The 144,179-nt window shown below is 39.9% G+C and overlaps 1 protein-coding gene across 2 annotated transcripts; it reads left to right on the top strand.

Annotated features, from left to right (window-relative positions):
* Positions 1-26,858: 26,858 nt before the first annotated feature.
* On the top strand, positions 26,859-112,381 carry CDC42SE2 (CDC42 small effector 2). 2 transcript variants are annotated; one of them, XM_082075892.1, is made up of 7 exons: positions 26,859-27,253; positions 28,042-28,099; positions 42,323-42,391; positions 77,379-77,710; positions 105,207-105,308; positions 109,882-109,999; positions 110,425-112,381. In XM_082075892.1, the coding sequence occupies exons 4-6, from the start codon at positions 77,657-77,659 to the stop codon at positions 109,978-109,980; spliced, it is 255 nt and encodes an 84-aa protein (XP_081932018.1). In that variant the 5' UTR covers positions 26,859-27,253; positions 28,042-28,099; positions 42,323-42,391; positions 77,379-77,656; the 3' UTR covers positions 109,981-109,999; positions 110,425-112,381. The 2 variants fall into 2 exon arrangements, with proteins under 2 accessions (XP_081932018.1, XP_081932019.1); XM_082075893.1 differs by lacking the exon at positions 42,323-42,391.
* The last annotated feature ends 31,798 nt before the right edge of the window (positions 112,382-144,179 follow it).

Raw genomic sequence — 144,179 nt, 5'->3', positions numbered from 1 at the left:
GCTTGAGGTCATGTCCCTGTTATTTTTGTCCATTTTTGTACAAAGAACTGTGCCTTGTCTTATTCTTCTTGTAATGTCCAGTTTTAGGATCCTCCTCACTTACATGAGGAGACTGGTACCTATGCATGTGATTTGCATGTGTGTATATGTGCTCAAAAATACATCTTACACATAAAAAGTCTTGGTAACAGCAGTATTTTCATCTTGTCATGTATTAGGCTTCATAAGGTTACTTTCAAGGGGCTTTTTTCCAGTGATGTAGTAAAATTTTTAAGGTTTTATATCTGGAATAACTAATCTGGGAGCTGAAGAATACGTCTGCAGGGACCCAATGCTGTTCTAATTATTCTGCTTCTCACAGCAGGAATTCCTATTAGAAATCACTCATTAAAATTGATTCAGTGAGATATGGTGCGGTACTACAATTCTCTGGTGAATTACATACATCCTTACTGTGCTCAAAATAAATATTTCACATGGAAAATACTTTCTGAGCAATAACCATTTGGGAGACATGCACTATCCAGAATAAAGTTGAGGAGAATTTGCTGCTGCCCACAACAGGATAGCAATGAATGTATGAAAAAAATTATGCTCTAATACTTATTGGGTGTGCTGTTTGTTGTTGTATGCTTCTACAACATAGACATGAAGGAAAAACACAGCGTGTTTGTGTTTAGCTTGTCCTAGAAGAAGCTCTGAAAGTTATGGTTATGTTGTCAATAAAATGCCTGGATTACAGTACATGATGCATGTCTGCTTGCAAATTCATAGATAGGTAATTTTTTAATTTCTTGAGCTAGGAGGTGAGACTTAGAGGAGCTAATCACAAAATAATAGTTCATGAAGCTCTGACCCTGTGTAGATGCACTTGTGGCTGTGGAGCGCAACTCAGGATCCGACCTGCGTCTCCGTGGGCTTCTTGCTCCTCGGCGCAAGTTGGACCTGGCCTTACATCACCTGTGTCGGACCAGCGCTCTCGCTGGGGTCTAAGCACAGACCCAAAGGCTTCCTGCTGCTACATGCAGGTTTCTCATGTAAGTGTAATGGTTGTGTTCGAAGCTGGCTTAACCAGATGCTGGCACTATCAGGCTGTGTTTGACAAAAATATGTTTTGACAAATGTAGTGCTAATGGAAGTTACACAAGGGAAAACTGAAGATGTAAAACCAGGCAGCTCTGGCAGAGCAAAGCATGTGTTCGAGATGCTTTTTCAGCATAATATCATTGTTTGGTTAAGCTGCTCCGAGTTGGAACTGCCACTGAAAAGGATGATTATGTCTTGCTCCCAGGTACCTGTTCTTGCTAGCTCTTTCCTATCAAAACTAGGAATTGTTTGGCAAATCAGATCAGCTTGTTGATCTGGTTGAAAACTATGCCTTCAAGAAGTAATTATTGGTTTTCAGTAAGATTAAAGAGCTGACATGTCTCATGGCTGAGGGATCACTACAACCAGTGGAAACACATGGCAAGCTTGAGCAGCTGAGTGTCATGGGAGGAGCAGGACTTCTCTTGCTACCAGCAACATCGCCCAAGGGTAGCTCAGGGTGACACCAAAACCATACCCTCACTTAGGATTCCTGCTTGGTTCAGCTAAGAGCTGCTCATGTCTCTCTGGGGGATAACAGAGCTCCTGGCAAAAATAGCTCCTGACCTCTCTCAGGAGGAATCTTTCTTTTGGGATGCAAATCTCTTGAGAAGCCACAGATACAATTCATGTCTCTGCATTTCCTAAGTGAATTGGATGTGACTCTTACTATTATCTATCTTTTTTTCTTTCAGCTACAGCTAGGGACATTTGCAGGCTGGCTTTAAGCCCTCTGAAGGTACTAGTAGTCTTTATGGAAATTTCAGCTAAACTGGTACAGCTACAGACAGAGTTAAATCCCAATTATTGAGGGAAAACAAATGAAAATTAGATCTACCTCCTCCTAGCAGCTCTCGCAGCCTACACCTCCATTTAAAATTATCTTAGCACCTATTTTGTGGAACTGATGTCTTACTCTGTGACCTCGCCTGCCTAGTTCCGGAGAGTTATTATCAACATCTGTCACATAAAGATTTCTTTGCTTACCCTGTGCTGAAGCGAACATCAGTGGACAAAATTAACCCTTTTTCTTCCTTGGTTATAGTGGGAAGCATTTTCTCTTTGTTTGCTATAGCTGAGCTTGTATAAAACATCATGGTTTATATTATTAGCTTTTCTTTGTGCCTGAAACACCTTGAGAAAGAAAGGATTTCATGGCCTTCTAAAAGGTGTACTCAGAAGAGTTTTTAGAAGTAAGCTGATTCATAATCTATATTGCCAGGAAGGCACGTTTGATGCAAAGGAAATATGTGGGCAGAGCAGTAAAATAAGCCCATTAAAGGAACTAGTAGCAGCTTCCATATATAGAATCACGGAATGTTCGGGATTGGAAGGGACCTCAAAAGATCATCTAGTCCAATGCCCCTGCCAGAGCAGGAACAGCTAGATGAGGTTACACAGGAATGTGTCCAGGTGGGTTTTGAATGTCTCCAGAGTAGGAGGCTCCACAACCTCCCTGGGCAGCCTGTTCCAGTGTTCTGGCACACTCACCGTGAAGAAGTTTGTTCTTGAATTTAAATGGAACCTCCTGTGTTCCAGTTTATACCCATTGCCCCATGTCCTATCATTGGTTGTCACCAAGAAGAGCCTGGCTCCATCAGAGCCTGGCTCCATCCTCACAGTATCACAGTATCACAGTATGTTTGGGATTGGAAGGGACCTCAAAAGATCATCTAGTCCAATCCCCCTGCTGGAGCAGGAACGCCTAGGTGAGGTCACACAGGAACATGTCCAGGTGGGTTTTGAATGTCTCCAGAGAAGGAGACTCCACAACCCCCCTGGGCAGCCTGTTCCAGTGCTCTGTCACCCTCGCTGAGAAGAAGTTTTTTCTCAAAACCCCTTGTCCTATCATTGTTTGCCACCGCGAAGAGCCTGGCTCCATCCTTGTGGCACTCACCCTTTATATATTTATAAACATTTATAAGGTCACCCCTCAATCTCCTCTTTTCCAAACTAAAGAGACCCAGCTCCCTCAGCCTTTCTTCATAAGGGAGGTGCTCCACTCCCTTAACCATCTTTGTTGCCCTACGCTGGACCCTCTCCAGCAGTTCCCTGTCCTTCTTGAACTGAGGGGCCCAGAACTGGACACAATATTCTAGACGGGGTCTCACCAGGGTGGAGTAGAGGGGAAGGAGGACCTCTCTCGATCTACTAACCACCCCCCTTGTAATACACCCCAGGATGCCATTGGCCTTCCTGGCCACAAGGGCACAGTGCTGGCTCATGGTCATCCTGTTGTCCACCAGGACCCCCAGGCCCCTTTCCCCTACACTGCTCTCTAATATGTAATTTCCCAACCTATACAGGAACTTGGGGTTGTTCCTGCCCAGATGCAGGACTCTACACTTTCCCTTGTTAAATTTCATCAGGTTATTCCTCGCCCAACTCTCCAGCCTGTCCAGGTCCCACTGGCATGTCAGCCACTCCTCCCAGCTTGGTGTCATCAGCAAACTTGCTGATAGTACACTCAATTCCCTCGTCCAAATCGTTAATGAATATATTGAATAATATTGGCCCCAGTACTGACCCCTGAGGCACTCCACTAGATACTGGCCTCCAACTAGACTCCGCACCATTGACTACCACTCTCTGGCTTCACTCTTTAAGCCAGTTTGCAACCCACCTCACTACTCTATTGTCTAGACCACACCTCCTCAACTTAGCTGTGAGGATGCTGTGGGAGACTGTGTCAAAGGCTTTACTGAAGTCAGGGTAGACCACATCCACCGCTCTGCCATCATCCATCCACCTTGTTACATTCTCATAAAAGGCTATGAGGTTGGTCAAGCATGACTTACCCTTGGTAAAGCCATGCTGACTGCCTCTAATAACCCTCTTATCCTTGATATGCCTTGAGATGGCACCAAGGATAAGCTGTTCCATTACTTTCCCAGGGACAGAGGTGAGGCTGACCGGTCTATAATTACCCAGGTCCTCCCTGCTGCCCTTTTTGAAGACTGGAGTGATATTTGCTTTCCTCCAATCTTCTGGCACCTCTCCCGTTTCCCAAAACTTGGCAAAGATGATGGAGAGCGGTCTAGCAATTACTTCAGCCAGCTCCCTTGTGACACTCACCCTTTACATATTTATAAACATTAATGAGGTCACCCTCAGTCTCCTCCAAGCTAAGGAGACCCAGCTCCCTCAGCCTTTCCTCATATGGGAGATGCTCCACTCCCTTAATCATCTTTGTTACCCTGCGCTGGTCTCTCTCCAGCAGTTCCCTGTCCTTCTCGAACTGAGGGGCCCAGAACTGGACACAATATTCCAGACGTGAAGTTGATGAGAATAAATGCCAAGTAAAAAAAAAATTAAATAGATTATAAAAATGAAATACGTGCTTCTGGTGACTGATATGTGATTCTTTTCCTTTTCCTTACTTACCTCCCTTCCTACCATAAGGTACCTAAATAAGACCTAGCTTGTATGATGGAAAAGTTACAGCTTTTGTCACTTGAGAAAAGACTGGCAGTTCTTTATCAGAAGCATGTGTCGCGGTTGAGACGGACAGACGACATGGACCAAGTTCTTTCAAGATGAAAGTAATAGGTGCCATTTATTGTTACAAGTGCATTTTTATACAATTCTACCAGTTCATGTGTCTTTTCACTATTGGCCACAAGTTACAGCACTAATATCTCATTGGTTAATTTTGCTGTCATCCATGTTATTCTTCTATCCCCTTCTGTCTCACGGGTATATCTCTCCTTTCTCACGGGTACAAGTCCGTACCTCCGGATACTCCTTTACTCCCTTCCTTCTCAAGGGTAAACCTTAATATCTTCAAGGCTGATTTCTACCCCCATATTTTCTGTCAAGGACTCCGCAGACCCACTGCACTTTCCCACAATTCCCCCTTTTTTTATTTATGCTAAAAATGCTGCCCTCATTGTCCACTGCAGGGCCCTTTGCAGCAGAGAAATCATGCATGGCAACATTAGTAACACAACCACAACAATCATCAAAATGATCAGTCCTGTTTTCACTACTGATAACAACCATCCTAAAAACCCTCAACCACTGAGCAATTTATTTAACAAATCCCATCAAAATCTTCACACCCATGTCCTTGAGCTAATAACAAAAATCTATCGTGGCTCTACTCTGCCATGTGGCATGTCTTACAGAATCTACATCTAAAAAAAGTCCACTTAAAGCCTTTGAAGTTCTGTTACTTTGCTTAACTAGCCAGCATCCTAATTTTCTAAAATATTTAAAGCTTTTAGCTGTGCCAACACCAGATACAAGAGATCCTAAAACCCTTAACCTTGATCCCCAAAAATCTACATTATCATCACATTTTGACTCATATACACGAAAAAAGTGTTTTTCTCATCTTGCTCTTCTGTGATCTATTATCATAGATACATTGGGTGTTAAGAGAGTTACTAGTCCCAAAATACACAGTCCTCCAACAGCATTAGAAGGAATTCCTGGTCAGGCTCTATCTCCACAGATCAAGAATACATCATACAGGAGATTTTGGGGTCGCTGTCCCACATTATCAATGACATTCCTTGGATTCTTCTGTGAGGCATTACACCATCGAGTTTCATTTCTATAGTCACCAATGGTAGCATTAACATTTTGCAGTTTTATCCATTCATGCTTTAGCATATTGTCCTGGCACTTTTCACAAACCAGCTGGATACAAGCATCCATGGGCATAGATCCCAGCAATTCTAGTTCCTGTGGTTCAATGTCTATTTCCGGGAGACAGTTAATCCAAAGTGCCATGTTAGTATTTTTGTTGCAATGCCTTTGCACCGACCACTATTTTGAAACAATTGTGTGATGCTGCTGTATTCATCAAGGGGGATGCCAACCAAGCACGTGTGGAACGGGTTTTCTGGAGATGCCATAGCCAGGCATATGGAGTCCTGGTCAGTCATGTTGGCTAAAGTAATCCACATGTTAGTCTTTGCCTGTGCGGGCATCCAAAACACAGCAACTGCAACAATCATTGTCAGGAAGATAACACAGGTTTCACGTTTTGTGCCAGCAACCATTGTGGCCCTTGATCTGTAAAGACACAAGCATAGCCTCTCCCCCAGGTTATCAATTGCTGTGGCCTTTTCCATTGATCAGTGATTTGACCATAACTAATGTAGGTTTTTTCTGATTTAGCATGGTTTTGGGTCACACTTGCAAAGTATTTCATCACATACAATGCTTTTGACAATTGTTTTTGTGGTGTTTTCCCTACTTCTCCCCCCTTTTTGTTTTAAAAAGGAACAAAACCAAAACAAAAAACACAGTTTAGAATCAGATACGTGCATTGGACCTTGACTACGTACTCAGAATCACAAATCAAATTTAGAGGTTACTCCTTTAAAAAGCTCTAAATAATGTAAAGCTGTGCCAAGTTCTGCTCATTGGGTTGAACCTTCAATAATTTTCACAGAATGATGCCAATTGTTATCTTCACGCCAGACCACTACAGCTTTATGAGACTTCCCAGAACCATCAACAAATACTTTGCAAGTATGTAGGATCAGACCAAATACAAGTATGGCCTATGACCTGATGTTAAAGACTTGCAGGTTCTGCAGCAATTTACATTTTACATTTAGGCATGCCAAAAGCTGTGCTGTTAAGAAAACCAGCTAGTGCAATTTATAAAGACATAGATTACAAATAAAAAAATCAAAATTAAATTTCACAAATGGTACATATATGACAAAAGGATCATGGCCTATTGAAACTTAAGTTCATTCCCTGCTTTTCTTGATCAGAGTAAAAAGCAGTTTATCAGTCTGCTAGCAATCTCATCATACTGTCCCACAATAGCCACAGGTTGTTTCTATGTTGTAGCTATAAATAGACAAATCTGCAAGTCCAATCGAATGCAGTCAGCCTGTAAGGTTGTCATAAATTCATTCCTCAAAGTTTCCAACTCCATTTTGGCTGTCATATTTATTGGATATTGTTTTCCCTTACCAGATCGAAGTCCTGTTTCAGATCTATCAGGGTAGTATTTGCTTTACCGAAACATTGGCTGTTAATACTAGTGGAGATACAGCATTTGAAATTTCCTTGGAGATTTCTCACTTGCAGCAAGCAGATCTGCGCCATCCCAGCAGCTTCTTGTAGGCCATGCAACTAAACAGAATTCTCAGAAAATGTTATTTGAGCTTACAATTTACTTAACAAATCTTAACCTAAGAGAGGTATAGGAGTTTCTAACAGCTATAAGAATTCATGTATTTAAACTTTGTTCCAAATTTGGCATTCCATTAGTCTCAAAAAATGGCCTTTCTTTCGTTGTTTCTCATGACCTCAAAAACTAGCATGGTGAATTTACTAAGAAGTCACTTACAACTAATTACCACAGAATAAGTCTATTAACAAATTTTTGGTTTAATTTTCCAGTTTCATTAGAACTATGGATCCACTGGTGATGCCTTTAAATTTCACCCTCAGACTCCTTCATGCAGTATTACAGCTCTCTAGCAGTAACATTGCTTGAGGGAAGGGCGTGGGGGGAATAAAACTTCCCTCTCGCCCCCATCTGAGATGGCAAGACGTACAGCCCAGCATGAAAACACATCAGTTTGAACTCCACATCAAACCAATCTGGCTCCACTCCACACTCAAATCAGTACCAGTCTGACCCAGAGAAGCACTGAACACTGTGACCCCCCAAAGCTGACCAGTGTGAAAAGACTGACTTCAGCAAGGAGGTAAAGTTATGAGCTCTTTTCCCCAGATGTGCCAAAACCTAGGAAACAAGACAGAAGCAAAAATAAACAACACCAACAACCCCTGATTCAAAGCCGAAAAACAACACAGTGCCACAACAAAAATGGATGACAATACTTCAGGGAAAAAAAAAAATAGGGACAGAGCCGGGGGAGCAAAGCCCCCCTTTCTCTGCTTAGCAGCGGGAAAACAGGTTTTTTTTCTTTCTTCTTTCTCTTCTCGCCGCAGTTCAGATATAGTCAAGGCCATGCAGCTGGTATAATCACTGGTACAAAGTGGGAGGCTCTGGCAAACTCCTCAGTTACGATGAGCTGCACACAGGCCTGGGATATTTTGCTCTTTTGTTTTCCCATTTCATTCCAGCCGTAATACACTTTATATGCAGTTTCAAGTAGCTCAGCAATAGTTACATTCCTTAGCTCCATTTACCTTTTACAATTTAGAGATGTCAAAAAAACAGTATAAACCAGTATAATAAACATCAATCCATTATTCTATTTTCCTAAATCTAAATCAGTTAATATTCTAGCAACTTTTAAATACAACCTCTTCCAAATTCACAGCTATCATAGCATTTTAACAATTTAAATGCTTTTCTAACAATATAAGCCATCATTCTAATGTGTAAGGATGCATCCTAAGGGGAGGCAAGGTGGAATTTTAGCAATTTTAGCAGTGGAACCGGTTCCCGTTTTGTAATTATCTCCCAAACAAGATTCTTTTGGTACCAAATATGAATATGAAAACTAAAATACTGAGCTCAGATATGAAAACCATATACCAAGTTCAAATATGCAGATGGATCACAGTTACACCAATTTAAGACAATATCTCAATTTTTGCATTGCACCTTTGGGCCGCTCACTGCTCAGACAGGTGGAGGTACCTCTGGGTCTCCCTGACAAAAAAAGTCAGTGGCGCCGGAGCCCATCGGCCCCCCCCGAGCCGGAGCGAGCTGGACTGGGCAAGGCCTTTTTTTGTTTTGTTTTGGTTTCTTTTTAGTGTCTCATCTGGTGCGCTACAGTTGTTATTCCAAAACCAGGATTCTTTACATGATGTACATACGGAAAAACCAAATTCAGCACAGTGAGATGAGACACAGCTTGTGACAGAGTTGCGCAAGTCTGAATGCCGGAATAAAGGTAGCATGCTAGCGAAAAAAAAATAACAGGTACTACACACAAAATTTTACCATCACATTCACGCAGTAAAGAACTAAATTACTTATGATCTTCTGTATTATCACAAAACGCACATTTTGAGTCAATGAATTCTCATGATTTAACAGACTGTGAACTTATCGTACCATATAACAAAGACCTACTAAAATTGCAACATACTTAAACCGATACCCACAAAGAAAACAGGTTAATGAGGAAGGCATCTTGCAGACTCTAACAAGTTTGCGATGACCTGTGTGTTATCAGTTAACTCTCTCTCAGCTTGTTGACGTTCAAACCGTTCCAGCTGTAAAACTGTCTGTAATGATCTAATGATCTCTTGTAGAGATTTATTTTGTCCTGGTCTTCTCACCTTAAAAACAACATTAATTGTAACAAAATTCTATTCTCCGGACACTTTTCCCAATCATTTAACTGAAACAGCAGCCAACACTGATTTCAATATTTAACAAGATCTTCCTTCCTTATAATTCCGAGTGCTTTCCTAAGTTTTAAAACACCTCCCAATACTGATTTTTTTCAGGAACACAACTGAAAACAATTATTCCTGACCCCATCTTGCAAGTAAAAACCTTGAGAAGGGAGAGGGAGGGGTGCTGCTTGCAGCATGACTGGGAAAAATGGGGAGAGAGTTTTACGGCACACTTAAAAACAGCTAGTAAAACAATTAACTCACATTCCTAACAAGCTGCTTGATTTTCAGAGAGGCAATACACAGAAACACATAATATGTACTGTAAAACTTGCAGATAACATATTGATAGCAAACATTAGCATTCTCTACTGCTAATTTCAACACCAATGCTTCCTTAGCTTCTAAGTTTTCAACCTGCTTATCGATGGCCTCTTGAAGATGGTCAATAAATTGCATGTAATTCTCACTGGGACCCTGATTAATAGTTGCAAATGATTTGGCTGCATTGTTGGTTTCAGGCACCTTTATCATAGCTTGATATGCGAGGTCTGTTGACTGCCTCAAGATTTCAGAAAGTTATCGTGCCTGTAGTTGTGGTGTGTCAACTGGTGTCTCCTCCAGAAACGCACAGGGTCCCGTGGTTTAACTGCAATCGAAACTGGGGGTAAATCCCAGCTTTTTGGTAAGTTCGGTTTACGCTCTGAAACTCTACCCTCACCCTCAGGAATTCAGTGCGGGTGGGAGGAGGGGGCAGGTTGGAGGGACCCAAATCTGTAGGAATTACGTTATTTGGCTCGGTCTGGCTCACCACGGGGGGGTCCTCCCCACCTAAATCTCCAGGCAAGGGGGGATAGGAAAAAAAATGTCCATTTTTTTCTTCCGCAACTGATAGCGGCGGGGCAGAGGGTTGAACTGTGATTAATGGCGGTGACGCAGACGGCAGAACCACGGTTGATGATGGTAGAGGAGAGGTTCGAGCCGTGATCGATGACAGCGGAGCAGTCGGCCGAACGCAGTGCTCTGACCGGTGCTCTGAGGGCCCCTCCCGAGACCATGCACAACCCAACACTGTTTTTTCATGTGAATCTTTCATAGCTTTTAATTGATCTCGGGGCCACACATATGTATACGAGTCTTTCATAGTTTTTTTCTGATCTCGGGGCCACACATACGTACGCTCCTCCTTTATTCCTTTTAACTTTCCAAGAAGGTGCCGCGGATTCTTATCCGTGTCAGTGAATATGGACTTGGGCGGTTTTGACGAATCTTTAGTAACAGGGGGGATCAGAATAATACTTAATCTTGCTTTTTTCTCCGAATCTGGCCCAGGAGAGCCAGGGAGACCATCCCCCTCCGCCGCCTCTGCCTGTTGCTGTTTTAACTCTTTCAGAGTGTCTAATAACAAGCGCCACGTCGTTAACAGTTCAGTTGCTTCCTTGGACCCTTGGGTAGCACTGTCAAACAGTTTATCTCCCAAGTCCATCCATTGTGACACACTAAATGCTGTCACAGGATTAACCTCTAAACCTTGTGCTTTGCCCCATAGTAACATTTTTCTTAAAGTCAGTTCCGGGAGGCTAACGCCGTGCTTCTTCAGAAGCAGCTTCCATGTGGATAATATAATACCCTCTTCTTTAGATAAGTTTCAGCCCCCCTGTTCCCGGTAGCTCACCTGCTCCTTAGCGAGGTGTCTTTTCAACGATCCGGATCTTCGGCAGCTCTCCTCGGCTGCTCTCATCAGCTGTACCGGGCTCCGTCTCCACAGCTCTTCTTCGGCTGTTCACAGCTTCACGCTGTCACCTTGTTAGGCGAGATCCTCTTCAGGCAGGATCACGTCGGGGTCACCATATGTCGCGGTTGAGACGGACAGACGACATGGACCAAGTTCTTTCAAGATGAAAGTAATAGGTGCCATTTATTGTTACAAGTGCATTTTTATACAATTCTACCAGTTCATGTGTCTTTTCACTATTGGCCACAAGTTACAGCACTAATATCTCATTGGTTAATTTTGCTGTCATCCATGTTATTCTTCTATCCCCTTCTGTCTCACGGGTATATCTCTCCTTTCTCACGGGTACAAGTCCGTACCTCCGGATACTCCTTTACTCCCTTCCTTCTCAAGGGTAAACCTTAATATCTTCAAGGCTGATTTCTACCCCCATATTTTCTGTCAAGGACTCCGCAGACCCACTGCACTTTCCCACAAGCATGGGAACTGAAACGTCAGTTGGATGGCTCTTGGGAACGAAGTTGTGGAGGGAACGCAAAGAAAAGAGAAGAGTGAGTCAAGGAAGCCAGAGGGACAGGGGAGATTTGGGAGAGTGACAAGTACCTCTTCCTAGTATCAATCTCCACTTCTAACCATAAATGTTCCCCAAACTCTTGTATGCTTCTCGAGAAAAATTTTCAAATCAAGAGTCTAATTGCATATCTCTTAAAAACTATGTTCATTTTGGAGACTCAAAAAAAAATGACCTAAGAAAATTTTAATAGATTAAATTCCTGGGGGGAAAAAAGCTTATATTTTTACCTTAGTTTTAACTATTCTCTGCCAGGTTAGTATATGACATCTGCTAACAATATTAAATTTTAAATAACATCTGGATCTACAAACCTACGATGCAAGCAATTTTTGCAATAAAGTGACTATAGGCCTCCACTACTATAAAAATGCAAAGCAGTAATGGCCAGCCAGCTGCATAATCCCTCAGGTCAGACCAGGGCTGTGTCCATTCTTTCTACTGTGCCAAGTTCAGCAAGGCCCTGGCAGTAAAACCTGGCTCTTGTTAAGAGAGTTGCAAAGCTTCTTTGTAAAATGTTAATGAGTGAGCTTGGAAAGTATTGCCATTCTCAATTTACAGGTGGAGAAACAGACACACAGAGGTTAAGTGGTTTATCAAAAGTCTTAGAGAAAGCAGGTGGCAAAACTGCGAGTGTGGGTCCAGGAGACTAAGTCTTGTGACCTTGATCTAGGTGATACTTTCTCTGGAAGACATCTCATTATTCACGTCTGTTTTTTTGTATAATAGAGATACTTAATTCCAGTAACAGGAAAGGAGAACTATAAGAAATGGTCAATTATGAGAATGAGGCTAAAATCACTAGTGAAACAGAGGAGGAAGTTTACTGCTGAGAGGAGTACAATGTTGAGTAAGTTGGGAGCATGAACACTATTAGTTCTGACTCCTATAAGCAGACTTTGTTAAATTGGTAATTGGCACAGGAGATCCTTTGCTGCTTTTCCAGATATGGGCTTAGTTTCCTCAGGGCTGTTTTCCATGCATTCATGTTTTAAACCATATAAACTATGACTTCCTGAAAATAAAAATAGCTTTGTCATGCTTAGACTTTGAATAAACTATATAAGATTACATGAGGCAGAAAAAGTATTTTTTTTGCATAATAAAAGTTTCTTGCTAGTAACAAGACATTTTTAGACTTAAAATCTATGCAATGTCCTGAGCCTCCTCTGATGTTCCATAGTTTAACTCTGAATGGAATGAATGTTACTTCTCTCCACACCTACCTTTCTTCTCAAACTGAAGCTTTTAACAATAAAACCCTAAACCCTACATCTGAATTCTCTATCAGAGCAGCAAAACAATTTAGAGCAGCATTGGCATTTCGTATTTTCTTCTCCATGCACAGCAGGACTTCAATCTACATGCAACTTTGTGAGCAGTCTCAATGAAGGCTATCAAACTGTTCCCATACAATGGGATAAAGAAGAATCCGTCTTTTTTGCCTGTGAGGCATATGCCATTGTAGAGACATTCATGGGTTACATGTTTGGTGAAACTGCAGATCTGGAGGCTGACTGCCAAGCCATGTAGGCAGGGTTTAACTGCTGGACCACCTGCACTCCCTTCAGACAATGCACTCAGCAAGGACAGGCAGCATAAGGTAGAACCCTGTGACAGGGAACGCCAGATATGAATAGCTTTGCATTTTCAAAAATGCCGAATGAATGAGACGACTCATCTGTATTAACTTTGACATGGTTGTGTGAAGGGCTAAGGCCTTCATAATGTATTAGTTATTGCAATGATATTTTCAGGGAATAATTAAAAAGGAAAGCTAAATCCTACAGAAGTCTCCTGAGATACAAACATAAGCAACATGCTATATCATCTTCTTGAGTTTATTTGAAGGCCTAAATCACAGGAGAATGCTTGGAGTGCATTTTGTCTGTCCCCCGCAACCTGTGTTTCAAGTGAGTTGGGGAATGTGATTTTTATTACCTTTTTGTGATTAAAAAGGGACCCTTTGCATCACCAAAGACCAGGTGTTCATTCAGTGTAGACCACTGAAAAGCACAAGACAGGGAGATTATTTCATTTCTAGAAGAGGACATGAAAGAAGGGTCCTCTTCTTCCATGGGTACTTTCTGCAGCACCTTGCTGCCAGCCTAAAGAGAAATTATAGAGCTACACAAAACATTTTCTGCAATAGTTATTTTATCTGGGGTCATAGAAGCATGAAGTGAGAGAAAGTCAGCTTGCATAATTAGCATCCTTTCAGTGTTAGCATCTTGTAGCCATATAAAGACAGCAATCTCTAAAATTGCTTCAGTTTTTTCTCCCAGATAGTACCACTGGCAATGACTCAAGAATACAAAACGAATTACAGCAGAACCACTGATACAAAAGGAAATAAAGAAAAACAATGGAGATATTTTTAATGAACCACCTCTCCTGGGTCCTGTTATAGACAGTTCTCAAAAGCTATTTTTAAGATTAGTTTATATTTATACACTGTTATTAGCAAATCTGCTCTTGCTAGTACACACCAGTGACTCAGTCTGTAAGGCATTTCTCCATTTTTTATGCCCTCACAGGAGTTTATGGTTGTTGGAGACTCGTGGAACTGCTTCTCTCTCTCTGTGAACCACACATCCATGCATGTCTGTTTGATGTAAATATTTATTAATTTTCTATAGAGAATACAAGTACAACAGTCAAACCATCTTTGAATGGCCAGGGTCTGACAGTCTAATTTGTGAACAATATGGAAGTGAAACGTTCTATGCCCAGCTGTTGAATTTACATCTTTTGTTGTACACCAGTGAATTCAGATGGCATAAGTTAATTTTTAGGGCACTTCTATATTTTGAGGTGTCTCTGACAAAATAGGCTTATCTGAAACTTAAACAAGTATATATGAATTCGGTTTTCTCTTCTGTATTGCCAAATGAAGATCCAGCAGTTATCTTTTTTGAACTAGTAAAACAGAAAATAAACAAATATCCTATGTGCAGGGTGCGATTGTAATATCTCCTGACTATAGGTTGAGAAGCCAACAGTCCTGAGTTCTGAGACAGATTAGAAGTCACTTTCAAACTTGGATGACAAAGTTACAAATGTAAATACATACTTATGCATTATAATAGAGTACACAGTATGTCAGGGCTGCTTAGAAGAGCCAGAATGTCTGATCCACTCCAGCCAAGTTTTGTCCATGGGTTGCTACAGTCTGCTGCGTGATGTGCTTACTCTAAATCTGAAATAGTTCAGAAAGACTGTTTGTACATGAGCAAGTAGCGCGGTGCAGCAGCAGCAGCACAGAGAGCAAAGCACTCAGTGCAGAGAACCAAATGTCTACACATTTCCAAGGTTTTGGAAGACAAATGCAGGTGTGAACTAATTGGAAATTCCTAAATCCTCGGTACTTTTTTGTTGTTTTTTTTAAACTATTTTCTCTTTAGATTATAGTTCTGCATGGACTCAGCACCAGCAAAGACATTGTTTTCTGTGTCAAACTGGGTTGAAACAGACCATCTTGATAGAAACCTAGGGAGAAAGATTTGTTCCGGCAGCCTGGAACTGTCAGAATGGTAGAAAGCCACCCAACTGGTCCTTTAACCATCTTCACCTCCTCCTTCATGATTGTTTCTTACTTTTACTTCCTCTGTCTTATTCTTCAAATTGACTGTGAACTCCTCAAGGCAGGATCTATTCCTATATATGTGAGAACTTTCTTGTGTTGCTTTTAAACATGATATAGTGAGGCTTTTGGATGCTGGCTCAAGGCAAGCAGTAAACAGCAACAAAACTAACATCAATAATATTTAATATCCTGAGCTTCCATTACATTTCCAGTCTGTTCTTCCTCCCTGTTTTCGAAGCAGTTGACCACCTTAGGAAATTAATGAACACGTAGCCATTTCTAGCTCCTGTAGATTCAATTTGCTGTGCTTGTAAAAATTGTATATGTAGAGGTCATATATGGATGAACTCCAGATGGACAGAAAAACCAAAGAAACTGGTACCTTATTCAGGCACAGACATATCAGTAGTTATAAAATTTGAACTGATATTTGACAGTTGTGAGATTTTCTAGTATGGGACAAATAGGCTGTGTCTTCACTGTGGGGTAAGTGTGCTTTGTGGCACATCTCATGTTCTGGTCCACCATGATGCTGAACATAGGACCTGCTGGAGCACATTGCAAGTCCCCAACAGGCTGCTAGTCCTGGTTAGCTCTGTATAACCAGCCAGGTGCAGCCAGGAACTAGAGGCAGGTATGGTGAGTTCCCATATCCCTGGCTGTATCCCAGCTTTACCCTGGCATAAGTGTGCACTCCCAGGTTGAGACGCTGTAAAGACAATCATGATCCAGTTGGAATACATGAAATGCATGTAATTGATGGTGACACGTAAATGTGACATTCTCAGCAAAGCTGCGATACTTTCTGAAACATAATCTCGCCTATTCCTGGGTTATAAATTTGTGTGTGTGGAAGAACTGTTTGATAGAGAGGGAGTTTTGGGGGAAGAGAGAGGAATTTTATAGCTTCAAGAGGAGGGTTTGAGGTTTCGGGGGGTTGCGTGTGTATGTGTGCGTCTGTCTGTCTGTGTGTCTATGTGCAAGGAGAAGCAGAGCATATTTCATTGTTCTGTTCCCACACTATATTGTCTAGGCATAATAAATGGAACATGAGCCCCATGTCTCTAATTTCATGCTAGGAAAGTCCCTCATTCTCTTTTTGCCCAAGGCAGACATCTATTCTCCTATTAAAGTTTCTCCAAAAGTAACTAAGCCTAATCCACCTTCCACTGAAGTCAGTGGGAATTTTTAAATTGATTTCACTGGGAACAGAAATAGGCCTCTATGATACATCCTTGTATTATCGCTTTTTTTTTTTTTTTTTTTTTTACCCTACATTCTTGAGGAAGTGGTAAAGTTTCACTTCCCAGGAAATTTCTCAGTTTTTTCCAAAGCTAGACTGAGTTGGGGAAAAAAACTGAAACACCACTCCAAATTTGTCCTATGATCCATTTTTTTTGTTCAAAGTCCTATTGGCATATGCCTATATGTTAAACTCAGTTTGCCACTGCAAATATTTATGGATAAAGTATTTTACAGTACCAATCTGCAAACTTTTGCTAGAGCCCACCAAAAGATTTTTGGCAAACATTTCCAACCATTTCTGAGTGATGGGAATCTCCTGGTGCAACATTACAGAGAAAGCTCTGGCAGCTACGTGCAATGGGTTTGAGAAGCACTGGTGGCCAGCAGCAAGTCTTTGCTCTTGCTCCCACTTGTTATCAACATTACTGAAGTTGCCCTTTAAATACCTTTAAACAAAAGCTTAATTCTTGAGTGAGTTTAAATGTTTTTTAAATGTGACCCCACATTGCATGGGTAAATCGTGCTGGTAATTTTCCGGCAAGATTTTGGTTTAAGGCCAGATCTGGCTATCAGCACTTGAACTGCCTTAGGCAGAGGGCCTCAGAATAGAACTACTATATAACCAGATGGTGACAAACCTGTAAATATTCGGGGGAGTCATGAAGCAGGATGTCATTCTCAGTCCTCCACATACCAAAGCAAGTCACTTGCTTTTGGTGTCCTATAGACCTTCTTCTACCCAATAAAGCTACCAAAATAAGGCACATAACAATGGCCTGTGTGATGCACTGGTGTTACTCCCTGGTCTGAACTCCTCGCTCCCTGGATAGGGCGATGCAGTGTGTTAACAACAAGGATGTCTCAGCTGGTTCTGGTTTTGTCACACAGGTGGGCTGCATATGGTCTCAGCAAAACAAGTGGTAGTTAACCTGCTTTCAAATGTGGATTTGGACCAACAAAGCTGAAAATACAGAAACTGGAAGGGAAGAAATCCTGTGGTGGACACAAAGCACCAAAGTACATACTGACTTTTCAAAGTTACACACCCTTATATCCTCCACGGCACAGTCCTATTTAGGTATCATTGCCAGGTACACCTCAGCTGTGGGGTTTTTTTCAGGAAGAGACCCTTTATGGTTTCAGTGAGGTATTCACTATATAAATCCTTGGAATGTTTTCCTAAATATATAAATGGGCAGGACATTTTATATAGTTTTTCCGTGCTTCTATCCTCCACATTTTCACTAGAACTTTTTTTTTTCTTCTTCTTCATTATTTATACACACTGTAGTCAGTCTCTTTGTCAGGGGTTTTCATGGTGGAAAACAATTCATCAACATTTTGCTTGAACTATTTTGGGGATGTTGGAAAAGTAGCAGATTATTTAGCAAAGGGTAGCCTGTCAAATTCCTGAATCTGGTGTGGTAGCATGCTTGCTTTGCTTAAGAATCTTACCTACATTAGAGTGCTTTGTTTACAAAATGAACCGTTCTGGAATGAGTAGCTGAAATCTACTCAGGTACAATGAAAGTCCTGTTTCTGTTTAATAAGAGATGTTGCTGAAGTTGCTGTAAATTTCAATGGGATTTTTTCAGTATCTGGAGCACCTGCAAGATCTGGCCCCTAATTTGGAATCTGAATGATATTTAGTATCCATTTAAAGCCCATTTTAAGTTTGTCCACCCAATTTTATCGTTCAGTGTCTGCCTTTTTTTTTTTTTTGTCAATTACTCAGAATCCACCAAACTCTACTAAAATTGCAGGACATCCTATGCCAATTAGCAGTAGCTGAATGATGCTATTTACAGGGTGAAAGCAGGTGCATGTTCTTGCCATTTTTCACAGAAACTTACTGGTATGAATTGGTATGGCTGTTTTATTGCTTTCACCTCAAACATTTTCTTCACACAGTCCCATAACATGATAGAGGTAAGACTTGGGTACAAGTGGTGAATTCTGATTGGCCCAAGATTTCTCTGAATAATTGCAAGTGAAGATGTTTCTCCGCACTGCCATTGCCTCCTGCTGTGCTACCATGGCTGTCCCACAAAAAGGAGGTTCCAGGAGTATGTGATATAGAATCATAGAATAATTTCAGTTGGAAGAGACCTTCAGGATCATCGAGTTCAACCATAGCCTAACTCTAGAACTGAACCATGTCCCTAAGAACCTCGTCTAAACACCTTTTAAATCCCTCCAGGGATGGTGACTCCATCACTTCCCTGGGCAGCCTGTTCCAATGCCTGACAACCCTTTCCACGAATAATTTCTTCCTCATATCCAACCTAAACCTGGTGCAACCTGAGGCCATTTCCTCTCATTCTATCACTTGCTGCTTGGGAGAAGAGACCAACACCCTCCATGCTACAACCTCCTTTCAGGTAGTTGTAGACAGTGATAAGGTCTCCCCTCAGCCTCCTTTTCTCCAGGCTAAACAGTCCCAGCTCCCTCAGCTGCTCCTCATCAGGCTTGTGCTCCAGACCCGTCACCAGCTTTGTTGCCCTTCTCTGCACCCTCTCCAGCACGTCAATGTCCTTCTTACGATAAGAGGCCCAAAAATGACCACAGGATTCAAGGTACGGCCTCACCAGTGCTGAGTAGAGTGGCATAATCACTCTCTAAATACAACACAGAGCAAGAAACCTCAGTTAAAACTACTTTCAGTGCTACTCCAAGTGTTGGTTACCATAATAAAGATCATCTAAGGTCTTGTTGCACTGAATGGAGGCTTGACACCAATGCCACTACAATACACAAATACCATCCTACTGCACTGGCCCTGTCGCTTGCTGCCAGGTAATGGCAACAAGGTGCTTACAGTGAGGGCTCATGCTTCTGAAACTGCTGCTTGTGACTCTTCTCAGAAAGCCACACCTCAAAATCTTTTAGTTTGAAACTTACCAATAAATCCATACAAGTGAATCTTTTACTTTTTTTTTTTTTTCTTTAACACAACTTCTGATGCCTTAAATCCCCTTATTGTGGAAATATGTCTATATTTACTTTTGGCTTTGGATATAGCAGGATTGTATTGAATTCAGGTTAGATATGCCAGTGCTCTGTCTGATATGTTAGACAGCAACATTGCTACAGAGCTCAACAGTTACATCTGAGGAAAGTTTCCTGTGTTTTGTGAGGAAAGGAAATAAATCAAGATTAAATATAGATTAGTAAATGGAAAGAAAATGGTTGATTAAATGCTGTTTTCTCAATTTCATGCCATAGTGAAGAAAAGGATATCACTCAAGACAGGGAAGAAATAGAGTTTCAGAGCATATTTTGATTTACAGTGTAATTAGTTGGCAGAACTTATTGCCACCACATATTGCTAAAGGCATAAAGCTGGAAAAAATGTATCCTGGCTGTATATGGCAGCTATGATTTTCATCACTTCAGTTGGGTAATTGGATGGTCCCATTTTCAAGGCTAATTCTCCCAAATACATAACTGTGAAAAGCTGAGATTTCTCTAAAGCTATTTTCCTGTTGTTCGAGTTGCTCTCTCTTTCAGTTTTGTGGCAGGGTTTCTCTTTTTTTTTGCGTGTTTGTGTAAGTAAGGTTCTTCTTACCTTAGTTCAAGTTGTGTATGCTGTGTATATCTGTGTGTTTGTCATAAGAAAGTTAAGTCCCACCTTTGTAAGTCCCTACGAGTTGTGCGAAAAGAGGTAGCCCAAGAGATAAGAGAAACTCTGCCCAGAAGATGGAAAACTACAGAATATTATTTCCCTTTCTTATACTGTGGAAAAATCACACAGAAGAGGCTTTGTGAATATCTCCACTGTGAGAAAAACTTAAGTCATTTGACTTTTTGTGAGACCTAGGAAACTAGAATTTACAGGTTCAAGCATTCATGGAAGTTCATACTATTCTCTTCCTGTTAGTGCATCTTAGTCATATTTCAACCTGTACACATACTTTTGCCCTTTTCTTTTGAAGTTTTTGCATAGATTGAAATTTCACTTCCCTTTGAAAATCTTAGACTAGAATTCAGAATGGATGTTATCATCCATTTACACTTCAGGAGAACATTCTACTGAATACTATAGGCAACATCCATGTGACTTGTACCTCATCATCAATGTTATTTTCTACACTGGTGGGCTTGTTCAATTCAGGAATGAAAAGGCAGGTGTTTGGGCCCACCCCTGTTCAGACACCCATGCCCTGTTGTTGCAAACTCTGTCTGGCAGTGCATGCAGCTGGATGTGCAAAACTGCACCTTCTCCAAGAATGAATCAGTGCGGATGATGGCATGGTGATAAAAAAACCTTTAAACTCACACATGCATTTTCTGTGGCATGGATAGCATTTGAGTTTAATTTTTGATGTAAATTCATATATACCCTGCCTCTGGCTTGACCTGACAGTATTGTGAAAAGCTCAGCACGTTTTTCCTAGCATATCATCTTGTTCTCTTCTGAGCCCCACCTCTTTTGACTGGTACTGTGGACACAAAATAAACGCCAATACTTAATGATAGTACTGTCTGAAATCCCAGTTGCAAGCTCAAAGAGCGTATGCTGCAGGGCACACACAGTCACTGTTCAATGCTGAGGGAGGTTGTTTTCTTCTCATGAATATGAATGTCCTGTTCAAAACAAATATCGTCAATCTTTGGTGGGCTAGGACTGAAGGCATTCCGAATTAATCCAGCAGGTTGGCAAGAACTCAAAAATACCAACAGTATATGAGTTGATGCAACTTACTGCCAGTTATATAAACAAGGAAGGCATCGTAATGGAGTAGCTGATGGCACAGCCAAGTACTGCTGCAAGCAGGCTTTTAGCACTACTCATCAGCTGAGTAAGATTCTGTTCACTTGCTTAAAATTAAATAATGAAATTAAACTAGCTACAATAAACTCTGTACAATGTAGAGCTGGAAAAAAAAAAAGGCAATGGAAAAGATACACAGAAAATTATAAGGTGGAACTGAATATGAAAGCTTCTGGTATAAAGAAAAAAGACCCAGACACATCAAGCACTGTGTTACCAAGCTGAGCATGCAAGGTAAAAAATTGTTCTCAATAAAGACAGTGGCACGTCTTCCACTAAGTCATTCAACTTCTAAGGTCAGCATCAGTTTAAGGTGCTTCCCTGTGTTTAGGAACCAAGAGAATATTTCATTGAGAGGACAAGATTCACCTTAGAATCACAAAATAGCCCTGATACTGGATACAGCATCCTATTGTGCTTGTGGTGTTGGGTTATTGTTTCTTTGTTTTTTAAAGTCACAAATAGAATTATTTTGAAAGTATTAGAAATGCTATTTTCCTTCTCATTTGTTCTTGGAATATTTTGGAGGGACGAGGGAGGAGGGGAGAGGCAAAATGGGTTTGAACATCTTAAAGTAAGAAAAAAGCAATGGGAATTTATATTGAGATGAAGAGTTGCCATCTTGTCACCATTCTTCAGTTATATTGAGCTGGTTCTGCTGCAGAGACAGGGAGGTTAATAGCAGCAACAATATGAGTCCACCTGGTTTGCCACTTGGAATAGGGCTGGCACAGCACAGTCGAATTCAAAATACAGCGAGCATTAATCTGTAATGTAAGTGGCAATTACAAAAACAACAACAAAAAACTCTTAAAGAACAAAAGTAAGGGAGTAAAGTCAGCTTTCAAAGGGCTGGCTGGATGCTAGGAAGAATGATCGTAAATGGTTTAGAGACCTAATAAGTCGCCCACAGGTCTTTCTGACTTCGGAGGACTTTTTCCCTGATTAATAAAAGCTTCCTTGGAAAATACTTCAACCTAGCCAGCAGCACTAACGAGATAAGTCTGCAAAACTCTGCATGCCATTAGCAAGGCATCTAGGAATATTAGCAGCAATGGGGAGAAAAATTAGACATTACAGAGGAATCCAGGGGGTTTCCTTCCATTCCTGGACCTTTCTACCCAGTTTTACAGTAGCATGTTGCAAGGCCTGTGAAAAACAAATCCTGCTTTATACAGTACCTAATGGAATGCCTCTGACCTCTGGTAAAACCAGTAAAATTGTATTTTCATAAACAGGAAAAAAAGTTAATCCCTAGAGCTTCTGAAATAATAATGAATTTTTAAAGTGTAGAATTATTTATTGTTTGTATCACAATAGCAAGTAGAGAAGCCAAACAAATTGAGAGTTGCTTAATATCGGGCAATGTGGAAACATTGCACAAATGCAACAGAAATATGCAACCTAGACAGACCAGACAGCCAGAGGGTGAGAGAGGAAACAGAGATGCATGTTAAATAATTATGACTTTCCAAAGCCACATACATGCATAGAATGAAAACTAACAGAAACTACAGAAAATATATTAGAAACCTAACTACCAGCCCGGGTTCTTGCAAGTGTTAAAAACCACTATTGTTTGTGGAGTTGCATTTCCATCAGAAAAAAAGGACAATGAATGAAGGTATCATACAGTTATTTCATTGCAGGCTCATGATAAAGCAACTATATCCCTGCAACTATTTAGCAAAGTTCCTTTCTGATAGAAACAGTACTATTAGCTGAGAAAATCCCTTTGGATTTTCACTTGGTGAACTTCCTTTGTCCAAGGATCTTTTTATTATGTAGAAAAGCTCTGATTTACTTTGCCAAGTTCAGGTCTTTACATGTTGAGTGAGAAGTGACTGAGTCAAAAGGACACACATTCTTTTCCATTCTCCCCACACTTTCTTGGTGAGTGGTAAATCTGCTTCATGTGACTTGGTGAAAAAATGAAACTTCTTTAAGACAGAGCATCTCAGCTTGCATTTCAGGTGTCTGGATCTAATTCAGAAAACAGTATATCTTATAAAGCCATGAGGGAGCAGGCATGGTGAATCAGCTTCCACATGGATAGTTAGTAGGTCATGTAGAGGGCCTTGTAATCCAAAATGCATGCAGAGTCAGAGAGTTTGCTGTGACTTGCAAGAGAAACCTCTGCCTTTTCTGGAAAAAGCAAGTTTTCCCCTTATCTGGACCTACTCATTGGCCTGAGCTCGTCTTAAACCCTATGGTTATGACTAGACTCGCCTTCAGCATTGATCATGAACAGACCTTTGCAACCGATGGAAGGAGCAGAGCACACATGTTGCCTCTTGGTAGCTGAAACGCATTAGCAGACGGTACTGCTGGTTCCTTGCCTGTAGCAACTGCAAAACAAAACATATTTGCCTAGGCTGCTGTGGTGAAGGTACACAGTTGTCACAGATAAGGAATGCGGGTCTGGTCAGCTAGCACAGCGCAGTGAATAGCTGCCTTAACCACTGGTAAGTGCTGGTCCACACCTTCACTGCCTTGCATATGGCTACACTAGAAGTAGAGGAATCCCATGCTGTTAGTGTTACACCCACACACTGCTACTTAGTCACAGCTAACATGTTCATTTTATTGTTCATTTGAAAAAGGGAACAATACATTGTTAAATTTGGAATTGCAAAGTAATTTTTCCCTTTTAAAAAGCAATTCTTCCCCTCTCCCCCACCAGACATGAGCAAAGCCAGCAGTGATGGATTTCTATTTGTTGTCTTTGCTATGCTAACTAGCATGCATTCTGACGTACAGGGTGAGAAGAATGTCATTTATCATCAAAGGTTCATATAAATATTGAGTTAATTCTGCCTGACTATTTTTGTCATGCTTCAGCATAGGGCCCTGAGGACCACAGGAGAGGAAAAAAGTTTTTGAAAGATAACATTCTTGCCTAACACTGGGTGTGGAAGAAGCAACTAGTAAAAGCAGTCAGTAACATAGGCAAGACTGTCACTGGGGAAAGAAATCAGGAGAATGGTCAGTATTTACTTCAGTATTTACTCAGGACACAAGAGAGATACTTGGAAAGTGGTGAAGACAGTGTGACTGCGCTTTTGAGGAACTAACCGTAATGAAGCAGAGTACAAACTGTTGGTCAGAGCACATTTGTCCAACTCCGTTCAATCTATTGAAGGCGTAATTGAGTTTATTTGCAAGCATGGCTGGCTCTATGCACAGTTTGTTCTCTCACACAACACGATTAGTACTCTGTTAGTAACTACAGAAGCCGAATACGTACCATTGCTGCCAGAAGCAGCCTGGCACATGACTGTCTTCTGACAAGTATTTGGCACATGCTTTCATGATGGAGATGAATCTCCTGACTCTGCTGCTGGACCCAGTTTGGAGAGGTTCGCTTCTTATAGGTTTATGCTACTGGGCTGTACAATGTGCCTTTGGGCATCCTAGTGTCTGATGAGGCACATGGCAGAGGAGATGCCCAGAACTCTGATGACGTACTGGAACCATCTAACACAGATGACTGTGGATGCATGCACTTGACACATCTTTGTTCCTTGGAAAGGAATCGCTGTGGGGAGCAGTTCAAACCATGTGTTACCACAGGATCTGATGAAAATGCCACAACTCTTCAGAAAACAGTTGTACTCCTAATGTGGACAGTCCTTCCTGGCAACCATTAATGCATTAGCAGCTTTGGCCCAAGATTCCTGTCATGTTCCTGTGAGTCACCTGCTCCTGCATGAAATTTGGCCAATAAAAGCCAGGAATTATTACTTATATCACAGGTCTTACATGCACAATATTGAAGCAACGTGTTAACATGGTGTTCCCCTTCTTGGTTCGTACACTTACCAAACAAGTCTCATGTTTTTGCAAAAGATTTTCTGTGTGGATATGCCTACTTGCAACATCTCCACTTAATGACACTTTTTTTTGCATGAGCTCTACAGTAGTTCTATCAGTGTGTCTTTTTCAATATTTCTTTGCTCCTTCTCCCAAGAAGTTTTCAGGTGGGGAGTCCTGAGAAACAGAGCTTGAAAAAGGAAACGAACTTGTGGTTAAACTTAATCTGCACCCAAACTCTGGACTAAGTTTCTGGGTTTACTACATACTATATGTATGACCCAAGGCAAGATATACTGCTTATTAATGCTGCAATTTCTCATCTTGAAAGTGGGGATGATAATAATACTTTCTCTACATCAGAGGATTCTTATGAAGTAAAGTCCATTAACAGTAACGAGAAGCTTAAGCAGAATGGAAGGAACCATTGCAGCTGTTCTTTGCAGGCATCAGATAAGGATGTTCATCATCTAAACACACACAGATGAACCACCATTGACGGGGTGCTGGGCCAGGACTGGTTTTCAGTGCCTCTGATTGTGCAATGGGAGATGAGTAGCTGGGTGTGCCTAGACGCAGACACTGCCCCCTCACACCGTGTCCTTCCAAAGGCAAATTAGATGTAACCACATCTGGTAGCTCAGTGGCCACAAATAAAGACCTCTTAGAAAAATGTCCAAAATAATTAAAAAAGAGCCTGGAAAAAACAATAGAAACCAATCATGTTGCCAGTTGATGTAGGTCTTATCAATAACAAGAAATCTGTATTGTTAGTAAGTGTAAATGTCAGGGATTCATACAGACTAAAAACAGAGATCAAAAGTTTTTGAAAGATTTTTTTGTAGGCTTGATATCTTTTTCAGACAGTTCTATAACAGTTTGTGGATTTAGGCACAGACAAGAAATTTTCCATTCTAAAATTGCTCTCTCCAGTCTCTTTCTTCCTTGTCACTGGGTAGAGCTGCTAGCTGTACTTGCAAGGAACACCTCATTTCACATTTATCATGTTTCACATTTGAGTCATGCTTTCCACCTTTAGTTTTTTTTCCCCCTTTTTTGTTTTTAAAAGATAATACATAGTCCAGTGGAACGGATTGAGCTCTCTTTAAGAGTCGCAATGGCACCATACCTATTGTGAATCAGTAAATCAGTTACGGGTGTGGAGCACCTGTGACAATCCACCACCTCTTTGCAGGGTCAGGTTCATATTGCTGTCGTGGACTGCAGTGACTGAGGTGGGACGGCTGCAGGATGGCGCAGCTCACCAACACGCAGCCGGGGGTTGGGAGACTGAGACCTTTCTCTTTTCCTGGATGTCCGACCCCAACCACACCAGCTTTCCTGACCTGCTTTCCACACCTCTGCAAGCCCCCTGCAATGCCAGCACAGAACTCTGGGCAGCCTGCTAATGAAGACTCAGCCATTTGCGCTGACAGCCGCGGGGCGTGCTGCCTCCTCGCAGAGCCACGGCAGGAGAAGCGTCTGAGAAGGTGAGACGACCTCGCCGGCTTCGGAGAACTCCGGACCGCTGGCTCCGCCCGCCTCCGGACAGGCAGGGCCCATGCCACAAGCCACGCTGGCGCCAGCCCCGTGTGCCCCCGGGGTGCGCAGCAGAGCCCCGCGGTCCGCTCCGTTCCGCTCGGCACCCAGCGCCCGGGCGCGGCGGCCGCTGTCAAGGCGCGGGGCGGGCAGGGGGCGCTGCGGCGCCGGCCCCGACGGCTGTTTGGAGGCGCGGAGGAGGAGCGGGCGGCACATCGATAGCGCTGACGGGCAGCGGCAGCCGACTCGCAGCCGCCCGGCCTCCTTTGTCCCCTCCTCTCCCCGCCGCGCCCAGCCCAGCCGGCAGCGCGGAGCGGAGCGGGCCGGCCCGGGGATTCCCTCCCCGCGCCGCTGAGGTCGCCATCTTCACCCCCCAACCCGCCTCAGAACCTGCCGGCGGGGCTCCCGCGAGGGCGGGAGGGGGCCTGCGCCGCGCCCGCCCGCTGCATGTGACCGCCGGGAGGCAGCGGCCTCCTCCGCGGATCTCGTCTGCGTCCTCCTCCGCCCCCCAGCGCGGCGGGGAGGGGGCGCGGGGGTGCCCGGCAGCTGGGAACGGAGGAGCTGGGGCGCGGCGGGCAGACAAAGGAGCGGGCACCGCCGTGGGCAGCGGTGAGTGGCGGGGGCAGGGTGCGGGGGTCCCGGTTCTCGCCGCCTCTCTTCCCTGGCGTGTCCGCACGGCAGGTACCTGCCGGCAGGCCGGGCTGCGTCGCGGCCGCTCCCTTCACCGGGGGTCGCGGGGGCTCGGGCCGCTGCTGGCGGAGGAGGGGGCTGCCGCCTCTCCGCCGCCTCCGCTTGAGACCGCCGGTGTTTTCCCCACCGCCAGCCCCGCGGCGGGCAGTGGCGAGCGAGGTGCGCGGGAGCGGCGGGGGCCGGGCCGGGCGGGGCGTTGTAGGGGCAGCCTCCGGCCCTGCCGCCGGGGAGCGGGGCTGGCCAGTGCCGCGGGCGCGGCGGGCGATGCTCAGCGGTAGTGCGTCTGAGACTCGGAAAAAAGGAGTAACCAACAGATTTGCTGGTGGGCGATGAAAAATTTCCGCCCCCCGCTTCCCTGGCAAGGCGTGTGGCGGGCGGGCAGGTGCCGCGGTGAGCGAGTGGGTGGGCGCCGGGCAGCGGGGCCTGTGCTGGGGGTGCCGAGGCGCCTCCCTGTCCCCCGCGCCGCGGCCCCGCGTGTCCCTGAGCGCCGTGGGGAGCCCCGCACAGCGGCGGGATGGCCGGGAGGCCGCTCTGGGAGGGGCGCTGGGGTGTAGCAGCTGTGACTGCCTTGCACATCCACAGAGGTGAAGCTATATTTAATGGGATTGTTTGAAATGTGGTGCTTGTCTTTTGGGTTGTTTGGTGTTCAGGCAGTTATTCACTGTGTGCAACCTTGTGCTCTTACCGAAATTATAAATCTTTTGTAGGTCAGGATAACATAAGCTCCTGCAACTTTTAACTCTGAAGTTGGATGTGCATTAAACTGTAAGTCTTCTGGTTTTGTTTTTGAACTTGGATAGATGTATGGAATGACTGTTTCACGTTTGTGAGACAAAAACTACAGAAGTAATTTAAATGAAACCCCAAGCAGACTTTTCCTATGCACATTGCAAATATATCGATAACATCTCTCCTGGACTGTGATAACTGGTTAAAAAAATAGAAAAGAAAGAAAATCTGAAAAGCCCAGGGCGGGGGTTGCCTTAAGCTCCTTTTTTTTTTAGTTTGTTGGGGGGTTTTTTTGTGATGTATCTTATCTTAACCCTCAAGGGCAGACAGTCACCTTTTAATTTCAAATCAATGTACAGGAAGCACCTGTAAGTGTAATACTAGTACATTTCCTTGTATTTGAGTTGAGATTGTATGGTCCTTTCTCCTCACTCATGAAGAATGCTTAGTCAATTAATTTGCCTAGGTAATCTGATTAGTAATAGCTCAGTGAAGATACAGACATTTTTTGAAAGCTGGTTTTATATTGTTGAAATATAGATGTAATTTTGAAAGATGTAAAAAAATACTAGGTTTCATTGTAGTAATTTTTGAAGGATGAAAGAGGCTGTTGTAGATGAAATTGTATAAAGTGATCAAATGATTATGACCTGAGATAAGCAATTAGATAATTCATTGTATAAATTTTAGTATGGCTCTAAATCTAATTGTGTGTCAATAGGTGCATTATTGTTCTCTTAAATTTAATTTTTCCTGTTAGCTTGGGTGAGAAGCTAGAATATAGGTATAGCTGTCCAAGTATCTAAAATTAATTTGCTAATGGGTAATACTTTCTACATGCTTTCTACTTTGAGAATCAGTTCTTCTATGTTGAAGGAACTTCCTGATGAAATTTCTGTGTATTGAGACCAAAGTTGTATATATCAGATTATAAAACATTATAATGTGTTTGTACACTAGAGGTGTGAAGAACTCTGAAACTGTTGTTAGATGTAGCTTGTTGAGAAATGTTACAGCTGTTTCATATGTTGTCCTTGATTTAAAGGCTATTTTGCTGAAGAATAATGGACAATTTACTTGTTCTGTCATATAACCAGAAAAAATAAATTGTTTTGAAGCTTGCTAGTAATTCTAACCTTCCTGTTAGAAGTTCTGTGGTGGTTTGCAGCGTGGTGGTGTGTGGGAAGCCTTGTGGACATCGGCTTGTCACAATAGGGACAAGACAAATATTTTTAACATCCTATCGTAGTTTGTGCTGTCCAATAAGTAAGTTGAGTTGATTTAGAAACAGAAGAGAAATTAAGTGTGTGTTCCAAGTGTCTTTCTAGGTATTTTACTGTGACTTTTTTACCCAGGTATCAGAGCTTCTGTTGCAGTGATAAAACCTTAACTCTAGAGTAGTGTTGAGAAATCATATCATGTGCTATGGAGGCATTACAGTGAACAAGAAGTGTTAAATTTCTCATTTCATATTTTTCCCCAGCAAGAAATGTAATCAATACTCTCTTACATTTCTAGATGGGGTAGTGGTTTGTGGTGGTGAAATAATATTAATCAGCAGTTGCTGCTATAATTCATTGTTCACCAGGGTGGAGTCCCTGTAACACCTGGTAACTTGAGTAAGGCTTTTAGGGCAAACTTGCACAAACTCTTCAGATGTTTGTGCCAGACCTTTTGACCCTCAAAGGTGGGGTGTGAAGGGTTTTATTTTTTTGTTGCTCTGGTTAGGATTTTCTGCTACAATTACAGTATGCTATTAGGAAAATATTTTTGGTTTACAATATTGAGATATGAATTACAAGGAAAATGAATTTCATTCTGTGGTATATGAGATAGCAGGTTCTTGAAGTTCAAGTTTGGGGTTTTTTTAAACTATTAATAATAGCATTGAGACATTTATTTTGCTTAATGTGATGTATAGACCAACCTTTAGGCATGAAGCATAATGTCAAATTAAGTTACTCAGTAACGTACAAAGAAAAAGTACTTCCTGAAAGTACCTCGCTTTCAGGTCTTTTTTTTGTTTGCTTCACTTTTGGTGAATTTGGCTTGTTGTGGAGTGGCAAATTATATGGAAGCTTGGCATACACTATAGCTAAAGAAAATCTACTGGTCTGTTTTGAAAACTCTGTCATGATTTGTGTTAGCTCTATGTGCAGAAGTGCACTGGATTCTGGTCAGTGTCACTGAGTACTTGTGTATAACTAAAATATGACTAGCTTTCACTTACTTTTGAGTAATAGTTTGACTATTCAAATTAGCTTTCAGCAACTTATTTGCAACTCCTGATTATACTTGTCAAGCTGAGTCCAGGAACTGAAGAGCAATTTATCATGAAATTCATTACGGCTACACATGTTTTACTAGATATGAAAGACTGTTGCCTTACATAAACATGTATCTGAATGACCTGGTTATCTTTGGTCACCTCCTTACCTCTGGGTATCTGTTTATTGCCGTACACCTCTCTGTGCTCAGATAGGGAAAATGGGTGAAGACCACTGTGGTCCTTTGTAGGGCCTTGTTGTACTGTGCTGCGTTGCATTCATTAAAATGTCTTTGCTACTAAGTACCCTATTTATTTAATATTAGTCTTTTTGTGTCTGCTTAATGTTGGCCTGTAAAGCAAATAACTGAGTTTTAAAACATCTGAAGGTGTTGTGAAAGTGTTAAGTCACTGCTTTGATACCTTTAAAATCCAAGAAATGCTTTCTTATATATGCTGAAGGATTGTGGTGAATTGGCTGCTGTTTACTACACAAATGTTGCTGGTACATGTATGCCTGTCTTCTAAAGCAATTTTGTCAGTTCCAAAGTATATTTAGCAGGGTTAACATGAAGGAGTTTTTAAATATTATAGCTGTCTTGCTGTTGCATTAAAAGTACTGAAGCTAAGTGTACATGATGATGACGGTCCAAGTAAATTATTATTTTTCTTCAAGGACAAATTTTTGAATAGCCTATTTGGAGATGTGTTAGAAAAACAGGGACACAGTGTTCCTTCCTGTGGCCAAGCCTGGCAGGAAAATGAGGGGGGGAGGGGAAGGAGAAATCCCTCTCTGAGGGATGCCAGCCTTGAGATGGATGCATTGGATTCCTTAAAAAAAAAAAACAAAACCACAGTAAATATGAAGAGAGCCTTTTGAGTATTCCCAAAAACTTTAAGGTTTCAAGATATTTTGGTGAAGCAAATCTGTCTTGGGTGATTAGTGTCTCTTGTTTTATCACATGACTAGTGATGATGTCAAGAGGTAATGGCAAATTCAAGGAACAAGCAACCTGAAACACATGAAATTCGGTAGGAGAGCAATCAAACAGCTGCACTGAACATGTCGAAACAGAGGCTTTATGTAAAGAGTGGACTGAAGAGGAAGTTTAGCACTGAGAAAACTGTCTGCTGTTAAAAATGAGAATTTAGTGGTGAGTGTTCGCTGAGAGGGTCTGTTCTCAGTGACTGTTGTGTGGTTCTGCCTAAGGAACCCTTTGGTCTCTTTCTAGTTCAGTGTTTTGCATGTGGTTAGAAGTAGATGTGTGAAGTGCAACTACTAGTCCAAGGGTAATTATTGTCTCAAGATGAACAGAGGTTTTTCTTGATTGCTTCTTCTCAACTCCAAGAAGAAGAGGAGCTTCTCTTGTCTGTGATGAAGGCACAGTTAAGGGAGTGCAGACCCACTTCAGAGCAGTCTTCCATCTTTTTTGTCTGTGTCACATTAACAGAAGGGTTTAGGAGGGAGGCATAAAGAGGAAGACATAAGGTGTCAGAGTCATCAGCAGGTTTTGCAGGCTTCTTCCTGGAAACATGGCTGTACTATATTAACTTCCTCCTCTGATTTATTTAGTTTTCTGTCCTGTCTGATTGGTAATGTTTGTCATGAGGTGTCAGGGAGAGAACTGAAACCTTGTCTGTGCATGTGCAGTAGTGCGTCGGAGTGGTAGGTGGGAGAAAGCAAGCTGCTGACAGTTGTGCTGCCTGAAGAGCCAGGAACTGCTGTTCAGCTTGCTGCAAAGTTGTGGTTAAGGTATATGCAACAAACAACTAAAATGGATCTCTCTGGCTTGTTCAATGGATAGCTTGCTTATTTGGCTGGTGTTGGAAGTATGGATCATGGTATAGGCCAACATCTAATAACAGCAAAGGTCTATTGGGTGGCAGTTACCTGAGCACATGATCTGATACTGTGCTTATTTGAAAACTCGCAGCTCAGTCCTTTGCTGGACAGGGTTTCAATCTCATCCCCACTATATGTAAGTTGTAGCAGAAGTGTTATGAGGAAAGGTGCTGGAGGAGAAATGGCAATTCATCTTTCGGATTGTAAAGGAGAAACTTTCATCTAAATAATAAGGGGCTCCTAATGCTGGGAGAAGATTGCACATGACAATGACCATTCTGATCCAAACGTTTTTCACACCAATGCAGTTACAGTACTTAGAGTCACACTTCAGGCAAGCCGGGACAAAATATTATAAGTATCTTTAACCATTTAGGCTAAAACAGAGAGCTATTTGTTTTATCAGTATATGAATCACAGTACAAGGGCAAAATAATGCAGGAGCCAAATAACTGATTACAGACTGCATCATTGTTTGCTGGGTGTTTTGGTATCTTGTGCTTTTTTACAAATTATGATACAACTCAATGTGTTTTTTCTGACTGTACATGCTGTGGACTTTATCCGTTAATACACAGAGTTTAGAAATGTTTTCTTAGGAAAACTTTCTCTCTATAGAATAGAAAGTATGCTGTCACCAAGGCCTTCCCAGTCAAAATCCCAGTTGCTCTCACAGAAGAAATAAGTGCATCTGTCTTTTGAATGAAGCTAGCAATTTCAGTGTTAAATTTAGTGCCTGTCCTGCCCTAACGTACAGGCTTATCTTTGTATAGACTTGATATACTTTGGCCTCACTTCCTTCTTGGAAGAGGATATTTTGTCATCTTTCTTTGTACTCACTCACTGAATTTGGAGACCAACTGTTTAAATCTTGTGCAAAACCAGGACTTTAATAAATTGCAGTTGGATTCCTCATCAAAACAGTCATTCTACTAAGTATTGAAATGTTACATGCAGAAAGCTCTTTGTTACTTTTATTGGTTGCTTTTATCTTATGGCTCATGTTCAATAACTCTTGTGCTGATGGATAACATCTCTTTTAATTGGCCCCACGTGATGCAGCTGTTCTCAACAAACACCAGTTGCTAAAGGAATTTCACCTACACTTTTAAAGCTTCCTGAGAATAATTTTTCATTTGAGCTCAAGTACGCATTTTCCCTTCTAATCCTTCAAGTGAATGGTATCTTGCCCTGATTTGCAGTACTGAAGTCCTTTTCTAATAAGCCGAGCTTTATAAACATTTGTTCTGTCTTGGGATAATAAAAATAAATTAAAATTGATGTAAAAAAGTTGTTTGAAGTTAAGAATAGTCCTGTTCACCTCAACTGCGTACTCAGATTTCGAGATACCATAGAGGCTGTTTTCTCCACCCAAACATATGTTTAAGTATTTCAGAGGAGGAGTTTACCTGTTTTTTGTTTGGTGGTCACATATTGAAGAAGTCAATCTACAGTGTACTGAAAGAAAAGTTTAGAAATACCTGTTTCAAGTAACCTCTAATTTCTAAGGGGAGGGAGCAGCAGGGAGTGGTCTTCAAATAATTACTATTGTTTTGGTATTTCGTGCACTCCTTGCTCATCAGTTTGGTGTTGTGTTGGGGATTTTTTTGTTTCTTTGTCCTCAAGCATATGGGGAGAATAATTTGTGGTGCTAGTGGAGGGCTAGGTATCTCTGGTGCATTCCCTTTTTTTTTGTTTTTGTTTTTGTTTTTTTGTTTGGTTGTCATACCAAAAATTCACCTTACACAGATGTTTAGACAGTGGGAGCATGTCACTGATCATGTCGCTGGTACAGCCAGGGTATGCTGCATGATCAAGTCTTTTTATTTTAGTGTTGAAATAGTGACTTACTCTGAAAGATAAATCTAGGTGTGTCTAGCTCTGTTATTTGATGCAATTGTAGCTTGTTTTCTGCTAAGCTGTCTTGTAATGGGTAAAGCTGCGTGATGCTCTTGAAAAATGTCAGTTGGACTTAAGACTGAGGTGAATTTGAAGGGGCAGTATGTCCGAACAGCCACTCTATTGTGAAACATGATTGAGACTAAAACATGGACCATCTTCCAGTGTCCACCATTGCCCAGCTTCCTGTGAGGGCCCTAAGGAAGAACCTGTAAGTCCCTGCACTGGTGCATCTTCTTCAGCCACGCATGGTTGTTAATCGGTGCTTACACTTACTGCAGGCCTTTCCCAAGAAGTGGGTAGGAGTGGTGAGGGACGCCTTTCAGTTTAAAGTTAAACCCTGGCTGTGATGAACTTAGTGGTGAACCTTTCATTGAGATCCTAAACTCATTACAATTGAGTCTGTGAAGAAAGTGAAGTGCATCTTTGGAAGAATACATTTTCAAGGGTAATATTAGTCATTACCTGCAGATAGCAGTTGTGGTGAAGTCTTGTTCCTTGTATTTCTTCATTAGAATCATAATTGTGTTAGTTGTATCCCAAGGTGCTTACAAACTGAAGTATGAGACATTATCATTTTATATACAGGACAATATACATAACAGGTGTTGTGGTGGATTTGTTTGTTTAACCTGTTGTTTGGTTGGGGCACAAAGAACCAAGAATTGTCGCCTTTGCTCCCAGTCCTGTGCCCTTTATGTTGTCGGGATATGTAGCATTCACAGAAAGATGACCCTCATTTCTTATGATTTTTTTTTTAATTTGTTGAAAATCATAATAAATGAAAAGGAAAATGTGTGAGGAGCGATTCCACTTGTGGGAAACTCACAACAGGCAGAGACCTGTTGTAGTTCAAACAAGTGTGCATTTTCATGAAATAATATATAAATTAAGAATTCCTTCAAAGAAAATATGTTGTTCTTCAAGTGACACTTTACGGATAGCTCAAATGTTGACAGAGATAATGGTGATTCTAGACTATGCTTTTTATACTGAATGTATGCCATTTATTTTGTCAAATCCTTAAACTTAGTTCCCTTTGAGGGACGGAAAACATAATGCGAAACCTTTGTTTCTACTGGTTGAGGTCACATTAAGTTATTTTTGTCAGTGCTCTTCTGTGAAGTCAGCTTTACCAAACTATTTGTGGCTTATATCCTCTTTAAATATAACTTAATTTGTGTTTGCATCTATTCAAAGATGCTGAGGGCATTTCAAATACTGCACTGTTCAAAATCCCAGACAGCAAATTTTGCAAATCACCATGGTAATGTGTGTGGGAGGAAGGCTAAAGTCAGAATCTGCATTAACAGAATCTGTTAATATTGCATATGCTCAGTGCCACTAGATGATGTAGATGCGTTCTTTGCTTAATTAAAACCAGGGTGATATGATGCAGCTAATACTGCGTGTAGTCTGATTTTTAACCACATTTTTGTTGTGATTCTGAAACTAATCTAGTGAAATAATCAGATGTGTGGGTAATCATTGAGTCTTCAGGAAATGGCATAGAAGAATCTTGTAATCTAGCAAAGAAACTTCAAAACTTCTTTCTTGCTTCTTCAAGAACTTATGGATAGGCTTAAAATCAGTGTTTTACAACTGGAGCTACGTACCAAGGACCCTTATTACTGATAGCTCGTGTCATAGTTATTTCTGCCAAGTCATTGTGAATGTTGAAGGTTCTTGTTTCTGGGTAAGCCTGTCTGGATGCTTTTGTACATGCTGTTGTTGCCTTAGACACAGATTTTGTTCTGAAGTGCAGTCAATGCTAGTTAACAAACAAACAAACAAACCCAAAGCAAACAAAAAACCCACCCATACCAACAAACAAAACCCAAACAAAACAAAGGAAAAACCCACCAAAACCAAATAAACAAAATCCTAAACAATTAAAAAAAATATTTTAAAGAGGAACTGTGTTCTGAGTGCTGAAACTAGTCCTTAATAATTACCCTTATTCAATCAGTGTTGATGACAGATAAGCTTATAAATTTGTATGAGTTTATAGGAGGACTGGCTGTTGCTTGCTTTGGGGAACAGGAAAAGTTAAACCCGAAGTTTCTTGGCTCTTTACTACTGTAGTCTAAACAAACTGGAAAAAAAAAATAGGAGACTTAGATGAAGGATGATTTATTTACCCTGTTACTATATCAACTGTTTCAAAATTGAATGAGTTGGTGTAACTTTTTGGTTTAAAAATTTTGGCCCACTTCTATTGAGAATTACAGAGGCACTGGTACTGGTTCGAAATGCAGACCAAGATGTAATGACTTCCATGCTAGGTGGCCTGAGAGAATGTGCTTCTTGACTCTTCCATTGCATAAATAAACCCTATAACAAAACCACCAAGAGGGATGTGGAGTTGAAATGCCTTCTCTGCATCAGAGTTCAGATGAGTTGGGGAGGCTGACAGGAGCCCACTGTCCCACTGGCAGAGCAGAGTCATTAGCCCGGCGTGACACCAACACTGGGTCATATTGTCCTGAACTTACACAGCCAGCTGTAGGTCTGAGCTGTCTGTGTCTGCGTTCACATCACTTGGTATATTTTGGTTTTGCAATGCTATTCATTTGTTATGCACTCTGTCATAGTAATAATGCTTATTAGTATGTTTTGTTTTGTTTTTCAAAATGCAAGGCCCCCTTTCAAGAGGGTAAATCTGGGAAGTGATGACATTGAAAGTCTTTGTCTTAGGAAAACAAGTTGTGTTTTTTCAAGGCTGTTTTTACGACGGCAGGACTCTGCTGTGCAGGCAGTGGAGCTGTTTGTAAAGGTGGTGATATGCTGGGTTCTGTGTTGGCTTGTTGAAGAAGTTGTTTCATGTCCACTAATAGGATATCTCTCTTTCCAGTTCTTTAAAACACGAAACTTTGCGGTTGATAAGACTTCAAACAATGATCTGTTGTAGGTTTTTTTTGTTGCATTGATTACCTCAATCTGCCCATGTCTGTTATGTGCAGGATTTGTAGTAGCACACAGGTTGATTGTTACTTGTGCAATTTAAAGCAGACAGCTAAGGGATTATTCATACTAGATTTTGAAGCAAAAATTCAAGTAAATTACATCCTCTATCTGATAAATCAGTTAAGTTTTTCATGTCAGGTTCTCAAAGTCTATGTTGGCAGATATGAAAACACAGTAGCTGCTTCTGAAAAGCATATTATTAAATGCACCTTCCTCCCACCAAAACCCAAGACAGTATTAACCTTTTTCAGCCATTTCCTTATGAAGAAGGAAAGACTTTACATACAGTGAAGGAGATACCTGTTAGATTTACATTGTATGGTTGTAAAATAATCTGAGAAAGAAGTATCAGTTCACAAATACTTTCTCCTGCTCTTTATGAAAGGCTTAGCCTCTCAAATTTTGTAATATATGCTGTGTTTCTTCATACTAAAAATCCAGTCTAAGTGCAACAAAATATAGGATTTCATGCCTTACATAGATGAATTTCTGCACTCCCTGCCTCTGACCCAGGTGTGTTTCAGCCTTCTCCTTAGGATGTTTATACAGTGTTGTCCATTCATCATCCAATTAGACACACCTCTGTCACTGACAAACCAGAGAATTTCATTGGAACAGAGAAGAAATAGGAAAGCTTGATGCCAGCACAGGTGAACATGACCTGGAGGTCAAGCTTCTATGTCAATAGAATCACAGAATGTCCTGAGCTGGAAGGGACCCGCAGGGATCATCAAGTCCAGCTCTTGTTCCTGCATATGACAACCCCAAAATTCACACCATGTGTCTGACTCACAGTAGTTTCCAGGAGGATTAATTGCTTTGTTTTTCTTGGGGACATTTCTGGAGGCCCATGGAGATAAATGTAAACATTATAAAATACTGAAATGTCTTCACGCTGTTATCTTCTAAGGATCTCTTGAAAACAGTGTTTAAGGTGGGGAAAAGGTATTCAGGTATAAGTTCAAGTAGGCTACTGTCCCAAGTCCTCTTCTAGGCTGAGCTGGTGAGTAGAGGTTATCTTCCTCCTCCAGACCTAAGTGTGCCATCTCTACATTGTCCTCTAAAGGGCTCTAATTTTGAGGCTTAGATCCCTCTGATAGGAATGGGAGAAATTAAAATGAGCTTTTGTGATTCTTTGTGCCTCAACTTAGGTTTAATGTTACATACCTTATGAATGTTTTGCTTCCAGATATGCACAGCTCTGAATTCTTTGACATTTATTAACTCAATTCACATTCATTATGGCTCTATTAAATGAATTGGTGTACCAGTTATAGGCCTTGTAATAAAATTATAAAATAGGTTCTACTAGCTATCTGTAATTTCCTGCTTGTATGTGACTTTACCATTGACTGGAATGGAAGGATGATTGTAAATCTGTGTGTATATACTATATATATGTCCATAAGAGAGATGAAAATTACTTGGCAGGTGCAAAACTGATCCTTGATATTTTTTCCATTTCAGTTTTTAATAGCTTGCAAAAGAATTTAAAAGTCCAGTGTTCTAACAAAGATAACAAAAATAAATATAAAGTTTAGATTATTATTTTCTTATGGATAAATTGTTGAAAATGCTGAAGTTCATTGTCTGGTTTTATTGTGGTTTTTGTTTTGTGGTATATGTTTGTTTTTCAATGGAAAGGACTGAATGTTTGCAGGCCATTTAACTCATTGTCTACTGTAAAGTCATGGCCTCTTTAGCTTAGATAATACTTTTCCTTAAGACAAAAATGCATTTTTAAAGCTTACATTTTACTTATATAGTGTCTTCACATTCTTTATCAAATTTCATCCTATTCTGTGTAATTAGAAAACAACTTAAGAAATATTATGAGGCTGCACTAATTATTTTTTCTCTGAATTTAATACATGAAGTAATAACAAATTAATTTTCTCAAATCTATTAATGCTTTTGGCATTTTTGTAGCTGCCTCATCAAAATAGACTTATTTGGCATTTAGTTTTTTTAAAGGAATGTGTATCTCTTCAGTGGAATCCCAGAATCACAGAATGTTAGGGATTGGAAGGGACCTCGAAAGATCATCCAGTACAATCTGCCTGCCGGAGCAGTAACACCTAGATGAGGTTACACAGAAACATGTCCAGGCGGGTTTTGAATGTCTCCAGAGAAGGAGACTCCACAACCTCCCTGGGCAGCCTGTTCCAGTGCTCTGGCACCTTCACTGAGAAGCATTGTAGTAATAGATAAGTTTCACCTTTCCAAGGTAATTAATATGTCATTTATCATATTGATTTGTACTTTGTCATCTTTGTTTTCATATGCAGGTTTTATATTGAACTTCTCAAAAAGGTTAATATGACTAAATCGACTTAAGCTCTGATGGACTAAGTGAAATAAGAAACCATCTGAGCAGGTAATGTTAGGATAATGATGAAATGCCTGCTAACGTTGCAATGTCAGCAGTTTATTGTAACTGGTTAAATAAAAAATTTAATTGTTATTTATAAGTACAGTAGTATACTAAATTGTTAGCTCTGAAAACAAGGCTTCAGACAAGAATAAAGCTTCAAATTTTCATGCAAATGCTAACACTTGGACAATTGCTGTGTATAATTGACATTAGTAATGAACGAGCAATGCCCAGACTTCATAGAAAGTGGTTGCAGCTTGATTAATAGCGTGCCTTGGCAGTACCTGCAAACAACTGCTCTTTCCACTCTGCTGGTTGGTACTCTATGCCAGTTCATTTAATAGCATTTCAAGCCAGAAGTCTACCATTTATAGAAGTGGTTTTTGTGAATTACATTGTCCATTAGGATGTGGGTTTAGTCTACAGACTTCATTCATCTGGGACTTTAAATAGCTGTGACATGATGACTTAAAACTACTGGTCCAGAGCTCATTTGTGACTGGCTTTTCCAAACGTTATTGTACAAGAATGGCTTTTGTTGTTCTGTCCTGCTGCTCTTACAGTGTGGCCCAAGACTTTTAGTGCTACAGATTAGGAAAGTGTAATTCATTTATTTTCTACTTTGCCTGTTTTTCTTTAAGGAGAGGGGTGGAGGAAAACATTTGGTTTAGTAGTTGTAAATGCAAATATTCTTATATCTACTCTTGCCTTATTTGTATAAGTATAGTTACATAATGAAATAGCTTATGCGGAGTTGCGTTCTCTACATGTTTTTAGGATGTTGTATGTGCTATTAATGTTAGCACTTGGTGCTAACGTATCATAATGCAGAAACGTCTCAGTTTTCTTTAAGTAAAATTTACTAATATGAATCTTTCTCCACTTTGATTTCAGTTACATTGTGTTTGAGTGAGGAGGTCCATGCTTAACTGCAGTTAGATTATTTGTTTCTCCTATCTACATATTAAATATTGTCCACAGAGTCTTTAACTAAAATGTAGTCAAATGTCAGTGACAATTCAGTTACAAAGTTAACATCTACTCTAAAAATGCACGTTCGTCTTGCTAGCGTTAAGTATTTTATTTGCTTTCTTATTGAATTTGTTAGGCAATCAGTGCGGTGTCATGTTACAAGCAGGTTGCTCATCTGTTTGGTCTGATAAGTTTGTGATATGGTTATTTTACCCGGGGAAAGAAAAGCATTAGAACTCTGCTTACAGGTATTCTGAATATAGTTTATGTGGAGCCCAAGCATTATGAGATTGAAGTGTTTTCCCTGTGTGCCTCTGGCACTATGTTGTTAGCCGCCTGCTTTGCTCCAACTACATGTCCCATCCTTGGGACCTGTAGCTCTCTAGACCTTTGTCCAGTAACTCTACACCTTTTATATAGTATGTCAAGCTTATTGTTCTGTCCACTAAAGTTTGTTTTTCTCCTCTTCATTATTCTGAGGTAACTAGAGATAAACAAAGATTAGAAAGCTATTGTCTGGGTCTTTAGCCAAAGGAAGGAGACCCGGATCACATTCTTTCCACAGAGTCTTCTTGTGTCACTCTCAGGGCTATGCAGTCATCAAATATAATTTTCACAGAGGCGGTTATAGCTAATTCCTAACACTGTTCCTCTTACCAATCCTCTGTTGTGAAGTCTTTCTTTTTTGACCACACAGATTTCTGTCCTAAGAAAAAAGGTGATCAAAGCTTTCTGTCTGTTGACATGTAACACTGTCCAGGCAAGTTTCCCCTTTCCCTGTTTTCCTCCCTAACATTCTTCTCTTGATTTACCGTTTCTCCTCTATTTTGCTTGCTCTCATCTGCTTCAGGTCTTTGGTTTTAGTCCATAAATTTTCTGACAGGCTTTTCTTAAAAGAAAAAAAGAAAGAGAGGGGTAAAGATAGAAAACAACAACAAAAAACAATTTTACTTTTCAAGTCTGGTTTATGTTAGTTTGAGAAAAAAACAGAAGACTGATCCCTAGTTTGTGAGCAAGGAGGGACTGTAATATGACAAACAAGCCCCCAGTGAAAGCTAGCAAGCAGTTGTTTTGTTTTGTTTGTTTGTTTTTAATACAGGTTTAACACAGATAAATAATCTGCTGCTACTTCAACAGCACATTCTAGAGCAGTGATTCTTCTTGTTGCTCAGAGCCAGGTCTTGCAGGTTTCCTTTCTGTTTCTGCCTGTAGTACTTACAGTCTGTCCTTTTACTGAGAACTGCTGGATTTGATAGCAGATGCCATGGACAATAATTCAATTACAAATTTGTTTGCTAGAGCTCACAAATGTCATGAGACTTAACTGCCAAGTTGCACATTTTTACTGGGCACTTAGTTCAGGAAATAACTGGTCTGTACTACCTGGTATAGCCAGTGATCTGAAGGCCAATCAGTAAGTGGGATTATCTAGCTAATCTTGCACACAAGTGTTGGAACATGCATCTGATTGAGGGCCTTTCACAGTCTCTGCTAATATTTAGGTTTGACTATAGCAAAGGGAGCAGACAAAATTAAGTAGTTACTGCTTTTGAACCCATGCTCCGCACTTAGTTGCTTTAACTATGGCATACATATATATGTACATACAAATAAATTACAAATATATATTTAAAACAGTGTGTAAACATATTAGAAGAAGAATAAAGAGTGCCCAAGGGTGCATAAGCGAAAGTTTCTTCCAACACTGCAGTGAATAAGGTGGCCTCTAATCTTTGAATTCATTCATTAATGGCAACAGCTCAACCGTTCCAACATCTGTGGTGCTCTTCAAAGGAGAAGAGTTGGAGAAACTCCTGACTGTTCCTTTTGGTAGCTCTTTACTTCCTGCTAGCGTGAAGTTACCATGCTCTTTGTTATAAATAATTTGCATTAGGATAATTACTCATACAATTTTTTTCCTTCTTCCTTGCTCTTTAGTATTGGGGATATCTTCAGTAACTTGCTGCTTGAAGAAAGGACCAGAGTAACTGAAGTTTTACAATTCAGGTAGGTAACACTATCAGTTTACTTTTTACTTTAAATATTGAGGTAAACACAGATGACAGATCTATGAATATTCATTGTGATACCAAAACCATCAAATCATGATAGGGATTTTAACCTTAAGTAGATTGGATCTGGTTTCATGGCTCATCTCATGAATTCTAAGCAGCAGTTCGAGTGCCTCCTTGGTGATGAGTCCCTGAGGAGAAGTCCAGCAGAATTATGATATGCAAATATCCTTTGTGCTTGTAATAAAACCAGATTGATTAATATTCATGTCTGACTCAGACTAACTTTGACAGGAGGTCCAGGTACTTTGTGATCCTTAGTTAATTTAACAAATTATTTTTGACAACATTAAATTGTGTTATTGCCCCAACAGACTCTGGTATTCAGGGTATGTGCAGCCATGTATACTTTATCAAGATTTCCTTCCCTAATTTTCTTACCAAATATCCTCAATGGATTTGCTAATTATGTCAATTTCACATTCCTTTTCTTTTGTTCAAAGTAAGGCTTCTAGATAGATCTCCAGTACCTAATTCTTCAATAAGATGACAAAAATCTCCTTTGGTTTTGTGTGGCAGCTTTCATGGTTTTAATAATTTAACTAGCAATTTAATGTCATATGCTACTGATTATCATGGTTTGCTCAGCTTTGAAGGACCCATCCATCTTGACTTTACTACTTTCTAACTCCCATCAAGTACATGTGTTTTTGTGTGGTATTTAATAATGCAGATGAATGGCCAGTGTTTTTAATCAGCTGAATTTGCCTCCAGAAAAGTTCTAGTATAGATCTATTCCTGTTTGACTTTAGTAAGTGATACAATTGCAGCACATTTATATAGAGTTGATTTCTATGGATTAGATAACTACTAACAGAACAGTTAAACCCTGAAACTACTGCTGGTTTCTTATGAACTCAGTTCTGTACAGAAAATTTAATTTTAGAAGCTTGTAAATTCTATTCCAACATTCTTCTTTACTGTTTCGTATTTTACTGTCTAAATACACAAATGAACTGTGGAGAAGGATACTGTTAGATAACAGTACTTTAGGAAATGTGCATAGAAGTCTCTTACACATGCTGCTTCCTCAGAAAGAGGTGTAACTTACGGAACATGTTGCACAATTCTCTGCATTGAGAACTAGCCCTGCAAACACTGTTTCATTTCTCAGGTACTCTGTAATAAACTTCTATTCTACCTTATTCTCTGTGCTTCTGAGCATCATTCATGAGGTATGTAATTCGAGCAGCAGTCAAACTTGATGCTTTACTGTAAAGATACTCAAAGTATTTAAATACCGGTAAACTGCTAACATTACATTTTTTGTTTCCTTCTTTCTCTTTCCCTTCCCCCATGTTCCTTTGATGACTTTGAAGTGTTTTCAGTACCACCAGACATGTTTGGACTTATCCTTCATGTTGTGCATTTCCTCTCTATGAACACACCTGTTTTTTTTCAGCTCTGATTTCACTATTACTTGTAAAAGCTTTCTGCCAGAGAGCCTGGGGAAGGAAGAGTCTGCACATGAATCTACCCTGGAGAAGTATGTGACAAGGAGGTGGTTTTATTACTAGCATGTGAAACTAGAAGTGTAACTGGCATCCCAAAGCAGGAGCAGGAGCCGCAGCCTGTCTTGCTGGCCCTGCAGGTCCTTCTCTGGCCTGCTTCTTGCTGCTATGCCTCAGGAGTAGTGCCACAAGTTTATATACTCATGCTGTAGAAAACAAAACAAAACAAACCCACAAAAAAAACCCCACCAACAACAAAAAACATACCATGTTTCATTGCAGAATGAGAATGGGGTGTGGGAATGGGGAATCTCTGCTTGAGACTCTGTCAGGAGTGGGAGAGAGAAGGAAGTTATAGCCCGATCAGGTAATTTTAAAATAAATTTTAAAACTACCAACACCATAAAGCTTCACAACAACAACAAACCACAGCACCCTGTGAAGGTGGATGGAAGTGGGAGAAGAGTCAGTTGGATACCAGATGTAGGGTTGATAAGGGCAGGTAAAAGATGGTGATATCTGTTTGAAGAAGAAGATGGAGAAGAGCAGAGGACGAATATTTACTATCAGCGGAGAATAAGGGCTGTACTTCAAGCAGCAGGAGGGCAGGGATGAGAGCTGATACAGGAAGACCAAGTGGAGAAGAGACATGGCTTCTGCTGGAGCACTGGCATCAGTCAATATTGATCTCCCCTGGAGCAGGGGGAGGCAGGGAGGGAAGAGAACTCCACAGTGTGAAAATATGTGTATTTCATTCTTGTGCCAGAGACAAGTAAAGTGCAGTGGGTGTTCCCAGCCTGTTGGCTGCCCTTTCTGTACATGTTCCAGGAGTGTCTGGAGAAAGCTTCAATCACAGGTCAGGAAGTAGAGTCTTCCTGACTTGCCTCCCTGGAAGTAATGGAACTGGGTTTAAAATCTCAATAAACATCTTACAGTATGTCCTAGTCCAACCCAAGCAACCAAACAAACAAACAAACAAAACCAAAAACCAAACCAAACCAAAAAAAAACACACCACCAAAACCCAAATGATTGAAGTCCTAATATTTTTCTTCTTTAGTCTTGAGTGTTTCGAGGTTCTGAGTGACAGATTGTAAGACAGTGATGCAGGACAGTGCACCAGGGCCATTCCCTGCTGCCTCTTTATATAGAACTCTGCAACATTTCCCTCCCCTGTCCCCTTACAATTGTGTGGCTGGACTTGCATCTTCATTCACATAGCCAGTGTTTCTTGTCGCATGATTCTGACCACATGGTGGGTGGATGTGAAGAAGGCGGCATTAAAGCTTGTGGCTCTTCATCATAGTTAGTGTATTTCTCATCTGGTCTCATGATACTCTGAAACATATACTTTCCAGCTGCTTAGAGCAAACCCAGAACAATCTGGGGGGAATAAAAAGCAGGATAAAAATGTGTTTTCCTTAACTTTTCCATTCTAGTATGGCTACTTATCATTTAATTCCCTAAAGATCTACAATACTGAAGTCGGGGAGAAAGTGGGGAAAAAAAATATTTTCTCCCTTATGGAGGTAATATCAAAATGGTAGTGAATTTTAGATAAATGCTTTTACACCAGCAAATGGCTAGAGTTTGTCAAGGAAACCCTTATTTAATTCATGTCTAGCACTAAAAGCTTCTCCAACATTTCTGCAGTATACTTTTGCAGCCAGAAGTCCTAGCCTAAAATGCTAGTGGATCATTCATGTGTTGTGTTTCTGTCTGGGTAACACCACAGAAAAGCCTGCATATCTTCAAAATGTGAAATATGTCTTTTCTATTACCTGGCTTTTGTTGTATATTTTTTCAAATTGGGTTCATGGGCTGTCTTTTCTGAGCAAGATTTTAATGGAATTTAGTTTCCTGTGGAAGGAAGTGCTTATACATCATGCATCACACTTTCATCAATTCTGAATGACTTGAATATTCAGTTTAGTAATTGATTCATGAAGTTGGAGCAATGGCAAAAAGAGAAGTTTTAGTTCCCTTATTTAATTGCTCTAAGGGCAAAGGAAAAAAATTCACATAAGATGTTGGATTTTATTTTCAGTTTAGCTTCTGCCTGCAACTCCTGAGTTCTGATAATTGCATTAATCCTGTAGAATAACTGGGAAGTAACACAAGTACAGAACTATGCTCTGCTGTTACTCCAGATGCCCATTTGTACAAATACTTGCATTTCACTACTGTTGTCTCTTGCACCAGCTGTGTTTATATCTGACTGTTCTCCACCCTTAATTGTAAAGGTTGACTCAAATTATTGGGGTGCAGCTGGATTTTCTGATTCAGCTTCTTACATGGGTCTTGAAAAACAGCTGGTGTTTTTTTTTCCCTGAAACATTTTGTTTGCATTTTGTCCTGAGTTGGAAGTGACCTACAAGGATCATTGAGTCCAACTCCTGTCCCTGCACAGGACAACCCCACGGTTCATACCATGTGTCTGAGGGCGTTGTCCAGTCTCTTCTTGAACACTGTCACACCTGGGGCCGTGACACCTCCCTGGGAGCCTGTTCCGGTGCTCCAAGACCCACTGGGTGAAGAACCTTTTCCTAATGTCCAACCTAAACCTTCCCTGGCACATCTTCCTGCCATTCCCTTGGGTTCTGTCATTGGTCACTACAGAGAAGAGATCAGCACCTGCCCCTCCTCCTCCCCTTGTGAGGAAGCTGTAGCCGCCATGAGGTCTCCCCTCAGTTTCCTTTTCTCCAGGCTGAACAAACCAAGTGACTTTGGCTGCTAGTAGAACACAGCTGATCCAATTGAACGGTATTAATTCAGAAGTCCGCAGTGCAGCTTTTGCTGTCACTTAACAGTAAAGTGGACCATGAAGAACAAAAACACTAAAGCTTCCTGCAAATGGAAAACATAAAACAGAAGAAATCTAGAAGTTGGAGAGCATCAATAAGAAAATTACTGTAATGGAAGCCAGCTTTCATTACACCTGTCTGTGTGAAGAGAATAGTAAACAAAAAAAGTAAAATAGGAAAATCTGTTGGGGAATATTGGGTGATGTTTAAACTGCTTTGTCCGCCTTTGTGGGTAAGCCATCTTGCACTGTAATGGGGAAGAGAAGGAGAACACAAGGCCCACAAAGAAAGGATGCTTGGAAGTACACCTGCATAATGTTCAGTTGCCATAGTTTGAAATATTGAATACATACTCTGAGAGATCTTTCATTTTGAAGGTTTTATATTTAGACTTCTAACTAGCTATAGAATGTACTTTGTAATGATATTTAAAGTATCTTTAACAGATTGGGAAGTTCTGTTCTGTAAGATTGGGGTTTTTTTTCTCCTTTCTGGAAGTACAGTCATGCTGTAATCTTTTCCTTAAATTGACTAAGCTTACGTACAGTGTGAAATATGGTATCCTGAAAAAGCTGTAAGTGCTTCCTGCCCTCTTATGCACGCTGTACTTTGCAATCTTTTTTTTTTTTTTTCTTATATGTGATTTTATGCAGGGAAAAATCTGCCATTTCGTGATTAAGGCACAAAGCCTAAGAAGCCTAAAAATATAACTGGCTTTTAGCACCATGAGTAATCATGTCACCACAGAAAATGCCCCAAGCCCATGTGGTTCATAATGCTCAGGACAAAGTGCTCTCTGCAGTGAGAATGCCAAGGACTAATGTCCTGGGACTACTTGAATGCTGGCGTCCCATTTCCTGGGAGAGCACAGGCTCTGTTCATACACAAATTGTTGAGTGCTTACTGTCTGTTTTCTGTACATCAGATTTGTAGTTACCCTCCAATGTACAATGCCTATCCATTCAGAAAAGCTAGCACACAATGTGCGTACATTATATAATCAAATTAGATCCCTATAGGTATAAAATAATTAAGGATCCCTATTCTACAGCATTAAATTACCTATGGTACTTAAAATCTAGTAAGTTAGATAGCTCAGAGGCAGGCAAGCTCATACAAAGTCTAAGAATCTGATCTTCACAGCGGGCTGGATTCAAAAGTGAAGACAAGATATGTTTCCCTTATTGTATCTAAATTTTGTTATTGAATTCTGTGTGGAACTTCTAACCATGGCAACTGTCTATTTTCTTCGAAAGAAGAAAAATAATATTCTCTTCTATTGATTCTTGATATTATTGTTACAGTATCAAGAGGAAAGAACTAATGAACAGACTTTTGCTAATAGCCCAATTTAACTTTCAGATTAATCTTTGCTGTAGAAAATACTCCTCCACTCTCCTGTCTTCTTTTGGACCAACAGTTGCTATACCACACTGAAAGGCATAGAATGGATCATTTTCTACACTTGTTTTTTAACACTATCTACAACTTACTGGTACTCCCTTAATAGGAAAAGCAGTTCAAGCATATCACTTGGAGGAGGGTTGTGTTCCAGTAGGAACTTATTCAGGACTTTGGCACATAGATTCAAAATACTGTTTTGAAAAATCTTACTAATATTCAGCCTTGGACATGCAGATTTCACAGGTGTCTTGCTTCCTTTCTGTGGTTACACACACACACACACGTAGTCTGCGTGTTTACTCATGCTCAGAATTGCAGTTTGATCAAGCTGTTTGGATGCTACCCTCTGTCCAGGAGAGACTGATCCAGTGTCTCGGAATATGTTCCATTCCAGTTATACTAGGCTTCTCACAAGACAGGATTCTGTGATGTCATTTACTTTTCAAAATCTAATGAGTAAAGTAATATCTTGCTGTTCCTTCCTCATTAAGCATGAGCTAGTAGCTGCAAACTGCAACATTCTTCAATAATTTGATTTCTTCTTTTGATGGAGGCAATTCAGAAGCAGCACATCTTGTCTTTGCCTTTCTCTGTATTGAAATACAAAGCAGTCTTTAATCCTTCTAGGCTTTTTTGATTCTTGGTTATTAATCATACCAGGAACGTTACCTGTTACTAACTAACTTGGGGAGGAAGGGTAAGCCAGCCATTTCTATTATTCCTGTTGCATAGTAGATCTGTGCCTCTCTCTGGCTGGGTTATGCATGACCAGCCATTCTTTTGAGGCTGGTTTGTTAGACTTCAGTCCAAGTATTTGTCAACAGTTATTCTATCAGTCAAATTAGGTCAACCAGCCTTTAGTATGAATTATGTTCGGAGGCTGAACTGCATTTACACATCATGAGCACATTGATTGGTGTAGGAGTCTGAAGAACTGGAAGAGTGCCCTCAAGCTGTAGCTTCCTTAAATCCCATTGACTGGCGGAAGGGGAATGCTGCTTTTGAATTGACTTGGGCAGGAAAATACTGGTGGGGGAGGTGCAGTGGCTTCACTGGCATTTTTGTTTGCTTTTTAGTTAATAAGAGCGAATTATAAAATGAAGATGGTAATGGCAGCCTAGCCTCCTTTTAAGAGTAGTCTTGTCAAGTTAGTGCTAGTCTTGGGGAAGATGCTCTTACTGCGGTAAGATGGAAATGTAAAGTACTCTCAAAGAGGAATGCGTGGGTGATATTTATTTGCAATATACATGTATGAAAATATGTTAATTTCCTTATGCAGAAGAGGGAGTGGAGGCACAGGGAAGCATTGTAATTAATTACTGGAGGGCAGAGGTGCTGGAAGAATTGATTTGTAATACAAGAAGCCAAATCTGTAGTTGAGTAGCACCTGCTTCTCAAAAATCTGGCAGGCTTTGATTGGAAACTGCTGGTTACTTGGCACTTCTGAAAATCTAGCTATCTAGCTTTCCAGTTGTATTTTGAGAGGCTTCTAACATAAGGCTTCTAACTTGAGCTGCCACAAGAGACTGGGGTGCTGCTGGATTGAATGTTTTCCGCCTTTTAATGGACTGTGACTTAACAAGTACATGAAAAGCCAAACTGTGACATGAATCTCTGTAGTCCTGGATGATTTTGAAGTGCATATTCCCCAGGCTAGTTTGTACACAAATGTTATGACTTAATTTATCTGTTGTGGGGAAAACAAACTCATGGAAGATCACTGAAATTTCTCATTGTTAACACTTTCCATAAAAGAAAAACATTATTTACTGTCAAAATTTCATTATTTACCTTCAGAAAAGGCAGTCTAGAAAATCATTTTGTCAGAAAGTGTTCTCTCATAAACACAATAGTTCATTTCTGTACCCTATTCTGCTCTCCATCTGTTTCCTCAATATCTTCTGCATGATCTTTGCCTCTGGATATTTAGATATTTTTCAGCAAAGCTTCTTACTGCAGTGGGTTATCTGTTGTGGTATCATTACAAGTGCTTTTACTTCCACTTTTTTCAATTTTTTATTTGTTTAAAAACAAATCTCTCACCCAGTTCTTTTATATTGTATGTATACTCCAGGCTTGTTTCATAAGTGTGGTTCTTTTCTGCTGTGCCTTGCTTCCCTCCCTCTCTGTTGCCCCCCAGCTGTAACCTTTCCTGTTACCTTTCTGTCTCTTCCTGTTCCTTTCCGCTGCTTGTATCTCAAAATAGCTGTAGTGGTCATTACTGATGGGGTGATGCTGTTAGATGGACCCAGAATTTGAAGGTTGCTGGATAACACTACATTGTGAAGTCTTTCATGGGATGGCATGGGAGAAAACTGTAACTACTTTTGTTTTAAGAGCATTGGAAGAAGTTGCTAGTTCTGCAAAAACTGACTGTGGTAGGGTCCTGGTGTACGTTACTAATGTAGTAGTGGAGGCTCTTGGATGCTCTTTGTTAACCTAATATATTGCATTCTGGTAGATAGAAACCCCTTGTAAATAGGCATCAAATTCCCAGCTGTAAAGCTTTGTTGCAGAAAAGTCTGACTTTGTTATATGTCCCCAAACAAACTGTAACAAAAGCATATGCTTGTTCCAGTCTCTGGAGACTGATATACTTTCATTTCCATATATGTTTAACAAAGTCACATAGTGTTTACTTACCAGAAACTTCTACAGTAGTGTAGTGCTACAGCTATTACTAATTTGGTAGTTCAAGCTGAACTCAAGTGTGGAAGTGGTTTTTTGTTTGTTTCACTACTTTTTTTTTTTTTTTTTTTAGACAGCTCAGAATCCACTAGAAAAAAAGATACATTCACAGATATCCAGAAATAGTAGCTTATTTTGCAGAAACTGATTCTATTCTGAGGATGTGTTCAATAACACGGTTATTAATAACAAGCAGTTATGAAAAGAAGAAATGTCTGTCATTTGACAAATTAAAAGCAGTAACTTTTCAGAAAAGCTTTCTAAATGCTTTTCACTATTTCATTGTCCTGCTATTAGTATTTGTACATATTTAGAAAGTACTTATTTTTTGAGATATTGAATTTTCAATACTACAGTAAAATACAATATTCATCATGAAATAGAAGAAAGTTTTTTAGACTATTGTTTTCAGAACTTCCGCAAAAATCCCACTTTGCCTCTTTACCCATCAAAATACTGATACAGAATTAATGAGTGAAAGTTGATGACCAGTATGCACTGACTATTAATACTGGTATTACCAGTGCTGTCTAAATTTTGCCACTGTCTTGGATATTAGTATATTATAAAGGAAGTTAAATCAGCATTTGTTTTGAAGTCTTAGTCTCAAATTGAGGGTGAAAGCTTTGTGCACAATTCACTAGAGCAACTGGACCGCTTGAGGTATCTATATATAACAATATAATGTACAGACAACTAGTTAATTTCAGATGTTCAAAGATGGATGTACTAGTCACATAAAAAGCAGATTCTCTTTTGATGGATATCAGCATTATTCACTACAGTGCATGTCCAAGAACTGCAGTTATTTCAGCAATACTGCTGTTCCTCTGACTCTTACCGCTCTGTTCTTGTACTTCTGGCTTGTGTGCTGGATAATGTGAAATGCATATATTGGTGTTTTGGTTTGGTATGGTTGTTTGGTTTTTTTTGTTTGTTTGTTTTGTTTTGTTTTTATTCCTTGGGCTCCAGCAAACAACTGTCTCTAACACAGAAATTGAAGTTCTTCCTATCAATAGTTCTACCATCCCCATTACAGAGCTATATAACAGGAGACAAAGAGAAAGGTTAGGTAAAAGAGCAGGTGGAATAAAGTATTAAAATAAATAGTACCACAAGTAAGCATGGTACATGTACCTTTTTTGATCTTGTGTTCCTACTTTAAATATTCATGAGATATTCACACGGAAGAAGGCCCACAGTTGTGGGTTAAGGCATCACAAATTCTGGATTAGAAGAACAATTAACTTGCTGTTGCACTAGAAATATCTGAGTCATGGTCATTGAATAATGCCAGTTGTATTCTTCAGGATCTCTTTATTTAAACTCCTGACGTTTTCCAGCCCCTAGGTAGTTAAGTACTTTAAACAGAACTGAGAAAGTTAACCATAAATGTGCTGCTTTTTCAAAATTTGAACTTTTAAAGAAATGCCCTTGCAGAAATTAGGCTTATTCATCTCTGCCTTCACATGTGGCTCAAAGACCTCAGCAGAAGTACCAAAATGAAACACATTAGGGAAGATCTAACCTGTTTCTGAAAAGGTTACCAGGAAATAGACTAGACTGTCTGACATGTGTTGATACGTCCCGCATCAACACCAAGTTAAAGTGTTATATTTCTGTCTGTGGTCCTTCCAGGTGTTAGATCACAGGTGTCAGCTCATGGGATAGGTCGCAGCCTTTTAGTTTCAGGCTTTATTTGGAAGTCCTCATCTGCTGCCTTTTTGGGAGTGCAGTAAGTGCATAACCTTGCCAGGATGCTCTGGTAACCTTATGAGCAGAAATTCCTATCACCTTCTATGGAGACATGGGTTCCTTGGAGCTGGCAGAAATCCCAAATGTTTCCTCTGCTGTTGCTAAAGAGACAAACCTGCAGGTACAGGAGTCCTGACCTGATAAAATGAAAAACTAGTCTGACCTGTAGGCAAGGCCTAGAAAAGCTGTGATTTTCTTTCTACCTCTTGCTGTGTCATAATCTAACACCCTGTGTAACAGTGCTTCTACACCCCATGTACTCTCTGCATATACTTATTAAGGTAAAGCTAATGGCCACTTTGGGTTAATTTGGGGCAGTCACATGGCTTCACCAAGGAGAAGTCATGCTTGACCAACCTCATATCCTTTTATGAGGACATAACCAGGTGGATAAATAATGGCAAAGCAGAGGATGTGGTCTGTCTTGACTTAAGTAAAGCATATGACACAGTCTCCCACAGCATCCTTGCTGCTAAACTGAGGAAGTGTGGCCTGGATGATCGGGTAGTGAGGTGGACTGTGAACTGGCTGAAGGAAGGAAGCCAGAGAGTTGTGGTCAATGTGGCAGAGTCCAGTTGGAGGCCTGTATCTAGTGGAGTGCCTCAGGGGTCGGTACTGGAACCCGTACTGTTCAATACATTCATCAATGACTTGGATAAGGGAATAGAGTGTACTATCAGCAAGTTTGCTGATGACACGAAGCTGGGAGGAGTGGCTGACACGCCAGAAGGCTGTGCTGCCATCCAGTGAGACCTGGACAAGCTGGAGAGTTGGGCAGGGAAAAATTGAATGAAATATAGCAAAGGGAAGTGTAGAGTCTTGCATCTGGGCAGGAACAACTCCAGTGTCCAGTATAAGTTGGGGAATGACCTGTTAGAGAGCAGTGTAGAGGAAAGGGACCTGTGGGTCCTGGTGGACAGCAGGATGACCATGAGCCAGCACTGTGCCCTTGCAGCCAAGAAGGCCAATGGCATCCTAGGGTGTATTAGAAGGGGGGTGGTTAGTACATCAAGAGAGGTTCTCCTTCCCCTCTACTCTGCCCTAGTGAGACCACATCTGGAAAATAGTTCTGGGTCTTTCAGTTCAAGAAGGACAGGGAACTGCTGGAGAGAGTCCAGTACAGAGCCACGAAGATGATTAAGGGAGTGGAGCATCTCCCTTACAAGGAAAGGCTGAGAGAGCTGGGTGTCTCTAGCCTGGAGAAGAGCATACTGAGGGGTGTCCTCACTAATGTTTATAAATATATAAAGGGTGAGTGTCATGAGGATGGAGGCAGGCTCTTCTCAGTCACAACCAATGATAGGACAAGGGACAATGGGTGTGAACTGGAACACAGGAGGTTCCACTTCAATATGAAAAGAAACTTCTTCTCCGTGAGGGTGACAGAGCACTGGAACAGGCTGCCCAGGGAGGTTGTGGAGTCTTCTACTCTGGAGACATTCAGAACCCACCTGGACACATTCCTGTGTAACCTCATCTGGGTGTTCCTGCTCTGGCAGGGGGATTGGACTAGATGATCTTTCGAGGTCCCTTCCAATCCCTAACGTTCTGTGGTTCTGTGATTTCCGTGAAATAAATGTTCTTGGTTTCCATTGTAAACAGCTTATTTGCACATAGCCTCAAAAGGCATGATTTATGAGTTGCTATGTATTGATACTCAGGGTTCTCATGGAGAATTAATTTCTTTCTGTATTCATTTTTTGCTATTCAACAATGATTTCTTTGTGTTGAGGAAAAGGAGTCCAAAGTGAAAACCAACTGGTTTTGTCCACTTTCCTCTGACACTAGAAGTGCTAAACAACTTCTTTCATAGGAAGTTGCTGATAATATACTGGCACTTACAAACAAGATGATACCAAAACCAGTCCAAGAAAAAATTATTTTTTAACTTTTTTTTTTAATTTATGTATTTATTTTGCTTAATTTTCACAATGGAAACACTGCCCACATCCTTCTCCCCTTCATAAGTGGCGCTACCCTGTAGAAGTGCTTGCAGAATGAATCCATCTGTAAATGCCAGTAAAGATTTTAAGTTCAGACCTGGGAAGGTAGTTCAGTGTGAACAAAAAGCACTTTAGACCATAGCAGTGTGTGCTGATTTGGTAGTCATGTCCTTTTTGTGTTTTGCGTCTTCAATCTGTATGTCCCAGGGGGGGCCAGGGCTTTTAGACGCAGCTCCTTCTGTAAAGTTAGAAATACTAGGAGACGGTTTTTTACTGGTTAAAAACAAACCAACCAACGCCCACACAAAACACAAATCTCATTTCCCCAGTTCTTAACTCGTGATGACTGGATCATACCGGAGCAGCTTCTGAGGACCCTTCCCTGGAGGGGGCAGCCTGTGGTCGTGGCAAGTGGCTTGGGGACAGTACCTGGTCCCCAGAGCAGCTCTTCAGGTATGGGTGGTTAGGATGGGGTCGCAGGGGCTGCCTGCCTGCTCAGTGCTGGGGAGAGAAGGAGAAGCAGATATTGGAACCCTTTGTGCCCATCTGAAGACACGTGCTGCAGTGGGAATAGGTCACACAGCTGCAACCCTGGCAACTAGGGCCCAGAGCAGGGGACAAGGGCAGCTTCCCGGCAGAGGATCGCCACGTTTGAAGATGAGCAAACTAAAATGGTAGCATAGTCATTAGAAGAACTTGTGTGCCTGTTTATCTTCCTAATGATTTCTTTTTTTTTTTCTTTTTTTTTTTTGGTAATCCTTTAGACTGAAATTGATCTATGTGTTTTTCAATACATAGATAAATTAATGACCTAATACTTTCCAATGTCTTTTGTTATTTCTGACTGCATATTGGTTTGGGCTTTAGGAGTTTCTTGTATTGAACATATGCCTGTAAGTTTGTTTTCATAACAAACTTCATTAAAGCCTTGATTATTTTTGTTTTTCATTTTGATTTTAGAGTCTTAATTTGATCGCATATTTCCTGTTTAATACAGCACCAAATTCATTGTCACCAGTTAAAAGCATGAAGGAATTTTGTTCAAACTGATTTTTGTAGCATAGAGGCACAAAATCCTGAGAGCAGCGGTGGTTTGAGAAGCAAATTTATTGTAAACAATGTGTGTGTGTATTTATCTGTATATAGATTTGCATTGGTTCTTCTAAAGTGGTCATTCTTGTTGTGACAGCTGTTTTCTAGAGAAACTAAATGTTTCATTTGTAAGATGCAGCAATCTGATCTATTTGGATGGGGAGTCCCATGAATGAATTGGGATAACACCAGTGATGTGAATACAATAGGCTTCATTAGTTACCCAGCTGTGGATGGTGATTCACCAGCCACAGTTCTGGCGGCATGTCTGGGAGAGAGGGGGCGTTTGTTTGAGGCAGAGTCTGAGTAATGAATACCTTAAACCAAGTGATCTATGGCTGAGTGGCAGACAAAGGGGGCTTTGGGGAAGTGACTGATTGTCCTGTGTGAAAGGAGCGCAGCCATCTCTGGCCTTCATACTGAGCCTCGCATGTGAGCCATTGCCCCTTCTTTTGGGGAGAAAAAGGGGAAAGCATATCCACTTAGGAAACAAGTGCACCTTGCCAGTGAAGGTGCTGTTACTGCATCGTGCTGATCTAGTTACTATAACATAGAATGGTGAACTAGAAGGTTTGGTTATTTTGTTGTTTGTTTGTTTGTTTGTTTTTCCAGTATTTCAACAAATGCAGTAGCAATTTTTTGGCAAAATAGTTATAGATTTATTTTTGTTTTCCCTTGTCTTCCACTTTCTTACCTCCTATAAGGAATCTGCAATGTCTGTGCTACAGGCTGGTTGTGAGTCAGAGCCCAGAGCAATAAGAGCAGCAGATGTGATGATTCCTGGATGTTCTCTAATCAGGCCAGTGTGGTTATCTGGGGCAACCACGAGTCAGGAGCACATTCCCTTCTGCTGACTGATATATAGGCCAAAATGTCCTGCTCAGGAGCTGGGTGGAAAGCCAGAACAACATCATCTTGAACTGTTCAATCACTTCACTCAAGCTTGATTGTAGATGGGATGAATTGCTCGTTTAATGGCTTTTATTTTTTTATTTTTCCTCTTCCCTCACTTGTTCTGTATTCAGCCTGAGCAATGAAAGAGGACTGAAGGTGAAAGCTAGAAAGAACACACCTCACTAGGTGTGTTTGTTGACTTGTTGTAAAGTGCAAAGTGAAAGGCCTGGCACCTATAAAATATCTGGAGACACCTCGAGTCTCAAATTATAGAAATATATGTATTTTTGTGAGGCGTAGGAAAAATGAAGGAAATGTTTTGGTCTGGCATAGGATTTGAGGCTTTAAATGCTAAATTTCACAGCTGTATCTTGTGCTCTTTGCAGAACTTGCTAGTGAAAGCAAAGTTACAAATTCAAAAAGCTTGAGACCCCCTTTACCAGCCCTTTCCTTTATTTGAGAATGAGCAACCAGAACGGAGAAGTATGTTAAAGAGCAACTGGAACTTTCTCTAAATGTATACTTCTTACACCTTAATCTTAACTTTCAGATAAAAATTATTATCCCAGGCCAAGGAATTATTGTGTGGTTTGGGTTTTTTTTTGTTGCCAGATACATACAGAATACTTCTGTCAGCAGATTCAAGGAAAATGTTTCCCACCTCACCCAGATACCAAAAAGAACTAAGAGTTGTGTGGCATTGGAGGAGGTAGGATCTCATTCAAAACAGAGAAACTTTGTATGGTAAACTGAATTGTCACCTTACAACTGTTCAACAATTTAGTCAACATAGTTGCTGCTTGTTTTTCATTTCAGTTTATTTACTTACATGGAGACTTGATTGTACCCTCCAGCAAAACCCTAGTGACTCATTTCCAGGCCTTTCACTGGAAAGGATTATACAAATGAAATACTATGATGTTATTAAGTAACTTACCAAAAAAAACCCCAAACAGAAATAAGAGAAATGTGAAGGCAGAAAAGACCTATCTTTCCCCCCCTCCGCCCCAGAACAAGAGATGATTCCACTGAATTTTATAGCTTAAACTTTCAGTGGTAATGGAGTGTGCCAGCAGTTCTTTAGTGTGCAGAAAGAGTGCTCACCATGAAGTTTGTAAAGATCAGTGTGAAGATATTTACCAATTGTATTTACTTAAAAGCTATTACAGTCTTTTCTTCCAGTGTGGCTGCAAAACTTCTTAGGAGTTCAAGGTAACTGGGGAAAGAGGCAAAAATCTCCATAGAACTAAAAAAAATAGTGCACCTTCTCTCAAAATCAAAAAATCTGCCATTTTCCCTCTCTCATAAAAGGCAGTGTGCTAGTTTGGGCTATTTTTACCTTTCCAAAACTTGTCTGTTTAATTCGCATTTCTTGGTCATTTGCCATGGGAATTTGTGGGAGAAAATGAAGCTGTTGTGCTATTTAGTGCTTTGTATCTCCAAAATGCTGGGGTACTGGCATAGGACAAAGTTTAAATGTGTTTAAATCCCAAGCATAGTCTCATTTAAAAGGGAGCATGTACCAGCATACATAGGCTCTCCTGACCGTGGCAGTACCAGAAGAGGTAGTGGATTTGTATGTTAGGAAACATTAATGGTCTGTCATGTTTCTCCATAACAATACTTGGACTCAGGATGATACTTCTGAATAGGTAATATATATTTACCTTGTGGTCTAGGGAACTAAGTATTTGCCAAGAGAAGTAACTCTCATTAGCTAGGTTTACCTGTCGAAAGAGTAGAATAATGGAACAGGCAGTCAAGAACAGAGTGGGTGGTGTTGGCAAAGCATTTTTTCAAGCTTAAACTTGGAAGCATCTGATGTTAAATCTGTCACGAGCTAAGCCTTGTAATTCGCTTCACTGTCTGTGCCTTGTTCTGCAGTCTTCATCAACATAGTTTACGAAAAAGGTCCTAGAGGAACTTGGCAGTTCTTCCTGATACAAAGAGCTGCAATGGTTGCTGTTGCTGTTTTCCCTATGGCTTTGTTATGTACATTACGAAAGGATTGCCTGTTGCGTTGAGCTGTCTGGAAAACTTCCGTAGTTGATCTTGAGTAAAGGAACTTGTATTTCCTTGTTTCAAGTGGGCAAATGGTTTTGGTTGACATGAGAAGCACTTGAGTCTTTATACTTACATTTATGGAGACTCTTACTCTGTGTGGCAGCAGCATTCTTTTCATTGTGAGGAAGCACAAGTATTTTACTTCATATTTGTTATTCAGGACCTTTCACGTTTATCAGTAAAGTACCCTATGTCTAGTGATTTGGCACGAGAAATACCATGGTCAAAACACTGTTTATTTTTCAGGCTTCCATTAGGGGTTTTGTAGAGGTCAGAGTGTTGGAAAGAAGGTGGCAGTGTTTTGTACGTATTTTGTCTCCCGTCCATACCTGTTTGCAAGCAGATGGATAAAATAAAATAATGTAGGAGATCGGCTGGAGATGGTATGCTTCTGACCCATACTACAATTGCTAATGTGATTTCTTGTAAATAATCTCATTTCTTCCCTTTCCTTTCTCCCAGAGAAATTCTCCAGAGCCATGTCTTTGGGCTTGAAAGTGTTCATTCAGTGCGGATAAGCGAATACTGTTGGGTAACGTGACAGTGGAGTTGAAGTGCCCACAATGGGAAAAAGAATGTAACTTCATTGCTGTGCTATCTTAGAGTGATAAGATTTTATTTCATGCTGCTAACGTCTGCTGTTAGTAGATGCTATTTTGGCCATTACAAAATGCAATGTTTAGTGAATCTTTTTTCTTCACTACGTGTGTGCACAGAGGAGAGAAGTATCGCTTAAGGAAGTGATGAGAAAGCAAGAAGTAGGCAGGGACAATGTCTGAAGACTGTACCAGGCCAGCGTGGGGACCTGGACAACACAGGACAAGAGCAGGAAGCACAGCTGCCTCTGTGAACAAAACTTCTGGGAACCTAAGTGTAAAAGGACTCTGTAGCAAGAAGCACTTAGTTGGAAGGGCTACATTTCACCTTCACCATATGGAAGAGGTAGACTCAACACAAAAGGGTTGCTTGGCTTGTTCCTTCTATTTTGTTTTGTAACTTCAGGCTCCTATCCTGGGATTCGACATGTGAGCTTTGCAGTGCAGGACTGTAGGGAGAACAGAGGCAGCACAAAGAGGAAAAGCACTACAGCCTGAGTATCTGGCAGCTTGGCACACCACAAAGGTGACTGCATTTTTTGCTTGAAGTAGTGGCAGAAAGATGAAAGGTGCACAAAACTCTGGCTAGTATCAGTTTCAGCCTTAACAGCAGCTAATAGTGCAAGTATCTTGAAGGGAAGGTTGAAGAGGAAGATGTACACAAATTTGGGGTTCACCTTTCCTAAATTCCTGATTCCTTTGTCACCTTAATATCTTTATTCCTTTAAGATTTGAGCTGTACCAGGTAGATTATCCTATGGAAGCTAGATACATAGACAAGAATGACAGAATATTTTTTAATTAAAAAAAAGGGAAAATACATGCGTGACAATTGTCAAGGTGGATTGTGAAGTATCGAAAATTTCCACAAAGCCTTTGATTAATTTATTTCAAAAGAAAACAATATATGTCTCTTCTTGGAATATCATACATAATGAAAATAACAGTAAAAGGCAAGTGGTCTCCCCCCACGTGCATACATTCCAGATGCTTATTTGTACTGCTTCCTGTATTTTGCCTTTTGAAAAGCGAGGAGGTTGAGAAAATGTTGTTTGAGAAAGGGGGGGAGGAATGATAAAGTTTTTGTATAACTCTGAATTATGTGGAAATGAAGGATCATACTTTTAAGACTTAGATTACTTAATCATTAGAATAACTTCCTAAGAGTACTAGTGGATTCCCCATAACTTGTTTTTAAGTGATATTTGAATGGCTGTTTAAAAAAAAAAAAAAAATCACAAAACAGACTAGAAGTCAAAGATCTTAGTTTTCATTCAGTTGTGTGGGATATTAGATAACAATATTTTAGAGGCCTTTTCAGGCTGGAAGAACCAGTAGCTCATTTATCACCATTTCTGTTTGCATCTAGAAATTCTAAAAACAAAACAACAACAAATCAACCAGCAAAAAAACCTCAAAAATTGGCTAAATGCAAAGCAGTAGAAGCATATTAGTGACTACAAATCAGCTGGTGGCTTAATTATATGCTTATTTGTTTTTTGACTTGTTAAAAGTAATTATTTACTTTCAACTTAATAGTGCTTGACAAAGAAAAATCATGCAAAGAAATGCATTTTTTTGCCGTGGTGATGTACTACAAAATACATGCATCAGTAAACAGGATGGTGGTATTTCTCCAGGTAACTTCTGTAAGTCAGCATTAGCAAATCAGCTTTCTTTCCAAACCTTGATTAGTTTCTTTACCTTACTTTTCTTGTATAACTTGTCTTATCTGCAAGGCTTTTGCCTCTTATTTGTAGTCTCAAGCCTGAAGTATAAAGTCTTTATCTTGAGAAGATCATTAGACATTTTAAATTCCTGTTACATGAAAATCCATTCAAAACAAAAGAGAAAGTTCTAGTGATTTATGCAAAATTATGTATTAATAAACATTAAAAAGTGCAGTGCTGTATGGCACACTTACAGTCCTGTGCTGTTGCCTAATTGTAGCAAAGATGGCAAATCTTCTCTTATATGTTTTTGGGATTATCTTTGCTTAGTGTGTACCTGGCAAGAAGGCATTCATAGGTGTAAGAACCGCATATGTGATATGTTGATATGTTACCAAAAGAACAGACTTGCTCTACAATTATGGATTTTTAAGAAGGTTGTACAAAGATGTTTTGTCAAAGAGCTGGTGAGTATACTGCAAAGCTTTTATTAATACAGAAGACAAGAGAAACAAAACTACTAAAAGTACAGAAAGCTTGATAGGTATTAACTCCGATGTGGATAGTATCGTTTTGCACATCTAGTAGAGAAGTAGTTTCTGTGGATACTGCAACCACTACAATATATTCATAAAATAGCTTGCTACAGTCAGTCTTTACCACCCAAAGGAGGATTAAAACTAAGCTTTTCTTAAAGTGATAATGTTAGCTGAGAACCGACATGTTGTATTACTGTCAGACCGGCAAAAAACCACTTATGATCGTTCTGAGCAGCAAAACTGAGTAACTGAAGAGATTCCCTTTAAAAAGATTGTTGTAATATCATCATTAAATGGTCTGAATACTTGACTTTATATTTACATTGCTAGAATGCAATGAAAGCAGATATCAAGATAGATGTATAGAGGTTTTTAGAAATTCATAACAGATAAAGTTAGCAGAAGTGTATATTCAATGTTGTTTTTTTTTTTTCAAGACAGAGCATTTCTGGCAGTTTCAGACTTCTCCAAGCAGAGTTGAGAAAAAGTTGTGCTTAGAAACCCACCTGTTGCTTTATATTAAAAGATGACATATTTTAATCTCGTTCTTCCAATGCCTGCTTATAAAAATGGAAAATATTAACATATAGGATTCTAAAAACTAATAAACATTTGTTGGCCAGTTTTACAGGGCAAAGGGTTGCCCTCTGTGTTTAGCTCTGTGAGACGTCCTGGCTCTGTGAGAAGACATACATTGAAATCCATAAACTGGTGGAAATGCATGTGCTTAGAACTAATTTGAATAAGAATGTCCTTGGCTATCTTGAGTTATAAAATAGTATTGTCATTATGCCTCAGTTTCCCACACATATGAAGTGGAAGATGTCAGGATCCTTCCTCAACGTTGGAGTGCTCACTGCAAAGCCCATGCTTACCATGAACTTTCTAATTGTGTCTTTTTTTTTTAACAATTTAACTAATTCCTATTAAATAGTTAACAATACGATCACTGTAATGCATTATCCTCAATGATCTTTATACATATATATATATATATACACACACACACACACACACACGTGTACATGTTTGGTTGCTGTTTTTTTTTTTTGCAGTAGTTCAGTAATTACCAGCCTTTGCTATGGCAATCCTGACACAAAATTAACTAATTATATCAATGAAGTCACCATGGCCCAAGATAGAAGAGTTACGCTTAGTGGTAGAATGCTGGGAGTATATTACATTCAGGAAAAAAAGCTGTAGTTCTTTTACCTACTTGATACTAATTTTCAAAGTTTTTCTAAATGTACGTTAAAGACCTTTTGATTTCTTTCCCACAGAATCATTAAGAAAAATGGGAATGGAAAAGATCTGCTCATTCATCTGTTAATTTCTTTGCCAAGATGTGACTGTTAATGTGTGGGGTTTTCCCCTTTCTTTTTTTTTTATCTAATGCTCTGTACAGTTTAGTACTAAATGACTCACGTGTTGGAACTTCCACAACTTTCCTACTGAGACTGTAGTACAGTTTCAAATAAAAACTAGGAAGTTGTTTTTTTTTTTTATAATTGCCTTCCTTTTTTTCCCTTATAGCTTTTACTGTTAAGCTATAATCTCATTTCACTTGGGTTACATTGATTAAATCTGTGCTAGAGTAGGAAGGGGACCTGGAGGCTGGCTGTTAAGAGTACAGAAGTGCTGATTTGCCAATCTATTTTAAAAATGTAATTATGCAGTTATATCAACAATATAATTTGTGATTTTGGACATAATTTTTTTCCTAATTAAAGGTGTATTTTATGCTTCCATCTATAATCTGAAAGTATGACCATACAAATAAAAAACTGCCATATTTACTAAGCTAGATTAGTTTCTCTCATGTTTATGCTTTGTTAATTTACCTTTGATTTTTCATTCATTGGTGAAAACACTGCACTGGTATCGTAATTGCTCTCAGTGATTGAAAATACTGACTTAATACATACAGGCCTCTCTAGTTGACATCAAATAAACAAGAATTTCATGTCTATATGCAGTACAGGCACCTTTCTTTCCCCTCAGTGCAACAGAATCTTTCCATGAAATGAAACTACGAGTCATACAGAAGTCTCTGAGTTGGCTGTGTGCTCTGAGCTTCTCTTGAATTAATATGTACTAGTTATTGACAAATAAGTAAATGTTTTATAATAGTACTGTATCCATAAAATTATTTAATGCATGGAGTTTTTAGAACAAAAACGTGAAAAAACAGATCCTTTAAATCCAAATTTTCTTGTTGCTGTTACAATAACCTGAAAACAGTTTAGTTTTAACACGCAGCTTTGATTCCTTCATGCAAGACAATGCACTGCTTCTGGTCTGAATCTCAAAAACTAAGTTAGAGCTAGCTCTTGATGCCCAGCTATCAACCATGCACAAATCCATCCCCCTTTCCACACAGAAGCCCATGCAGGGGAGTGAGGTACAGAGCATGAGAGGCAGTGGGGAGACATTTGGTGAGAGGCCATCTCTGAGGTCAGGTGGGTCTGGGTCATGTCTATGTGTGGAAGTTGCAATAGCCAGTCCAGACTTTGTTTCTGTAGTCTGCTCAAAAATCCTGTCTGGCACTGGTACCACTACTCCACTCGTGAGAGTCAGGTCCCCCATGGGCAGCCACGCTCAGCACCTCCGGAGGTGCCCACATGTGAAGTGGATTTGGTGCAGCACTATGATGGTGCATTAAATCACATCTCGGACAGCTGAGCACCAGTCCCTTCCTTCTGTAGATGTAGTGTATGTGACAAACAGCAAATCTAGTTTCATATCCAGCACGTTCTTTGTTGTTTTCTTTTTTCCTTTCCAGAGTAGGTGTTGTGATTTCTTGTCTAATGAGGTCGTTTGTTCTTGATGTAATTGACAGTTTAAGAGACTTTCAAAGGCAGAAGTCATAGTGTAGGAACATAACTGTAACTGAAAGCTAATGGAAGTAAGCAGCAAATGCTGTCGGGCTTTAAGCTAAAGGACGAAATACCTTCATTGACAGAGGGGAGGTTCATGGTGTGATTGGTTTGTGAATTTGGGGAGAGGGAGGGTTAGGATTTTTTGGGAAGGTGTGATGTTATTGTAGCTACTTGCTAATCCAGAATAGAGCTCTGTGGTCAATTGTGGCAATCCAGCCTAATAAGAAGAGCTGGACAGCTTGTTAATTTTTGTTTAATGAAATCAAAACCTAGTGAAGACTTCAGACAGCACAAACACTGGAGTTGACTGCGTGTTCACAACATGTGTTTCTGAACACCTGGTAGCATGATAGAAAGTACTGTTTCTCAAACTGTGTTAAATTGAGAGACAGATAGCTTTGCTGCGAGTTGAGTTTTAGTGTACGAAAAACATTTTCTACCAACCAGGTTAACAGTTAAACCAGTGACTGCGGAGGTAAACTGAGCAAAAAATGTCATACTATTTAAATCTTCTCTATTGCTCTGGATAGAAACACAGAGCAGATTTTCAACTGTGTGTGCTCTTTGCTTTAGAATGTCTCATTTTTCGTGCTGCAGCGTGAAAACCATTTGCAGGGAAGTAGACGTAGTGTTGAAAACTGCAGCACTGAGATTTTTGGGAGGAAATGTCAGTGGCAGTGTGTACCTTCCCTTCCAATCCACTGGTTGGGTTGAGATTGGAGCCTAGAAGTTAAGTCTCCTTTCGTATGATACTTAATGTCAGCCAAGAAGCTGCTCCAGATCTCACTGAGTTACCTGCTTGTCTGGTTGTTATCCCCTGCTGTTACATAGCCCAAACCTTAAACAAACCAAACACCATTTCACAGAAAACTTTCAAACTAATGGTGAAATTGACACAACAGGCAAGGTGGTTATCTTGAGGGTGGGCAAGAGACCACCTGCTGAATCCAGATATATCCTGAAAATTTTGTTGGACTGTGTCCTGAGGAACAAACCAGAAGTGCTGGGGCACTGCTGCAGTCCGCTCTTGCATATTAGTGTGATACATACATAATATTTCCTTCACATCACAAAGAACAGGAAGGTCTTTAGTTTGAGAGATATTTGTAATTTTCACAGTTCATTCCACAGGAGTGTTTTCTTGATGTTTTTAGAAATTGAGAGGTTTTTTTTCTTTAAAAAGGAAGCCCCAAAATTAACAATTTACAAGAGCAGTTGTTACGTGCATTTTTGCATACATTCTGTTAGTAGGCTCTTGGATAAGACTGGATAGTTTGTGACATAGGATAGTCTCTGGAATTTATGAATGAACATTCTTTAAATTGTTGGCAGATTCAATTTACATCCAGAAAATCATATCCTATCTGTAATAGGCTTGTTTAAGAAGACATCTGTAAGTAAAATTTCTAACTACATGTTATGAGTATTGTATGGGAATACAGGTTTGAATGGCTGTAGTTAGTATAACTAGAAGTTAATTGTGGAGTTCAAATAGTGTCATCATGGGGTTATTTGGTGTCAGAGTACACTTTTCACATTGCCTATTTACTTCCTTATAACAAGCCACTGACAAAGAACCAAGATATATAAAGCTTCTTTCATATTTAGTAGACAGGCATTGCAAGTTGCTTATGGTTTTATTAGGAGCTTTCAGTTCGGCGAGCTGAAATTAACCTGTTTAGCATACACAGCTACAACAGCTTATTTTAAAACTCATTGGAAAAATGACTCTTAGCCTTGACACACGTTTATTGTAGGTTTTTCCACTCAGGGGTTACTGATCAATGTAGATAAGCCATATGCTGCTGTATACATGAGTGTTTCATAGGACAGCCAAATCATTTTGAGATTTACAGTGGTTTTACATTGGCAATAAAACTCCAGGTGACTTAACTACCACTGAGATATGACCCACAAGGCATTTTCTAAATGGGCGTTTTTAGCAGTAATGGCCTTGGATGTTTATGTGGGTACACAGTGAACACAATTCAGTGTTCTTGGCAAGATAGGCACGTCGTTTCTGAGGAGACAATTTAGCTTCCTGTGCGTTCAGTTTTCAGAACAGCAGTAACTGTTCTGCTGAGAATATGTACTTTGTTAAAATGTTTCTGGAACATTTTGAAACTCCCTTTTTTGTACAGCACTTTGTTTCTTAACTAGGTCAATAATTCTGGTATCTCCATTGGAATTGCATTTCAGTGTTCGAGATTGTCTTGTGGACCATGTATTTTTATTTTAAGATTACTGTGTGCTTGGCTATTTTTCTACGTATGTTATGGCATATTGTTTTTTTGGTTTTAAAATTGCACACCTCTCTACTTGATTTCTTAAACTTTATTAACTTTTAATTAGACTTTACTTGGTAAAGTTGTTCATGTGTCTAGTGTATAAAAGGAATGTGTTATAGGTGAATTATTAAATGAAGTTATCCTTATGGAGTTAACTAAAAGGGTTTTATCAACTATTAAATAATGATCACATGATAATGAATTGATTGAATGACAATTAAATGGTAATCAATTAAGCAATAATTTAATGGTAATTAAGGAGTGATTAAACCAAATTTTCAAGAAGGGCAAGAAGAAAGGTCCTGGTAATAACAGGCCTGTCAGTCTCACTTCTGTGCCTGGCAAATTTATGGAGAAGATTATTCTGAGAGTTACTGAAAAACACATGAATGACAATCCAGTCATGGGTAACAGCCAGCACAGGTTCATGAGGGGAAAGTCCTGCTTGACAAACTTAATTTATTTCTGTTGCAAGGATTTCAGTAAAGCCTTCGAAACTGTCTCTCACAGTTTCCTCCTGGACAAGATGTCCAGCATACAGCTGGATAAACACAAAGTGCAGTGAGTGAGCAATTGGCTGACGGGTTGGGTTCAAAGTGTTATGTAACTGGGGTTATATCAGGCTGGTGGCCAGTCACCAGTGGGGTTCCCCAGGGCTCAGTTTTATGGCCAGTGCTCTTCAGTGTTTTTGGAAAACTGGATACAGAAGTAAAATGTACATTAAATATGTTTGCTGCTGATACTAAATTAGGAGGAACAGTGGACTCCCTTGAGGGTAGGGGGGCATTACAGAGTGATCTGGCTAGACTAGACACTGGGCAGTCACTAACAGTGTGAAATTTAACAAGAGCAAGTGTCAGATTCTTCACCTGGGATGAGGTAATCCTGCTTGCACATACAGGCTGGGAAACAAGGTGCTGGACAGCACCTCCGCAGAGAGGGATCTGGGGATTCCGGTCAACGGCAAGTTGAACATGAGCCAACAGTGCGCTGGCAGCCAAGAGAGCCACCTGTGTCCTGGGTGCATCAAGCATTGCCAGCCGGGCGAGGGAGGTGATTGTCCCACTCTGCTCTGCACTGGTGCAGCCCCACCTGGAGCACTGTGTGCAGTTCTGGGTGCCTCAGTATTAGGACACCCTTAAGGTGGGCAGTGGAGGCAGAGGTGCTGATCTCCTCTCACTAGTGACCAAGGATAGGACATGATGAAGTGGAATGAAGCTGCATCAAGGGAAGTTCATATTGGACATTAGGAAAAGGTTCTTCACTGAGAGGCTGTTTGGTCACTGGAACAGGCTCCCTGGGGCAGTGGTCATAGCATCAAGCCTGTCGAGTTCAAGGAGAATCTGATTATGTCATATGGTGTGGTTCTAAGTAGTCCTGCAAGGATCAGGGAATTCGACTTGATGATCCTTATGGGCCCCTTCCAAATCAAGATACTCTATGGTACTTTTAGGCCTAATATAAAATATTGTTTATCTCATTATAGATATCAGATGCTGGGTAAGAGGTCTCTCATCCTTGCAGAGTAACCTGGAGAGGTGTCCCTACTCAAGGGTGAGATCACTGCCGTGCAGCCTGCTGCTGTGCAGAAGAGTTCAGTGGGCTGGCGGGGGCTACAGATATTTAAAGCATAAGGTGACTGACTTGTAGTCAAACCCTGCTGTGGCGTACATACAGGTGTGCGCTGCAGCAGTTTAAGATTTGTCTGGTCCCAGCTCAGGCTGGTACTGTTGGCTCCTGATAAGACATGCCCTAGATTCTTTAGTCCCTGTGAAGATACAGCCTAACACATTTCTCACGCGTTACACAGAGGGGCTGTCTTCAGTCACACCTCCTTGTTGGCAATGCCTGAACCAGAGTGCTGTTCACTCAGTGTGGGAGAATGTATCACAGACTTGTCAAGCAACAAACTTGACTTGCACTTAAACCCCAAAATTAGTAAGCCAGTATCTATCACAAAATGAAAATCAGTGAGGATTTTCAAGATTTTGTTTGCAGTTACATTTTCTATAAACTTGCCTTGGATGAACATTTTTTCAGTATTTTGCAAAAGACATACAAGAGCTCTCTGTGGTCAAGTATTTCTTCCAAAGAGTAAATACACAAATTCAGCTGAATATTAAACATAATTTGCAGTGACTATCAGCGTGGAGGAGAGAGAAGGGAAGAGCAGTATTTCCTCTTAAGTAATGTGTGGTATCTGAATCGAGGTGCAGTCTGAAGGTGGTCCCAAGACCAGATGTTTGATTATAGGATTTCTTATATGAAGCAACCTTGTACAGGTACTGGTGCTTTTGCCACTAGTGAGCTGCGTCTATGTCTGCATGTGCAATGGCTTAGTATGAAAAATTGCAGAGATAAAAAAAATCTCCTGAAATGTTTTACTCCTCCCTATATCTTATTCTGCTTTGAAAAATAAGCATTCTTTTCAGAAAAAAAAAAAAAAAAGTAAGAAGGTGCTGTGGACCTGCAAAATGTCATTTCATACTGACTGCAACTCTAACACATGAAATTTCTCCTTATCAGCTCACCTTAGAAACTTTTTCCAGGTGGTCATTGTTTTCGTTATTGCGGACTGTCTGAGGTTTGTAGAGGTAAAAGCTTACTAGGTTTCATGTTATTTTTATTCTTGCTTCATATAGCATGATAGCCTTAGCCATGAGAATGGAATACTTTGTGGTTGCTGCAGTTACTGACCTACACTTTGTGTGTGTGTCTTCACCGAGACATGTGCATGCACACACAGTCATGGCATTTGGTAGGCTTTTTGTATGTAGAAGTGGTAAGAGGGGTTATCTGTGTTGTGGAAGTGTAGAATCTCTCTGTGCATAATTCTTAGTAGTTATATTTCTATTCATTGTTTTCTTTGCAGTTGTTTAAGGCCTATAGAATTAGGACACCCTTCTGCATTATGGCATATTTAAATTAGGACACATGAACCCAACTTCTTTGTTGCTACAGTTACGTTTAGGTTTTCCTTTCCCTTAAATGGCTTAAGAAATGTCTCGAGGCAGAGGAAAAGAACCTCTTCTTGCTGTGTGCTGCTAGATAAAGATGAAAGGTAACCTTCCTGTCCAGGTGTCACTTTGTGCTGTGTGTTACACAGTAATGCTAGCAGACCTCTGGCTATTGATGGGATGAGAGGAGGAAAATGCCAGGCAATTTATGCTGCTTTGCTTACTGTAATTGGTCTCATAATTGTTTTGTACTTGAGAGGGAGATGAGGAAGTGACAGCAATAATCTACTGAAATGCATTTAAATGTCTTTAGATACAATGGCAGACTTCTGTTGCAAAGCTGTCTATCTTACAATAGCGAGTTAAAATCTGCGGTAGCAGTGTGCCATGTTGATTTTTTTGACATGAAACACTATGCTGGTGAGAGCTGGCCTCTGTGAACTCCTGACAGTTTTAATGACCTTTCTCCCTTGTTCCCGCTTATTTTCCTCTACCCTAAACCGTCCTTGGAAGTTGCTTTGGCATATTAGTTTTCTGTGGAAAAATGAATATGATAAATGCTATGAATAATGCTTTTCACCTGTTATCATACTAAAAAAAACAGGTAGGGGTCCCTTGAATATCTTGTATGGTCTGTCACATAGTTTATCACAGGTACATTATTCCCCATAGACTATTCCATTCCTTTTAATGCTACACTGTTCTTAAAATGATGGACTCTCTGGAGGTTCTAGGTTTTGGGTTGTGTTGTTTTTCTTGTTTTGGGGTTGGTTGGTTGGTTTTCTTTCCATTCTTTATGGAAGAGGTACCCTGTTCAGACCCCGCCTTGGACCACTATTTTGCCTTGGGGTTTGGTTAGGTATGGTTTTTTTCCTCTCTGACTGGTATTACTTGTTAGAATTAACAAGGAGGCCAGCTGAGAAAAGTGTTCTTTTGCGTTACTTTCAGTGAGGCTTGCCACTTAAGAAAATAATCTTATTGATCAGTTAGAACTTTGATGAACAGGTTTGGGTTTTTTTAATGTGAATGGCAGGCAATAAGAAATCAGATTTCCTAAACCATAGGAGTGGATTCTCAAAGGCTTCTCACTTTCTCTTAACTGACTGTTTTTGTAAGTAGAGCAAAAGATATTATGCTTGGACTATGTATTGGGTAGGACAAAACACATTTGTCTTTAGTTTGTCTTATTGTTGTTTAGTAAATAAATTTGGACCATTGGTTTTCTGTTAGTCATTCTGTATTTTCATAGTGTAGAGCTATTAGATGTTCTGTGCTGTGGTTTCCATAGAAGTAGGTTCCTGTCTGCATGTATGTGTGGGAAATGGTATAAGCTATGTATCAGCTGTTTCAGAACGCTTCATTTAACCCATAGAGGAAGCTTTGAAATGGCAGTGATGGAGAAAAGGTTACTTGCACTGCTGAGTCACTTGATACGGTACTGCCTGTTAAACTTTGTTTGAGCCCAAAAAACTATGCTTTTATATTTCGAATTGAACATGTGGAATTTTAATGGGACACATGTAATACTGCCAATTTCATTTGTTGGTTTTGTGCACAAAATAATAAGGACCTTTCAAGGACCTGGCCACTTACCTGAAGTAATTAAATTTAACAGAATGGCTAGAGACTCAAACTCGGGTAATTGCAAGTGGATGCTGTTTGGAGAAAAAAAGGCGGGAGTGAGGGGGGCAGTACCCTTGTCAGTGACTGAACTAATGTTTGAACTTCACACTTTCAAGATGTTTTAGAGGTGTTAGAAGGCTCTCTGCTTTGAACTTCCAGCTTGGCCTTGCAATCCAAGGTATTTACTGTCACAGTGCGTGACCGAGTGGTGAGCTTTCTTCCCTCTCATGCCATTGGTGACCTGGTAGGAAAAGCCATGTATTTCTCCTTACCACGGAATTGCTGTGGTTCCCTTCCTGTACCTTTTGCTGCCTTCCCATGTATTATCTCAGATTGGTACATTTCTTAAGGGAAACTTGCGGCAGCTTCCTACAAACTGAAAATGTGAACAGAAACTGGAAGTGTTTTGATTCCAGTGAAAGATGAGATTGTTCCCAAAACTAGACTCCCTTCTATTAAAAATTAAAAAACAAACCAAAACAAATGCCACATCTTTCTCCTTCAAGTAAGCATACCCTCATCCCACTCCACCATTTTCAATATTCTTTGAAATTTTTAATTCAGAAGCAAAGCACTCTCATAACATGTATTCATTCATGGCTAATATTTTGTGTTGAGCTTGACTTGAAGTACAACCTATTACTGAGTTAGTTAAGGAAATCCACTGATGAAAAGCATTTCAGTGTAAATATGGGGAAAAAAAAAGAACTGACTCCAAATAACCAATGATCCCAAAATACAACACTATGATAAAATCTTATAAATAGCTCTAGTCATTATGTTCAAAACTGTATCATAAAGACATTAATCAAATATCATCTTACAGAGTTTGAAAATGCACAAGAAAGTCTAACTCAAACTTTGCAGAAGTTTCTTCAATGTCATGAAACTAAACTGCAAATCACAGGGTGGGGGATGGGAAGCAGAATAGAAATTGGAAAGTGAAAAAGGGATTTCAGCCTTATTCAGTCTGTGTGGATGGTGAATATAATCCTTTGTCTGGCAAGAGCTACTTGCAGCTCAGGTTTCTCAGGATCTGAAAGTACAAAAGATAATTGGTGCATTAAAAGCAGTGACAAAGTCCCCAGAAGCGCCTGCTCTGCATGGGGGAAGGGCAGAAGAGTGCTGCTGCCAGTGCACTGCCCTGTAGAGGTGAAGTTTCTGATACAATATTTAGGCATGAAGGAAACTTTCTCTGTAGGTAGTGTTTGTTTAAAATCTTGATTGGTTCTTGAACAAATTGTTTTATTTCAAAAAACAAGGCTAGCCAGGGCGTAAACACTTTTCACTTCCTCTGAGAGCTGGAGAGCATCCTCCAGTTGCTACAGCTGTAAGTGTATGGGAGTGTGCACCAGTGGAGCCTCTGTTGTGTGGACACACCTTAATCCACCCTTCTCCTCACTTCTTGATGCCACTTGGCTGTATCCACTAAGCAGCAAGAGGAAATAGTATGGCTACAAAATGGATTTAAAGTGAAAAGTATGAGAAGTCTTAAAAATACACTCCAAAATTATAATTTTCCACTTACAGCTTGCAGGTTTGAAACAAATCATAAGTGTTCAGAGATTTTAAGGCAAAAGAAAGAAAAAAAAAAAAATTAAAAAAAGTCTGTTACAGAATGATACTTCCATATCAAGAATAATTGTAAATTTATTTCATATAAAGTACTTGCAACTAAAAACTAGTAGTAGTCATGGTTGTGACTTTGTTGCATACATGTGCATGTCGTGGTACATCATGTCATGATATTCTGTGGCATGGCATACTTAGTAGTGCCTTTGTGCATGCTTCACTTTTTTCTTTTTTACCTTCCCCCACACACACACTCCTTAAATAGTAGTCTGAGCTTTGGATCAAATCTAGTTAAATTCAGATATGAACACCTGCAGTCATTTTCTTTCTCTTCCTGTGGTTTTATTTGCTTCAAGTAATCGTCAGTGTTGTTACCACACTTCCTGTTTGAAGTCATAGTGAACAGCGTGCAGAGGATATAGAGGAGTCACCCTTAAAAGGAACTTCATAGATATCTTTTAAAAACAGCAGGCTGTTCTTAAGCTATATAATTAATAAGTAGCTTTATTCTAACTGACACTCCAGAGCATGCAGCATATTCCTGTTTGGATCAGATAAGGTAAATGCTCTCTAAACCCTTTTCTGCCAGTAAAACATGAAGAACTTATAGGGAAGATCGATGTCTTTTTTTTTCGCCTTCCTCCTTTTCTGCTCTGTTTATTTCCTACAGAAAAGTTAATACTGCTTTAAAAAGAAAAATTGCTGATACTGTAGGAGAATGTGCTCCGTCCCCACTGTCCATTAATGATTAATGCAGGGTTTGCACTTACTACCTTTATGTCTGTTTTTTTAACAGTAAACAGTAGCTTTGCTTTTTACATTAGAACAGCTACTGTGGAATAAACTTTGGAGAAATAAAAATTACCTTAATGTGTTTTCACTTAAAATTTTAAACAATGTATCCTTTTGAATATCTTCATTTCTTCATTCTACTTAAAATTTCTATGAATTGGATGAAATTAAAGTCATAGATAAAAGCCTTAAAATATGACAAAGTCCTGTGTGTTCTTGCAGAGTGGATCATACACTCCGGAATAAGTTGCATTCATAGTTCAGAAGGTTTAAATGGGGAAAAGGTAAATAGATGTTTCACCCTTCACCACTCTGAGTAACTTTCCGGTTCAGATAGAATAAGTATCTTGTTTTTTCAACGTGAGCTGTACGGTGTTATGCCACTCAGAGCACCATGAGCTGCTTAAAGAGCAAAGACAGAGAACGATGGAGCTGTTGTCTTGAACAGTGTTCTTCAGCCCCTGTTGTCCTCTTCATCTGGCAAGTGTGCACAGATGAATGCAGCAACACTTGCGAACAGCTTGATCCTACCACAAAGCAGAGAACTAGCTGTGAAGCATTGCATGTGTTTTGGGATCTCATTAATCATGTTTAGGTTTAGGGTGCAGCCCAGGCTTTGCAGGAATACTTTCTCAGGAGATTGCTAGTGGGCTGATGCTACATAATTACCTGACTGGTAGTTGTAGGTGAGCATGGTGCTTTTTTCATTCTCTCTTCATAACCAGTAATTTGGAAAAGAACAGCAGAATTTTCTTGTTTCAACTTGTTCTTTAAACAAGCAACTAGCAGCGTAAGAGAAGTCGTAGAGTGTTGCAGTTGATATTGTAGTGCCAATGTGCCTTTTTACCTTCAGTTTAATTGCTTTTTCTTTCCATTTTGGTGCAACAGCTTTACACTTGATCTTTTATATCAACTTGGCCACTCTAAAAATCAATTGTTTAGCAGAGTGGGGTGTATAAAATTCCAGTGCTCTAAGAAATAATGCGAAGCTTTTGTTTGCTGTTTAAGAGGTGCAGTTACTGTCAGTTTTCTCCAGGGTTACACATATGTACTCCCACCACCTTTTTTTTTTTTTTTTAATTAAAAGACAAAGGATTGAAAAACTGCTTGGTGCTGATTGCAGAACCATGAAATTAAAGGCAAATGTGGCACTACACAGACTATAGAAGGTGAAATACATTTTTAAGAATGAAGGTGTTATCAGAGACTGTCATTGACAATGTGTAGCTTGGCTTTGTCCCTCAGCAGCTCTTGATTTTATGGAGTGGGTCTCAGTGTCAATGAGAACTCTATCCTGGAGGGCACAAGTCCTGCGTGCTGAGAGTGGCTGGGTGGAGGAAGTCTTCTGCACCCTGGAGCCTTTTGTAGCCAGGAGGAGCTTTCCAGGCTCACAGGAGCCTCCACAGGCCCTTCGGGTTTGTCCCCAGGGCTTCAGCTCAACACGGCGCTCAACGCTGCAGGGAGCTGGAGGAGCGTGCCAGCCATCAGGGAGCAAATGAGGAGATGGATCGGCAGACTAATTTCCCTGCCCTTTCCACTTATGTCTTATATACGTGCCTGTAACAGCAGGGTAAAAGTTAACTCTCTGTGAGTTTGGTATGTTAAATCTGAACTTTGTCAAAAAGAGATTGTGAGGAAGCAATAATACGAGCATCAGAATTTCAGGAGCTGCAAGTCAGAGTATTGGGTCACTTGTGCAGCAAGAGAAGCCCACTGCAGTGTATCAGTTTATAGCTCTGGCATGTTACAATATATTGGGCTTAAAAAGGCTCTAACTTTGAGTACTTGCTTTCTTGCTTTCTTATAATCTGAACAGCTAGCATATGCGGAGCGTTTCAGAACAGTTTAGAACCTATCATCTCAGGGATAAAACCACCAAATTTTAAGTACAGATAAACTGTACCATTACTGGACTGGAATTTTTAATTGTTACATACTTCCCAGGAGTTAACCATGGTTTAGTTCCAATTTTGTTACATATTGAATCCAGTTTGGAAAAGAATTGTGCAGCATGCAAATTCTGAGACTGCAAAGAACAGTGTTTTTTTATCAAGCTTTTTAATGTTAGTCCAGCTCTTGTTATTTATAGTTGATCAAGCTTTCAATAACCCGAAGAACTGAGAAAATGATGCGAAAGTACCTAATTAGCAAGTGAGAACTTTTTTAAAGACTTTTAAAGTTATTTTCATTCTTGGATATCACACTGTTGGTTGATAATTCCCATGTTTCATTGCAGCCTCTTGACACATACATGGGATTTAGATTATCATCTTTGAGGTAGAAAAAAAGTCCTCTTTTAAGTAGTGAAAATATGTCATATGCTAATATGTTCTAAGACCTTTTTTTTTGAAGTGTGTGACAAAATAAAGGTTGTGTAAAAAGATTTTTGGTTTTGTTTTAGGGGTTTTTTTGGGTTTTTGTTTTTTGGGTTTGTTTTTGTTTGTTTGTTTGTTTTGTTTAGGTTTTATCTTTCCCTCAAGGTGTTCTGTTTCATAAAGCTGCCATGCTCTGTGTGGTGTTAGAAAAAGCTAGCAAAGCATTTTTGCCTCCTTCCTATTCTGATGTTTAGGCAAGAAATGCCACAAAAAGGCATATAAACTTAATTTAAACACTACCGATAGCTATTTCAAAGCTAGGAGAAGCAAGAACTTTTCCTGGGGATTTGCTATTCAAATGATATTACTGCAGCAGTGTTTATTTCTTGAACATCCTCTGTTAGTCTCTTAAAAGGTAAGAAGAGGGAAAGCTTCCCAGAGGCCTTGGACTTACTACAGTAAAGTTGCTACTGTATGTCTGTGTGCGTTGTAGCCAAGAGTCCTGGGAACGTACCTGGCGGGTGGTATCTCCACAGTGCAGTAACTTGGTGTGTGTGTGTAGTAAATGAGAGACCTCATCGCTGACGTGCTTCGTGTATAGAGACTGCTCTGCCACGGAGCTTGTGTGTAGGTACTTATATATATGTAGTTTATGCATCCCAGGGATGCATATTACTTAATACTGTAAAGAATTGCATACTAATAATGATGCATAGTCATGCACACATTTCTATGAATGAAGATGCAGTTGTATATAGAATTATTAAGGAGTGTGCGTGTAAAAACTTATGAATATTCATTATCTTAATTTCTCTGCAAGTAAAGTTTGTGATAGATGGCAAGATAAACAACCACGTTGAAATCTCACAGGAATTTTTATTGCACTTACTGAAAGAAATGGGGTTGGAGATTAACCAAGGAACATTATTTTACCGAAGGAATGGTTGGAATGTGGAGCCTCGGTTCCACATGAGGAATTTTAGAGGTTTAAGGAAACAGTTTCAAACTCTGCAACTAATCTATTTTGAAGCCAACTGTACATGAAGCAGAAGAGAGTGGAAGGAAAACACCTTGAGCTGACCCAGTCCAGCCATTTTGCAAATTTTCCATTTACAGAAACTTGTTTCCTCAATATTTAGAAAAGTGTGTCACTGCTCAATAGCTGTGCAAAAGGCTTGGGGTTAAATACTATTTAAACCTCACACTGAGAATGGACTGCGTTACTTCTCCATTGAAAAATATGAACTGTCAATAGGCACAATTCTGTAAGAAGTTTAAAGGGGTGTGTGGGCAGTTGTCACTTTCTAAAATGACATTTGAAATTTAGAAATAGATCAAACAGAGGTGGCTGCCAAGAGATTGAACACCAGTTCTTGATACCACTATTTATCTAACCAAAGCTGGAATGTAAGCCTCATATGGATTTCTGTTGTATGCTATTTTTGGTGGTTACTCTAGAAATAAGTATGTGGCTTGTTTGCTAGTGTCTCTTCTCTCTGTGGTTCACTAAGAAATAAATCACTGGTGTGGGTGACTGTCTGGAAGCACAAGATTCTGTATATTCTTTCTTTTTGATGTAATGTACTTCTGTTTTCAGGTTCACGTAACGCTAGGGACCAAAGAAGCATATGTAACATTTCTGTGGTGCTGGGACCAACCTTCTGAAAGAAGACTCTAAAACAACTATTGCCTTCGAGTTATTTGTCCTGGGACTGCCTTGAGTTTGGAGAAGATATCAACAGAGAAAAGATTTTCACATTGGAACAATTACAAATAAACCTATTTAAAGAACTTAGTACAGAACCTGGAGACAGATTTACAGAGGTTGAGTCCTGCTTTTCATCTGTGAAACTTCATCACTTCAGACTGTAAACAATGAGTGAGTTTTGGTTGTGTTTCAACTGCTGTATTGCAGAACAGCCTCAGCCTGTAAGTATGAATATTGGCACTGCTTTATTTTTGTATTATTAAGTACATCATTCACGTTTTCCTATGGCTTTTTACATTAGTGCTGTTTGGCCACGCTCAGTGAGAATTAAGGAATTAACTAACATCCTGGCTTTGTGGGGATGTTCTAGACTGTTGTCATACAGATATCTTCCTGTTCTTAAGATCAAATCTATCCTAAGTCTTTGGCAAGAGCTTTTATTTGTTTGAATTGAAGGGGAGGGGAAAGGAAGGGAAGGGCGAGTAGGACCTAAACCATCGTGTAAAATAAGTCATTTTTTTTATATGGAGATCTGTAAATGCCCTGACTTCTGTATGGCTTAAGGCCTGCCTCCAGGTGTGGCTGGACAGTGATGAAAGAAAAAAATGATTCTGTTAAAAAGTCCAGAGTGAAATCCAGTCTTCCCCCACCTTAATGTAATTAAGGATTTCATCCTTTATTGTTTTGTTAATTTTTAGATGAAAACTTAGTAGAATGAAGGGATGCACTCATACCATAAATACTTTTATTTTTTAATAGAATTTGGAATGACTATTCTGGGAAAAAGTACATAGCAAACACTTGGATAAAAGAACATTGCAAAGCATACATAAGGAAGAGAGAAAGTACAGAAATATTCTTGTGTTTCATGTATTCAAAGTACATTTAAAGTATGTTCCTGACTCCAGCGTTGTTGGGAGAAACTCTGCATACATAAAGGTGGAATTAACCAGGAATATGGTTAGCATTGTGAGAAAAATCATTATATGGTGTGGCATCCAGATCAAGCTAAATGAATGTCTAGAAAGGACAGTCATCTTGCAAATAGATGGAAGAGAGCCCAGTTACTACTAAAGGATATGCTGGAATTACAGTTACTAAGAGAATCCCAGAATGAATAAATTCACATTAACATGCTCAGATGATAATATTTGGCTTTAAGGAAGCCAAGGAATTAAAAAAAAAAAATCTGATGTTAAGCATTTTCATTGCACAGAGCCTGAATGCTGGACTGATCCTTGGGCAGCAACGTAACTATTGAAGTGTGACCATTAACACTTCTAACAAATGAATGAAACTTTATCTCACTGTTAGTCAAGTAGAGTTGTGGGACATGAACTCTGAGTTACCATGGGAAACTGCAATCTTCCGCTGTTGGTTGAATACCGTGCAGTCCTTTAAAATGCTGGTTGTGTCCGTATATAGCCAAAGTTATTTACCTACCTTTTGGAACATATATTTCAATTAAAATAAGGTGTGACCGTTAAAAATCTTTGAGATAGAAAATGACATATTCTGTTTGTTTACAAGAATCCTGAGGCTCAGTCCTCATAAAATCTTGACTCAAGCTTTATGACGCAACAAAGTTATTGCCCACAAAATACATGGTATGTTAATACAGCATATAATGATCTTTGGGTCAACTCATGGAAAGGGTGGAGAATGTACCTCAAAAGTGGAGAAAAGGGAAACAACCTATTTTGTATGTTTCTGCTGACATGGTGGTATGCGTTGGCTTAGAAAATTAAAACTACCCTTATGTTTAAGACACAAATAGCACATGGCTGAGCATTGACTGAGTTCCTAAAATCTGCTTTTCAAGCTTGTTTTGAAGTGCCAATATTTTCAGGATGCAGCTCAGGAAAAAGAGTTGTGGTCCCTCCTTGGCATGCGTGACAATAGGCTCTTAGCTGTCCTTCCCCTGCCGTTACTCAGCTCATTGTGCTGTGCTGTGTTATACAGCCGTGGTTATGCCACGCACTGTTGCAGTAAGTGGAGTATTTAATCAGATACATGCTAAGCTGAGTAAGTACAGGAACGTTTTTCCTCTCTGATGTGTGGCAAAGCATGTACTGTCAGTGTGAGTGAACTGATGAACCAGACAAGTGCAAAGGAAAACAGTTTTTCTTTGTCTCTGCAGGCAACATGTGATTACATGTTTGGTAGACTTACATGCTGAAAAGCATGCTAGTTTTTAGCCTCAAAATACTGGTATGTATTGCCCTGTTATATCAGAAGATAGGTGAAACATGCAAACTTGTGTGAAACTATATGTCTGTCCCCTACTGTGCATTAAATCTGTCAGTATAGTCCAGTTTCTCAGGAGAAATGCCTTATCTGCCTGGTCTCAAATCTTTCATGTGTCTTCTTTCATTTTACCTCCTGCATCTCAACTTCTTCACTGCCTAACAGTGTCTCAGGCATCACATATTCAGCATGCTCCTTCTGTGGAAGGACTAATATGGTCTTGCAATAATGCTGACAACCACCAGCCTCACCAAATAAAGATCTTGCAAGCAGGAAGTAACTTCATTTGCTACTTCTTGTGATCAGTGTTTAAAATGTTCCTTTTATTTTTAAACTTATATTCTCTGAAATGTGTGTTCTGTTTTGGTTTTTTCTCATTGTCAAGTGCTGATGTCTGGAACACCTTTATTGTCATGAATGTGACATTAAGCCTCTTCACTGGAGAAACCAAACCAGGAACTTTGAGTAGTTGAATGTTTCTACAATATTTATAGCTTCCACTGATCTAAGGAGTTTTCATTTTCTCCTGAAATCCAGGATGCAGGAACTCTCTCTGCTTTCTTCTGGCAAAATTCTAGCATATTTCATTAGGAATCTTCAGTATAGCATCTTTATTCTTTGCAGCTATAGAGCATTTAAAATGAAAAGTGTGTACATGCACTGAATCCTTTCAGTTAAGTTTAGAGAAGACTATTATTCAAACTGTACACAAAGGCATTTTCTAGGTTATTGCCAGTACTGTCTGAGCCTTCCAGACTTGCATACTCGTGCTTTCCAGTGCATTTGCATGGTTTCGAACCATGTCTTTTTAGATAAGATTTGCAAACTTCATGGCAATTTTTTTGGCATTATTTTTCACTGCCATCACTTAACTAATACCATACCCCAGAGCAGAACAGTAACAATGTTGCAGTTGTATATTAGTAAACTTTTAAGAGGCTTCTTAATTATAAGACAATATTCAAGTATTACTATCAGCTTTCATTGCAGTGTATCACAGCACAGCTTTTTGTCTCTTGTCGGTGCTGAATGGTTTTGCTGTCAAATAACATACACGTATCTGTTGTGGTTTAACCTGAGCTTGCAATATAACCACAACAGCCACTCGCTCATTCCCCCTCTCCCACTCCTGAACAGGGGAGAGAAATGAAAGGGAAGGGATAAACTAGTGGACTGAGATAAACACAGTTTAATAAAATAACAAAGTATTACTAGTATACTACTATTATGACTAATATATGTAAAATGGAAATAGAATATAAAATAAAAGATACTCAATGCAATTCCTCACTAACTCTGTCCACACCGAGCAGCCAGTCCCAGGCAGCAGCACCTGGTCCCAAAGCCAATCCCAGAGAGAGAAGAGAGGAAAAAGGCAGAAGGGCCCAGAGGCCTCTGCAAAATGGCAGGATGGCAAAGGGCCAAACTAAAGAAACTGCCAAACAGAAATCCACTGAAATGGATCAGAACCAGGAAAGGTCTCCGTCCCTGTCCATACTGACTGCCCCGTAGCCAGAAGATCCCAACTTTCCTTAAATATGACGCATGATGCTAATGGTATGGAATACTCTTATTGATCAGTCTGGATGTCAGTCAAGCTCTGCCCCATCCATGCCACCCTTCCTCGATGCCTCACACCCATGGGCAGAGTGCTTAAAATGTCCTTGGCTCCCAGACAACAATAATTTAAAACATTAACTCTGTCCTGGGGTGTTACCTTCTTGTTCTCAAACTAAATCCAGACAATGACCATGCTAGTTACAGACAAGAAGGGTTTCTAACTGCATGAAGAAAATTAACTCGCTTTTGGTCAAACCAGCACACTATCTTAGAAAGCAGTGTTCTGCTCTCTCCTCTGATGTTACTTTGGTTGCTAAATATTTTCACTTGGTGTTTCCAAGACTGCAGTACTCATAATAAGATCATGGAAGGGGCATGTCTGAACATAGGTCTCTATGCTTCTCTGAAATAGGGTGATAAATGAAGAAATTGAGTATGCAAAGAAATGAAACTAAGTAGTAATACAGTTGAAGGAAGGATGTTCCTGATGGTGGCTTAGGTCTTGATTCTTAATAGCCTGAGGTTTTAGCACAGTAGAATGCAAACAAAAGCCAAGGGAATATTTTCTCTTATCTGCTTCTAGTTTTCTCTTGTCAGATTTGAATTGATCATGTATTTTACCACATTGAAGAAGTCAGACAAGTTCCTTTCATGTCTCTTTTCATGATACAAAGAAGGTGATATCAATCTCTTAATAACTATGTTCAACTTTTCTTGGTTGTTTACATGACCTGAATTCAATTTTTTATGTTCTGACCCAAACTTTTTTTGTATTTTGAGAAGAGTAGCACTTTCTGTGATTGCACCAGGTTTCTTACACTTCCCACCAATACCCTGTAAAGGGTTTTGTAAGCTAATCTTGCACGTCTCAGTGACGAGTCTTTCTTCCCATGCTTCCCATGTGCTACCATTCCATCCACTGCTACATTTCAGTAAATTCTGCCAAATCCCCACTACCAGATGCATTGCTTGGTGACAGAAGCTTAGAGAGCCTTTTATGTTGCAGGTTTTCAGAAAACATGTGCATGGTTTCTTTCTTAGGCTGAGCTCCTCGCCTACAGCAGGAAGCTGTTATTTTCCTCCACTCCTTTTTTTTGCATGTTCTGTCTGTCCATTTTTAACTTGCAAAGTTAATTTTTGGTCTGAGAAGCCTGTGGTTGTGATACAGTGCACTCTCACCTGGTTTGGGCCACCACCCAGTACAGCTGAGCTCTTCATTTTCCTTTGACCTTGCAGTGAAATTACTGCTGTGCTATAAAAAAATAAACTGTCCTCTCCTTTTTCTTGCTCCAAGCTTCCTTCTCTGGCTGATTAGTTTCTGGTTTGCTGCTTGTCTCTTGTTTAGATTATTTCCATTTTGTATTTTGTCAAAGGGCTATTGCAGGCTTGCTGCATGTTATCCCATAAATGTTTAAAGTGGTTTAGAAAGTAAAGTTTCCTTTGTGTATTTTATGATGTATGAAAGAGGATCGACAGATCTGTATTTAGAGTGGGGAGGTCAGTCTTAAAATACAGGCAGAAAATACCCTGCGCATACTGCTGTATTTGTCAACTGAACTGAATACTGAATGTTGCAGAAGACTCAAATGATCTTGACTCAGGTTCCTTAAGGAAATTGACCACTGATGGTTATTGTCAGGTCTAGCTTTCTTCCTAGAGAAGGAGTCATAGGAATAGCTAAGGATACATCTACCACTGTGATTTTTAAAAAACTTAAACACAATAAAGATAACGAAGCAGTCAGTATGCATAACAAATCCCAAATATATAATCCTCGGTAGGCATGAACAGTAAATTAGGTGTTTGCTACTGAAGAAGTACTGGGCCAGGCTCCCTCTTCAGTGTTGCGGCAGCGTTGTGCAAGCACAGCTTCTGGCTCAAAATCACTAAAACTCAGGCTCCCTTATTCATTAAATTTGATCAGCCTACCACATTCCATAAGCCTATGAAAGACTCGAACGTAAGAGGTGACAATTCTAGAGAGCCCTCACATTTCAGAGTTGTCATACTGAGTTACGTATTGATCTGCCAGTTCAGATGTTTCAAATTCCTTCTCTTTCCTGTTTAGTGCTGTTGTTAAAGTAGCCTGAAGGAACGAACACCTTATCAAAGAGGAGAGAGTTAAATAAGCAACAAAATACTTGTCTTTTATTTCTCAAACCTGATCTGTTTTACTTTCAGCCTGATAGAGCTACTTTATTTATTCTTTTGCCTTTAAATTAGCCCACACACATCTTAAAATATCTGTTGTTATGTTCAAGTATTAAAAGGTTTACAAAGAAAACCAAAAAGGCAGTATTTTGTGTTTATGTATGCATACCTGAATGAAAATTAGCTGAATATTTTGTGATCCTTTATTATGGCTGTAAAATTTTTAGGAGCTCTTAGCTGTATTGATGCTATTTCTTTAATGTAAAACTAGTTGATGGGTTTGAAAATAGCTCTTTGAGGGACTGGAAACAAGAATTGTGCCAACTTTCTTTTTTACCAAGAATATGTCTTGCCTATATCAAAACATACGAACATATTTGAAGAAGGATGTAATATGCTTTTAATACCTATAGGCTATAGGCTCTACAGAGCTCAGGCTTTCTGCTTAAACATGGGGAGGAAATAGATTGTACTCTTGATCTGTACACTTCGAATCGCTTGTGGCTTTTAAATCTCCAAATTTTTCAGTGATAAGACATCTTCAAGAGCAAAACCCAGTATGAGTCACTGACAAAAGGAGCTGCCAGAAGAAATAGTTGATACTGCCTAGCAAAAGTTGGTAGTTTTGCAGCCACCCTTGGGGACTGTGCTGAAGCATTTCTGAAATTAACAAATCCAGTGTGATCTTTGTAATTTGGTTTGGTTTTTTTTTTAGGGGAGGTTGAAGTTGCAAAGCCCTGACATTTTTGGTGTGCCTTAATTTCGATGCCTGGCAGTTCAGCTGTTTTCCCCTGCTCTGCTTTTCATGTCAGAGCAGGGGAGGTGGGCAAGCATGTAGGTTTAGAGGCATTTTGATTTGCCAACAGCTAGAAGCAGAGGTGACTTGCATATAGCCTTAGAGATGTGCACATTCACTGACTGTATAGAAGTATGATATGTGTTACTGAACAGAGAAGTCAGTAGTTACCCTGAAGCCCAGTGTTCAGCCTTTTACCTCTAGCTGTTTCTGACAGGAAAGAAAGTAGAAGCTTCCTCTGCCGCTGTCTTACTGAATTGTTGTTGTAACTTTTCTGTAATGGATCTGAGATATCATGTTGGAGGTAATTCTTACAACCAATATGGAGCTTACAAAATACACATTTTTAAATGGCTGTTTGGAAAATATCTGCCTGCACTTACATTTTTAATTCCCAAAATCAATATTTCATAATGATGAAAGTTTTCCTTTTTCAGACTGTTCCTCAAACAGGAGGTTCTGCAGTTTCTGTCATGACTCTTATGTGTGAGACATGCCTGATGTCAGAGTTCCTCTTGAATTATATGATCGCTGTTCCTCATGTATTCTCAGAGATCCTGAAATTATAAGGCACCTATTAAGCCATAGACTTGAATACGTAATCACTTGCAATGATTTTCTCACTTCCATCTTCAGAGTATCTTAGCTGATCACTCTGAAATGATGCCCTGTGGGTTAGTCTCTTCGTTAGTCTCCTGCCACAGAGTGAGGAGGAGAACAGAGGAGTGGAGGTTGGACAGAAAAACTGAAGCTGTGGACCACACTCTGATGCAGATACAGCACAGTAACACCTCTCCAAACCCATCAGTTTTATTTTTCTTTTTAAAATACTTTTAGAGGGTTTTTAGCTGCTTGGGTGTACCCTCAAAAGAGCTGTAGTTTATTGTAGCTGAGAAAGATACCATCTCTCTTTGTGTTTTGTCCCTCAGGGTGTCAAATGTGTCACACTCTGTGGTTTGTTGACATGTCATGCTCTGAAAGTGACCTTACTTCAAAAGGGAGAGGCTCACATGGAATCTTTTAAGTAGTTTTAAGCTACCTTATCTCTCTTCCTGCAACTGTAAATTCAGCTCATTCAGTCTTAGAAAAATAATGGGTATTTATAATATGTTGTCTTCAGCAAGCACAGGGTCTTTATAATTGTTTGTTTCTCTCGTGTGAGTATGACTTTTTCAGTGTGAACATAACTACCCTTTGTGTTCTGCTTGATGGTTTATCATAAAGCGCTACCTTGTTCATGGTTTGTAAAATTTGTTGTTACTGGGATGCTCTCAAATGAGAATATTTTAATTTTGCCTTATCTTTGGCAGGCCTGCATTATGCTTTAGGTGTTTCTAACAAGATGGTTTCAGGTTGCTGTGGCTGCCTTATCTCTGGAGACTGAGAAGTAAATTGGGACCAAATTGTGATTTGTCATCTAAGTTTGGCCAGACCAGCACTTCTTTGGTGGTGCAGTGTGGCACTTCATGCTTTACTGCTCTAGTGGTGGCACTGGCCTGCTGGAGCTTTCTGCCTCTGGAGCCGAGGTGTGGAGCTCATCTCATCACCTTGCACAGCAGGAAATGGTTGTGGCAGGCTGCCTTCCCCCTGGCTTACATCCATCTCTCTCAGGGCTGTGGTACAGCACAGGGATTTGTTGTTTCACTTAGTAAAAACAAATCATAAGCTTTAAAATTCTTCTACTTAAGCAAAAACAAACAAACCTGATGGGCAGTGGCTGTGGTGACACCTGAGCACAGGTGAATGCTCTGGAAATTTGTGGTAGTCTTCTGTTCTGGCCTCAGACTGCTTTAAGCACAGGCTAAAGTCTTGCCTCCACTGAAATCCCAAAGTTACACCACTGATTTTGAGTTCAGTTTTCTTGCAGTTCAGGCCTGATTCATTTGAGAGATTGGCACTTCTGTCCTTGTTTTGTAGCTGGAAGGTGTCAGGCAGGTTATTTGGGGAGCTGTGGGTTCCCCATTGGTGGCTTTAGAGCCTCTGACTTTACATGACAACAGAAAAATTCTTTGGGGCATATAGGTTGATTTAGTGAGTAGAGAAAAATGAATTGGATTTGAATAAAATGGAGGAAAATACTTCAACACGATTGATGAATAGATGTTCATTGGGGATTGCACCAGAATGGTAAAATTTTAGAGGTAATGTCACACCAGGGTTTTCAAAAAGACACTTGTGTAAACTGTAGTTATTAATCTTTACATCATTTTGTATACGTGCATAAAACTTGCCTTTTGGGGTGCTTTATCAGTTCAGTGAACTGAAAAATCGATGCTATCAGAACTTGAATTATCTAGAGAAATCACACATGATTGTGTCTATCTGGGAGCTGAAGTTGTGTGTCAAGGGAGTGTATTATCATCAAGTTCCTCGAAACCTAGGGGGCTTCCAAGCTAAGTCTACTTTAGGTAGATTTCTTGAAAAGCTTGAGTAAAATTAATAGAACAACACGTTAGTTAACTGTTTGGAACAAATACTGTTTTAAATACAGCTTTCTGTACCACAGTTACTTTAAAAAAACACATTTAATTCCTAGACTCAAGGATGGTGGTTAAATAATAGATTACTGTTAAAATGGGGCAATAAATCCTGGTAGGCACATGTTCCAAACAAATCTGCTGGGATATGTGAACATACACACATATACGTATGTGCCCATGTATGTAACATACTGGATTGCTTGTGTTTGTGGTACCAGCTTGGCATTGCTGAACTTGTAAAGAGAATAAATGCCAAAACAAGAATAGCTGTGCTGATCTACAGAATAGCAGGCAAAAGAGCCTACAAGGCCTTTTATTCCTCATGGAAAAATATCAAATGCATTTTTTTAACATCAGAATTAAGCTTTGAAAATGAAATGCCTCTTCAATTTTTAACGCAAAGAAAGGGAGATTTGGGGGAGAAAAGAGAATAACTGCAATGCATGTACTTCAGAGAATAAAGAAACAGGACATATATGTGAGAAGAACTGGGGCTACTTAATTATTGCTTTTAAAAACTTTTAAAACCTGACAAAGATTTCTAAGCCCATTAAGCTATGTGAATATTATATTTCCTGTAAGCTAGCCATGAAGACAGTGCAATCTGTATAACACTATGCAGCCAATACTAGGCTGCTACCAGTAGTGACTGTGGGGGAGAAGAGATGATTAAAGTGGCTGTGGTGAAAGCAGTGTGGATTAAACTGACTGCTGGAAGACTAGAAAGGATTTAATCAAGGACTCTTTTGTATGGCCCTGCCCCTAAAGAAATAAATGCACATATCCCTGGTCAGTGAGATTAAACTGCTCTTTTTAACTCAGGAATAAAATGCCAACATTCCCATTGTAAAAGATTAGTGTTCCTACACAGAGAAGATAATCAAGAGGAAATTTACACATCTTAATACACACTCACCTAGGTCAAAATCTGCCAAGAAGCTGACTGATGTGTGAAGATAGATGTGTGTTAGCTGATTTAGTGGTTAAAGAACTGATTGTGGGGTTTTCTGCAGGCTACTACACTTGCTGTTTTTCAACATAGCAACGGCATACAAACTGTAGTTCCTACTTCATCTGATTTGTTTTGGTATTTTGTTTGGTTTTTGTTTAGTGTGTGTGTGTAGGGAATAATCTGCTGAATTACAACAAAAATCTACTGCTAGACTATTTTTCTGAGTGCTTTCCTGGGATTCTGCTAACTGTGCTGAGATCCTCTGAGGAAGGCCACTACCAACTAATAAAAAGTACAAAACTCTTGGATGTTTAGTTGTAGGTTTTTATGGGGCATGTGTATAAGCATCATGATTTTTTTTTATTTGAAGGCAGCACAGCTTAAATGTTAAAGCAAAAATTTATTCTAGCTAGATTTTTAAAAGAACAATGTCAGTTATAGATGACCTATATATTATTTTATTAGACTTAGCTCCTTACTTGGTGTTCATTGTATATAGCTCTTTTGTATTCTCTAAGGAGAATATAATGCAAGAAGAAATTTCTGAAGTGTGCAATACTTGTGTGAAATAACTGCTTCGTAATATCTGCCATGATATTTTTAAAATATGAGGGCATCTTGATCATCCTTGGAAGACAGTGAAATTAGTCTCCTTGTATGCTGCCAGTAGCATGCTTCAGGTCACCAAAATGACATTTTGTGATATCTTTGTCCCTTGCTCACTCTCTCTGAACTTGGTACTGGTGTAAATACTAGTTTCTGTTTAGTTAGAGTGAATAAAAGAGCTTGCATCAGTATGATCTACTTCTACTTTATATAATATGGAAAGTGATCAGGTACTGTGCATTACATAATGACTTCCGTAATTCAGTATTCCAGAATTAGTCACCTTGCATTATTAACCAGTGAAGAGGAAAGAAAAATTATAAAGGGAATGAGAGGATTTTATTTGGTTTTGATATCCTTGTATTTTTTACCTAAATAGACAGACAAAACTTCCCTTTTGAAGCATGCTGTGAAGTGCAACTTGAAAACCTGTTTTTCAATTTAGTTGTTTATTGATCAATAAAATGTACATCAAGTGATCAAATTTTAAAGGAACCGTTTTTGAAAACAAGTAAACTTCCAGTTGCTAGGTCTACAAACTCATTCTGGGTTCAGAGAGTCAAGCTGAATCTTTTTCCCACGCTGATACAGTAAGTTTTCTGCAAGTTAATTCCTTTGCTTCAGCTCACTGGAATTTAGTAAATAATCTGGTTGTGCCCAAGAAGGAATAGAATTCGACTGAGGCTCTTAGCAATGTTGGCTCTGCAGGCATTGCAGGAGTGAGTATCACTGGCAATTTATTTTTTGTAACCAAACATAGCAGACATTTATATCTGCAATGCATAAGACAAGAAAGAAGCCTGAAGAGAAAAATTTGGGAAGGGCAGAAAGGTTTGGGTTTCTCAATTTTTTCCTTGGTGATCCCAAGGAGGAAATGTTGAGTGTCTTGATAGTGCATGCATCTTTCCACTTTCTGACTTCGTTAGCTTTGCAGATGGAAAACAAAACCTACTTGTGCTGTTCTTAGTGGAGAAGTTTATGTTTGCCCTTGAGTTTTAAAGAATATTAGATTCATAATGTGTTACAATACGTTAAAATTAACACTTAGAAGCTTAAGAAATTATGCTTAAAATTTTCTGGAATTATGTGATGGAAAGAACTAGGGTCACTTCTGAAGCTATAATGTTTGGCTTTGCATAAAAGCAGCTGCAGTATAAACCAAGTGTACATTTTTTTACGAAGACAAGCTTTTTAAGCTTATGAAGAGCTATAGCAATTCACTTTTTTTAGGAGAGACTTCAACATAGCTGCTACAGCTGACTTAGGACAAGGAAAGCCGAAGGAATAGCTAGAAGCTTAACATGGCAGAATTTCTTAATACTCTATGGTCTTCTAGCTATGCAGCCTTTGGGATCTTTTATCAAGGTAATTTGTAAATCAGTTGTTCTTTCTGGTAAGAAAAAACAGCAGTAAAATTCCTGCAGGCAGTGAGGAAAGGGATGTGGAGCCACAGGGACAGCAGCACCACCACAGCCTTCTGATTTTCGAAAGTATTTCTAGTGCGCTGTTTCCAGACATCTGAAGTGGAAGGTCAAAGAGTCTCTGAGAAGCTCTCCATAGGGTAGCTATAAAGTGACAAGTGTTTTACCAATTCCATGGTAGACAACTCAGATTCTGCCTTAAGTGAGACCTTTCGTGTTGATGCATCTCTTGTTGTCCTAAGCTATTTTGATGTAGTATGCAGCTCTACTTAGTCTGAAACTCTGAAGCTATTGAGAATCACGAAGGTGGCAATGTCTGTGCAAGACAGCAGTTGTAGGTGGCTACACTAATGCCTGAGTACACAGATCTTCGCAGACTTCGTGGAAACTCGGTGAAATGGCATAGCAAGGTTGAGACATAGAAAACATGCAGGAGATCTGGGAACAAAATTAACTTCTAGCAAATTCTGTGCCTTGACCATGGAAGCATGTTTCTGGGTGGTTTAGCCTGATGACATTGTGGCATAGGGAACTCTTAAAATAATCTGATGCGATTGGAATTTAGCAGTTGTCATGCTGGTGAGCCAGCTGTTCAAAACCAACTTGTTTCATTGGTATAGTTGCCAGAGGCCACTGGAGACCAATGTTAGTAAAAAGTACCTGACACTCAGGCCATGAAACAGAGTGGTGGTGGTGGTGTTTTAGCTTAGCTGTGGTTTTTTTCTTCAATTTAGGAACAATAGATATTTTCCTACCAACAGTTACTAATCAATTTTGTATTCATAGCTCTAGTTGTTGAGATGATGGAGTTGTGTACCTGTATTTTTAGGTATTATATGGTTCAATTTGCTGAAGGGTAAAAGGAAAAAAAATTGTTGTAAATAATCTGCACTTACTACTATGCACTCAGTTTAGAAATTTACAGCCTGAAGCTCTTTACAAAATCTGGGTTTGTTCTGTATTTTTACTGCTTTTTCTCCTCTTCATTCTGACTTTTTAAACCGCCAGTGACTGTAAATCTGTAGGAAACATATAGCTCTTGGCTATATATTGTTTACGGTAGAAGCTGACTACACTTGTGGAATTGGAAAGCAGTTCCCTAAAATTGCCAATGATTCAAGAACCTGAAGGAGTCAAGAGTTCTCCATGGTGCTCAGTGTTGCAATGCCAAACCTGTTCTGCTAAAGAACCATGCTTTCCTATTCTTCCTGTCTTAAGAAGCTCCTAAATATGGCTTGTTCTGGCAAGACCAGTAAATCTGACATGCTAAGAAAGCAAATATATTTCCTGGATTTCTACAGTGGATCCAACTTTGGAATTGCCAGCACTAGACTGAAGGAATAGCGTCCAAAAGTATGCAAGTAGGAGACACAATAATACAGTAATAGAAATTCTGCTCTCACAGTAATAAATTTATCATAGATAACTTACTGCAGAAGACCTGCATTACAAGGAGGCATAGGTTACCACAGAAGTGGATTAGTAAGTAGAAGGGTTTTTCTAGACATTATGATCAGCCAACACTGCCTGTAAAAATGATCTAATGGTTTGTTGTTGATCCTACTTCTGAGTCCAGCAGTGAATTCTGAATAATGAACATACCTCAGGCTTTATCCTCAACAAAATTTGTGTCTATTCCAAGTGCAGCTAGTGGGAGAGTAAGGAGATATTGCTACTGCTCTTGACTGGTTCTTTTCAACAAGGCTGGGTTTAGAAGGGTAGAATTTGACAAATGAATCAGGAATAAGGGACACTTTCTGACTTGATGAAATGTAAATAGTTAATGATTGCTTATACTCAAGACCTGTGGAATTGAGGCATACCTTAGCTAGACTATGCCTGTACATGCTTGGAACTGGTATTTTCCTTTTGATAGGAGGTTGGCCAAGGCAGCAAGGATTCCTTTGTTTTGCTAGGGAAAGCAGAACACTCCTTGAGAGGACTTAATTTTTATGTTCCTTGTTGAACTGAAATAGGTAGGAATACTGTGCTTGACTAGAAGTTTTTCTCACAATGGTCGGTCTTGTTATCTGTCTTGCGAGCCACACCATGTTGCTCTTCCATTGCCCCTGTGCTTCTGTTGTAACTTGTTAATTGGCTCCTGAACAATTTCCCTTCCATCTTTCAGGGGTATTTGCAACACTTTGGGCACAGGCATTTGTGTTGTTCCTCTGTGTCGGATACTATTCTGAATACGTCAAAAGCTGAGCAGAAAGCTATTTTAAGTCTGAGTGCAGCTGTTGATTTGAACATTTCTTAGGAGTTACTGGTAGGGTACTCTTCCAGAGATGCTTCTAGCCATGCCATGTGTGGGCTCAGCATCTAAGTAGCTCTAAAATATGTACTGGGCCATCTGTTGCTAAATTGTCTTGGATGCTTGTTGTATTGTCTTTTTCAAATTTTGTGTATAATGCCATCATTTCCACACCCACTACTGGAATCACCTTTCAAATGAGTGGCTGTTTTCATAGTATAGGAAGAATTTGGGAGGCTGTTTCTGCTTCCCTTCTGTAGGTTTTAACTACTTTTTGCTTTCAAGAGCAAGCAAAGACACTACGTCATAATGTATTTTGAGATGCACTTGTTCCAGTGCCTTACCTAAAATGAACTGGATGAACATGACAGCCAGATTTGGGAATTTTGCAGAAGTCCTCACAGGAGCAAGAAGTGGGATGGCCACTGAAGCAAATTCATGATTCTGTGGTTATGAATGCTTCTCAACACTGTGAAACAGGGCACCCGAGGCCATGTGGCTGCTTATATGCTGATGAGGTAACTGGTCAGGGTGCCTTTGGAGCAGCAAGGAGAACCCAGAGATAATGATGAGTTCACACAGGTGACAAATAACTTTGCAACAAAATGCCAATGGGAAGATTGCCAGAAAGGTCAGCAGCCAGGAGTATGTCTTGTGGTCCTGACACACACAACACTGAGATGGGATTAGTTGCTTCTAAAAAGGATTTGTACCAGGAAAAAAAAAAACCAAAACTATCTTCATTCAGAGCAAGTTCATTTTGATAAAACTTCAGTGGGAAGTAAGTAGTGCAGTACACAACCAGAAGACTGGGTGAATATTTAGGTATTTAATTGCATACATATATAAACAAATAAGACGCTGCTGCTATTTGGGCCAACTAGTGTCAGGCTTTGAAGATGACATTCACAGAGGTATTTAAAAGCTGATGAATTCACTGTGTCTGTGGTTGTTGACTCTCAAGGATATTATTATTAAATGTTATGGCTTTTTTTTCCCTGCGGCACAAGTACTAGAGCTTCCACCCATTAATTGTACAGCTAAAAAAGATCAGTGCTGTAAATCCTGAAGATCCCACTTCTCCCAGTAAAGGAATTACTTATGAGTTGTATGTGGAGGTTTTCTGAAAACACCACGTGTGCCCTGATTTCTTCTCATAGTCGAAGGTGAATCACAGTGTGCAGTACCAAACTCCTGCTAGTGAGTACATATGATAATGCATTTAGAGCTATTATATTCAGAGCAGTAGGTGTTTTAACTAGCTAGTCTAGAGAAAGTGTTAGACTTATTAAGTGATTGGATTTGTTTGGTGTGTCTGAGGATCCTCTATCTGGCAGTGGCTATTATCTGTTTGGAGGTAACATTTCAGTTTATTTTTTTGTTCTTGTACTTTTCCGTACTGGTGTTTAGTATGTGCATATCACAGAATCACAGAATGTTAGGGATTGGAAGGGACCTCGAAAGGTCATCTAGTCCAATCCCCCTCCTGGAGCAGGAACACCCAGATGAGGTTACATAGGAAGGCGTCCAGGTGGGTTTTGAATGTCTCCAGAGTAGGAGACTCCACAAGCCCCCTGGGCAGCCTGTTCAGGGCTCTGTCACCCTCACTGTGAAGAAGTTTCTTCTCAAATTTAAGTGGAACCTTTTGTGTTCCAGTTTGTACCCATTACCCCTTGTCCTATCATTGGGTCACCAAGAAGAGCCTGGCTCCATCCTCGTGACACTCACCCTTTATATATCTGTAAACATTAACGAGGTCACCCCTCAGTCTCCTCTTCTCCAAGCTAAAGACACCCAGCTCCCTCAGCCTTTCCTCATAAGGGAGATGCTCCTCTCCCTTAATCATCTTTGTTGCCCTATGCTGGACCCTCTCCAGCAGTTTCCTGTCCTTCTTGAACTGAAGGTCCCAGAACTGGACACAATATTCCAGATGTGGTCTCACCAGGGCAGAGTAGAGGGGAAGGAGAACCTCTCTCGATCTACTAACCACCCCCCTTCTAATACACCCCAGGATGCCATTGGCCTTCCTGGCCACAAGGGCACAGTGCTGGCTCATGGTCATCCTGCTGTCCACCAGGACCCCCAGGGCCCTTTCCCCTACACTGCTCTGTAATAGGTCATTCCCCTACTTATACTGGAACCTGGAGTTGTTCCTACCCAGGTGCAAGACTCTACACTTGCCTTTGTTATATTTCATTAAATTTTTTACTGCCCAACTCTCCAGCCTGTCCAGGTCTCGCTGGATGGCAGCACAGCCTTCTGGCATGTCAGCTACTCCTTCCAGCTTTGTGTCATCAGCAAACTTGCTGATAGTACACTCTATTCCCTCATCCAAATCATTGATGAATATATTGAATAATACAGGCCCCAGTACTGACCCTTGAGGCACTTCACTAGATACAGGCCTCCAACTAGACTCTGCCCCATTGACCACAACTCTCTGGCTTCTTCCCTTCAACCAGTTCACAGTCCACCTCAGTACCCAATCGTCCAGATGGCACTCCCTCAATTTAGCTGTGAGGATGCTGTGGGAGACTGTGTCAAATGCCTTACTCAAGTCAAGGTAGACCACGTCCACTGCTCTGCCATCATCCGTCCATCTTGTTATGTCCTCATAAAAGTCAATGAGGTTGGTCAAGCACGACTTCCCTTTGGTGAAGCCATGTTGACTGCCCCTAATGACCCTCTTATCCCTGATATACCTTGAGATGGCACCAAGGATAAGTCGTTCCATCAGTTTCCCACAGATGATGGTGAGGCTGACCGGTCTATAGTTACCCGGGTCCTCCTTCTTGCCCTTTTTGAAGACTGGAGTGACATTTGCTTTCCTCCAGTCCTCAGGCACCTCTCCTGTTTCCCAAGACTTGGCAAAGATGATGGAGAGTGGTCCAGCAATGACCTCAGCCAGCTCCCTCAGCACCCACGAGTGCATCCCATCCGAACCCATGGATTTATGGATGTCCAGATTGCCTAACTATCATTCCAGTTTAGAATATCATACAGAGTGTACCTAGGAGTACAGAGGGCTTATATGTACTATAACTTATGCAACGTGCATGCTTCCATATAGATGCGAATATGTGCTGATGCCAGCATGCGCAGGACATAACAAACCCATTTATATTAGTCACCTAGCTGAAGGAGGTGTTACTGCAGGATTTACGAGCATGAAGTATTATTTCTTAACAAAAGAATTTCAATATGCAGCATACTTAAGGACACCCGAAGGTTTTGTTTATGTTGTAGCTGGGGGGGGGACACATTCATTTGGCTGAGCAGGACAGGGCTACATGTTGTAACCCTGACACACATCTTCTAGAGATCTACAACTCCTGTCATGCCAGATGACCTTTCAAGTATTTCCTGTGTTCTTGTTGGAAAAGATCATCGAGTGAAAGGAAAGAGCTCAACGTGATGCAGATTGCATTGTGTCCTTATCAGCACTTCTGAATTTTTTGTTTTTAAGAAGCTGTTAGAAATTTCCAGAAAGTTTGTATTGCGGTGTATCTTTACATCATTTGTTTAATGTGTCTTTTAACATTATGTTTTTTGTCACGGGGGAGAATATACTGCATCTGTGTTACAGAAAAGTCAATTCGAGCCCACTCTGCATTCTTCCTCTTCATCATCGGTTGATGAGACTTGACAAATAACCTAGGTGGCAAGACACCTCTGTATGTCATCTAGTGCAATGCACCTACTCAGAACAGAACCAACTGTGGCTTTTGTGGGGCTGAAACAAAGAAATAAATTTAACAGCAGAGTCAATTATACTGTTAAGCGGCATTCTTTATTTATTCAGTGCTGGGCAACACTGGTCATCATCTTCCAGTGACTGGATGCTCTTGCATTGCTTATATTCACATAATTATTACCTATGCATTACAGTTTTTGAAAAATTTGACATACAATACATCTGTAGTAAGAAATAATGGATTATGTTAGTTATAATTGTTTAGTTTCTTACTTACAATACACCTATTAATTATTAGTAAAATATAAACTAAGCACTCTGCTTCTAAACAATGTATCACTTAATCTTCTGTCTCGCTCTTGTCATGCAGAAGGATCTAAAACTTGAAAAATATCTTCTCGTTTTGCAGATGGTCAGAAAGCATTTATCTCATGTCAGTTGGTTAATGATGGGTATGTCTTTTGTAACTTAATCACAGTATACATGAATTTGGCACCTTCTCTTCAGGACCATCTCCAGTTGTGTTCAGGGGATCTCCAAGGATGGATATAGAGATTCACTGGGTTCTTGGTTCAGTGTTTGACCACCTACATAACTTTTTTTATTTAATCAGTACTTTCTGTATTGAACTTCGGTCTGTGGCTTGTCATACTATCCCTGTGCACCTCTGACTCTGTCTGTCTTCTGTATGCTCCTGGTAGGTAGTGGAAGACAATTAGGACCACAAGCAGATATCTCTTCTTAAGGCTGAAGAAACCTTCTTTTTCAGTCTCTTCTTCTATACCATGTGCAACAGAGTTTTTGTCCCTTACCTGTGTCACAGCTCTGGATTTACTCCAAAGGATGCAGTGAGAAACTTTTCTTTCTAGCTGTGTGGGCTGGTAGTAAGCACGTTGGAAGTTAAGCAGCTTGGCAACTGTAAGAAATATGTTAAATGGTAAGGGCTGATTTTTGCTGAGATACCACAAGCAAGCATCACAGACTTGTTCCTTTCACCATGCCCTGCCGTCCTTTTCATTGATGAATGACCTGTTACTCTACAATCAGACTGCATGGTCTGTCTAAAGACATTGAAGAAGTATGGTTGCTGTAGTAGAAAACCATATTTTTGTCTTAGATGACTGTTTTGGTTTTTTAAATTATGTTTAAAGAGGCATTAATCACAAAAAGTAATGAGAATAAACTTACTGGAAAGAGAAGTTAGTTTGTGATATAATATGGCAGTCACGTCAAAGTTCTAAATGTCATCCAAAAGATGTGCTAATGTGTGTTTTGAAAGGGACAGTGCTTACTGGCTATACCAAGGAATCTGGCTTACTCTGTGACTTAAAGTTGGTTTAAGCATCTGGAACAGAACAAGTTCCTATTAATGTGTGAGCTAAACACATTTCTTAAAAGACCTATTGTCTTTTGGAGTCATTTGACCTCATCTGGCAAATTTTCCTGTTTATTTAGAAAACGGGCTAGTATTGCCAGTTTTGTCAGATGATGACTAACGTCATCACAATATAAGGGAATATTGTGCAAACAGATCAAAAAGTGCACACTTCAAAAGACTCAAGAAGGTGCTAAATTTGCTGAAAGGAAAGGAACTGAATGAGATACCAACATGCAATCCAGCTTGAAGTATTCATTTACAAAATAGATTAATTCAGTGTGAAATTGAACTTAAGATTTTATAAAATCAGCTTCTCTTCCATATTAAATATTTTATTTTCCCTGTGCTTTTTTTCTTTTTTTAAACAGTGACAGAATTGCTAGTTCCTTTGCTTGAGAGTTCAGAAAGCAGTCAGGTTTGCTTATTCTTTTTTTGCCACATGAGTCAGTAAATCCCAAGTGATTTTCCCTAAAGACTAAATCCAGTGTACATTTGATAATCAATTTATTAGATGCTAACTATAACGGCTTACATTATTCTAAAAATTGCCTCTTTTCCATCCTTTGTCTCAATTTCCTAACTCTCCTTTAGCTAGAAGAGTTGGGCAGCATCCTGGATTTTTGGAAAACTCACGGAAAGCTGAGTGTGCTGGAGGCCTGTTGCTTGTTGCTAAAGCGCTGGCATGAAAACCTGGGCTGTGTTCCTCTTGCTTCTATTCTGATGAAGCCATAGCTTCTAAGATCATAAGCAATCAAAACTCTTTAAGCCAGCTGCTGGAAACTGCCGATGTAAGGGACTGAGAAAAACATGTTAGTAGCGGGATCAGCTTTGAAGTTTCACAGCTGATGAAAATCACAGCACTGGTCAGAACGTCATTACACTGGGCTTAGGTACAACATGTTACTGCTTTAGAATAAATCTATCCCTGAAATACAGTGTTTTGCAGGGAGTGGGTAGCATTTTAATTTACCTTGCATATTATCTTGGTTGTGCTTCTCTGTGTTTCTTCTGTTTGATAGACCTCTTAACGTGAGGCGTTTGAACCCTAAAGGTTACTTCTTCATCCTTTCCTTGTCAGAGAGTATGTGGTCTCCTGCAGTTCCATATAGTCAGTGTCGCTCTGTGGTTCAAAAAATAAATTAAATGTTAAAACTTTAAACACATGGTCATGCTTAACTGGAATTTTAACATTACTGTGCATGATGTCTCTTTGATCAGCTTCCATATAATAATTACAGATTATATAAATATTGGAATTTGCAATGTAAGCTCATGGGTTTAAACATTTGAGAAAAAAATGGATGGTACCACAATATTCAGGGAAATGTTTAGGAGGCACAAAGCCATTTCTTTTTCAAAAGTATCATACTGGCTATGTAGCGATCCTATACATCCAGCCACTAGTTTCACAGTACTAGTTTGCTACATAATAATCCAGTTGCTAGAGGTGGGAGTGTATTAGCATTCCAGCCTTATATGTGTACGTGCTTTTCATTTTTCTTTACACGAAGTTCTAGGTTCTTAGTTAGGGAGGAAAGTGTAGAGAAAGGCATCTTAAACACATAATGCACAGAATCAAAGACAAGGGACATCCTTGCCTCCGCAGCCCCTTTACATACGGTTTGGTGAAAGACAACCCTTAAGACCATCTTTGGTAATTTTGATGGTCAATATTGGGAACCCAGACATGTGTCTTTTGAGAGACAGACAGCCAGACTGTTCTGGAAGCAGAGCAGCATGTATGTGGGAGGACCAAATGCCACCTTTGCAGGGTGATATGATAGCTCCTATTCTGAGCAAGTACCCAGCTCCTCCTGTGCGTTAGCCTGTGGAGGATCAGCTGGGTGGCACAGCATAGGGACTCCTCAGTTGCAGATGTAAAAAGTAAGAGAGATCAAAGAAGAAAAATAAAATGAAGGGTGCTTGCTCTTTTTCGGTGTCTCCTATAACCATCCAAATCCCTCATCTTGAAATGGTTTACTATCTTGTCTTTGATTAAGTCCTTTCTTTAGATTTCTATCTTAGTTTTATCTTTGGCCTGCACTGCTTTTGAAGTTTCAGCTGAGTTCTTGAATACAAAGCTAGCAAGCAGCTCTATTTCAACAGAGAGTTGTATCATTGAAAAGTTTAATAGATCACTTTTGTCCTCAGGGAAAAGTTATGAAACACTATCTTGATTGGAGGCAAAGATCCCAGAGAGTAAATTACCAGATTAAGAGTTTACTTTTTTGCATTGGGTTAGCCTTACATTAATGCTAGAATGAATGCTAACAGAAGTTCTCAAAAAAAAAATTGCTTTTTGAGGATTATTTGTGAAAGAAGGTGAAATGCAATAGCTGTGAGCCTCCATATGAATCTGATACTTCCTATTAAAAAAAAAATAACAAATCACTTACTTAACTATAACTATCTTGAAAGTGCATCTATATAGGATTGGATGTATAAGCAGACTAGCTCCTAATCATGGAAACAAATGTTCTAGGTTGATACAGAGGAGAACCAGAAGTATATTTCCTGTTGCATTTGTCCTGTTCTACCGTAAGAGCAGTGGTTTTGGTGGCTCTACTGGGCTTTATTTTTCTGTAGGAGAGGTTTGATCTGGATTGTTTTAGTATGGAAAGATACAGGAGCTCTAGTGTGGCAAAGGATTAAATGATACAGTTGAAAGTTGTTATACTTCATGATGTTCAGATTACCCTGCTGCTACTTAAAAGTCAAGCTTGCAAAGAGCTATCATAGAGGGTGAATTGCTTCTTACTGTATTGGATGTCATTTTAATGACTGAGATAGCAGTGACCAAGCAGTTTGGAAAGCTGACCCTCATGTCGTGGAGACAAGTTTAAAAGCTGTGTAACCTTCTAGTGTTTATCTTCTAGTGTGCTAGTGTTATCTTTCTGCTTTGACAAGAGCACAATTTTTAGCAGTAATAAATGTAAATCCTTCTCTGACCACAGAAACTCATTCTGCAAACCAAGGATCCAGCTGGATCGTTCCCTTCTCTGTTCACCCAGGGAGTTTCCCCATAGAGAGTTAGCAGGTAAATTTATTAAGTCTTGAATCAGGCTTCAGAGAGGAATTAAGTGTTCTTTAGTTACCTTCTTGCCAAGAGAGATAAGCCTGTTTTACAACAGTGATCATTTAATAAATGGGAAAAAAACTATTTTTTGTCTTAGCCAGGTTACTGAGCCTGCAGACCAGCAGTAAGTATTGCTGACTCCATGAAGGCAAACCTGGCACATGGATGGGGACCACTGAAGCCTCAGATGCTGCTGCCATGGCACATTCTACTGTGGAATGTTATTAATACTTTGATTTACACAATCTGCACTCCTTTTAAATAATAATTTTTATTTAAAAAAATAGTCTGAAATTAGAAAAGAAACTGATACAAGACTGGAAAATTAATCTTGGGAAATGGATGCTTTTACTCTGCATCAGATGAGATGCCAAAGCATGGTGTTTTGTTTTTGCCTAATTATGTATCAAGGCTGTTCCGAAGTTAAAATACAAAAGATGTTTCTCACCATTTTATTCAGAAAGGGAGACTATAAAGCACAGGGATTATGCCTCAATAAATGTTACTTTTTAGATTTTCTGCATGTGAATCTGAAATAAGAGAAGCCAAATAGCATCTCATGAAAAATAATAGAGGTAATCTTGCAGAATAATGGGAAATTATGACAAATTTGAATGAAAGTTCCTCTTCTGCAGATAGACAGAAGGAAAGGAGAAAGGAGAAAAGTTGGCAGAACTTCTATTTTTTATTTGTATATATAGAGGCAGAGAACTTGTCTAATTCAGAACTACTGCCATTGCTATCGAGTGTCTTGAGCTAGAGAAGCACAGCCCAACCTCTGGAGAAAATTTGGAAGTAGTCGAAAAAGGCCGCTTCTTCCCTGCAAGCCAAAAACAGAGGGCAATAAAAGAAATTTTACATGCCTCTGGACCCATCAGTGGCAATTATTTGTTTAAAGAAACAAATTACAGTTTTGAATTTCTTGCAATAAAATGTTTGTGGCTTTGCTGAAGGGCAGGTTGAATATATGGTATAAATAGTTTAATTTTTTTAAACAGAAGGGTTTATCAAAAGTTTCACGAAACTTGCAGGCTTGAAATAATTTCTGTATTGTGTTAACTGTTGGTGGCTTTCTGAATTCTGATATTTTACTTTGAAATAGATGCTACCCTGTGTGGGTGCAAAACATCACTTGCAGATTAAGAATAGAAGAGACGTCAATTCTCTACTTCATTACTGTGGTAGCTGAAATGTGATCCATTGCATCTAGTACATGTTTAAAGCTTCCAAGGTGGGTCCTCAGGCTGCTCTGTTCCTTTCAAACATTTAACACACAGACCTGCATCTCTTCTGCTTCCGTTTACACCACAAAAAGAATAAATAATCTTTAAAGATTACCTAGTGTGTACTTTGCAGTACAGGTTCTGCAGATTTTTGTCAAGGGAACAAACCAAGTAAAGCTATTAAACAGTGATGTTTCATATTCCACTTCCAAGGTGCCTTTACAAGTCTCTTCATCTCACCTCACTTCTGTTGTGCTCCTTGCCACCCCTGCCCCCCTTAGTAAAGGGGGAAGTGCTTTAGGACAAGGCAAGAGGGGGAAATACTACAATTCGGATTTTGAACTTTTTTGCCCATCAATACCAAATGTTTCAGTAATGACCCAAGCTAACAAGAAAGATAACAAACAAGTTAGCTAATAATAATGTGAGCTTTCGTCATCCACAAGAAACACAGATACAGCGCATAGGGTCTCATTGCAGTTAGGCTGACATAGTTGCGACATATGTGTTCTGCCAGAAACATCTTTAAAACAAACCTTTAGATGATACAAGCGTTCACACACACAAATGCTGAAGTCCTTTGCACTAGCATCATAAACATGCAGTTGTTTTCTAGATCACCTTTATAGTCAGATCTCATTACTACATTGGCTAGTGGTGTAGATTCTAAAACTAATTATTTGTGGTATGTTATCGAGTGGAGTTTGTGCCATGGGTGCAGGCTGGTGGGAATTAATTTTCACTGGGCTCTGTCAGCTTAAGCACGTGACTCGCACTAGGAGCAAGCATGGAATGGAACAAGTGATACAGAGGGAAATTAGCATCATTGTACAATTCATTTCTTAAGTAAGAGGTGACTGTGTTGCTTCTCAGCTTCCTTAAATTAAATATGCTAAATTTACTGAAGAATCAATTTATGTGTTAATTCTTGTTGTTTAAAGACAGTATTCTCATGCATGTATTCTCAAAGGTAGGGGCCTCAGAAAAAAAGAACTTCTCAACAAAACCCTGGCAAAGCCAGTGTTTATTGTGTCCTCTCTAAAAGCTTTGTAACCTTTCCTGGCATGTTCCCCTACTCCTGTCCCCTGCGTTACATTCCTCAAAAAGAAGTGATTACATCGTTCCCCATGCTAACTGGTCACTGGTTCTTGCTGAAGTTGTCTACAGAAATGACACATCTGGGTAGGAGCAGCCATGCACTGGAGCAGAAAAGTTAGTGTTGGGGAGCCATTATGTGCATTAGATCTCTTTTTGCAGCCTGCTTCAGACCGGCCTGCCTGGTCCATTAGCCTCAATGTCTGTTAGCAGTAAGAGTGCATCAAGTCTTCCAGTTCAGCTTCACCCAAAAGAAGTCCAATTTGTACACTCCAAGATTTCTCTGAAATTTAAATTGAAGCATTGTAAATAGGGACTGGCAAAGTTGCTTCAAAAGCATGCCCATGAGCCAAGCTAAAACACTGATGTAAATGCAAACCAAATGCTTCTGCAGAAAAAAACCCACAAAGATTTGCTTTCAGAGTGAAATACTTTATGGTCTTAATATAGCAGAGCATTTAAATATTGTTCCATTGCTTCAAGGAGATCACGTGTGGGCACGTGCCCTGGTGTGACTGGTGATGGCCTCTGATAAGAAACTTGCTTGAGATAAGAAAGAGGATTTGATGGCAATTCACTTGAACTGGTGGTTACTGTTTGACTAGCTGATGATTAAGGGAGAATCATTTACAGTAATTCACAAGATGCAGCACTCTAATTCTGCTACTGGCATGCCAGTGATCTTAGCAGCCACTAAAGGAGCAAAATAACTTGAGTTGCCCAAAGAAGGAGTTTGGTTTTTTGCGAAATGATTAAAACAAAAAAATTCCAAAAGCTCTGAGATTTTCTACGTTTTCTCTGCATCAAAACGCTGCATTTCAAAACTCTGCTAAAACTGAGAGACCATGGATATATTGTTTAGAAATATAAATGTATTTGACTTTGGCTGGTTTTGGTTTTGTTGTTTTTTTTTTAAGGGAGAGAGGGGTAACTACTGCAGACCTGAAACAATTTTAAATGTTCTAATTGGCGTGGTGTGCTACAGCTCTCTAGAGCTTCTTTCTGTGTCAGAGTCACAGCATATTACAATTCTATATTGTGTAAATACAGCAATGTGCATTTAAAATTATCATCACACCTGGTGGAGATGCTCCTCATCCTGAACACATCAGATGAGCAGTTCTCATGCAGTGGCAGCATAAGCCTGGTATGGGGTCTGTCCTCCCAAGTTAGTCACATATGCTTTACTAGCTGATATCATGCATGAATTAAGAAATTGTTTGCTATGTGTATAAATGAGCTTGAATTCCAGTTTGACATATTAATGCATTGGTGGGACATGGTAATAGATTCTGTTGTGGCTTTTTATGGCTTTATGAACTCTACTAATGTTTTTCTGTAATTGAGAAATCTTGATTGAAAGCCCTTAAACTACAGGAGGATGTTTTTATAGCTATGATTATTTTATTTGGTTGATTTTGTCAAATTTGTTGGGAGTAGAGAGTTCAGTAATAGTTTTAGACTAGATTGTGTCATTTTGTTCTGTCGTTTCACCCAAGCTATTAATATGATGCAGTGAGGTACTGAAACATACTGAAATCTGGTTTTAGTAATAGGGAAAAGGTACCGGGAAGGATTAAATGTGTTTGTACTTGCTGGCTAGCCCCCAGGATGTATACTCATAGCTGTGGGCTCTGATTCACAAAGATGTAATCTGTAGCTGTGTTTCAGTAGCAGCTAGCCCATATACCTTTGTGTCTTGATTCTGAGTGGTCTTTGGATTTCATTGCAGGTTGGGAATGGAGATCCTTTTAAAAATGAGACTGAGTGGACTTGAAGATGATGGGAAGTTTTTAATTCAGCTCAAATAGTTTCTTAGTTATTACACTATATTTTGTATGACACACCTTGAATTGAGATATTCATAATGTGCTTCATGGCTGTTGTTTCTTCTTTAAAATACAGGATCTGGTGACTGCACACTGTATGGTTTGCTCTGTGTAGGCTCCCTGGCTCTGGCCTAAGAAGCGAGGATGGGATTTTTTGTTTTATTCCTTTAGAGCCAATGCTTAGCCAGAGGCAGACAACCAAAGCAGTTTTAATTAGAGGAAGTCCTTACTGCCTCCAGTTTTTCATTTGTGTATTATTACATTAACAAAAAAATAAAGCTGTGATGCTAAGAAAAGGGAGGCACAGGAATCAGAGTCCCCGTTCTGGCATCCTGGTGTACTCTCAGACTGCACCACTTCAGCTCACGCTCTGCAACCATGCAGACTGGAAGTTGTCTGTGTGTACCGGTTTCAGCAAAGACATGTCTGTGATTAACCCTGATCAAACTCAAGGCATTGTGAAGTGAAGTATATTACAAATAGTGACAGAAATTCCCATGGCATGCAAATCAGAAATTCTGTTAAGTTCGAGGTTTCATAGACTGTACTGATGGTCTTTGATCCTTAATTCTTTTTTTGAATGACTAAACCTCAAATATCATCTGTCACATCATGCTTTAAATACAAATATAGGCAGAAGTTACTGTATAAAACCTTTCAAATATTGCAACCATGGAATGTAGTAAAGTAATTTACAAAGATCTTATTGGCCTAGATGTTAGCAGTGGTATCAGTGTTGGTCTAATGCTATGCTATAGATGCTCTAAGTAAAAACAGAGGATAGTATTACCAATGTCTTGGTTAACCTGGGAATTTGGAGTCTGCTTGTTGACTCTATGAAAATATCATGGTGTATGAAAAACCCTGTGGACAATTAAGTCTTACATTTATGACACACATTGGTTTTGCCTTTTTGAGGACTCTCAGTTAGAAGGTTTCTTTACCTTCCTTTCAGAAAAGACGACGGCGGATTGACCGAAGCATGATTGGGGAGCCAACAAACTTTGTTCACACAGCTCATGTAGGATCAGGAGACCTGTTCAGTGGAATGAATTCGGTAAGCATGAGCAGACGAAGAGTATTTCATCTTGGAATACAGGAACACTGTGTATGTATATCATGGCTGAAGCAAAGAGTCAACTCTAAGAAAGAATCTGCATAAAACTGAAGACCAACGTACTAGTGTCTTATTTCCAAGTACTAAACATTTGTATTCAGGATTATGGTATACCATTTTTAAAATTCCTGTGTTTATTGACAATACATAGTAGATGCTGTATAAATTGTACAGGGTATGAATAGAATACTTTTAAAAAATTCATTCTGATGGCATGTATGAACGAAAATAGAGGTATATTTTAAAATATACTAGAGTATTTCAGAGAAAACTTTTAAAAGTATCTTATAATTGACTAGATTTCTCACCTTAAAATCTTTTAAGCTGCTTTAAGTATAGTTCACGTAAAACTCTAACTTGCCTTGCTCTATGGTGCACACAAATATTTTTGGATATCCTTGTTGAGGTTTTTCTGTCTTCTGTAGCCATATTTGCAGGGTGAATTATTTCCAGGGCAAGCAGTGATGTCACAGGCAAGGTTTTGTGGCTTCCTGTAGATGACAGGAGCAATAAATATTTTTGTCTCTCTGAAAGTAAAAAACAGAGGCTAAGATAGATACTGAAAATTGGCTTATGAAGATAGATTTCTTTTGTACAACTTTGCATTTATGCACAATGTCAATCTGTGTTTAAGGTCAACACTACGCAACCTAGAAAAGGGTTTTATGTAGGTAATGATGAAAAATACTTAATGACCTTAACAATCCTCTTTAAAGGAAAAAAAAATGTTTTGAGATGAAAGTGATGAGAAATAACTTATTGACAAAGGAGAAGAAATAATTCTGTCAGAGGTATCAGAGTACAGAGCAGAGCTGTAAAGGAAGGAGATAATTTTAATGTAGTCAGGTGAGGTCATTTGTAGTTTCAACTAGTTTACAGCTTATTGAAATCAGACAAAAACTTTTTAAACTCAGTACATGTTGAGGATGGGCAAAGCTAGAAAATCTGACATGACAAACAATATGATACGTTTTCCCAGAAACAACATGATAGATTGGAAGTGACATCTACTAAAACCTGTGTAAGCAAGTTAAGTGGGCAAACACAACTTCAGCTTGATAAAATTGAGTTAAAGCCAATTACTTATTTAATGCAATATATTACATTAATATTTAAAGCCATTATAAACTGAAACAATAAAGTAATAATAAAATGAGTTTTCTTTTTATTTCTGGGGTTTTTTTTGTTTGTGTAAAGTGTGGCTTTTTGCTTTTTAAATGTTTGTTGTCCTTCCTGTGAGAACCTTCCTCATTCTCACAGCTGAGCTGCCTCTTGAGGTTTGTGGTGATTGCCTCACGCTTGCCTCTTTAACCTCAGACTTTACCCCTGCTTGACATCACCTTTGATGTGCATAATATCCAGTTTATCTCTGGATAGTATATAATCATTATTGTCCCTCTATATAGACTTTTTGATTTTGAATGCTCATAAATGGCTGTCTCTTTCTCTCACTTTTTTTTTTTTTTTATTTGGATAATGTGCTGCATCATTGGCCAGAGTGATTTTTCTGATCCCAGATAGAAAGGATCTATATGCAAAAAATAACCATTTCTCTCTCCCCCTGTCTTCAGAAGCAAAAATCTCTACTTTTTCACACTGCTTATTTTCCTCTTTCTTCTGTGGTGACTTACTGGGGTAATATTGTATCCAGTCTCCTTGTTAATTCCTCACAGTGTAAACTCCAAGATAACAGTGTTTAAATTCCAGATGTATTTCTGGGGCGTAATTTCCTTTATAGTGTGGATATAATACTCCATCATGAACCTCCTTGTCTCTTTTCTCTTTTGAATACTTTAGGAAGACCTCCTGCATTTTCCTTAGCGTTTCCCATATAAGTTTGAATCTTCATCCACTGTCTGATCTGTGCCTATTTTCATCAGCATTGTTCTTCACTACATGTCCTTATGATTCTGAGGACAGTAGTTTTGACTACTGAAATATTTTGCTTTTTGTTTGCCTCCTGTAGAGCACCTTGCTCCTTTTTTTAAAGGTACGCTTAAACAGTAGAAGCCCTTTGTGCACTATTTCTTTCTCATTCCCATCACTTTCTTTCTTATTTTACCTTCATATTCCATGGAGAAATTTCACTTTCTTCTTCTGCTTCATATTCCTCAGTTTAGCCTTCGATTTAATTTATTCTGTCCTTTTCTTAGTTTTCCCTTGTTTTCTTTCTCAAGGGACCATCTGTGCTATATCCTAGTTTTGAAAGGGAGGGAAAGAAAAAAAAGAAAGGAGGAAATTAATGAGATAGATAAGTAGCACAACAGATTGTGTGATCATTAATTGGTGGAATCTCTTCCCCTTCCAAAATCTTTAAATACTTATTCTATCTAAATTAGACATAGGAGAGAAGAACCTTGCTGTTATGTATGATCAAAGGAAGGCAATGTCATATTTTAGAAAGAAAAAAAATAATTTAATGGTGCTTGTTCTTGCAGCTCACACTGTCTCAAAAGGACAATGCTTCACAAAGAATACCACCTTATAATCGCACAGTTGTTAGACCTGCAATTTGCTCGGTGTTCTTAACATCGTATATCTCCTATATAAGTTTTCATATACAAAATAGCTACTGAACTGGTAAAGCAGTCAAGTTTAATTTGCTGCATTCTCTTTGCTTCAGGTGTAACAGCCTCTGCATTTTAGATTGATATTTCCTTACCCACTAATACAAACATCTATGTGTGTAACTCAAGCACCAGAGAAATTATTCTAACCTTTAAAAGAAGTGCTCATAAAAATTTACACTGTAGCCTGGCAATTTGTGTTGATTTGCTGTTCTTCAGAATTTTAAAGTAATGTAGGCAAGTTGTCAGGCTGGCAGGTGACATGGCCTGGAGATGTTTTTCTAGCTCTTTTTCACTAGAGGCAGGCTTCATTCAGTTGAAATTAATGCCATCCTCAAGTCATTCTTGTGAATACATTTACATGTAGACTGATTATTTTCTGAGAGAAAAAAAGATTAAATTCAAACTCCTTTTATTCCAAAGAGCAACAGAAGATGCTTGGTGAAGAAAACTATGAGCTCAGTGAAATGCAAAAGTTCTTAAACACCACTGCATGAATGTGGTTGCATTTCTCCACACTTCCTTACTGACTTTGTAGTCTCTGATGTCAGCCCCCCTACAGCATTGGCTCTGACCACTTTTCCGTGAAGAAAAATGTAACTATAACATTGCTTTGCTGCAGCTGTATTACTTATTTGAGCAAGGTGCCAAGGTAGTAAATGGCTTTACATTACACTGCTTAAATACATAAAAATAAGGTCTTATGTGCAGCACTGCAACATGCCATACTATTGAAGATGAAGATCCTAAATCGAGCTCTCATTTCACATGGGTTTGAGAAACTCTGTAAGAAGGAGTTATGCTGATTTTGTGTGTGTGCATGTGTTTTGCTTTACTGTGGAAAAGAATATATTTATTTTTTCTTTTTAACAGGGAAAATACTGTGCAATCTACTTGAAAATATTTCTCCAGTGCTGTTTTAATACAGCTTTCTAGTGATGTTTTAAGGTCTCCATGAAGGAACATACCTGTACTAATTGCAAGCAGTGCCCTGCAGGCATAGACTTTACTGCAAGTTCAGTTTCAGAAGCTGTAGCCTTGAATGACTGTGTTATTTTGTACTCATTGTGTACTTGTTATTTATGCTCTGGGGTGCAGAGAGAAAAAGGCCAGACCTTTGAGGTTGGAGTTGTCTTCCTGCAGGCGCTTGGAGATTATTATTTTGACTCATGCAACACAAGCAGGAAAGAACTATGGGTTCCCTTCCTTTTTGTCGATAAAGGCAATGAAAGCCATAGAGGGATGTGCATGTCTTGGGGGTGGGGAGGGATGATGTCCTTTACGTATTTATTTGCACCATGCTAAAAATACCTTCAAGTAAGTTGCTTTCAGGGATGTTGATAGATTAAGTATGATTTAAATAGTAATGGCCCTGCCATTGAAAAGAATAGTAGCAATTAAGGAAAGCAGTGTATGCTGTTACATAAATAGATAAATAAAAAACCTTCCACAAACCAAAAGCTTGTTTTTGGTTTAGAGAGTCCTTTTTTAATCATGTGAAGTTAGCCATTCAGTGCAGATACTATCCAGATATTTTGTAAGTTGTCTATTATATTTTTAACATATCCACTTCTGGTTTATCATACTTGGCAAAGAACACTTTTCATATAATAAGATAAATTATAGGAGTGGAGTGGGATACCAGTAAGAAATTCGATCAATTTTTTCTCAAGTAATCAAGCGGGTCAGTAAAAGCCTGAATCAGCTAGTTTTCTTCAGGAGAGAGGAAGAACTTCTGCCTCAGCACTAGTTCTTCCATCTCACTTGTTCAGCTGCCTGCAGAAGTAAAAATTTAATCAAACCTACACTGCAGATGTCCTCATGCAAAAGTAATGTAGCTTTAATGGTACAGGAGCACTTCAGAACCAAACCTAAACAATAAACGCTATCAGAAGCATTTGGTGCCATTCTCACTTTCTCTTCCTCCCTTTCCGTTTTGTCTTCAGGTCAGCTCAATTCAGAATCAAATGCAGTCCAAGGGAGGCTATGGAGGTGGCATGTCTGCAAATGTTCAGATGCAGCTTGTAGATACAAAGGCAGGATAGCCTTCGGGAAACCCTTCCAGTAAGTACTGCGTGCTGCTTTTTAGGTACTGTTAGAGTAGTAGGAAAATAAATCGTACTACTTTGTAATTAGCTCCCTATAAATAGCTGTGTCTTTATGATGCCCAATTTTAAAATGCATTTCTGAGTAAAAAATTCAATATCATGTAGAGATGTTCATTTTTTTGCCCAATGAACAAGAGATTGTCCTGACTGCATCAGTCTGTTTGTATGTTTTATACCTAAGACAATAACGTAGGCAAATCTTTGCAAGTAAAGTTAGTTATGTAATAAATTTCAGAAGAATTTTTTTATATGATTAGTATACCATTTTTGCAACAGTTCTATCCGTTTAATATGTGTGGTGTTAATTAATAGCAATGTTACAGTAGTAAAACGGTCACTCAGAATGTTCAGACTCTGTTTACTGTGTTTTCTGTCTTCCAGGTTTATGTGAGTTCCAGTATCTTCTTCCCTGTGTCCCCTCTTTTGCCTTGGTGACTGCTTTCTGTGCTTATGACAAGAGAAGTGATGGCTCATTGTTCACCCTTTGTGATTACTCCAGTGAAGATTTGCTGTTCTGCTCTGATGATGCCATTTATCAGATTGGTCCGACCGTGCCTTTTGGTGGCATGCACACATTGGCCTCTACCAGTATCATGGACATAGAGCTATTTAGGATCGGTTTTAGCTTTTTGTTTGCCTTAAGGCAAGTTAAAGCACCAACCTTATATTCCCTCATCCCTCAGAAATATTAATGCACAACATTTGGTTGCTTTTTAGTCTTTAAATCTTTTCTTCACTCAAGTAATTTAGAAACGAGTGAGTTTCCATTAACGTCTTCAGTCATCTCTTGTTCATACCCATCTTTGAAAGGTCTGGGACCTGCAAGCACAAATGATTATTTCATACAAAATCAGCAGAGTAGATGACTGCATGCTTTGTCAAGTTGCTTTGTATGGTGGCCTGCTTGGTGCTAGGAGAAAAAAAAAACTTGCCTACTGCAGACTGGTGAGAAACTTTGCTGTGGTACCAAGTCATGCCTGTTCCTGAAAAAGGACTTGTAACTTAGCTGCTTCAGAGTTATGTCTTTATTTTAGTTTTTATCCAGCTGGCCTTGAAATAATAAAGAGAGAGCTTGCGTTCATGAGGCATTTGTTGTAAATGTTCGGTATATTTATTTTGAAAGAGCTGATCTGAAGGCTGTAAATCAGTGTAGTACCGTATCTAAGTGTGGAAACACTTTAGTCTATTTAAAAAGAAAAGAAAAGCATCGTGTTTGGCTGCTCTTTTTTCTTTTTACCATTTTTCTTAATTCTGGGCTGTATGTTCGTTTCCAGCAACAGCATGTCAGACTGCCTGCAATATTAGCTGAAAAGTTTAGTAGACCTCTCTAAGTAGTTGGCAGTTTCTGTGTACTAAATGTTTAGGGGCCATGGAAGTTGCTGAGAGCAACATACTAACCTGGCAGAACAGATGCCAATTAAAACAACATACAGGGTGACTTTTTACTAAGTCAGTAAAACGCCTTTTGCTCAGGTTCCAAAGCATGTTTCTTTCACATGTTGTGAAATTGTATTTTAATATTGCACTGTTTTCAGATTATTGCTGTAGATTGTCCCTTTTTTTCCTCCTTGTTGGTGGTTTGAGCGAAGTCAATGATTGAGTCCTGGTTGAGTTAAATTTTTATGTGGTTGAAAAAACCCACCCAAACAAATAAAGCATAACTGAGCCTAGTCAAATCCATTTTTATACACATACACGCATGTATTCATAAATACAGATTGCCGTCATAAATGATTCTTTATTCTTTTTCCATCCTTTCCCTGATTTCACTTTGCAACAGCTGTCAGGTTGATTTAAACATGTATAAACCTACCAACTCTGCTCTCACAGTTTGCAAAGAACTTACAAAATGCAGGGCCATGGAGGTAGTTTGCCTTCTCTCAGTTTTCCTCCAGTGGCAGGTGTCAATTGTCTGGTTGAATAGTTTGAATTAGGTTGGATAGTCTTCACTGATAAAGGTACTGATTTGTCATGACAGAAGATCAAAATGTTCAATTGTCTGGGTGCATAAAGATGTGGCAGTGCAGTGAGTTGTTTTTTTTTTTTTTCCAGTGATCAACATGTCCAGTGCCACTTTATCAATGAGTCTTAACTACGCTTTGGTTATGAAATTATTTGAGCTTTGTCACTGGTAATAGCGGCTTAAATTTGCTTGCCAAACATATCTTGCACTTGTCAAAATGTTTTCAGCTCAATAGCCAGGAAAAAAAAATTGACATATTTTTATAACAGACATAATTTGTACATTGTGTTCATTCTTGAATAAAGTCAGTTCAGTGTTGGCTTGTAGATATTAAAAGGAAAGTATTGACTTTGATTCAATAAATGTTTTCTTTCAGTTGGTGGCCTATCCTTTTTCTTTTTCGTAACTTGCATTAGCATTAGAAAAACACTTGCAGCCTACGGACAAATTTGGGGTGTTGATAAGTAATTTGCAGGCTTGAGGGTTTTTTCATACCACTAGACCCTTTTGTTGCCAAGTGGATTAACCCATAATTTTATTGATAGTTTTGTTGCCTTGATTCAGAGTGTATACCAGGGGCTTCTGAAAGGATCTTCAAGAGAAGGTTTATCAAAAAATATATTCGAAACCTTCATATACAGGCTTGCTTTCCTTTTGACTGCAGCTGGTATGTGCGTTACTTTCTTGATCATCTTTCCAATTACTGTGGTGATCAGCAGAAGACTTAATCATACAACTAGTCATTGTAATATGCGTATCTGCATTAAATATATCTTCAAGGCACAATATTGTCTACTCCGTATTTGACTCAATTAATTTTTATATTTTACACTCTCAAAGTTAAGTCCTTGAGCACTGATTTACTACTTCAGACTTCATGCTGAATTGTTTTAAAGATGGATCATTAATTCTTTAGGTCATGGCAAGATCTTAGTTGCCATCTGAGGAAAAAGGGTGGTTCTAAAGGGTAAAGTCATGAGGTATCAATCAACTGGAGGGTTCTTTTCTTTAATTGCTGAGGTTGTAGAAGCTTAGTACTATCCATAAAGGTGTTTATTGAAGAGCAGATGTTTTCATATAACCATCTATAAAAATAAAGGGTTTTGATCTCTCAAAGAAGCAGCCAACTTGTGTACGCTTAGTCTTCAGTGTGTTTAGCTGCCTAAAACAGTTGTATGAGTCAATTCACCTGTTTTATGCCTTTTTAAAATTTTAAGTGAGAAGCTGCTGCATTAGCAACCAAGTCTCTGAACATAGTCTCGGTCCCAACTAGCACTGTACTCTGACATGATTTGATATACCAAAAACATCCCACCCTTCAGATCCAGAAAATTGTTAGGAAATCTTGCCCTGTATACATAATATCACCTTCTTACCAAGTACATGTTTCATCACAACACAGTTATTCTGATTTCTGTATTCCTTTTCTCTTTTTTTTTTTCAGCTATGTTTGTTTGTTTCCCCTGTGGTGAGGGGAAGAGTTAATGAATACAATATTGATTTTCAAAGTCTAATTTTTAAAGCTATTCCTATTTTGTGTGTATGTGTGTGAATAGGACCCCTTCCTAGAGAAAAGATAGTTACTTTTAGAGCTTTATAAGGATTCCGTAGATCTTCAGCACTTCATTGTATTTCCTGATCTCCCTCTTCTATGAAGATCTGTGTGCATGCCACTCAAAAGACTTAATGAATTTACTTTAATTTCTTTATATGCCTTAAAAAAATTAAAAAGTACTATGTCACCTTCTGAAACTACTAGGAAGCAGCATAGGGTTTACCAAAGAAAGTTTATTAGGTTTTTGTATTTGTGAAAAAAAGTCCAGTGGAAGAGGCCTCTGCTCAACATTTTCTTATTCCTTAAAAACAGCTGTTAACATGATAGAACAATGAAATCTGGACTAAATTGCATATTTAGTGGTACATTGCAATTCCGTGAGTGCAAACAGCTACATCAGGGCATAAAACACTTTCACAGTAAGACATTAAAAGCTCAGGATTTGGGATAAGAATTTGATGCTTCTTTTCTATTAAGTCTATAGAAACATGCTGGTTGCATCCACAGGCTGCAACTTCCCTATAAAACTATTCTACTAACAGAAGATGTAAAAATTATAATCAGCACAGCACTGTTTTTGAAGAAGTACACCTGCCTGAGACTGATGACACATGCAACATGTGCCGCTGGGAAGCTAAGAGATACTGGATGAGTGAATTGCCAAGCAGTGAGCAAGATTCCCCAGCATGAGACTTAATAAAAATTTGACCATTTCCTGCTGGCAAAAATCTCTGTATTAAAGTAGCAACAGGTAAATTTTAGATGGTTCTTTCAGTGTTTGCTGTTAGGTGATTAGGAGCAACCTCTGTGCATAGTTGCAATAAGCCAAAGTAACTGGAAGTTATCATGAACTTGAGCAAGTAACACTCTCTTAAGCATAAGCCATACTGAATCATCACTGTGAATGTATAGCTCTGGCTAGTTTCCTTAAAAATTGACAAAATACAGTAGAACATCCTCCTTACTCTTGATGTTCTATCTTATGAAATATTGGCAGATTTTAAAATGGCATTTTGGTGACCATATTTTAAGCTTGTGTGATGGAGAAGAATCGCATGTGCTCTTCAGTATTTCCCAAGAAGAAAAGCTATTTTCTTTCACTGTATTCATGGCATGAAGCAAAGTGCCCATAAGCGTGCACCTCATCACTTAACATTACTAAATCAGCTACAAATTATTTTAAAATGTGCACTACTCAATTAATAAATTGACAAATATTTAATTGTATTTAACATCCCAAATAATAATGATGCAGTCCTGACTGTAGATCCATATACAGTGGCTGTGATATTAAAGCGTATTGAAAATGTTGTCCTGGCTCTGCCAGTGATTAGTACAAGTACTTCTAAGGCCTATCAGTAAAACCGATTTGGACTAGTCCCATCTACTTACTCTCATAGGCCCTGTTAGCGCTGATACTGATTTGGCTGTTGGATACTGATGTATAGTACAGGTTGTGCTTTCGGCAAAATTGGTTAGTTTTAACTTGGATCAGTTTCTTAAAGCTTGTGTAGAGTAAGCATGGGAGTTAGCAGCACAGGATCAGAAATCATCTGTTATGGGGTACATTGATGTCTTAACCTGACTGTGGAAATGCATCAAGCTTTCCGAATTAAAAAACACCTGACATTCAACTTAGTGAAAATGCTTGGCTACAGCTGGGGCTGTGAATATGTCTGCTGAAAAGCTACTTCTGCTTTTTGGGATTTCTATTTTCATGCATTGGGTTCACCAGCTTTGCCCAGGTTATTCTGTTTGGTTTGGGGGCGCAGAGCATGATGAACACATTGCCAAATGGTCAACTGCATAATGACCAAGAGTCACCCAACCTCAGGCAATACAATTCATTTCTGCCATCTATGTTAAATCCATCTATGCAAGACATGACTTTCTGCTTTCACACAAGGTAACAGGAATGATGACTTCAGACTTCAAGCAGGTTTCGTATTAAGACTAGAAAACACAGAGTGCTGGTGGAGTTGGCAATAATTTGCTGAATACTGAGCTTGTTTAGCTAATGATGCAAAATGATATAACCACATTTATGAATGAGCTGTCATGCAACAGGAATATTTGTTTGTTATAACACAGCTATTTAGGTATTTGTAAGCATTTGTGGGAGCTCTTCATGGCATGGATTGTCTACAGCCAAATTTATCTTTTTTTTTTCCTAAAAAAAATTTGGTGACCTGTTTTTAGACACAAGATAGTATCAGAGGCTATTAGCAGAAAATAAAAGTAGAGTGTTATGTTTGGTTTATCAGTTCTTTCAAGTGAGGTGGATGCTTCACTTTTGGACTTCGCCTGTAGTAGAAGACACTCCTGGTATGCCATGACACACAGAGCGGAGCTGGAGATCTGGTAGGTAACACTGAAATTGGCTTACTCTGATTTTCCAATACTTCAAGAAGGTGTTGATATATGCAAGAGTTATGATAAGCTTTATCAGTCCAACAGTGTCTTTGAGGGCAGGAGATGTTTCAGCATGAAACAGTGAGCTGGCCACTATGGCTACCTGTTGTTTCATGTGTTGATGTCAGTATTCAAGTGGCACTGGTGTTGTGTCAGTGCTCTGCATGTCAGAGTCATGAGCAACTGTTTCCCAGGAATGTGCGTTCTTTCACCTGTGCTATGTCTTCAGTGCCAGGAAGAGACTGTTGGCTTTTGTTTGGTTTGGTGGTTTGTTTTTTTTTAATCTGTCACCATTACGTCAGCTTTTGTAGTTATAATTGGTTTGAAATATCTGCTAGAAAATATGAATGTATTTTGCATTTGTGCATTTTGTGGTGGGAAGCTCAGATGAATGATTCCTGTTGATGCAGCAATCGTGTGAGGAGCTCTCATGCACCATGCAGGAGCTGAGGTTTATCTTTTCCACCCGCTGGCACTCACCATGATCCCTCACCAAATGTGTGAGGTAGGCCATTACACGAGGCCAGTTCTTAAAACATCACCTCTAGGAGTAAGATCAGTATTACTTGGAACAGATTTTAAGTCCTCAGATTTCATGAAATGTGACGACACTAAGGCAATGGCTATTGTGAAACAGTTTTCCTTAAGAAATGGTCTTCACAGTACCAATAAAACAGGCAAAGAATCTTAATCCTTGGAGAAGAGTATACTTACCAGGTAGTTAATGCTAATGTACATTTAGGCACTCTGCTGCTTTTTTCACTTGTCACAATTTCACCTACTGGAGCATTAACAGTCATCTCATGTGTATGGTGTATGCATTAGGCAGCAGAGATAATGCATGGATGTGTGTGCATTGTGCAGCATTTTGGTTCATGTTCGTAAAGCAGAAAAACATTACAGAAGGTGGAAGTAAGGAATCAATAATGACAATTCAGTGAGCAGCTCTGGGTTTGGAAGGATGGAGGACTGAGGAGGGCAGATACTAATCGTGGGTGAGTGAAAAGAAAAGAGGGTAAGTGGGGGAGGAGGGTAAGCTTTGACAGGTATCCAAGCACTGTACCCAGGCCAATTCCCTGTGGTGCTCTTTTAAAAAAGGAGCTATTGGCAACAGCCACAAAAACAGAGCCCAGTGCAGAAAGGCTTGCTCATTTTTCAGTTTTAGGTAGGAGATTCAAAGCCAATTACTCTGTATGTTGCAGCAGAGATTCGGTTTCCAGCTGGCATAAGCAGAATTCATCGTAACAAGCAGCATTGGAGCAGCCCAGAGGAACAGGGCTGCATAGTGAACAGAGCTGGGAAATTAACATCTTTTTGGCAATTTTCAAAGTCTGTATTAAATGCAAATGATTTTCCTTAATGTGAACATACATAGGATGGAGCGATGGATGCTCATGCAGATCCACGTCTCAGAATTCTGTTTCCAAACCCATTTGCTGGAGCTGGATGACACCAGGATGATATTGCTGCTATAGGTCCAAGTCCCAGTTTTTCTTTTTATTGACTATAACCACCAATTTCTGTCTCCTTACATCCACTCGCAATTGCACAGATACTCTTTTCCTCAGAGACTGACAAAATGCACCCAGCCCATAATTTGGATGGGAATTAAATTGCCATGCCATGCTTTGGTTAAGACCTTCAGTCATTCTCTGAATCACTACCAGAGCACTGGAAATACATGGCAGAAGGAAACACTGCAGTTAACTCAACAGCTTTATAAACCCTAGAACTGAAAAGTTACATCAAGATGTCTGCTTACTAAACCATTTTTAAATAGGATTTTAAGCCTCTTGTAACACACTGGCATACCCCAACACTTAGAGCAATATTAAACTGTTCTGACCTACATAGATACAGTGGCCCATGCTGTCCCCAAGGTACATGCTATAATGAGACAAAATGATTTCTTCTCTAAGACCAAGTGCCTGATTGTTTCTGGGGCATGAGGCCCTTCTCAGCTGCTGTGCAGGACATCCACCCGCCTCCTGCAGAGCTTCAAATATCCACGATGCTGCAATGCATAGGCCAGGGCAGCACTGATAAGACAGACAACTCCAGCCTCACCCCAAACTGAACCAGTCATTTGCATCACATTCCTGGGCAGCTCTGCCACCTTCCTAAGTCCAAGTTCACATAGTATTGCCCTGAGTTAAGAAAACTCAAATCGGACTTTCCATGTAAGGGCACTCAGCTTAACGCTGTGCGAAGTCAAGTCCTTGTCCTCCCTGCCCCCATCTGGCAGGGTTATGCCAGCCCGGTCAGCTAAAGGAAGGGTGATTGGAGCTGGTTATTATCAATACAATAATCAATGCTATCATTGCTTGGAAAATTGTGATCAAATATGTGCAGCTGCTCATTTGGATAGCTTTCCTCAGTGGGAAAGCTGTCCACACCCATGAAGGAAAACCCTCCATGGGACTGACATGCCTTCTAAATTTAAGCTTCTCTGTAAGTAAGAAGTTTCCACAGTCCTGTCCAACAAATCATGCCATAGGACCCATAAAGGCCTCCCTTTCCCTCAGTATTAGCAATCTTTATGTTCACTTTATGAGATGTAACTGGCCTCCCTGGATGGGCAATTGCTTTACATAGCTCATGGTAAAGCCACTTTCACAGCACACTGCACTATTCCCCAGTCCACAGTCCAATTCCCTGACCATAAATAAATCTGCAAATAAGAATGGCCTTTTCTAATCAGGCCAAAAGGATCCAGAATCAGAAGACTACAAGAGTTTCAAGGATTTTACAAAGCTAAGAATACATTTGCATGGCTCAGGATTTCATTGCTTTGCTTCTTCCACTGCACAACCTTTTGCCCAAATTTCCAGTATACCACATCATCTGCATTTTTATTCCTCCACTGTTTACTACTTAAGGTTTTGGGCTTCTGAGAACTGATGTTCCTTGTTTCCCACCTGAGGTCAGTCTAAACCCTCCCATCACAGTGACATTTACATAGATTATCAGGAATATGCAGCAGAATCTAATGAATTTAAGTGAGACTTGAAATAACAAATATGGGAAAATTGCCTCTAAGCATCTCCTAGCATGCTCTTGAAGTAGCACTAGCAGTTTTCTGATATTTGGCCAGGGGCTAACATTCTCTAAAGGGTAACAGCAGTACATTTTGCTTTTGTAGCTTTGCATCAAATAATGGCCTGCCAGGCATTACCTTCACTTCAGTCAGTAATACTTAACTGAAAGGTCACTTCAGAGTTTTCTAGTGAGGCACACAACCACACAGGCTATAATAGACACTATAAATATATATATATATATATATTTTTTAAGGAATAATTATATAAATCAGTGATTTTTTTTTCCTAAACTAACTGCCCTGTCCCCTGCCTGTGTTCTGCACTCAGAAAGATAAGACTACTTCAGAAACAGCAGGATAACAAGAGAGTTCTCTACTGTTTCAAGCAATTACCACAAGGTAAGAAAAAATAAATCTTCTGAGAAAATAAAAAAAGGGTCATAGCAGCCTTGTCAAAAAGCCTCATTTGTTTTAATGAAATAATTCTTTTGATCAAAGACTACAGCAGCTAAGCCAGGATAGGAGAATTTGTCTCATCAGAGGTCACAGCGACTTACTTTTACTTCGCTGATTTGTGTCAGCAAGAGCATGTAGGGTCACCTGGGTGAGCAGAGAGAGAACCTTTCACTTCAAATTCAGTTTCAGATGAAACTTTTAGTCACTTCTATCACAAATGTTCATTTGATGGGACATAGGAACAAGATCTGTCTTCTGCCAAGCTGTTTGAGAGACAGTCCTGATACCAGCATATTGGCATGATGGCAGAAACACCGAACCACAAGAGGAAAGACTAGGGAACTTGCACTGATAGATGGGATAATTATTTTTCGTCTGGTTCCTATAAGCAACACCTTCAAGGCGAGTAGATAGGAGAGCAGAAGGGGAGCTGTTGCAGTCATGCTTGCTGTGACTGAGAGCTCTGCCCATGAGACTCCTCATGTGGCATTTTGCTCACACACTGACCCAGTACAGCTGCTCTTCACTAGAGGCAGCGGTCTCTGACTGTGCAGCCTCGCATTGTTTCACAAATACACCTTCCTTCATGAGTGTGCCTGCATGTGACCATCAAAGAGGTTTTATTACAGCACTAAGATCCCCCTTAGTTAGCCCCAATGACACAACATGTCACTCTGATGTAATACCATCTTGAGCCCCTTACTCTAAGAATAGAGGCGTCAAAAACTCATCATCTATTTTCTTTACAGATAGGGTGAATAATGGAAGAATTCTTTTGTGAACATACGACCTCATGAAAGCTGAATGCTTCGGGTCTTGCTATTTTGCTCCTGTGGTTAAATGCAAAGTGAATATTGATTTTGATTGATTATGGTTCATTAATCAGCAAGTGTGTTTGATGTTTGCATTTATGGGTTATGGGAAGCAATAGCAAAATCCCAGCCTGCCTGAAGGTGAAAGTGCACAAAAAGGTGTGTGCAGCAGGATCGGTGGTTCTATTAAATCCAGACACACAGTGTGGCTATGAAAAGTCTTTGGAGTGGTCCCACAGCTGGTCTCTGCAGGAAGGAGAACCTTTGGGGCAAACACCTAGTCCTTCTGGGCTGATGAAAACATGGCAGTGTGCAAAGCCTCAGCTGGCAGATGACTGTCAGCACCAGGACCCAAGGAAGATGGTTGGCTAGGTGGTGTGAGCTTATTGTAGCTCATGGAAAACTGATAGCTGGCTTTGAACTCTGTAACAGCCTCCTTCAGAAGGGGAAAAGGGCTGGGTTTTGGTGCAGAAGTGACTAAGTTGAATGACACAGTGATGCCTGCTGGCGAACTGAAAGATTAGCCCATTGCAGGAGCCCTTGTGCATCTCAGATTTCCTAATCAACGTGTCTCTCATCTTGCCATGTAGTCTGATTCATTATGCTGAAAACCAGCTTCCTAGTCTGCTCCATTCCCACTGCACTTGTGTCAATGGTGGGTTGACTGTGGCTGGGTGCCAGATGCCCTCCAAGCTGCCCTATCACTCCACCCCCAACAGGACAGTGGGAGAAAATACTATGACAAGCTCATGGTTTGAAATAAGGGAAGGGAGATCACTCAGCAATTACTGTCACAGGCAAAACAGACTCAGGGAAATGAATCTGCTTTGTTGCCAATTAAACAGAGTAGGATAATGAGAAATAAGAACAAACATTAAAATAGCTTCGCCCAACCCATCCCATTTTCCCAGGCTCCACTTCACTCCCAATTTCTCTACCTCCTCCCCCAGAGTGGTGCGGGTGGTGGGGAACAGGGTTTGCAGCCAGTTCAGCACAGGTTCTGTCTTCCACTCCTTCCTACTCACACTCTTCTCCTACTCCAGTGCGGGGTCCCTCCCAGAGGAGACAGTCCTCCAGGAATTTCTCCAACATGCGTCCTTCCATGGGCTGCAGTTCTTCAGGGGTGGACTGCTCCATCCTGGGTCCATCATGGAGGGACAGGTGTTGCTAGCAAACCTGTTCCATTGTGGGCTCTCCACAGGGTCACAGCATCCTTCAGGTCACATTCACCTGCTCCGGCATGGGGTCATCCCTGGGCTGCAGATGGATCTCTGCTCCGCCATGGACCTCCATGGGCTGCTGAGGGACAGCCAGCCTCACCATGGGCTGCAGGGGAGTCTCTGATCTGGTGCCTGAAGCACGTCCTCACCACCTTCTTCACTGGCCTTGGTGTTTGCGGAGTTGGATCTCTCACGTATTCTCACTCCCCTCTCCAGCTTCGGCTGCTGTTGTGCAGGTTTTGTTTTTTGCCCAGCCCTCATTAAATATGCAGTCACAGAGGTGCTACCAACATCACTGGTGGGCTCAGCTTTGGCCAGTAGTGGGACCACCTCAGAGCCAGTGGGAGCTGACATGGGGGCAGCTTCTGGAATTTTCTTGCAGAAGCCACCCCTCCAGTTCTCCCACTACCAAAGCCTCACCACATAAACCCAACAGACTAGTACATCCCTGGCATTAATCTCTCTCCTGAGAGTTTTTTTGAAAAAATGTGGTGGGCAGACATTATCCTCTTTCACATAAGGTAGGCTGGTGAGTGCTAAGCCTTATTTTCTTCAAAACACTACACAGAACAGGTGCTGTAAGGTGCCTGCTGCCCCCGTTCACACCGGCTAACAGCTGACCTCCCTCTGAGTGGGTACTGGTGACTTCACCTAGCAAAGCGGCGTATGAGGATTTGGAGGACTCCCAGCACACTGCGAGTAGTGGCAGGAGTCACCATGTTAGTCTCGCTGACGTGCTGCTGCCCTCGGTCCTCCACATGTGTCCCTGGGTGAAGGCAACAAGAACTAGTGAAAAACACAGTGACATGGTTTCTTGTTTCAAAGTAAGATAAAACCAGAAACACATGAATCTAGACATACATAATAAAACTCTGTATGCTTTCCTGCCTCCTCCACCCCCGCCCTCCCCAACCTACACACTTTACTTTGCTTTCTTGCATTTGCAGTGCACTCTGCAGCTTCACTGAGGGTTATCTCAGATGTCAAACTTAGGGCAACCCCATTTCGCACTCAGCATTTGGCTGTTGGTCTTTAAAAAGTCTGAAGTCCTGAAAAAACATGTATGTGAAGAAAAAAAAAAAAACAGTGTGCCATTGCTTTTCCACTAGATCCAGAACACTTATTAAACCTCTCTCTGCTACAAATCAGCTTAAAGAGGTTGGCTTGGTTGAGCTGAGTGAACCTGGGACTCCCGCTGTGCTCCCATCTGCACTGTGGGCCCCTCTTCCTCTGTGGCGTGTCTCTCAGCAGAGCAGTCATCCTTTAGCAACCCGCTGTGACTAGCTCTGTCATGATGCTCTTGGAGACCTCAGATCACAGGAGGAACAAAATGGCAGCAGGAAACGATGTTCCCTCTAAAGGTTAAAACAGTTGCTGCTTGACACAGTGCCATTATGCTGGGTTGGCTGAGATAGGGTTAATTTCTACGCTGCCAGGAGGGCTGACCCAGGACTAGCCAAAGGGGTGTTTGATACGATATTAGGTTATGCTCAGCTACAAAGGGAGCAGGCTGGGGTGCAGTCTTTCTTTCTCTTTCTTGCCCTCAGTGCTGGGAGCAGGGTGGTCAGGGACACTTCGTTCTCTAGGGACCATGCAGTTTGGTGCTTTTGTATGTAAGGCACAAGCCGCAGTTCAGGGCGGGGGCAGGAGGGGCAGTTTCAGTGCAAACCGTGGCAGGGGTGGTGGGAGGTTTTGATGTGGGCTGCTGTGGCGGGTGGTTGGGCTGTGTGTCCATTGCTTTCTAAGGTCTCTCATTATTGTTGTTGTTACTGTTTGTTCGTCTTCCTTCCTCATTCCATTAAATTGTTCTTATCCCAACCCATAACTTTTGCCTTTGTTTTCTGATTCTCCGTCCCCGCCCACCAGGGGTGGGGGAGCGGAGAGCGAGTGGCACCTGGTTCTATCTGCTGGCTGGAGGGGTAATGGAGCTAAACTCCGACAGCCATATGTGCCATATTACTGTCCGCTGTAGTCTTTTGCTTCAGCTGGAACTGAAAATCCCAATTGGCAGTGCCCACGGTTTTCTGCTAGCAACCCCACCTCCTGTTGCACTCTATATCCTCACTTCTGGCTGTGAGCCTTGCTCCTGGGTGCACTGGTGCCAGCCAGAGCCCATGACCTACCCATTTCTCGCCAAGCACTCTGAGATGAAGCATTTTACCGCCCTAAGTTAATTACCACCTCAGAAACACAAAAGTCCTTCTATGTGTCTCTTAAGACTCTCACAAATCCCCGAAGACCAAACCAGAGAAGGGGCTAGAGACACTGCGTATTCTCCCTGCCCCAGAGCAAGAGAGGAACAAGTTCTAACAAATACATAACCAAGAGAAAAAGCTACATGTTTTCTGCTGCATTTGTCACTCAGAAATAAGCACTGGTTAGTACAAAAATATGGGTGAGGGAGAAGAAAATGCGTAACTCAGACTACGATACTACCCTCTCTCATCAACAATTTGGCTAAATTGTGGATCTCCTTCTCTTGCCTCCTCTTAGACCTAGCAAGCAGCTGACCTGGCAAGCACTGTTGAAAACTACTGTTGGTTTTGGACACCTTCCATCTCTGTTACTTCTCTATAAATAAATCCAAAGAGCTGTTGCATGCAACTACCTTTATTCTGCCTAGGTCAGAGAAAAGGCACTTCTGAACTAGATAGGAAATATACTGGCTTTGAAATATGCTGTTCAAGATGAGCATAATGCAGGACAAAACAGTACATGAAAAAGCATGCCTGGTTCTCAGGTCATGCTCCAGCCTGGTATTGGTTTTCAAAATATTCATTGGCTCTAAGCTGCTTGTGGGAGAGGTTACATGAGATTATATTAATTAGTCAGCACAACTAGCTTCCAGCCTTAGCTCCAGTGTTCCTGCAGTGCTTTGTTCTCACATTCCTCCCCAACTTTCTTACCCCAAAGCTGATCCTAGCACTGTACGACACGAAGTAGCAGAATGTCATGAACAGCCTAAAGCTTGAGGAGTGGGCACCACATGATGGAGCATGTCACATCCATAGTAGCCCCCAGGGCCTTGCACTGCCCCCACACTACTGTTTCCCTTGGGAAGGCTGCAGCCCCTCTCTGCCTGGGGATGGCAGAGGGCACGAGCCTTTCCCATTCTGGGTCCCTGCATTTGCTTTGCCTGACAGTGCTTGTCTACAAGGACAGAGAGAGCAGATGCAAAAGCTGCATACCCAATTTACAGGGCAATCACTGTTGCAATTCTTGTTGAAGCCATTTACATTTAGGATATTCTGGTCAGCTACAAAGGGAATATCTGCCCTGTGCTTTGTGCAGCCCTGTTGCCTAGGTCGTTTACTGCACACTGGTGGTAGTGCTACCGCTGGGTGAAATTGCTTCATCAATCTATGCACCACCCAATCTTCCACTCCCTGTTAAAAGACATGTCTGCATATCTTAGACTGTTAGAAGGTGCCAGGCACATTTGTCCCACAGATGAAGCCTCTGGTCCCTGCAGTGAAGAGAAAATAAAGGTGGCACACTGTAAAATAAGAAGCAGAGCAATGTATGCTGCAAATTTAGGCCATGAAAATGTCACACATGCTTTCAATCTACCTAGAAAACTTGTTTTCTTCTGCCAGTCTGTAGCAAGGCAAACTTCAAAGTATCTGCGCAGCACTTGTTTTCTCCTTCAACGTCCTACTTGCTCCCGCATTCCTCCTACATGGAAAACCAGTCCAATCCCCCTCTCAAGCTGCATAGCACAAAACATGCCTGAAGAGGCTGGAATTAAGACACCAGAACCAGGAGCTTTTAAAAATCTCTGCTGAGGTCTGAACCGCATCTCTGAGCTTGGATTATCTGCATCAGAATGACCCTCTTTCTCAGTCCCTCCCAGTCCTTGTGTGTTGCTGCTGCCCTGTGTGTCCGACCTCGTGTCCAAAGCCCTAGTTAGGCTGCAGCTGCCTTACCCTCTTTATGCTTTGCCTCACTGCTCTGATGAGCCACTCACTTTCTTTTTTCTGTACGTGCTGCTAATGATGATTTTGCTTTTCCTCTCTTTGGCACTATCTGAGCCTTGTGTTGTTGCTGCACCCTTTGGTGTGTGTCCCCCTTTCCTGTTCCTCTGTACATGGCCACAAAAGGGTAGTGCAAAGCGCACACTCTATTTCTCAACCTTTGACAGAGAAAAAATACAAACAAAGAGCAGGGTGAGGAATAATGGATAAGCATATGGACAACACACCTGGAACTACAATTACTGGTAAGATGTCCCTCAAGTGTGATTATCCCTATGTACATAGATTCACACCATAGCTAAGAGCAACTATGTCCTCTAGGGTTCAATAATTAGATTCTCTGGAAGAGATGGTCCATGACTCTTGGTCATATAATGCAGGTTTTAATGACCATGATGAAGTACTTGTCAAAAGCTGCTCTGCAGAAGTATGGAAGAGAAATATTTTAGCTAGCAGTACACTTTGATCTCTGGTGAAACATGTCCTGACCTCTGATGTTAGAGTTATTTCCATAGCTCATTACCTCATTTGGGTAAGCTTCTCTTGGGTCCCATCTGCTGAAGGGCAGCTTCTTCAGGCTGGGAGGTCTCAGGAAGTGGTGCATATCAGGGGTGGAAATTTATGGGTGTCTAGACCCCCATACCAAATCTGTGAGTTTTTCATCAGTACCTGAGAAGTGGTTAGACACTTGAGGAAACATCCAAGGACGATTAAGTTTTAGTGTTAAGAGCTCCCAAGTCCACTACAGACCACAGAGACTGACAGGACAATAGCATTGTAGATACTGTTTTTGCACTTGAACTTCAAGCATCTGTACAGAATATGGTGTTTTCTTCAAACACTGCAGACTGCTTCCACAGGCAGTAGTGGTGGGAATGTGTCTGTTGCAAGACAACTGCTAAATATACGGTCAATTGTTTTCCTTCATTTTCTTTTTCTGGTTTTGATTATTTAGGTAAGTTTTACTAGGGATGAGGAAACAGCACTCTAGCAGCATATTTTATAAGAACAAGTAAATGAGGCATAATGCAGAAAGCTCACAGGGCAGCTGTGAATGCAGGTGTGAGGTTGAGGGTTGTGTGGAGCCTGATGACAGCTAACAAAAAATATGGACTGGATGCAGCCTGCAGCTACTAACACCAAAAACTTCCAACATTCACAACGCAAACATGTATATGTGGACTCAGTCAAAAGGTAATAAACAAGGGCAATATTCTAACATTTCCTTGTTCCTTTTGCCATCAAGGATAGCCAGGCTACTCAAATTCCTTTTCTGTAGTTCATATATGGATGAACTTCATATACAAATAGTTTTGCCAATATAAGCTGGGATTGAGCAGTTTGGTGAAGAGTGTGCTCATCAGCCAGTAGCTGTTGAGACATTTCAGGTGCTACATGACCGTATTTGATATTTCTCTATTTGGTCTTTCTGTCTTTCATGAGATGTTCACCCACTGTATCAGACTGAAATTAACCTGCCTGTATACAACATGCACATGCAAACAGTTACTACCAACAGGAACTCAGTTGCTGGAGTTTTGGACAATGTACTGGAGCACACATTCATTTCTTTTCCATGACTCACATCAGTAAACAGTGAGAAACAGATGTGTGTGATCCACATACATGCTGAAGTGGTTACCTACCAGCGCTGCTGTATACCAATACATCCTAATTATAGATGCTTCTGAAAGTGCTGCACACCTTTCGTGAGGTTTTTGGACACAGTGGCAAGAATATGCTGACAGAAAAGTCTTTAATAATGTCAAAAGAGGAGCCAAAGGGTCAGAAAACTACATGCATCACAAGAATAAAGGAAGTGTAGTTTTGGTTTGGTTTGCTCTTTCATTTCCTTGGTTATTGTTCTTTTTTAGTTACACTTTCAATATCTGTACTAACAAATATCTGTAAAGCTCATTACCAGTCTTGCCAAATTAGAAAAAAATCACTGGTATATGAAAGCATGAACACTACAATGTTGGCTATAAAACAAGAGCAGATTGAGAAGGAACAGTTATTTTGAAGTGAAACCTGGAGGCTGCTTCTTGTTGACAGTTTGGGAACTGAGGAGGAAGAAGACAGCGGAACAGAGGTTGTATCTGGCCAGCTAACCACAACTCCAAGGCAGGTCAGGCCACTGTAGCCTTTTCTGTGTTTTTTTCCACTCTTCCTTTCCATTTAAAAGCAAGCACAAAATACAAGAGCTTAGTGTCACAAGCTGATAATTAGCCGGTAGGCTTCTGAAGTTTATGCTCATGTAAAAATCTTCCTCAGCTGCCCAAGCAAACGAAATTTTTGAACATTGTCAGAAGAGTAGGCTGCAATCCCGACTTACAGGCATGCATAGTGCATGTAGTCCCTCAGGGACAGAGGATGCGTGGGACAGAGGATGCGTGGGACAGAGAAGTGTATTAGCATAAATTCTCAGACGGCATCTGCGAAGTCAGGCTTGTGAAATAATTAATGCACTTTGAAAATACTCTCAAGAGAGAATAAGGGCCTTAGGACATCTACAAAATCATTCACGTGGACTATTTTTTGTATTACAATTATGCCTGGAGGCTCCAGCTGAGACTGAGGACCCCATTCAGTCAGTAGGCTCACAGTCAGAATAGTCACTATAAGCTCTCCAAGGAAATCTGAACCAACAAAGCAAGAGATAAAATATTATTTTCAGGTGTCAGCCAAAAATACCAAAGAAACCCTTTTTTGCCTTCCCCCCCCTAAAAAAAAAATCTTGAATGCCTTCAGTTTGTGGCAGAATCTCCTGTGAAGAAGGCAGCAGGCCAATCTGAGAAATATTTCTGCAGAAATAGTTTGTAAATTCCTTTCATCAGTCCTTAAAACATGTTGCATTTACAGGCTTTATCGTTCCTTTCTATTCTATCACAGAATATAACTGAAGCTCATATTAAGCAAGAACTGCTGGATAGTTAAGTTTCACATCACCATAGGTTTTTCTCTAGGTGAGAAGTGTCCAAGTCCAGGCTTTAAATTTGCATTAATCTTGTTTGTTTTTTTGTTTGTTTTCCTTAAACCAACTCATAGTAATGAAATAAATACAAGCCAGGGGATTTAGTATATTATATATATTATATATATATATATTATATTATAGTATATTATATTATATCTGATGTAATTAAAAACCTAGTTTAAAGGTTTCTCTGTCATTTATCTTAGAAATAGCTCTTGGAGAACTTTTCGACTGAAAAAAATATTTCTTAGAAGAAGGTACTAAAATGGTAGGAATTAGGTATGAGAATCTCCATTCCAAGTTGCCTTCTCATATTAAAATTTCCTGCGTTCTTCAGAAGTGCATTATCTGCTCGTATCTGGTAGGCCTGGAGTACAAAAGATGCTTCATGCATTCACTCCACACAGAATTTCCTTATATTTTCTTTCCTTATGTTGCTAAACAATGGTGTTAGGATATTTTCATAGCAAACAAACCAAATCCACCTTCCTCTTCTCTGTCACCTTGCTACATCAGGGGGTCAGAGGCACCAAAAGCAATTCTGTCCTTCCAACAACTCTTTGCAAAATGAAATTGGGATTTTTGCCCAAAACGTACAGGCTCATCCCTGCAGAAATGGTACAAGCAAGCAGTTTCTGCCATAATGAGACTAGATGGGAGTAACCATGACACTTAATGAGTCAAGTCCTAAGGCTGAAGAAAGGATCAGCAGTCATATGTCAATTTTACTCAAATAAGGGAGAATATGTACAGAAAGGCAGAAGAACATTCACTCAATAATGTTGTGGTTTGTTTGTTGGTTTGTTTGTTTATTTTGCACCTTAAGTCCTGTTGACTGGAAAGTTTGTCACTTGCTGGAGAAAGCCTGTCTAATGTTGAACCTCTTGGTCAGCAAAACAATGCTACTGCAAGCAACAGATTTAATGATTCCCATGTACTAAAAGAGGTAGTTTCCTTGCGTGTAAAAAATGCTTGATGAGCACACACGGAGTATGTTGGAGAAACACAAGCTTCTCCATACATTCAAGTATATGCCTGACTACAAATGCACGTGGAAATGTACACATTTCTAATTTGTCGGGGAAATTATTAGCAACTAGCAGAGGAGAAGAGGTAATAAAGGCCATCACAGTTTATTCCAAAGCATTGCATTAGGTCACTCACTAAGTGTTTCATATTCAAATCTCCAAGATTAAAGAGATTAAAAAAAAAAAATTTGTAAAATCCCCCTTTCTCCAATTTTATTAGACATAATTCAGAAAATATCAAAAAATTTTATTTTTAGCATCATAAAGAAAGCTGCCTTAAGTCTTGACATACATTGAGTTACTAGATTTGCTGCATTATGGGCAAGAAACCAAATCTGTGGCATTTGGTGAAGACAGAATTCCTGAGGAATAAGCTGTCTGGGTTTCTGGTTCCTATGTGGCAACAGAATAATAAAAAAGAATATGGATCAGAGAACCAAAACACTAATGGAGTTATTTATCTTGATGGACAAAGATATCAACTTTCTGGTTTAAAGTTATGTAAAACAGGTGAAGAAACAGTGATGTTTTTCCCCAAAAATGTCTTTTCTTATTGTGAATTGCCAGCATCACTGTTAAAAATTGAGCATTTATTTTCAACATGAAAGATAAAAATGGGGATATTAAACATGTTTTACCCAGCGTCAATTCACTCTTATCACCCAGCATATACTGTCTTCCAAGAACCGAGAGAAATTTTTGACAGTAAATTTTTTCAGTAGCCCTGAAGAAATGTTTCTGACAGTGAAGATGGCAGATCCTTTTTTTTTCTGTACACAGAACTTATCAGATAAAATCTCATTCAACAGAACTAAATCTGTTTTCCATGTTGTAACCATATATGACACAACATCTGAGAATTAGCGGGAACTGCTGATTTAATGAAACATTAAGGAGGGGATGGGAAACATGTTTACTCCAGAACAGACGAAAGCTGCAGCAAGCTCAGCAGGTAGCAAGAATTATATCTTCTGTGTTCAGTTATTGAAAAATAAGGTATGTCACAGCATGGAATATGCACTAGAAATATTTTCCCATGTGGTTACTTCTCTAAAGCACAGAAGTGCTACTGATAGAAAGTTGGGTAAGGCTTTAAAGCAACTGTAAATGCAGATTTTAAAAGCATCTGACAAAGCATCAGTTTGTCTTTATATGCACCACAGGAGTGTTTTTCTTCTTTGCACTTCCTGATTAAAGAATTTGGCCTAGCATGAGACAGGAAGCTTGGTAGCAAAGAGAAGTTTGCATCTCAACATGAATGTGTTTGGTCTCCAAACAATTTATGGTATCTGTCTCATGTTGTTAAAGACAACCCAAGTTAATAACTTATACAGAGTGCGGAAGATAAATTTAAAGAAAAAGGCTTAATGTATATTTTAAAGTTTTGATAAAGAACATCTTAAAAGCTTGTAAAAGCAATTAAGATATTTTTCTTCAATGGAAGAGACAAAAATTTGGAAGCATTACTGTGTTCTGTGGTATAGCAAGAACACACAATGCGGACTGAATATTAGCCATGCACTGTCCTTTTTTGCCTAAAGCTGCCACTGAGGGATTGCCTGGACCCTCATTACATATGACTTTCCAAAAGCATACATGTTTCAATCATTCCACTCAAGACTGAACCACCAGCAGCACCAGAGGAAGGCTTTTGCCAAGGAGCAGCTAGAGAAGATGTGCCAGAAACAATGGATTATGTGCTGCTGCAGCTATGGGAGCAGCAAATCACTGCGCAGAGGGAACCTGTTGTTTTGCATAGGCTAACAGTAGCAGCATCAGGAGGAAAGCAACAGAACGAGATGTCTGCCCAAGCAAACCCCTTTCTTTTTGGTTCTCTCTTTTGGTATAGATCACTCTCTTCAGGGCTTCTGAGCATCACTGTAACTCAAATGCCCTGTCCTAAATCTTTCTGAGGAAGCAAACCACACAGAACTGCAGTTTGCTGGCTCCAGGCAGAAGAGTGACAAAAGCTACAAAATGTATTGCTATGCTGTTTGGAATTATACAATCACAAGCCCAAGGGGTCTTTGCTTTAGAAGTTTCCTGTTGGCAGTCTCAAAATACTAAATAGGAACAGTGCTCTGCTGACATAGGAACTGAAACTTTTTGGGGATGCTTCTCTGAGTCCTTTTGCTTACTGACCTCAACAGACTTCTGTGTTACAGAGACATCACTCCAGTTTTTCTGGATTGCCAAACCAGTCACAAATTTCCAATTAACCTGCTGACCTAGCACTAGCAGATAGGATTGAATTGCTGGTCAGTAAAAGGCTTTGATTGGGACACCGAAGAGTCATCTTGTGGAACCACATACACATGTTACTGCTAACACTGCACTCATTCCTTGTATAGATAAATCAAAGCTCTGGGCAGCACTGTGAGTTAAGAAGGCTTGTTATCTAGCTTCTGTATCTTCATGTGTACATTCTGGATAATTTTTGTGGTACTGCCACACAGCAAGATAGCTTGTTTCCTGCCAAAAAATGTGGTGTAAGCATTATTCTACCCAAAACACTGAGAGCCAGCAAAAGGAATTGACAGTATACTTATTTAGCATGGCAATTGTTTTCTCAGCAGATGTAAAATCCTCCTTGTCCTCTGACTCACCTGTAGTCTTTTTTTTTTTGCACAATTTGATATCTAGACCTTTCCAGGTGATGTAGAAACAGGACATTTTCTCATGAGTAGTTGCACAGCAATTGGTGTCTTCATCACCTATACAGTGGGGAGCAGCAATTAAAAGGGGCAATACATCTATTTAACGTATATGCAAACCCAGGAGTTGTTTCTGCCTATCCTCATTTACATATCAGTACAATGTAGTATGCCCTGCTGTGGAGGTCAGATAACAGGCCCCAGGAAAAGGGCATCTCTATGTGAGAGCACCTCAGCATTTACATGACAGACAAATTCCCCAGATACACAGGTTATAGGAATCTGGGTTGGCGGAGGACGCTGTAACAAAGTTTTGCCGTATTAACCAGGGCTTAAGTTCTCAGGAGTAAAGTTAAATTGCTTAAGAAGATTAAAAGTCACTCCAGCATTCCTGGATAGAAATTCAGACACTTTTTAAAATGGAGTTGCTTATATTTTAAAATGAAGCATAGATGCAATTTTTGTCAGTGGTCTTTTTTCATCTGTATTTTAGCTCAGTGCAGATTTATGTACTGATAACGGCGACTTTAACATAGAAATCCCAAAGACAGTGCAAAAACACCCAGCTTCTGAATTCCATATAAATGGAAGCAGTTTAACACCAAGAAGGCACTTGTGAATGTGGCTAGGAAAATTAACAGGGTATTCTGCAGAACAGCTGACTAGACACACAAGTTGCTGTGGACTGCTGAGTTAGTTAATCCTTGAGACAAGTGACAGAGTGTCAGGGATCGAGACCCCGGCATGGGTTCTGGCCTGCGGCGACGGAGGAAGAAATGCAGCCATCCCAATGTGGGTGATAAGCATACTTCAGTTTATTGATGCAAGGCACCGACTTTTATAGCAATGCAGGGCACAGACCTTTATAACAGTTCTATTTATAGCAATTCTATTTATAGCATACCTTTATAGCAGTTCTATTTATAGCAATTCTATTTATAGCAGACCTTTATAAAGCAATTCTGTTAATTACGCATACTCGTCAGACACCGATTTGATAGCATACATAATGAGCCCATCCCCTTCTGTGGTTTCTCTGGTATGTGACTCCCTCGTTATCTCGGAGCTGCCTCTTGAACTTTGTTTACCCAGGCCTCTCTCGGTCAGTACTTTTCCACTTGCCCTTGCTCAGCTCATGCTAACTGAGGCCTACTCATGCTGACTAGAAGAGATCCTCTTCGTAGAGAGGGTCTCTGGGCCCATGCCCTTTCTCTTTTAGCCATTCTCCAACAACAGAGTACACATGCTGACTAGATGGACAGCATTTGACTATACTTGCAGTAGGCTCAGCTGCTCTCACAGAAGCAGCTCCTGTCGCCCACAATCAACATTGTCCCCTGCCCTGGTGTTGGCTATGGTGATACAGATGTTTCCTGGCAAAACAGATGCAGCAGTTCCTGCCTCCCTGTCCTCAGGACTCTCCCCCCTGCCACGTTCTCCTGCACTTGTGGTAGTTATGAAGTTTGTGAGACTGCTTCTATAGCCACAACTTAATGAAACCAAGAAACTAAGATTAAAAATAACTACTAAATAAGCAACTATAAAGCAGCAGCTTTGCTCTGGGTTCAGATATCCATGAGTCCACAGTTTCTATAGTGAGGATGGCACATGCTTTACAGTCCTAGCAGTGCTTCCAGTCTGACGTATACATTGCTGATGACCTTAGTTTATATTAAAAACTGAGGAGAATAAAGACCAGATACACGATCTTGACGGCTGCCCCTGCAATGCTGGGGACAACAGCCTCTGGCAAAGGCTGAAGAAAGGAAGAGAAATCAACTGCTGGAGCTGAAGTTCCTTGTGATGTTGAGTCAGCGCTCTTGGGCTGTAAGTAGCGGTATGCATCTGGTTCAGTTTCTCACTTTTTTTTTTTCTTTTTCAGAAACCTAAGTATGAAAATGAAATTTCAAATTCTGGAGTGCAATTCTGTGGAAAGGGCTTGTGCAGAAAGCCAAGGAGACTTGCTCAATTAATTGGGTAGGAGTCTGTGGTTATTTGCCTCTGCAAATGTTTTATGTCCTATCACTTTACAATAATTCTGGCTTGGTTCTGGGTAGCTTTTGCCAGATTTTTTTATCCCTTTAGAACATAAGACCAAACTAATCTTAAGACATTCAGTAGTGGTGATTTCTGTTCCAGTTCCTATACATTCAACAACAATCAAGTAATTATTCTTGCTCACTCTCATGATTAATCAGGAATCTCTGGGTTTTATATGATTAGTTTTACATTACAGACTTCTGTCACTTAAACGTTACTCAGGTATCTGAAGTTCTTGTCACTGGACAACATAGGTAGGTCAGCAACATCCACTTATGAAGGTACCATTACATTAGTCTCTCTTGTTTCTGCAGGAGATGAGGAACAAAAAAAAAAGCTTCTACATTAACATTACTTTATATATTTTGGCAGTATGGCTATTTCTATGCTACCGTCATTTTCCTGGCACTGTTCCCCTTGTTACTGTAAAGGATAGACCTGTTAAGCACCAGAAGAATTTTCACTAAGTAGCATATATCGCTTTCAGTACAGCCTGATGCTTTTAATATATCAAAGCATACCTTCTTTGTTTTTTGTGAAGATCTATTAACTACTTTTGACATACATAAAATATCTAAGGAAGAAGCAAAAAAAACCCCAAATAATATATCTTGCTTCTATCGAGAACTAAACAATTTAAATAACTTACATATCTAACTTAATTTTTATAGAAAAAGTGACACCACTAATGTATTTAATGCCCTAGATCTTATTATTGGGAGTACAGCTTAAAAACAAATATCTCCTAATGCATACTAATCAATAACATCAGTTAATCACTGTCTGAAATAATATAATTAAAAGGAAAGCCTTTACTAACTAATTCCAATGCATTTATAGCAACAAGCTGGTTTTACTTCTGCAAATCTGCTTTGACAATGTCTCCAGATTTCCCTCTGCTGGGATAGTGACAACATTGCTCACCAGAAATAAACCACCGCTACCTGTTTGTGAAAGTTTTGAAGGGAACACTGTTTTTAAGTTTATAAATGTAGGAAGATGGTACAACTTCCCTTACACATGTGCAAAAGACTGCAAATAATCAGACTGATTGGGTATTACAGTCTTGTCTCTGATGACAGCTTAGATAGCCTTGGTCACTTTAGTCTTCCAGAATGTCCCTGGCTGTTTAGGGCTTGAGAGCAGACATAGCAGAGGAGGTGCTGAGACTCATATCTGAATGATGCATTCTCTTCGGGGATTTTAACTTTATGTTTTCATACAGGTGCAGCATTAGCTGCTGCTCCGCACAACACTAAACCCTTGCTGTCATGATCATAGCATCCAGTCTTTTCAGTGTCCTGATCTCCCGTGGGTCTTGCCCTGGAGGTCCTGTATTTGTTCATGTTCATGCCACCAGAACTGGCATCAGCAGCTCTGGCTTTCATTCCCGTTAAAGCAATTCACTACTGGTACAAGAAGGTAACATTACACATCAAAAGACTGATTGATCTGCAAAAAAAGGGAATAACAAGCTAGGTCCTGTTCTGCTCACTGGAGCTAGAGAGAACAGGGTAAAAAAGACACAGTATTCATCTTTGTGATACACATTTGCTTGCTCTATTGGAGAAGAGGATAGCTAGTAAACTCAGCCCAGTGAGATTTCCAAATTTTTTGGTTCAGCATGACTGTAGAGGACCACATGTTAGATAATTTAACACTATGTGGGGCAAGGAGTAGCGAATAGAGTTCATTAAGGCCAATTTGACAGCTTCCAGTGAGAAAAACTGTAAAAATCCTTTGTGTCTCCATGAAAGACCAAAATAGCCATGCTCTGAACACAGGCTGGGAAGCTGCTATGTTAAATAGCAAATTAGGTTCTCCATATATGTTTTCCATGTTAGATAGTATTTTGCTTACCCTTATTTTGCAGTCTCTTTCAGATACTCTTTTTTTCCCCTTAGTCTTGCATTTTCTATAACAAAACTTGTAGATCACTGGCATTACTTGTATTCCAAAGAGGTCAGCGGTTTTGACTTGACCCTGCACTCCCACCAGCTGGAAGGTTCTTCTGCAGCTCTAGATCCCAGTACACACTGTGGTCCAGTTCTGTTGAATGGAGACTGCATTTGCACTGCTTGGAAATCATTTCAGTACTAATGCATGAGGACAGTATTATGTTCATACAACTTGATACCAATCATCGCATTACATAACATTTCTTTAGTTACTGCTACAAATTTTGTATGATTTGCTGTTACTCTCAGACAAATAAAAGACCTTGTTCAGTCACAGTGTGGTATGTTTGATTCCAGGATATGGATCTACTAATTCTTCCCTATACTGCAGCCTGTTGCAGAACTATACTACTCCAAGTAATGCACGTAGAAAACATTATTTTCAGCTGATACTTTTCATAGTAGGTCCCATACCCCCTCCTCTACCCATTCGTTAAAGATGTATGAAATTTATTGATTAATTTTTGGATTGTCTAGGAAACAAATTTGTCTCAACTGCCTGGGAGAATTCATCTTTCACAAAACTAGGCAGGTGAAAACTAAAACAAAATTGATTCAAAATAAACTCCCCACACTAACTCACTGCTGTATCATGCACAGCTGATGTATTTATTTCTGGTAAGGATGGAGTTAACTTTCCCCACAGCAGCCCCGATAGTGCTGTGCTTTGTATTGGTAGCTAAAATGATGCTGACAACACACCAGTGTTCTTGCCACAGTGTTGGCCTAACATCAAGGCTGTCCTCCAACCCCTTCCCTCCAAAGGCCGGTAGGCTGGGGGTAGGCAAGAGCTTGGGAGGGTACATAACCAGGACAGCGGATCCAAATGACCAAAGGGATATTCTGTAACACACTCAGCAATAACTCTGCTCAGCAATAAATCTAAGAGAAAGGGGTGGGGGGCATTGGTTGTGAAGGCATTTGTCTTCCAGAGCAACTGCTCTGCATTCTGAAGCCATACCTAACTCAACATCCCCTGCTGATGGGAGGTAGAGAATAAACCTTTCATTTTCCCTTGCTTTCACATGCAACCTTTGCTTTTTCTTTATGAAACTGCCTTTATCTTCACCCACAAGCTTTTTTCATCTCATTTTCTCCCCTGCTGTCCTGCTGAGGAAGGGAGTGATACAGTGGCTTGATGGGCACCTGGTATCCAGCCAAGTTCAACCCACCACAGGTGGTCAAAAGCAAATTTATTCCTAATGTTAAGGTTACATTAACTTTCACAGCTTACTCTACCTTTCATCATTTTACTCAGGTTATTTAGGAGGTAAAGCTACCTGATTTACTGTTCAGATACCTTGTTCAGGAGAACCGAATTTGCTCAACCTACGCACATCAGCTCAGTTCATAAGCAGTTTCTGATAAAGGAGCCAGACACACCCACAAAATCCTCAAAATTGGCACTACGTAGTTTGCTCTGGCTATAACCTGGTGATCTTATGTAGGGCTGCTCCTTAAGTGGAAATATTATTGCTAAATATTTACAGATACATTAACTCTACCTATCTTATAAGTGGATTTTACAGTTAATCGTCAAAAATCACAGTATACACAATGGCAGCATGAGAAGAGCTAGTGTAGTAATCTTGCTGTTAAAGGAACTGACAAAGAAAAGGCAGAGAATCAAACACATGACCAAATGCTGTTGCATATACACAGACATTACTTATTGTCATTCTGCAATTAAAGACTGAAAAATATTCACGTACCTTTGGCTGGATTTTCTGTAGCAACATTGAACTAACATTAAGATATACTGACATTAACGTTTAATTAAACTTTTAATTGGCACCATGCGTAACGCTCCAGATAGATTTTTTTTATTTTCTGCCCTGCATGTGCCATTACAGTCTACATTCTGGGGTTTTTTTAGATGTTTGATATAAAACAATTATGTCCCAGAACGTTTCCACTAGCAGACTGTAATCCACAGGGCTGCTTCCTGCCCAGGAATGCTGTGGTACACCCTTAGGAGTTAGGGTGAAGTATGGCAATGTCTGAAAGAGTGGTTTGTGCTTGCATCTCAGTGTCTGTTCTCATACACATCAGAAAACCAGATCCCATTTGGACTCTTATTTAAAGCTATTGAATAGGGTATTATTTTATTGTTGCCTCACAATCTAGAAAGCACTCTGCCATTTGGAAAGGAGAAAATAATTCTTCCTACAAGTGGATCTATAAGGCAGAATAAACCTGAGCATATCTTAGATGCTTAATTAAGTTTGTCTCAGCCACATTCACATTTTCTGCATTGCTAGCTGACACTGAAGGTACAAATCATCAAGTTTAGAGGAAAAAAATTTGGAAAACTATTTCAAATAGTATTTTATAGTATCGATTTCATGCTATTAAATGATCTTGCTATAAGTGCTTTATCCATTCAGGGATGAGAAACAACAACATGACTTTTCCAGTTAACTGAAGAGAAGTGAACAATGTTGCACTTCCGACATTCATATAAACCATTTGTAGTGAAGAGTACCCACTGTCATGGAAGAAACAAATAGACACTATTTGCCTTTCTTTCCTCTGCAAGTCTACAGACAAATTAGATTAAATGTAATAGAACTCCATAGCTTTTAAGTGATATGTGGCATATATCCCCAAAGTAACGCTGCCTACCATTCCCAAAGTAATACTGCCTATCCAGCTTCTCTTTTGTAGAGAGCTAGAATTTTACCCTACAAAGCTCCAGAATCCATATCCTTAAAAAATTCACAGCATTAAAATAAAATCTAAACTGTTAGGCATCATCCTTCCTCATAGATCATGTCTCCTTCCTATGCTGCTCCACAGCTGAGCTAAGATCAAGCCATACCCCAGCTGGCTATGAAAAGAGAATACCTGAAGGGCATCCCTCTCCTGCCTCCTTTTATATTTATTTTGGCAGGCACAGCCCCAGGCAAAGCAATTTCTGTCCAAAGCGTCCTGGCCATGCTGTGAAGCACATCTGGGGGTGTATGTGAGAGAGGGAGGGAGGAAAAAGGGGAGAGACAGAGAAAGACAGAGGAGTTCTGGCTGGCACAAGGAATACTGAATGGAATGGTACAGTCCTGGGAGAAGTGGAGCAACAGAATTACAAGGGTTATTCCACTGATTTTGCTTCCACAAGCGTTCCTGCATTGTGTTTGCATTTAAGGGAGACATATCACTATGGATATGTACAGACGCCCCTCAGTACCGTTCCTTTCCCTCTCTGACCTCCTGCAAATGCACTTCCGAGTAAAGATCGCACTCAAAATTCTCTTCAAGCATGACAAGGTGGGAAGATAAATGGCTTGGATTTTCTTTAGTTACTCATAAATTATTCAGAAGGAAGGACACGTTTTAGTGCACTTAAGCCATCATTTTGTTTCATTCCTAAAAATACAAGGGCTTGAACTGCCACATCACATCTTTTCAGGCATATAAAAAAGAGTAGTTTCCTACAAACAAAAATATGTCAGGTTGAACTTATCTCCAGAGAGTAGCTACAACTTCAGCTTTTGTCTACCCCAAAATGTATAGGTATTTTTAATATTTAATCCAATAATTATTATTAATTAATAATAATAACAGTAGTAGTAATAGTGATAGTAATAATAATGGCAGCATACAAATAGACAAGTTGTATGTACAAACGGAAATATAAAAAACAACTTTCTGAAAAAATACGAAGCTAATGTCATTTTATAGTTTCCAAAATTATCTTTTAAAAGTTATTTTCTATTTCTATTTCTAGTATTGATCGTTCTGAAACTATTTCAAAGTACTTTTAATGAAATCAATCCAGAAAAGGAAAAGCTGAAGCCGTTATACATGAAAAAATGTTAAGGACTAAGTTTTATGTAACAGATCAGTTTAACCTAATACTTAGTAACAATCCCCTTTTACTGTTTTGATACATAGTAACATAGTGTGGGTTTTAGACCTTCTAAGGCTAGATCTTTAAAATTTGTGGCTCGAATAGTAGTTCCACTCAGGCAGAGGAAAGGAAGCATTTGCTCTCCATTTGGAGGGATGTTTAGCCACATTAAGGAAGAAAAAACATATTAATTTAAAATTGCATGTACTCTAGCTTTCTAACCAAACCAAGCTACCAAAGCTGTGCCAGTTCTTTGGCATCTACAAAAAAGTATACAGACTCAAGTCTTCAATTTGTAAGAACAAGCAAGCATAAGGCCAGTAATTGAGATTTATTCTTTTTATTTACAAGATTCCACAAAATCCCTGTGGTGGTGGTGTGAGGGGAGTGGGAAATCAAGGCAAATGTGTACTAATTTTCTCATTTCTTCCAAATTATGGTGGAGTTAAATGCATTACTGGTATTCTAATAATGGTAGTTTACTTAAGAAAAATAGTAGAGAAATGAACGTTTCCCTGTGTAAATGTTGAATTTCTCAAGCTGAATGTTTTTCTTATTTTCTTTAGAAAGTAAGTTATATTGAAACTAGTACAGATTTGCACTGAAAAATTCAAATGTGGGACATTATCAGTGAGAGAGTGACAGAGTTTCCCTACACAGAACTTAGAAAACACTCAGCTGAGGAAGGAAGTCTGAGCCCTGTAGGGAAATGCAAGCCAACTTTCATCAATGAGCCCACTGGTAAACAGCCAACTACTAGCTGCAATTAAAGTTCACTAGTAGTAAATCAAGGCTTAAAAAGTACAACTGGCTGAGGCCCATAATCTGAGCCAGCTTAAACTTTTTAAGTTAAGGAGTTTTCAGTAGTATTTTGGAAAAACAAACAAACAAACCAAACCAAAACCAAACAAAACATAACCAAAACAAAAACCCACCAGACCGAACCAAACCAACAAACAAAAACCAACTAAAGAAACAACTTTCCAACTCAGATACAAATTCATGGATACCATTGATTTTCAGCTCTCTCATGCTTATCTAACCCCTGCAGCAAGTAAAGCTTTTTTCCAATAACAGTTTCCAACTGACGTTATAATTTGGGGGTTTCAACTACATTGGTCAAAAAAATTGTTGCACTGACTTGACTTTTATTAAACTTGGCAGCCAGGGTGCACTCTTTAACCTAACATAAACCATATGCTTGGAGAAAGTAGCTCATAAACATATACATATAAACATAAACATAAACATAAATATAAATATAAATATAAATATAAATATAAATATAAATATAAATATAAATATAAATATAAATATAAATATAAATATAAATATAAATATAAATATAAATATAAATATAAATATATGGAGGGTTTTAAGTTCATTTTAGTAGAATAAATCTACCTCTAAAAGTCTGACTAGTTGATTTTTTCTATTTGGCTGACAACTGCCACTTTTTCTAAAGGTAATGAAGAACATGAGTCATGTTGATGCAAGTTCATATTACTAAACATGAACAAAATAAATTCAAGTGCATTTGATATGTAGTTATTAAATTATTTCAGAAATCTGGATACAAATGGCTGTGCAAGTGATGTAGTCAATTGACTATCCAGTGAACTGCTATCCATATGCAAAGTTTAGCAGCCTACTGGGAGAGAAGTTAATTCTCTGATGGGATGTCTGGCTAGATGACTGGCTTAGTCAAATCTTCAGGAAACATCGAAGCCATTGTACTGCTTGTACGCACATTCTGCCTCATTTAGGACCTCTGTTGCCAGAGATTAGGCAGAAAGGAAACAACATGGCTCTGCTGACAGCCAACAGACTGGAGGAAAGGTAACGATTACAAGTGATGATCTTGGTGAAACAAGTTTATTTTCTGCAACACGATCTATTCATGATAGAAGTTTAAAAAAAAAAGAACTTGCAACCAAAAAAACAAACCCCTTCAAATAGGAAATTTATGCCCATCATGTATTCTGGAGTTACTTTCTATATGCACAGCCACGTGCTAGTTTTCATGCTGGCAGTCTATTGTTACTGCTTTGGTCCAGCAGGAAGCAACCCACTCACAGAAGCAGTGTAATGCACAGCAAGAATTTAGGCAGGAACAGATTATGGATTGCAGATTGCAGATGAGCAAAGACAACAGAACAGTTAACTGGTGGAAAACTGAAGATGCTGCTTGTTACTACAGGGTAAGATGTATCTGGGAAAAGAAAGCTGGTATGACCATTTAGGATGGGAAAGACACAAAACCAAATTCAACTATCTCTCTCGGATATAAGGACATAGATATTTGATCAAAAACTTCTGAATGAGGAAGGGAGGCAGAAACAGCTAAACTAACCCTTCTTCTGCCTTCTGGGCTTCAAAGACAAATACCAGTAATGCAGACCAAGGTCCAAGTAGACTTCACATCTATTGCGGTCAGTAAGAGTAGAAGTTAACTTTCTACTAAAAGGACCAGCAAAACACTCCAGGCAGCTAATCTCTCATAGCTTCTTATGCATCTCAGGTGGTTCAAGTTATTGCTCTTACACCTCTTGTTTCAGAAGTTGATTTCTTGAAATAACTCACATGAAGTACACTTGGCTTTTTTATTGCTTAGCTAATAGAACAGGCTTTCCAACTTTTCTAACAGCCATGTTTGACAACAACGTATTTCTAAATAACTGCAATTTAAGACTTAAGAAATCTTCTGAGAAGGCAGACATGTTAAAAAACTCCCTTGCTTTTTTAGTGACTTCCTTTGTGATAGAATTCATTTAGCACAGTCCATAACACAACTCGCAGCCAAAGTAAGCATAGGTACATTACTCTCCAGACAAACCAATAAGACAAGGAAAGGACATTTGAGATTTTTTTGTTATGAGGGAACTGAAAGCAATGTGTTTTTTCCTCATGAGGCTAATGGCTGGAGCAGTTCCCTGTATCTGTTGCCCTCTGGAACCCCAAAAGGAGACTAAACCACACTGCTCTTCATCTGTCTAGGACTCAGGCTGGTCACATGCTGCTTTTCTCCCCATAAGGTGTCTACATGGAACTAGTTAAGGTTATGGTATTGGGCCTATGTGAAGGATGTATGCACATAAAAGATTCTCTTCTTTTACTTGCCCCTCACCCCTCCAAAAAAGTTAAATTCATCAGCCCTTTGTGTTTCAGAAGCAGTTACAAAGAAGGTAACTTTGGATTCCTTTGAGTTAGGAATCAACTCCAGCACCATTCAGACATTTTGCAATGGGTTTTGGTGTTTTAAAATACGCAACACCTATTTTAAAATAAAATCCCATTCAGTCATCAATATCCCTACTGATTCACAAGTTGGACAACGCCCTACTCTGGAACAGAGGAGAGATGTCAAAGATACCTGACTAGAAGGTTTAACCATGCTATAGGTGCAGGTGATGTTTGGGTGGACTAATTGAGGATGCGTGTGCTTGTTTGAGTTAAATTACCATATGCTTCGCTTAAATGAGAGTGAATGAACTGTAAGAAAATGTATTTGTATTTGTTGATTTATTTGGGTCGTATGGTCTTTCCTACCACTCGGTCTCAAATTTAAAACAAATTGCTCAGAAATATTTTCAAGTCAGTAGTTTTCTGGCAGGATACACGACTTTTGTATCTCTGTTCCAGTGTTTCTCCCCTTTTCTTTATTACATCTTTTGGGATAGGCAGTTCACAGACCACTTGCTTGGTCTGATTTCTACCAATTTGTCTGTTACAGCAGCCACTTGAACAGAGTATTCATACATCATACTCAAGAGTCCAGCCTTTTGATGGATGCAGATTTCTTTCCTGACAATTCTGCACTCAGTCTGAAAAATATATCCTCTGCTTCACAAAAACTCACTCTTTGCAGCAAAGGCTTTCTGTAGTTCAAGAGAATTTCTCTCAAATTATGTTGAAGTGTTTATTGAAAGTAATCCATATTCCAGCAGTAGGCAATTAATTTCTAGTTCTAAGGCCTGAGCTCATTTAAGGGAAATCTGAAGCTCTGTGCTCCATCACACTAAACGGATGTGCTTTGGCAAGAATGGAAACGCTCTACATATTTGTCATTGTATACCATATACAGTGTGAGAAACCAGATCCCTGGTCTGAGACCCACCCATGTTGCTTAGATGTCGATATAGGCACAACATGCACAGTTTTTTATTTAGGAAAAATCTAATTTGCCCCTTTCAAAATGTA

The sequence above is a fragment of the Streptopelia decaocto genome (assembly GCF_964273445.1).
Source record: "Streptopelia decaocto genome assembly, chromosome: Z".
Taxonomy (NCBI): Eukaryota; Metazoa; Chordata; class Aves; order Columbiformes; family Columbidae; genus Streptopelia; species Streptopelia decaocto.
This window is presented reverse-complemented; position numbering and strand designations above follow the sequence as displayed.

Bases quoted from the DNA above. Each gene is read 5' to 3' on its own strand.
- CDC42SE2 (XM_082075893.1), top strand. From the start codon at position 77,657: ATGAGTGAGTTTTGGTTGTGTTTCAACTGCTGTATTGCAGAACAGCCT. The intron at 77,711-105,206 runs GTAAGTATGAAT...CCTTCCTTTCAG, and splicing joins TTGCAGAACAGCCTCAGCCT to AAAAGACGACGGCGGATTGA. The intron at 105,309-109,881 runs GTAAGCATGAGC...TTTTGTCTTCAG, and splicing joins TGTTCAGTGGAATGAATTCG to GTCAGCTCAATTCAGAATCA.